Genomic DNA, 144,179 nt, shown 5'->3' with positions numbered 1-144,179 from the left:
CAACGCCGCCTAAAAATGCTAATTCGTAAGACACCAGATGGACTTTATGGGATCCATACTGCTATGGGTCAAATTTTCACACTCGGACAAATTCTTTACAAATGTCGGAAGTATAACACGCCCATTCGTATTTTTTAGATTTCAAGACAGCTTACGATACGGTTGAACGCGAAGAGCTATGGCAGACAATGCAGATGAATGGAATTCCAAACAAGCTGGCGCGGCTGGTCAAAGTTAGTCTAGAACAAGTGATGTGCCCGATCCTGTATGTTGTTTACCTTCGACAATAGTCTTAAATTTTGTTTAGCCATTATTCTAAACTAAACTAGACAAAAATACTGAGTATTTTTGTGGAACACGTGCTTTTACGTGTGAAAGTTTGCAAAATTTGTTTTTTAATTTTTTAAAATATAAATCATTATACTTTGCCGACCGTAACAGATGGAAAGCTACTGTCTTCATCAAAGTTACTTCAACAAAGAGTGTTGTATAAGTTTGAAAAAATGTATCACCGTAAAACATGAAAAAATGATCACCTTAATGATGTCAAAAGGTAGAACATTGGAATAGAATAATTTATTAATTAAATTTTAAGAAAAAACTTTTTTTTGATTTTATCAGTTTACCAACTGTATCAGCCCTAGATTTACTAAGCAGCTGATATAATCGGACCCATCCTGTTTTCTACGTTAACAAAACAATTTCATAGTCGAGTTTGATCCAATAACATTCGACACAATCATCGAGTCACGCACAGCTTGCCTAAACAGCACTAGCAACATCATTCCCGAATTCGTCAAAACATATTCAGATTTCATTCTACTGCTGCCAAACAATTCCATCACCCATACTTATTCTCGAGCACCGCATGGACATGCGCACGAATGATAACAGAACGCCACTCGCCGCGGCGCTACCTTCGACTGGTCGCTCCACCAATCAAACGTATTTGACTGGCTCACTAGACTACTAGACACTCAATCGTACCGCCAGCACATGGTTTCAATGCCTCCACACTCTCAAGCTCAAAGGTGATAGAGGAACTCACTTCTGTGCAAAGACACGCGGTGAATAGTATGAGTTTCTCAATCACATGACACTTGAATATTTGACGTAGAACATTTCATGACGGCATGCTAACCAAATGCATGAAATTCTCAACGATTAATGATTGCCCATGAATGCGCCATTCGTAGCATCACAGACTGATCTTTGACACATTTTTTATTTTCAGGAGATTTCGGAATAGGCTAAACTCTGGATTGGACGCTTACACCGGGTGTCGAATGAGCAAGGCATCGAGGATTGTTGTGAGGCAGTAGAAAAAATAAGGCACACAGGAGGTTTCCTCGTGAAGCCGATGCTTCCAACCATACCAACGTACGTACGGGCTAACTACAACGACAAAAAGAAGTTATCTTGCTGGGTTCTATGGAAGGCATGGCTGTTCTGTAGCCGGTTTGAAGCGGGTCAGACAGGCCTGTTTTTGCTTACACATGTTTTTCCGTACATTCTGATAACATTCGCTTCGTCTCTCGATCCATTCGCCTTTCAGTCCAAGTGTCAACACTAGACGTCAGCATGGGTTGGACGTGATACGTACGATGTGAAATTAGAGTGGTTCATACGGCTAAAACAAATGCTTATGTTAAGCTTCTTCTGAACAGTAACAGTAAATAAGCATCACTAGAAATAGAATTTGAAGAATTATACCAAAAAATGTTTTATATTTAAACTATATGAGTGGGTATGTCAGTCTGGATGAGTGAATGAAGAAGATTTGTGCTAAACTAATGATAAGTTTCTTGAACTATTTTAATGGCTTAAAAATATGCTTAGTAAAAAATCTAGTACTGCGTTATTAAGGTTTTGATTCATTCTAATGCAGGTTTTACACCAAATGACGGGTTAGTAGTGAAATACACCCACATTGTTAGAGAACTTTGCCTGTTTGATTTTTTATATCGCTACTAATCTCTGCCGCACGTTTACTGATTGTTTTTCTTAGATTTAACTGCCACTTTACTTGCGTTATATCACTGTTAAAACATATGAGAACAATGTAAACACAATCACAAAGCTAAATATGTATATAACATTCAAAGTTAACTTGCTTTCGATAATGTTTTTAAACTGATGCAATTTATTGAAATGAATTTAAAATATCACAATTTATTGATTCTGATGCAATTTACTGAAACTGGTCTGGATTTCGAGTCATAAATTCCAACACAAAGATAAGAGAAGAGCGAAATATCACTAGAGCACTGGATTTCCTAATAGTGATCAGAGAGCAGGACACGTAGACACAAACCAAAGTATTGAATCTGAATTACACTAGGAGAGTTTACTGGCTGCTAGCAAGCTTGCAAGCTGATTGTAAACTCGCTCAGTGTCATCATCTCTACTCGCCAACTAGTTTACTAGTGAACATGATTACACTGAGTGAGTTCACAATCAACTCACAAGTTCGTTAACTAGCAACCAGCAAACTCGCCTAATGTAATTGAGGCTTTACCGAAGTCAACCATCAATTCCATAATGAGTGGGCCTACCAGAAACGTGCAGTGGATAGAAGACATGGAGAGATGTACATTTTTCTAAAAGTTTCCTTACTGCAGGGCAATTACGCATCAAGTGATATAAAGTTTCGTTATCAGATTCATAAGACCATATGAATGATACTCCGCATATCAAATAGTAGCCAGATGATAATTTAGTATACAATCAGCAATCCTGGTTTTACGAGATCGCTAGTGGTTGGCTTAGAAAATGATGCAACATCTAGGTATAGTAGGAAGCAGCAATAATTTTGTTTGATGACACGTCGAAAAAATTCGCGGAGTAGCAGGTAGGATATTCGACCGCAGTTGAATGTCTAATCTTTAGGCTTACGCAGCAGTACGAAACAAGCTAAACTGGCTCTGAACCAATGAAATCGAATGCAACTGTCGCCGCTGTTGCTGATCCATCAGCCAATTAATATCTAGTTATACCGGAATGAACCAGATTTTGTCCAAGTTAAACAGCATTCGAGATGCATGGAACATCTATTCTAATTTACATCAATTAATATTTTTGATCTATATTGGCTCATAGTTTGCGGCCTGTTTAATCAAAAGGTTTTGTTTGGGTATCGATCGCAACCCGCACATTATCACAAACACATGCACTTTAGATTGAAACGTTTCTGATAAGTGTGTACGATTCTTGCAACTGCTTTCGTAGAGAATTGAAAAGCACGCTGAAGCTCTTTCAATATTCTCGATCAAGAATTTTTTTTGCTTGTTATAAGCAACCGCGTACTATCATAAGGAACTCACCATCCAAACGAATTTTAATTTTATGCCGTCATAAAAAAACGGCAATGAGATTGCATTTTTCTAATCTTCTACGCCTTCATTTTCGCAAAAAATGGCAATCCTCGCACGTGTAGGGTAATTTCGTTGCTGTTGGCCCCTGTTAGGGTCGAGCCATTGCAATTTTCAAATTGCAATTTTAAATTTCAGCTGCAGTTTATGATAACGAGTCACTTGGTCGGTGTTAAGTCAAACCGAACCAAGTGACAAAACTCTGATTTCGAGAAAAACGTGATCAAAGTTTGCTACTCTGTATGGTTTACAGGCTATCAATCGTTCGAAATCACCTCCCAACTCTGGCAGTTTGTATCATTTATGTAGTCTGATTAGAGTAAAATGTGGCTTAGAAAATTCTTCATCGTTTGCTGTTAATAACTATTTTTTTAAATTGTGTGACTTTGTGCGGTCTGATTTATAACACCGACCACTTGTCATAGTTGATCACTAATTACACAAAAATAGATCCAATCTGGAAATTAAATAAAACGAAAACTTATCCAATTTAATTCTACTATTTATATTTATTTTTGACAGATACGTATTTCGCCTACGACTTGCAGGCTCCCTCAGTGTCTGTTTTCGAACACTGAGGAAGCCTGCAAGTCATTGGCGAAATACGTATCTGTCTAGAATAAATATACATAGTAGAATTAAACTGGATAAGTTTTCTTTTTATTTAATTTTCAGGTTTCGTATTCTACGAAGACGCTCCAAAAACTTCAGATCCAACCTTATCGAATTACGCTTTCACTTCAATTTAGTTTGCCACGATAAACAAATCCTAAAAAACCTAAGCAGTAACGGGAAAAACTTTATGGTTTCGGTGTTTGCTGTGGTTTCCAGCAACACTTTTGCCCTTCCCTGGTAAATTTTTATTTCTTTAGTTCCCAAGGAACAAAACGTCAGCACTTAAAAGACCAGATGTGGAATAAGAGTTGTGTAGTGGCATCCGGTGCTGTATAAACTAATTTGCTGAAATATATGTTGTGTAAACGTCATATACCATATTTTTTCTAGCTTCTAACCAACATCTACACTGTCTCTACAGTTGTTATGTAAGTGTGGAACAAGAGTTGACTGAACGTTGTACAAATGTATCAGCAGCACCGCTAAGAGCAAGTGTGGAATATTGGTCGCTTAAAAGCATCCAAGAGAATGCATGCCGAATAAGCGCTGTGCAAACGTATCCGTAGCATCGCTAAGAGAGGTGGAATAAGAGACGCCTGAGGGCAACCAATAACATAAGCAACACTATGAAATTATTATTAGATCCACTTTATTACACATGTCAGGAAACAAATAAATAACTCAGCTCTTTTCAATTTTAAAACAAAGCACTTCCTTGCCCTCAAAAACTATATTCGTACGACAATCATTGAGCGGGCACCTTATCACTACCGACAACAAACTGCACGTCAAAAAACTACTTTGAAGAAACTCCGAAATCCTGTGGCGTACAGTTCGTTTAGCAGGAGAACTAGAACCGATACGTGTCTCCATTTCGTACGTTGTCGATTGCTCCGTCCAAAACATACTTCACAATGCCAATCAAAAGGTCCGGGGGGGGGGGTGGAAGAAACACTTGGTCTTGGGACCAGAGATTCCATTGCAGGATCATTGTATACTAAACCTGCGAACACAAATCGGTCACTACAAATCACTGGGTAATAGATTTACACAGCAACATCATCAAACACCTACAAAAAGTCTGCCGATTTTCGACAATTTGCACTCTGTTTACTTACCGCTCTGAAAGTTGTTTTGGTTGTAACTTTCAGAGCGGTAAGTAACTGTGGAATAGGTATGGAATAAGAGTGCAGGTATAAGAGCAGGTGCGGAATACCGGTTGCTAAAAGGCAACCATGGAAATGCATGTCTAATAGACGTTGTGCAAACGCATCAACAGCATTGCTAATAGCAATTGTGGAATAATAATTAAATAAGAGTGGATTAAACGTTGTGTAAACGTATCAGGAGCATTGCTAAGAGCAAGTGTGGAATAAAAGTGGAATAAGTGGCGTTGAGCAAACGAATCAACAGCAAGTGTCGAGAGCAAGTGTGGTGAAAGAGTGGAATAAGAGTGGAATGAATGTTGTGTGTAATAAGAGTTGAATAATTGCCGTACAAACGTATTAGCAGCAACACCTCTAAGAGCAGGTGTGGAATTAAATGTGCTTGATGGCAACCAATAACACCAATAACTTGAATGACACTTTATACTTTACACTTAATAATTTATAATTCAAATTTATATTACGCCCACTTTATTTTATTTGTTTTTTTAATAGATTAAGAATAGCAAAGGTCAGGTGGCATAGTGACGATGCCACCACTGCTGGCTGGTAGCACCGCAATCGGATTGCCACCTCCCGCTGCTGGTGCGTGAAAACCCCACTCCTTCTCGTGCCATCCACTGCTGTTTTTTGGATGAAAAAATTAGATCCAAGCCGATTACAAATAGATGTGCACAGGCAGCGAGCGGGTTAAAGCAGCGATTAGCTCCGGATAATCTGCGTAAGGTAATGACGGGGTGACAAAACTACTGCTCCTCTGCGGCACTAGCACAAATTACTTCTGCTGCTAACTCATCACAAATGAACAGTCGCAAACATTTTTTCGCAGCTAGCCGAAAGCTTAGTACAAATAGTTTATAATTGTTTAATATGCGCTGCATAAATGTTTCTAGCGTAATTTTTTACAGCAAATGCCTAACATGATTTAAGAAGCTACTCTTCAGCGCCTAAATATCTTTTAGTCGAGGTTTGTTCCACGCTTGACAAACTTAAACTTGTAAATCTACATCGGCTAAAAACTCGGTGCCCATCATATGTCAGATTATCTCAGATGTGTTCGTTGACGGCTTCCGACTGACAGGATGTAAGTTCGAATCCGGATGAGTGAAATAAGTATAATGGCGGGCTAGATAAATTTCGAGTCAACCAATGATTTCCTACTAAGTCTCTCATTATAAATCATAATAATATGAATACAAAAATGGATATAAAAATAACGAAACCCACAACATAAAATAAATACTTCCTACATATTTTTTTCTTTTTGCTTGTCTAAATGTTGAACTGCTGTGGAATAAACGTAGCTTCAGTGTCATCAGCAGTAGTTTAATAAACATATCTATACGTACTGAATAAGCGTTTTACTGTACGTTGCCTAACAGTCATACAAACGTATCTTCCACGCCCATATTCAGCACTGTGCTGTTTAAATTCTCCAAAACCAACTGTATAAACATTGAACAGAGGTGTTTAGACATACTTGAAAAGCAGCTATACAGCATGTGCTGAATAAAAGCTGTCGGTTAAACGTTTAATAAGCAAAAATTGTTCCTTGGGTTGCACGCATGAAATCAGCCAAAGGGAGCTGGCTCTTTTTTGACGGAAAAATGGCTCTTTTGCGATACAACGTGTGACGTCTTGTCCTAAATTAAAATGTATTAACAGTGTTGTGCTTTACGTCTATTGACATGCACAAAAAGAGTACATCGCAAATCATATAAAATTACGTTATTTTACAATAACGCAGCGTGTGTTGCTTATTCGGTTTTAAGAAAAAATATATCATTCAAAACGGTTAAGGCTATTTAGGTACGTTTTACCTTTCTACTTTTTGAAAATCTATTTATATAAGAGGCTTATGTCTGTACCGAGAATCAAGTCTCTGACAGGACGTCATAAGAGGCTTATCGGTAACCTCGGTAACTAAAAACAGGTCCCTGACAGGACGTCATGCTTTCGTAGCAATGGATTGTATTCTTTCTTCTGGACTGCTCGATTGCTCAACTGGTTGACTAGACTGCTCGACTGGACTGGTCGATTAAACTGCTCGATTTGATTGCTAGACTGGACTGCTTAACTGAACTTCTCGACTAAACTGTTCGATTCGATTGCTCGACAAAACTGCTTGATTGAACAGATCGACTTGACTGCTTGACTGAACAGCTCGATTCAACTGCTCAAGTGAACTACTCGACTTAACTACTCGATTCGACTGCTTGACACATTTGCTTGACCTACTACTCGACCCGACTGCTCGAGTCAACTGCTCGATTCAACTGCTTGATTCCACTACTCGACTCAACCTCGTCGAACTGCTTGACTCAAATACTCGATTGGACTATTCGAATTGGCTGCTCGAGTCAACTGCTCAACCCGATTGCTCGATTCAATTGTGCAACTAGACTACTCGATTTGATTGCTCAACTCAACTGACAGCTTTATTCAACAGCTCGACAAGACTGCTTGACTTAGCCACTCAACCCGACTGTTCGACTCAACTGCTTGACTTAACTGTTGGCTTCGACAGCTCGACTTAACTGCTCGTTTCAACTGCTCGACTGGACAACTCGACTGAACTGCTCGACCCAACTGTTCGACTTAACTGCTCGACTGAACCGCTTGAACAGACTACTCGACTTGACTGCTCGACTCAACTGCTCGACTAGACTACTCGATTCAACTGTGCGACTGGACTACTCGACTTAACTGCTCGATTAAATTGCTCGATTGGACTGCTTAACTTAACAGCTTGATTTAACTGCTCGACTAGACTGCTCGACTAGACTGCTTTATTCGACTGCGCGACTCGCCTGTTCAACTCGATTGCTTGTCGCGATATCATATGGTCGGTGTTAAATCAGACCGGACCAAGTCGCAAAATTTCAAGAATGTTCTAAGCAACATTTTACTCTAATCAGACTACATAAATGTTGCACCCAAAAACACCCAGAAGTTTTTATTCAGCTAAATAAAATCCAATACGACCATAAAAACTATTTGTTTCAGTTTCCGGTTATAACTCTTTTATGTACATCTTAGAGCTATATTAGGCCATTACAATTATTTAAAAAAGTTTTTGTCCCTCCGGTGTTGGGCCACTGAAGAAGGGGCAAAAAAAAACAAAGAGAATTTTTTAATCGAGCAAAAAAATATGGATGTGAGGCGTTTTTACTTAACCTCTCTAGTCTACATCATTTTTAGCACCGCAAAATTAACTAAAATGGCCATAACTTTTTTATCTTTTAATATTTTTTCACCAAATTTGGGAATTTTACCGAAAATAGTTTCTATTTTCATAATATCTATAGATAATGACCATATGTCATATGGCCCCGGAGTTATTCCGGAGTTCCTTGGGAGACCGAGATATGGCTTTTTTAGCTAAAGTTGCCAAATATCTAAAATTTATTTGAAATCTATTGATTTTTGTAAACATATCATCGACTGTGGACATATCAGTTACTTTGTCGCAGTTATGAGCCATGCTGCGCGCCATCCGGATCCGGGGGGACACTATGAATCCGGAACCGGTTCCCGTAACGAGACATTTCAGCATCAGTAAAGTATGTCGTGTCGCATATCAAAAAACATCAGCATTCGACAAAATAGTGATTGGTTCAGCTCATGTCTCTCAGAGACCGTATGAGCGGTTCCGTGTCCGGGGAGGGTTTCTTTTCTGATTCAAGCACGGAACGGATTTCGGAGGAACTTGTCCGGGACCTGGAATCGGCCATATGGCCTCTGAAAGACATGAGATGATCGCCAATCGCTATTTTATCGAATGCTGATGTTTTTTGATATGCGACACGACATGCTTTACTGATGCTGAAATGTCCTGTTACGGGAACCGGTTCCGGATTCATAGTGTCCTCCCGGATCCGGATGGCGCGCAGCTTGGCTGATAACTGCGACAAAGTAACTGATATAGAAATAGAAAATATTTTCGGCAAAATTCCCAAATTTGGTGAAAAAATATTGAAAAATTAAAAAGTTATGGCCATTTTAGTGAATTTTGCGGCGCTAAAAATGATGTAGACCTTAGAGGGGTTAAAGTTTAAACGTGAAAACCAAATCTATTCTTGCTTTTAATAAATACGTTGTTATTTTTCATGCAAAAATCTACGAACAAAAAGCCAAAAACGAAAGGAAATTTGTTTGGCCGAGTTTCGGAAATTCCACTGTTTGAACTTCCATTTCTATTTCGTGCTAGAAGCGTTAACTCAACTCGTACACTCATTTTTCGAGTTTTTCAGGTTGAAGATCCCATAGACAATTGATTTTATAAAAAAAAATTAACTCATATTCTACAAATTATTTTTTGCCCCCCGATTTTTCAAACCAATTTCCAAGGGGGGGGGGACCAAAAACTTTGAAAATGATTTGCAATGGCCTTACGCAATATAAGAACCTAAAGAACTAATACAAAGATTAAACACCGTCGCAAACACTGGCCAATGCAATGTATCCGCAGTTTTCTGAATTCTGAACAGACATTTATATTTTCCGGATGGTAAGATTCGGGCTCAACTAGTATAGTATAAAGGTATAGGAATCACTCAGAAACCCGAAAATCGAGAGAAGGCCGTGGTAAGTTGTAAAGACCACCAGTACGGAACATCGTGTATACCAGCAGTTAGCAAGCCTCTAGTAAGCAGAAAATAAGGCATAGCACTAAGCAGCTGAGTCAAATGTTCACAACGATGCTCGGTAGTAGCGCACGCTAAGATATCCTGGCGGAGATAAAGAAGAAGTGGATGAGCTGTACGAGTTTATTAAGGATAGACATAACGTTCACACGAACATAAAGTAGCTGGTAACAAGCATCAAATCAGTTGTGATTACGTGCTGAACACATGCTCCCGATATAGCTGAACACGTGCAGACGGATCTGAGAGCTAGAGCCGAGACTGCTGAAAATGCACTAATCGAAACTACACAGAAGAGAGCTGCCGAAGCACCGGAGACACCGAAAGGACGGCCAGACCTCTATCCACGCTCGGATAAAAGGAAAAGAGAAACACCTGGTGGAGAGGAGGAGCAAAAGAAAGCGAAGACCAACGAAGTACTAGAACGAATGCAGTGAAAAAAAAAACCAGAAGTCTAGGCCTGGGCGAAAGAAGTATTGGTGACTCTGGTATGTATAGGCTCTGGTTGTTAAAGCCAGTGCCAACATTTCGTACGCAGCGATCCTTCAAAAAGTATGAACAGCTCCGGAGTTGAGGGAGCTTGGCGAAATAGTAGAGAGGACCAGACTGACCCAAAAGGGAGAGATGCTGTTTGAGGTGCAAAAAATCCATCGGTCAAGAGTGCAGCCTTCAAGGAGCTTGTTGCCAAGGCGTTGGAGAATGAAGCGAGCGTGAAAGTGCTCTTTCAAGTAACCACGATCAAAAGTAAGGATCTGGACGAGATCACAACACTGCTCATGGTTTCAGAGTTGACGTAAAAGTCAAAATGACCAGGACTTTTCCGGTCCTACGCTGTCTTAACTATGTAATATACACGCCCAATATGAAAACAACAATAGTTTGTTCGAAAATATTCTAGAAATTTGGAAAAATAGAGCTACTCGGCTGATAATTTCATAGCTGACTCATAGTAACTCCCGGCATAAATATAATAAATTAGAAATGAATCAAAAAACCCCATCAGCACTCATTTTACTAATACTTCGTCTTCTTCATCTTCAGTAGCATAGAGCTGGGGTGGCTGTGCCGTTTCAAGCACTTGTCTCCATTCAACTCGGTCTTGGGCCACTCGTCGACAATTTTCTAGTCGTCTCAGAAGTCGCAAATCGCTTTCGACCTGGTCGAGCCGTCGTGCACGTTGGGCCCCCTGTTCCTGGTGCCGGTGGGGTTGTTGAAGAGGAATATTTTCGTCGCACTGTCGTCCGGCATCCTTACGACGTGTCCGGCCCACCGTTGCCTGCCAACGTTCGCTAGATGTACAATGGGAGTTTCCCCAAGTAGTACCTGTAGCTTGTGATTCATGCACCTCCGTCACTCTCTACTTTTAGTTTGTACTCCGCTAAATATCGTCCGCAGCAACTTCCGCTCGAACACGGCAAGGGCGCGTATGTCCTCCGTGAGCAGCGTCACGGCTTCAAGTCCATAAAGAACTACCGGTCTAACAATGGTTTTGTACATTGTTAGCTTCGTGCGGCGGCGTGTGCATCCTGATCGAAGCGTTTTACGAAGGGCAAAGTAGGCCCGATTTCCCGCTTGAATGCGCCGCTGGATCTCCTTACTAGTGTTGTTGTCCAGTCACCAGCGATCCCAAATACACGAACTCTTCTACCACTTCTAGTTCGTCGCCGTCAACGGTTACCGCCCGTGGGAGACGCGCGTTTGTTTCTTTTGAGCCTCTTCCTTTCATGTATTTGGTCTTTGACGCATTTATTTTTAGCTCAATTCTCCTAGACTCCGCTTTCAGTCTGGCGTAGATTGCCTCCGCCGTCGCAAAGTTCCTGGCTATGATATCGAAGTCATCAGCAAAACCTAGAAGTTAGTTACCCTTGGTAAAAATCCTGCCTCTCGTTTCGATGCCCGCTCATTGGATCACCCTCTTAAGAGCGATGTTGAACAGCATGCAGGATAAACCGTCATCTTGTCTCAACCCTCGCCGCGTCTCGAAGGAAGAGTGTCCCAGAGATGCGTACGAAACACATCACTCGATCCAATATAGCTCTGATCAGTCGCGTCAGTTTGTCCGGAAAACCGTGCTCGTGCATTATTTGCCATAGCTGGTCTCGATCGACTGTATCGTATGCGGCTTTGAAATCGATGAAGATGTGATGCGTGGGCACGTTGTACTCCCGACATTTCTGCAAGATCTGTAGGATAGTAAAAATGTGGTCCGTAGTGTAGCGCGAGCCCCCATGAAACCCCATGAATTCCCTACGAAACTTTGTGCTATCGGTGACAACCGGCGTAACAGGATCTGGGATATTTTTACTAATAATCTGTACGAAATTGCCAGATTATTTGATTTGACCATCAAGCACGAACCTGTGAAGGTCGGATAGATTTGGAGTCTCGTCTTTTTGTCTATTTGTGTGTCTGTCTATCTATCTGTTTCTCTCTCTCATTTTCTCTATGTCTCCCTCTTACTCACTCTCTGTCTCTGTCTCATTATCTGTCTCTCTCTCTCATTATCTTTGTGTCTTTTTCTCATACTCTCTCTCTCATTTTCTCTCTCATTTACAGTGGCTGGAGAATTCGTGAAAAAGTGATCATTTGAATCTATGAACATCCCTCATGAACATATACTATTCGCCTGCCTCGCCGATAATGCACGCATCAGCTTTGAATTTTATAACGAACAGAACCTCAATGTGAACATCAGAATTCGTTCAAAAATTGAATATTGAACATTGAGTGTGTTCGATTTATCGGATATAAAATGCCCGGGAACGCCGGAAAATATTCAAAATAATGTTACCACCAAAAGGGAATAGCTTAAAGTAGTGTTAGTGGCTTTTGACCAAACTCGTGACATTAGTCATGACCTTGAAATGCGGTCAGTCATATATTAATATTTTTTTTTTGAAACGATGGTTCTACAATTGATGAAGGGACGGTAAGGGAAAGTAATGAAGGACTTTTTTTTCCGGGAATGAAGGGGAAGGGTGGAAAGGAGGGGGGGGGGTAATAGGTAGCTATGATTAACAAGTTGTCGTTGTGACTCCTATCTTTTGTCCAATGCTGGAAGGTGCATGAGGCGAACCTGAGTTTCTGATTACAGCTTGGTTCGACTCATGCACCTTCCAGCATTGGACAAAAGATAGGAGTCACAACGACAACTTGTTAATCATAGCTACCTATTACCCCCCCCCCCCCCTCCCTTCCACCCTTCCCCTTCATTCCCGGAAAAAAAAGTCCTTCATTACTTTCCCTTACCGTCCCTTCATCAATTGTAGAACCATCGTTTCAAAAAAAAATGTTAGTGGCTTTACAAGCAGCAGAAGGCGGTAATTCGAACTTTTGAGTTGCTCACGATATTCGTATATTCAGCGATGCTATGAAGCGTGAGTATATGTTGCTCATTGTTATAGACGAATTGAACTACTCGCGTAGCTGTTTTATCATGATAAAAACCATTTGCCGATGCTCGGCGTATCTATTCATTTTGCGAGTTTTCCAACCTCTGCTCATTCACTATCTCATCCTCTCTTATTCTCTCTCATTCTTCTCATTATTTTCCTATTAATTCATTCACTCTCCATTTTGCTCTATCTCACTTAGTGAAGCTCAATTAAGGGGACCTAAACAACTAAAAATCTTGAAAAAATCATTATTTTTTTATTTCAGATTTTAATTCTGCAGTCTTTTTCGCTTATTTTGATACTAATTTTGTAATGATCCGACCACGGGAAGTGGTTGAAAAACGACCATACACATAAGCATTCCAGTGCGGTGTGGAACAACTTCAGCGGAATAAAACGCCGCTGATCATTTTTCAGCCACTTTCCGTGGTCGGATCATTCCAAATTTAGTATCAAAATAAGCGGCAAAGACTGCAGAATCAAAATCTGAAATAAAAAAATAATGATTTTTTCAAAATTTTTAGTCGTTTATGTCCCCTTAAGAGAATAACCAAGTAACTAAATAACTCAGGACACAATCCAGAGTTACAGGACATATTCAGTAACCATGTTTACTAGCCGAAATGGTTCCTGTTGCATAAAATTGGCGGCAAATAGCTGGAAAAATATGTAAAATATGTAAATATGTAATATGTAAAAATATTTGAACATGCACGTCAAATTCTCCAAAATAAACTCAGATGAAAATCCCACAGGTACAGGAACACACGAAAATTTTGCAATGTACAGAAGTAAGTTCATCGAAACAAAGTCTTCTCTCGACCGCTACTGTGAAACTTCTTATGATTTTGGTCTTTGAGAAAATAAATTCGCATCGAGAAGATTGTCAATCATTAAAATATAATCGTTTGAAAACCGTGTTTTTATAGGAGCGGTGTTTCATTTTGTCGAGGTTGCTCCACGCTGCATCAGAATGCTTATGTGTATGATCGTTTTTCGTCCTCTTCCCGTGGTTGGATTATTACAAAATTAGTATCAAAATAAGCGAAAAAGACTATAGAATCAATATCTGAAATGAAAACATAATAATATTTTCAGAATTTTTAGTCGTTTGTGTCCCCTTAAAAGGTCGGATGTCGTGGCCACTTGGCCATTTTTGGCATAAGAAGGACGTTCCCGTGAGACCCGTAGGTTACCCTCATTCAAACGCATTACACTATTCGATGTATCTGGTAGGCCAACGCCATTACCAATAGATACTAGAATTCGCCAATACTGGAAGAAGCTATCGATGGAGCACAAAACAAGGTTTGTAGATTGTGCATCTGATGATGACCGCTCTTTATGCACCAAAGGGTTTGGACCGTGAGTTTACCATAATTACAACAGATGACACAATATTTAAGTCAGCAATATTGTATGCAATGGATAGGCCGGTGAGTGTCCCATACATAACATTTTGCAATTTAGCTAAAATTATAATTTCGTCGATTTATACAAAAATCTAACGACAACTGTTTTGCACAAGCAGGCATTTGTTAATTTCTATTCGTTACGAAATCATTATGTTTACATCAAGACTGTTTCATTGAAATTATGAACTAGAAATGTAGCTCTCCACTACTGGAAAACCACTTCAAACCAGTTCTAGCAAAAAGCAAAGAACCATTTAGCCGTTTACGGTTTGCGGAAATTTTCTGAATAGAAATTAGCCCACGCGTACTTTACGTATAATTCAAAACACAACAAATCCCGTCCTTTTGAGTTACGCAAAACAGAACAGCCATCAAACCACGAGCCTCCCGAGTGGAAAATACCATTCTACCGAATTACAGAATCAACTTTCGTTTTTTGTATTCACATTCGCTCTTGTTTCTGGTTCTTTGCCTTTTTGCCTGTTGTGTTTGTTAGTCCGTCTTGATGGTCTTGATTGATGCAACCATCTTACGCTTAAGCTCCTAGCTCATTAAAAATGCAGACTTGGATTTGTAGAGGGTAGTGAAGCATACTTCGGTTCAAAAGAAAAATCGCTCCGACTTGTCGATCAAGATAAAAAAAAAGTCCTGAGAATTTTAATGAAAGCAACCTTGAATAACAAGCAACTCATCTGTGAAATGACACTTATTTTTCCAAACACAGTTTGGTCCTAATCAAAACTGTTCGGTCGAAACTCCGAATAGCAATTCTGAATTGAATAGTTACATATAAAAGAGTATGCGTAATAGAAATGATCCCGGAATCTATAAAGTCAAGGTCCAACATTGGGTGACCCACTCTGTCAGTCAGCACACGCGCGAAAACCGAAATAATTTGATTCCAACGAGAACGACGATACGTCCTCAAAATCAAACAACTGGTTTCTCGCTGTACGCTAGACGTACCTCACACCCTCACAACGGAACCGGTAAAGATATGGCCACATGGAAAACCTAACGCTAGTAGCACGTGACAAAATAATTGTAAACGCTACTCTATAGCTTCTAGCTTCAGAGGGTGAGATTCCGTTAAATGTTCCCTGGCCATTGACATTCGCAGGTACCACGGCTTACTCGTTTCTTAAATAAATCAAGGATATTACGTATGCTTTGCAAGGCAGTGTTGATATTGTTATTAAACATGTAATATATCATGTTCTCCGTAATGGTTCGTACCGCTTGTATGCGCATTGCGAGTGACACGATTTTTTTCCTTTATCACGTGATGACGATTTAGCTTGTTTGTATGCAAGAGTGAAGTACAAAGTTCGATGCATGAAGACTTAAGTTATGCGTAAGCTGTTGTGATTATTATTGCCCTATAGTAAGCTGTGACACATGTGATACCAAGAACTCACCTATACAGAAACAGAGAGACAGTGTGGCCATTTGATAGGTATTAATTTGTGTTTTATAGTAATTCGGTTGGCAACTGTCATTCGACTAGTTTTACAAAGAACCATGCGTTTGTTAAAAAGTATAAACCTACTGTAAGTATGAAGTATCACATGAATTAAAAACATTAAAAACCAGCAACACTAACACATGTCGCAGTTCTCACCACCCTCTCAAATAAAAACTACAAATACACACATTTGAAAATAAATCTAACGCCATTTGTGTTTAGCTACTCATTCGCTTTTCGGCCGCAGGAGAGCGCCTATAAATCAAGCCGCGTGCATTGCCGTGCACATACAGCCTCGCGGTCACTCACCGGTAGTGGTCAGCTGAGGCGGCTTCAGCAGCAAAACACAAGCTAAGAGTTTAATTTAGTGAATAATTTACGCAAACAAACCGATTCAAATCGTTAGCTGTTTCTTTTCTCTCGGCCTGCTGCTGACGAACGTAAGCAGCTCAGGTCGAGTGACTTGCGTGTTTTCGTCGTTCTTATTTTTAAAAACTGTTTTTTTTTTTCACTTTGACGCTTTTCTCGATCGTTCACTTTCATTCTGTAAGACATTGCTCTTAGTAATAAAATTTTACTCAGGTTTTTTAAAATACGTTATTAATCGCGATTCTTTCTGTATGAATGAATTAAAAACCAATTTTAAGATCAACGAAGTTTGCTTCATAACCGTATCATTGCACCAATAGATACAAAAATAAACAAATAAAAAGAGACATAACAACAAATACGTATCACACCGCTAGTTGAATTGAGTCGTGTAATTTACTCCATCGAATTCATTTGCCCTGCGCGATCCGATGCGATGGCATTAGCACGAAGCATTCACGGTTTCCTCGTTTTAGATTCCACACAGTAACTGCTTTGACCTTGGCATCCTTCACCCGAACGCTGAATGAACTACATAACTGATAGTGGCATTAGAGAAATAATATACGTAGGTACATCGAAATACAGACCCCAAAATCGAGCCCCTTCTCCATTGGAAAGAAAAACATGCACGACGCGGTCGCAAACGCGAACACGTGGTCTCCATTCCTGCAGCATTGTGATCAGGAAAAAAACAACGAAAAAGATAACAAGCAAAGCGCGACTGACGCATGCTCGCTGTGAGTTCCGTCACAGCCGCACTTGGGTGGACGATGAAGCATTGATTAAGTGAGTGCAGCGGCCCACAGTGGACCGATTAACGTGTCTTGGTCAGAATAAAATAAAATAAAATTAATTTAAATTAAATTAAATTAAATTAAATTAAATTAAACTAAATTAAATAAACAACACAGCCATTAAAATTTAACATGAGGGCGTTTTTCACAATCAAAATAGAATCTCAAAAACTTATACGTGACCATATACAACAGAGCAACTACAGACGGAGGAAACGATAGAAGAATGTAACGACATGAAGATGTTTATAGTATCCAAACCGAGTAGGACAAAACGTAAAAGGTTTACGGAAAATTAGTTAAGTGAGTGTCATTGAGGCGATTCTATAACATTAGCCCGAATATCACTACTCCGAACGTCACGAATCCGAATGTACCTAACACTCTGGACCAGGGCTCCAGGACTCTGTAACCGCAAGGTTGCAGAATTTATTTTGATGAGCAAATCTTAGTAAAATCAAAACCAATCTGCTTAAGGATGGGATTATTTTCAGGCCACTCGTTACCCTTCCTTCAAGCTAAATTTTACATTACCCCAGTCATGTTTCTTATAGAGTTAATATATTGGTAAGAGGAGATATTGTGAAGGCACCAACCACCAACCTACCATTACCTACAACCGAGACACCCAGCGACGATACCTGCCGTATCTGGATGTATTACCAGAGTGTACGAAGACTTAGGACGAAATTCGACGACGTTTTTCTTTCTACTCTTGATAGACGAAAAAGATGTTCTGTTTTTAATCGGTTGAATATCCTGCAAAGGCGAATCGGAATCAACGGAGAAATAGCTGTTGGCAATTTCACACTTGCCTGGTCTGGGATTTTGGAAGTTCCGTACCCTACACCCGCACGCAGGACCGGGACAGGACTGTTGTGCGCTGGTAGCATAGGCTCGACTGCGGCGGGGAGATTAGGTGCTTCCATGATACCAACACAGGTGCGCCCCGGTGTCTCGTTGTGTATCGTCAGAGGTGGAACAAGCGGTCGTCTACTTTCATGTAGTGTTTCAAACAGGCACGGATCAGGAAGCAGGCTATCTATAAACGATGTGTGACTCGGGCTGAAAGCGTGGTACGTATCAGCACACGCAGAAAAAAATGCAAATGCAAAAAAATTCTGCATAAATTCAACAAAAAATATTGTAGACTGAAGGCTAACTAAGATATTTTTTTGGTTCTAACTGGTTGAGCTTTTAGTTCAACAATAAGGTTTGTTATTTCGAATAATTGCTAGTTTCTATCAAAGAAAAAATTGTAGAATCAAAAATAAGTACTTTTGGGTTTATAAACGATCTAGTAGAAGCAAAAGGAGTACGAATTCAGTTTAAACAATATTTTTTTGATTCAAAAATATGATACAAGTTGAACTCAACAACAGGGGATTGTTGTTTCAAACTATCATCATTTTTCTGTGTGCAGTGGATTCGCGTTGACGGCATTAAACGATCTCTTGCACACTCATAGAAATGCCCGTATGTTCATGTGGGTGAAAATCTGCCAAAATGTTTCGATCTCTTGCGCTCTTTAAGAAATTTCTATTCCGCTTCACCCCTACAGTAAACTTTTGGAAATGGCAGCAGCTTACGTTCGTCAACGCGAATAAAACAGAGCGAAGTGTATACTTTCCATGAGATTACGGAAGCCCTGTTTTCCACATCCACACGCAGGACCGTAGTACTCTAATAAGACTACAGAAATGTTGCAAACAGCCAGAGTTATGAGACGATTTCGAACGACTGATAGCTATAAACCATACAGAGCAGCAAACTTTGAATCCGAAATTGGGCTCTCTGACGAAAAGTTAATGACTGCTAATTTCCCGTTAAGCAGATTCAGCTGAAAGAACAAAAAATACAAATACGAAACATTAACGGCCGTTACAAAGGATGAAAATGGGGGGGGGGTCTTCGTAGCCGCAAGGTTACCGAGTCTGCTTTGACAAACTAGTGGTCATGGATTCGAATAGTAGAATCAAGCCATTCGATGGGTTTATTCGCATTCTCATTTACCCTTCCTTCATGCTGAATTCTATATCCACCCACTGAAGCCTCTTGACAGTGCAAATGTCCCTCGTTATAGTTAAGTGTACTGGTCAGAGGAACGAATGAGTCCGCGCCAAGGACGACGGCTATAATATGGGATAGTACCCCAGCTAGCATTTTCATATGTATATAAAAGATAAAAATCAGCATTACGTACAGATATACATGCTGATAAATCGTATTTGATGCGCAAAATTCGGATATCCGTACTATTTTGGAGGCGATATACGTGATTAGGAATAATTATTAGCGTTACAACTATATAAGCATTTATATACGATAATATCCGATTAAGCGCGACTCGCTTCGTAATGCTATACGATTTTGTGCTGAAAATCGCATGTATGTCAGTTATTATCATTATATACGATAGAAAGACAACTTAGGCCCACTTTATCAAACTTTAGTTACGATTTAGAATTTGTTAAGAGATATTTACGATGATTTTCGCACATTGATATACGAGTTGGTGCTAGCTGGGACTGGCAGTGAGGAATAAGTGGGTAAAGTAGATCAAGCTGTGAAGGAAGGGCTTACTCCAATACACACAAGCACGCATAACAAATTTAATAAGCATATTGCTCATTCAATAGCGATATAGCAAAAAGAATTGCAGTGCAGGTCATACAGCAAACACCCGGGCGATATCAAAATCTTTCTATGATTGTCAAAGCGTACGACAAAGATAAGGTGAGAAATCAACCTCACCGGTTTTGCAATTGTTTTAATTACCTCATAGGTTATTATCGTTTGTTATTACTGTCGCGTCCTGACGGTCCCTTTCAGCAACACAATCTAACCAACAACCCATAAACGTAATTTAATTTGTAACAAATCTTTAATCATTTATTTAAGCAATATTCACATCACGCCTTTCTATTACATCGACCGTCTTCCTCAAAGCTAATCATACGACTACCCTCTTCATTTTCCTTCCTTTCTGTCTCCATCGTCATTCTCTCTGCTCTCATTTCCTACAATTACATTATTACATAACTGTAAATAAATGGGGGGTTCCGTAGCCGCAAGGTTACCGAGTCTGCTTTGACAAGCGAGTGGTCGTGGGTACGAATCTTAGTAGAATCAAGCCATTCGATGTCAAGTGACATTAGCATGGGTTTATTCTCAGGCCCCTCCATTTACCCTTCCTTCGTGCTGAATTCTATATTTACCCTCTGAAGCCTCTTGACAGTGCAAATGTCCCTCCTATAGTTAAGTGTACTGGTCAGAGGTACGAATGAGTCCTCACCAGGGACGGCTATAATATGGGATAGTGCTGGCAGCGAGGAATAAGTGGGTAAAGTAGATCAAGCTTTGAAGGAAGGGTAAACCCCAATACACGCAAGCACGCATACAATTTAAAATAAGCATATCGCTCACTCAATAGCGATTATAGCAAAAAGAAATGCAGTGCAGGTCATACAGCAAACACCCGGGCGATATTACAATAGATCAACTATACTGGTCGCAGTAATGAGTCCACACATGGAAAAAAAACTGTAAATAAATTCGAATATGATGTGTTTGGTAGAATAACTACATCTAATTGTATTAATATACAATTGTATAACCTTCGCGCGCCTCATGAGCTTATGATCCTGCATTTCCTACAACCGAGACACCCAGCGACGATACCTGCCGTATCTGGATGTATTACCAGAGTGTACGAAGACTTAGGACGAAAGTCGACGACGTTTTACTTGCTACCAGCGTTGCCACCCGGTTTTTACGAAAATCTGGAAAACGAGAATAACAGTGCCTAGAAAAGTCTGGCTGCCATTTACTCCAATGGAAGACAATGTTTGGAAAACGTCTTTTTTGTCTGATTAGGCATCAAAAAGTCTGGAAAATCCAGACAAATCTGGAAGGTTGGCAACGCTGCTTGCTACTCTTGATAGACGAAAAAGTTGTTCTGTTTTTAGTTTTAATTCTGTTTAATTAAGTTCATTAAAGCCACTAGGCTGGATGGAAAAGGATCATAAATAAATAAATAAAACGTAGGGTACGGGAGAGTACTTCGGGCACGCTACTAAATTCGGCATACTTTACCTTTTTTTACTGCGCATTCCCAAATAAAAAATTTGCCGCTATATAACAATACTGAAAGACGGGTTAGTGAATCAAGAATTTTCAGTTTGTCTGAATCTACATTTCTCGCATTAAGCATTTATTCTTCCCCAACACAATACTGAAACGAATGTTGCACTCATAAGCTTTAATGTGTTATAACTATTTTCATAAAAATGTAAGTAAGTTGCTAAGTTTTATTCAATAAACATCAAAACCACTGTTTTTCCACTGGCACGTAATTCCCCTCTGACATGAAAATATAAATCAATTTTCATTCACTAGCAATCTGCAGCTTTTTTTTACACTACTATCAAGATGTGATGCAGTTGCGCCTGAAACTCTTCTATCGTGTTGACATAGCTAGCATTTGAGTGACAACCACTTGCTTCTGGTGCTAGTGTATATGTACGATTCATGATACACTAGCGCCGGAAGCATGCTGTTGTCACTTCAAAACTAGTTATCTTCAATGAGCCGATATCTAGGCAATACCGATACGTTATCCACCGGTCTCTCTTTTAATCTGTTTTTGAAAAGCATCCAATCCCTGTGCAGGCTATTTCGGCCGGTCGGATTTAAAAAACACAGACGCCACTATAGAAAATGGGCCCAATTTAGCTGCAGCGACTCATTTCTCGCGACTATAACTCAAATTCAGTAGCGTTTTATTAAGACCAAAATACACGCCGATATTCAATAAATATTATTCTATCAAGTGGTATAAAAATCTTATCTCGAATGAATATAGTTTCAACGTAATTCCTGAATATTGTTTAGGCTACCGCTTAATGGGCTGAAAATACTCTCCCGTACCCAAGCTTAGAAAATTCTTGATCGTTCGCTGTCATTAACTCATTTTTTTAAATTATGCGACTTGTTCTGGTCTGATTTAACACCGACCATATATGTCTAAATAGTGTTTGATGTTGAAGTAAGATTTGAGGCGCAATTAACATTCATTTGAAAATAATTGAATATTCACAACCTGCAAACTCAATAAGCCCTATATATGCTACATGTAGCATGTATACATGAAAATTCGAATTATTACATGCATGGATACACGCTACTATCGCCAGAAAGAGGACTTTCGTAGTCCTGCGTCACCTATATGCGGTAGTGTCTTGTACACAACCTCTCTGATTTTTTTTTTTCTAAAAATACGTTAAAACTATGGTGGCGCCTTCCAACCAATCACGAAGCAAGGATTCCCCACAGACTAACAGACGTAACACTTCGAACAAATTTTCTAACAAAACATCGTTTCATTGACACCCCTAAAATTTGGAAAAAACATTAGCATCACCTGGTACAGTCTTCGCGCTACGCAGAGTATACCTATAGGTTACTATAAATTTAGCAATGCTATAAATTTACTTGTATAATATCTGACATCAGCGCCAGCGCAGGCAAGCAGCGTTCTCGCGCAGCGACTGTTGTTTGAGTCTTGGCTTAAACGAAAATTTGAAATGATCGTTTTTAGTGACGATGGAATGATGCTTCAGTGTTACGTCTGTTAGTCTGTGGATTCCCAGTTGGACAATGCTTATTATTTTCAATTTTTCAATAGTGCGTACTTTGAAATCGTAGCCGATCGATCGACACAAATGATATTGAAAATTCATCCGGAAACCGCCAATTAGCGCTCAAAATCTTTCATTTTTTCGTGACGTTCGAATTTTTTAACTTTTTGGAATTTTTAGAATTGAATAATTTTACATAATTTTTACGTTGATGAATTTAACGTGTATAAGATAGGTTTTAATTTCAATGTCAATGCGATACATACGTTGCCTACCGGTAGGCGTTTTTCTTCTTCTCTATATGCCAGAAAGTCATTGGGTTTTAGCGGTAGCCGTTAAAAGTTTTAACTTAAAACCGTTTATACTAATCGTACTAAGGACATATGATCGGTGTTAAGTCAAACCGGACCAACTTGCAAAATTTCAAAGACTGAGTTCATGACGGCAAACGGATTTACTAAGCTACATTTTACTCTAATCAGTTTACATAGGTAAGGTATATGTTTCAAATAACCAGAGATATAAGGCGATTTTGAACGACTAAAAGTTACAAACAACACAGAGCAACAAACTCTGAAACCGTTTTTCTCGAAATCGTCATTTGTTCGGTTTTACTAACAGCGACCCTTTTCTAAAGCCAAAACAAAACAAGATTTTTTTGAACATTATCAATGTGTATGCCTATGATAGACTAGACAATAGACTAGGAAGGAAATTTCCACATCCAATAAAATACCATCGATCTTTTTCTGTAAATCATTTTAATTTATTGTTATTATTATTATTATATAATTCATAGGTTCGAAAGCGACAGTCCAATAATAACAAACATAAACTGATGACGGGAGAATTTTGAGTGTAAGAGGTTTTTCTGCCGGATAGCGCGTGGAGGGGGAGGGGGGTGCAATGGCGTTATTTTCTTTATCTTTCTAAGATAATTTTAAACGGTAGAGTCCGGATGTGTGATTACGTATCTAACGAATAAAGTTACGGTGCATTAAATATTAAACCTACAGGAAGATTAAGTTAATCGCTAGCAATTGTAACGTTAGTTAGTAGGTTATTTGCATCAATTTGTTTTCCTTATTATTTGGTTGTTTTGCGATTCGCTTTGCCTTGCCTTGCCTTGCCTGGGGGTTTATGTAAAGATTTGTACAACTCGGTTTTCCATAGAAACTTAAGTTTGTTGTGGAGTGGCATTGATTGCTGTTTCTAGATTTTAATAGGATAAGTTTGAAAAGGGTTCTAAATTCAACGAGTAAACGAATGCAACGTAGTGGATAGTATGAAATTATCACATATATGTTTAAATTTATCGAGAGCCTGGATAGTTTTGTCTAAATGTAGAGATTACCGTATGCTGCTATTGGTGTTGTTTTCTTACGTTGGTAGGGGTAGTAGTTCCACCCCGTTGTAAAATTAGATGTCATTAAGTACATGGATTATAAATGCTTGTTAGATATTTGCCTTTCAATCGGTTGGTTGAAGCTATTTCATATTGCTGTTGTCTAAAATTGATTTTCAAAGCGTCGTTCATTCGTTTGCGGTCGTCGAATCAACTGTGGCTTTTCGAAAGCGACGCAAGGGTTCGTGTCTAAACTATCAACTACGTTATTGTTCACTGTTTAATAAGCGTTACGCTAGTTTTCTTTTTCCATACCTAACTTTGGTAATAAAATATGGTTACTGAAGGTTCTTTTCATAACAGATCCTTTTCTTGCTTTTTTTTCGCCTTTAACATATACATTGCTGTCACGATGATAATCGTAGGAGATTATGGGAAGCCTAAAATTACGGTCATAAATAAATGCAATATTTATGTTCTCTTTCTGATACAAGTCTGTCCGTAGAAAATATGTAAGATACGATTGGTATAGTTAAAACTGCTTCGGGACCGACAATTTGAAAACTGTTTTTCTCGGACGTAATGGGCATAGTTTCAATACTGCATCAATGTTTTACCGGTACAACGTTCTACCTTTTAGAATGCGTTTTGCCTTCGCTTAGCCTAAGTCTAGAGCAAACAGAACGAAACAATGCATACGCCAGAAGGGATCGGCAACCGAAGCGGTCCTTCGGCTCGGCTGCATCCTATCTTTGCTATACCCACAGAACGCGGGACGAAACGGCACCGTCGGAATCGGGCTTGTGCTGGTGGATTTTCAGCTTGGGCGGAACTACGGGAGCCGAATCCCAGCGGCGGTGGTTAATGAAGTGGCTGTGATGCTCGTAGGTGGATGATTGCGTGACACGCGCGGGAATTTCCGGAATCTTCGAGGGTGATGGGATTCCTAGCTTGTCGGAAAGTAGTTTTCTGTTGTTGGTACTGACCGAAGCATTACCGTTTGCGGGTGTTTTGTTATTGGCAGAGTTTATGGCGATCGTTGTTACGTTATTCGTTGTTGGTATAACGGTGCTATCTCTGATGTCAGAGGAATCGTCGAATGAGACCGAACCAGTCGATGATGCAGCGGAGGAATTGGAGTCAGCTGAGCAAACACCATTGGTAGAGGAGGCTGTTGACGATGATGATAATATCGTCGAGTTGACGATAGGAAGCCCAATCTCCTGAAATGAGTTCATCGAGCTGAACCCGCTCTCATCCTCTGCCGAGCTAGTGATCATCATCTCCTTGATACGATCAATGTTTGCACTGTGACGGTGATTAATCAAATGGCCGCTATTGCTGCTGGTGCTGCTACTACTGCTGCTTGCGCTATTTTGATGTTGATGTACTAAAGGATGGTGATGATTATGCAGATGATGACCCAGTGGAGGTGATGGCCGGTCCATATTGTCCTCATCAGTTTCAGCTTTATTCGAAGAAGAAGTTGAGTGCACTGAGTCATCCGTGCTGCTTCGTAACGACAACCGACTGCCTCTCACGTTAAACTTTCGGTTAAAACCAACATTACTTCTCGTGTTCACAACACCCGCGTATAGCCCGTCAACGGTAGCCGGCACGTGATGGTGGTGAAGGTGATGATGCACCATGGGCACGCTGGCACTAGCTCCAGCTGCACCGGTTAGAGTCGATGTGCTTCCTGTGGCGGATCCTGCGGCGGATGCCAGCAGCAGGCTATCCAGGGCAGTTGAAGACTGAGACAGTGTAGGCTCCTGGGTATTGAGAAGATTTTGAACAGTACGTAACAGACGGAACGCTTCCTGCGATAGCTTCTCCGGATCAACTTCGGCACTGGAAATTGACAGAGCCTGAGTACGTTTGGGTGAACGGCGCCTAAAAGAAGAAGAAGAAAACGAAAAATCAGATCAGCCGTTCTCAGCAGTCGAAATCTGGTTCAAAATATGCATAAAAACGAAAAGGCGGCAACATTTGCACCGAAATGAAGCGCAAAATTGACCTCGCGGAACGCATGCTTCCCTCTGTTCGCGTCGCGTGCAGCGCGTGAATCTAAAAAACGGCCACAGATTTCTCTCGATTCGCTTCATTTCGGCTGGAATTTGCGTGGTAATTTCGAGCACTGGATGCTACGCTTCATCATCAACGCCACAACGACGAGGGCAACGATATTTTGTGCTGGTCTCGTGCATATCAGCACCATCGTGGTCGTCGTCGTCGCGGCTGGTGATTATTTATACTTTCCAAGTTTCCCTGAACGGTTTCGAAGACACTTTACGCCCAATACTTTTAACAATTACGTACGCTAACTAGTTTTGAGTAATTCTCTGCCTACTATAATTTATATAGGTATTGAAAAACTGCTCAAAATTATTATTCAGACATTTTTCCGGAATGCACCCGACTGTCAATATAAAATCTATTTTCACGTCATAATTATCACAAGCAATGAGTTAATTAGTAAGTGACAAATTGAAACCGCAAAAATGCCACCATCAGCATTTATATCGGTCGTTAATCTTTGCGCTAATTTAAAAAGGATGCAGATGCCGATGCTGCTGTGACTGCTGGCTACTAGCTGCAAAGTGGCCATTAAACGCTTCTCGTAATCAACACGTACGCTGGCTTATGTATTTCGCTTTGCACTTGTTAGACAGCAAATAGAGACAAAGTAGCTTATGCTGCCCGGCCTACAAGCATGTCTGCCCGGCATCATAACATGTTACGCTCGGTCTAATGACACTCGTGAGCAAGCAGCCAGCAGTTGAATGCCGGACTGTGACGACCGACCGGTGCCAAAAACAAATTGCCATGTAGTGCAAGAATTAGAATTCTCATTGATGTACGGAACATCAATCTGTTGCGCAAAGGACATTGTTTCGCCATCTAATTACTAATGGATTAGATTTTTGAACGCTGTTTCAAAGTAACGTTTTTATCATGCCTACGAAGATTAGAATGACAATGTTTGCACATGTTTGCCAGCAACACATCATAAAATGAGTTTTCGACTTCCCCTTGTGGAAAAAATCTAAACACGGCTGAACTAGTAAAATATTGCAGTATGCAACAGCGAAACCATCAATTGCATTGGTGCAAAAGACAAAGAACAATTGAAAATTTTTAAATATTGGTAAAATAACTCTATGAAACACAAAATCAAGAATCTGTATAAAGGGTTAAACATGGCCATAAAATTAGGTGTATCCCTTCCTGGTTTATTGTTCAGAAGTATCTCAAGGTAGCACACTAGGACTTTCACTGTTTTCGCTGTATGATCGGAAATGAATGTCTAACTTGGTATTGAAAGTCAAAATGTCAACTTTTAGTTCAATGAAACGATAGAAAAAATTAGAAGCGGAAGCAGCAAATCCGAGCTCTCCAGGAGAAGAGGGCCATTTTCACGTTACACGGATGTTCTATTGATTCAACGAATCTAGCAATGGCTGGTGAAGGTACTCTGACTGCCGACCGTGCGGGAATCGAAAGGTACAAGCAGCACTATAGTATACAATGAACACTTGAATGGTGTTCAGATAGAAGACCGTGACCGTGAAGGAAGTGACTTTATTGGTGCGGCAACCAACGGAGAAGTGCCACCTCCACCGATAAGCGAAGTTAAAGAAACCAGCCAGTGGTAGAAGGATAACAAAGCAGCAGGAAAAGATGATATTGGAGCGTAACTTATTAAAATGGGCCCGGACAAGGTGGCCAGTTGTTTACATTGATTGATTATTAAGATTAAGAATAAGGAACGACTACCGGAGGAGTGAAAAGACGAGGCTATTTGCCCTATCTGCAAGAAAGCCGATAAGCAGGATTGTGAGAACTACCGAGCGATCACTATCGTGAATGTCCCCTATGAAGTGCTTTCCCAAGTCATCTTCCATTGACTGTCGCCAAAAGCCAATAGACTCGTGGGAATATATCAGGCTGGCTTTTGGAGTGTCTACAGTGGACGGAATCTTTACAGTGCGGCAGATCCCCCAAAAGTGCTGCGAATTCCGAATTCCCTCGCATCACCAGTTCATTGAAATTATAGCCACTTATGATAGTGTAAACCGATAACAGCTGTGGAAAATCCTGGACAGAAACGGCTTTCCGGGGAAGTTTACTAGACTTATGTATCACAGTTACGATGACTGGCATCGAGTGCTGCGTGAGAATTTCCGGTGGAGTGGCGGATCTTTTCGAATTTCGCAGGGGACGTCGACAAGGAGATTGCGGGCGCGATTTAAAAAAAAATCCAGTCAATTTATTTGCTTTGCCGACGACGTGGATGCTGTCTGCAAAACATTTAAGGCGGTGTGGTGAGATTAAAGGGCGTGTTATCAGCGGAAGTTGTGCCTACTGTGGATTCCGCAAACACTTGCGGTCGTTGCACGTAGTACAAAACGGTAATTAGAACGGCTGTCCTCTATGAGCATGGAACGTGGATACTGCTAGAAGAGGACTTGCAAGCACCTGGAGTTTTCGAGTGGCGGTTAGCAAATCTCTTACCGGCTCCTCATTTACGTTTACAATAACCCCGATCTTTCAGTATCCTGTGCTTCAACTGAATTCAAAATTCCTGGCTGCACCAAAAATATTCTAAAATATAAAATATAAAATATCACGACTTATGCAGTTCACACTTTCAATTCTTTAACCATCGACTATTCACTGTTTAGAGTTCTGCCGGATTCGTAGTTTAACGTGACACTGGGACGCACTATAGTGGTATATGGACGCTTCGACGGGCAGGTGGCAGGGCAGCAGTCCAACCAGTGACTAGCAGCCATGATGCGATGATGCTCTATTCGACCAAAACACGTATTGTCCATCTGCATGATGTTTTTGTAGAAACGGGATCACAATTTTCTTCAAACATTCGTCTGGTGACATCTTAATTGATAGCCAAACCAGAGGGCTTGTTGTTCAGGGCATGAGTGAAAGAACGATGTCCTTCTGCGTCCATAATTTAAGCTGGTCTTCCACCTTAGGATATGGTAAACAGTTTAAGCCGCAACAACTTTTTAAATGTTGTACCGTATACTTTTACCGAGATTTCTGTGGCAGTTTGTAGAAGTGTACAACGCGCTCCCGGAATGGTTCTTGTTTTGACGCCATTTTAAGCAAAACTGGGCAAGCATAAACAAAACAAAAAATATTGACAAAAAGAGGAGAGAGAGAGAGAGCTACACATAAGTACTTTCATTTCTTTCTGAACTCGTTTGTTGTTGAGTACAGGGGCCTCGAAAAAATTCCAAAATTTTAGTTGTCACCCGTTATTAGGTTCATCTTTATATGAAACGTGTAGGGAGCAAACTGCGATTATTACCGCGAAAACATGGCGTCCTCTCAGAGACCTAGTTTTCGTTATAAACAGAATAAAGTGCTAAACGTTATGATGACAAAAGTAAGCAAGTATTTTCGAAATTAGCCTTATTCTCCTTAAAAAGCGACGCTATGACAAGTACGGAGACATTGCTCACCAAACCTAGGTTTGAAAAGACTGTTAAAACATGCGAAGAAAGGAACGGTGAGTTTTAAAAGTAGAATCAATATATATAGAATGCCAGTGTCGCTGTTTTTCTATAGGACTCATTGTGGTAAACATGATGCTAACAATCTGTATCAAGTCTGTGAATCGGGAACTTCATTGTCAAAGTTGCTCATTGTTATTTATCTGTTCTTTATCTGTGCGCTGGCTGGTGCTGTCATCAGTGCGTTCTCCGCTGTGTTTTTATGCCAATGAAATGGTTTTAAACGTTCTTTTTCTTTTCGTCCGGATGAATAGAATCCCTCAACTGCGCCCTTTTACACCGATTTTTTCAGAAATTTGAACCAAGCGAAGTTTCCAATCACATTACTTGGCAGCCATATATGAAATTTCAAACTGGTTGTCAAAGTTTGACAATGAGATTCCCCTTTTAATAAATCTCAGGCACACATACATTTGCATATATAATGTAAATACATTATCTGAACATGTGTGATGTTTACCACGCGCACTGCAGCGACACTGGCATTATATAATATATATATTGATTATACTGTTTTAAACCTTGTCTGTACTTCAACCGTCCCACAGTGGGCAAAATCGACCGAAAAAACGGAACTTTTTGTTGCCGCTGTTTTTAAGGGGTAAAAAGTGGCTTTTCTTATGTAAAAAATCACGAGAAATAGGTTGATGATGGTCTCAACGCGCGGAAATGACGGGAAGTAGCCCATTTTGTCCCATTCACCCCTATTTTCCAATAGTTTTGTAAGAATTATGTACAAATTCTCTCTAATTTGAGATTCTTTGGTAAGAAAAGAACAAGGAAAAAGGTATATAAACAATTTTATTTTAATACAAAATAATCTAGAAGTCTGTTTTGCTCGATTTTACTCAAGGTTTTTGTACTACAGGCAAAATGCCAGTTCGATACTTTTACCAGAGATTTTCAAGAAGGCATGCCTGTTGAGGAGGTTAAAAAAGTCAGAAGATCGATCAAGCATTTCACAAGAATGTCGTGTAAGGGAAAGTTTTGCCTTGTTTTACCCTAAAACTTGTACTGAAATCTAAGAAAGTATTGATAGAAAAACGAGAAAAAGTAAAAGTGCTCCGATTTCATTCAAATTTGATGTGTTTGCTTCTAGTCGAAAAATTTTGGACCCATATTTTTTTATTGGACGCTTAGTGTGCCTCTTTCTGAGTTAAGATGGTCACAAAAATCATCATGTTTGCCATTCTTTCTTTCTTCAAAGTTTCAATGTTTTTGCAATCCGGAATGTTTTGAGCTACAGTTGAATATATTTTCTGAAAAGGTACCGTGACCGCTCCTAATTTTTTTTTTTTACAGACGGGCCATAATATTTGACAGCGAAATAATTTAACGTGAAACTGAAAGTATTTTATATGGCAGAAAACATCGTCGTTAGCACCAACGCTAAGATTGTCCTTCTAGAAAATTAACAAGATTATGGTCGAAATTCTTTGCAATGATCAAATTACCCAGCATAATTAGAAAGAATAATTAGTTTTAGTCATGTTTTACACTAAAAGAGTGGTTGCATGCATTGCTTTCCTTAGAAAAATGCGATGCAGTAATGCGCAGATTTAGGCACAGATTTTTATTCATGTTCCAAATTCTGCGCAGTAATATATCCCAAATAAAACCCAGTAATAAACCCAAATGGATGAGGTATAGAGGCATGAAAATTCAAGTGGAATCTTTAACTTGCATTGCATTGGAATCCTGTGCTGTGCCTCGGGGTCCAAACCTACGAGCGCCAATTCATGAAACCATGTATTCTGATTGTTTTAAATGTCCAGCCTCATGGAGCTGTCAGGCAGTGGGGAAGTGGTTTCTATATGAAAACACAATTTTTAGTATTAGTCTAAAGGGTAATGTTCAGTATGCAGAAACCCTGAATCAATTCGTTCTTTATGTTATCGAGTACAAAATATTTAAAATGAGGCAATTAAAATGATAACAATATTCCTGTGCCACCTGGACAGCACCGGATGGCTGGATCATGGATTTAATTATAGTAATGGCCAATGCCGGATTTTTGGTATGCTTTCAGCGTATAAAGACATAAACAGCATGGCAGGAGTATTTATTGTTACTTTTTGGGTGCGCAGAATTAGGAGCAAACATGCGCAGAATTAGGAACATGGGCAGGAAAGTGCGCAGAATTAGGCACCATGGATAAAACGAAAAATATACTCATTGGTTGGTCGACTTTAAATTCCCATATTTTTTACCAGGTATCATAGACCGTAACACTACACGTTTCTGCTATCCACGTTGTTAATTTAAATATAGAATACTTAGAATAGCGGAAGAATCATAAAAATGTCTTAACTGCGCAGAATATGGGACGTTCACGGTAATTAAAATATCTTTTATTTGGAACCAAAATTATTGAAATCAGTTCAATGGTTGAAGAGTTATGAAGTTTTGAATTAAATAAAATCGATTTTTGTGACCACCCTAACTCAGAGAGCGGCACCCTAAGCGTCCAATAAAAAAATATGGGTCTAAAATTTTTCAACTAGGAACAAACACCAAATTTGAACGAAATCGGAGCACTTTCACAGTTGCTCCATTTCCTATCAATACATTTTTAGATTTCAGTAAAAGTTGTAGAGTAAAACAAGGTAAAACATTCCCTTACACGACATTTTAATGAAAAACTTGATTGTCGTTCGATTTTCTGACTTTTTCAACCTCGTCAACACGCCTGACTTCTTGAAAATCTCTGGTAAAAGTATCGAAAAACCCTGAGTAAAATGGGGCAAAACGGACTTCTATATTATGTTGTTTTAAAATTAAATTATTCATATACCTTTTTCCTTACATTTTTCTTCTTTCCTTACCATAGAATCTCAAATTAGAGAGAGTTTGTACATGTTTTTTCAAAGAAAATAGGGATTATCGGGGCGAAACAGGCTACTTCCCGTCAATTCCGCGCGTTGAGACCATCACCAGAAAAGTCACTTTTTACCTCTTAAAAACAGCGGCAACAAAAAGTTCCGTTTTTTTCGGTCAATTCTGCCCACTGTGCGTCCCTTCTTTCAAACAGGCTTGATTTTGCTTATCTTAAGCATACAGAAACAGACCAGTCTGCTTCTCACAACGATCAAGAGCTTTCGTTTTCTGTTCAACCGTTTGCTCTCCCTCCGAATGAGGCCTGACACGCGCAAAAGGAGCACGACCTCAAGCAGAGCTAATCTTTTCTTCGCGCACTGGAGACAAAAGACTATTTCTCGACCAACATGTCAAAAGGTCCAAATGAGAGATTTTCTTTACGTCTCCTCTCTTATGCTTATTACGGCGGCATAAATGCATTTCAACCCAATTTTTCTTAACGCCAGCAACCGTTTCATGTAAAATAGACGCAAGTGCAGGTGCATTTATGCCACCGTGATTAGCGTAAGAGAGGAAACGCAAAAAGAATCTGTTCACATTGGACGTTTTGAAATGTTGCTCGTTATTTGTGCCGTATGCCAAAGAGTATATCGGACAGGCAATTATGTGGACTGAAACGATTTGCTCGGTGACCTTGCGAGCATGCATTCGGTAGTGCTTCGGCAGAAAAAGAAAATTGAAACAAAACTGATGCTCATTCGGGGACAGAGCAAAGTAGTAAAGTACTGCAAAAGCAAAAAATCTCATCGCTTGTCGAAGAAGGTAACATTCGACAGACAGACAGACAGTCAGACAGACACACACACAGAGAGAGAGAGAGAGAGAGAGAGAGAGAGAGAGAGAGAGAGAGAGAGAGAGCAAATCGACTAAAGACATCATACGCGGAATCCCAACCTCTCTGTCCGAGATATCGCAAATAGGTTGAAAGCCTCGTCTACAACCATACTTTAAGCTAAAAGAAACGAATTGTCGACTTACAAAAAGATAGTGACGATAAACAATACTGCCAAAACACGATCCTGGAAGCTGTACACGACGGTGCTGACGAAGTTAGAGGAGTTGCAGGGGTTTTATATGGTAACATGAAGCGAAGAAGTGACGGAGATTTTCAACGATACAAAACTAACGAAGTTCACTAAAACGTCTGCCGACTTTTCCAAGGGCACCACAATTGTTCTGTGCTGTTTTGGCCGTATTTGGCACTCCGCTAATTATAAATAAAAAGCATGGACCATCCAATGTCAAAGTAATGGTCTCTTGGGGTCAATCCCGGTGTAGTGGTTAGCATTCACGCCGAGGACCCGGGTTCAATTCCCAACCCCGCAGAAGTCACGAATTAAAAAAAGTAATGGTCTCTCATGCGTGCTGTTCAACACAGCGGTATGAGACGTCATAGTCATGCTTAATATGGGCTTCATAAGCAATTGCGGTTGAACAGACTAGGCCCCCGTAGCACGGTTTGAAAAGCAATCGTAAGTTACTGTGCTGCGTGAATGCGTATTGTTTCTGCCTTCAATTTACGCTTCCAACATGATCATTTGACTGTTTTTAATGCAGTCAATCTGTCGCTTGCGAAGACTGCGGTCTACAATTCGTGTGGCCTCTCAAGAGAAACCGACAGTCATTCTCCTGCTTTGCGTTCCGTTTATATTGAAGAGTGTAAACTGCCAACTGACTGGAAGTATGACTGGAAGGTGACGTATTTTTTCGTTTCTCTTTTTGTCTCCAAACCGGCTACTCACAGTAAAAGTTTGTCGCCCGCCGTCGACCCGATGCAAGCAAAATGGTCGTTTGTGTCGGACGGCGTCCATTCGACCTCTTCCATGCACTTGTAGTGGTTTGTGTTTTTGTAGTATTGAATCTTACGATAGCGCGGTTGCCCTTCGTCAGTGCGGTGACTGCCAGACAGTTGACTGTGCTGCACTCATTCGCTGCTCCAAACGGTAAAGGAAACTTGATCGAAACGAAAATGTGAAGAAATATCAGAACGCATTCGTTCTGCGGTACAATCGGAGGTATGACTACGCCAACTGCTGGTTGTATTATACATGGTATTCGTATTCCACCACTAAATGGACGCAATGAATATGAATGCGTAAATGAATAATGAATATGAATGCGTGTGACTGCGATAGTAAAAAGGATCGGTTCAAGCCCTGCCCGGCACACAGAGGCTAATGCCAAATTTGGCAGTCTCTATAAGAAAGCCCCCGTACAAAGTGTACTCTGTAACAGACGCTCATTAAATCGGTTGTTCTCTACGGGTATGTAACGTGAATAAAGCACGAAGAGGACCTGCAAGTATTCGAAGTTTTCGAGAAACGAGTGATAAGACGATCTTCGGAGGCGTACGGGCGAACGGAGCAAGTTTGAACGTTGAACCAAGAATTCGCACAGCTCTATAAGAAACCCAATAACAATTAGCCTGCAAAGATGGTGTTTGTTTCAAATCCGGAAAGAATAAGACGACCAGGGGAGCAGCGAGCAAAATGGTTAGACCAAGTGGAGCGAGATCTGGTGGCGAGTACACGGTGTCTAAGGAATTGGAAAGTGGCAGCCCAGAACCGGATGAATTGGAGTAACTTTGTTCATTAGGCTATGTCTTAGGACGGGATGCCGATTAAATAATAATAAATAATGGAACCGAACGATTGGGATTTTGGCCGTTCAGTCATTAAATTATAGTAGACGTGCTTAAATTATAGTTGGACATGCTGATCATTCGAAATACGGATCAGACATTTAGTACGGAATGGTACAAAAAACCTATAGCTTCAGGACGGTTCATAAATTACCACTCAATGCACCCAATGTACCAAAAAATGAACACAACGTGCAATTTAATATCCAGAGTTAATAGACTAACAACAACAATGACTCAAATAGACAAAAACAAGATAATAACCGAGGAGCTAAGGAAAAACGACTACCCAAAACGACTCATAAATAGATTAATCAATAGAAAACAAGAAGATAGAATCACAGACAAAAAACCAAAAACAACAATGAAATATACAAATCCATTCCATATATAGACAAATTAACACCAAAAATAACAAAGCTAATTGAGAAATCAAAGGATTACAACAATATTAAAATAGCACACTACAATAACTATAACGTCGACTGGATATACCGTACAATAAAAGGAAAACAAGACACCCTACAGACACACAATTGCCCTTATTCTGCGAGTCACATGACTCAATACGACAATCGTGTCACCTAGGTAAGAAACCCTTGTCACCTAAGTGACAAGGCGAGTCATCTAGGTGACAATTGCCACCTGATTCGCGGTGACTGCAACATAGTCACGTCACTCGCCTCGCAGAATAAGGGTAAATGTAATATATGAAATAAAATGCAAGGAATGTAAAGCTATGTACGTTGGACTAACAGCCAACAAACTAAAAACAAGATTATCTGGGCACAAATCGGATACAAACAAACTGGAAAAAATCGTACAAATACAGGACCAAACTACAAGACAAATACAACTTGAACAGCTGAAGGAAAAAACAGTTATGATCACCCACTGCATCAACACAAACCACCGATTCGACTTGGAACAAGCATCAATTCTGGATCACAGCAACAAACCAACACGACTACCGATACTGGAAGTATGTCATATAATGACTACGAACAACATCAACAAACGCACCGACACAGATGGAATCAACATATGTTATACGGGAATACTAAACACACTAAAACAAAATAGTAGAAAACAACCACACAGGCAAACACTAACACAGAAACGCAGGACCAGGCACAAACACAAACAAACATCACGAATACAAACCAATAAAAAGTAGCACAATTGAAATCAAGCCAATAGTAAAAGTATCGTACCCAATATAGGAAGAACAGTTCACGACAGGTTAAAATAGTAATTAATATAACGCAAACAAATGACAGTTACCAGTAAGTCTAAACAATATTGTATATACATTTAGAAATCGTCACTAAATTCTGATTAACTCAAACATTATGTAGTAAAACAAATTGTACCAAAATCCAAAACCCGACAACACTGTAGGCTAAAAGAATTTAGACAAAGACGATCAACACTTTGTAAGTACCAAACTAATTATAAATCAGACAACAACTGCTAATAAAAGTACCCGTTCGTAGAATCCCTGATGAAGATCCAAAGCCGGATCGAAACGTTGGCGTAAAAGACAAATAGAACGTCTACTATAATTTAATGACTGAACGGCCAAAATCCCAATCATTCGATACTTATATATAAGTCGAAAAATACTAGTGAATAAATAATGGAACTTTAAAAAAAAACTGAATTGAATATTCACAGAACATTCAATCAATTTAAACGCATTCTTGTTTGACGAAATGTTGATTGTGACACTCTTCATTCAACAGCAGTTGTTTTCAAACATTATTCCGTAAAACCGGAAAAAAAATTCTGGATGACCCTTGTTTACAACCTAACGTATCAGCTATATCATTTACCTTGACTTTGCAATAACCCGAGAGGCTAATGATTCTTTTTTCCATTAGCCTCAGTGAAAGAATGCACTTTCGTTCTAGCTCTAGCAGTAAAAGCTGAATGTTTTATACTGATTGGCTATTAGAAACTATATATCTACAGTTTTTAATTAGACACAACTGTCAGACATTGAAGTATTCATTCCTGGGCAATTGATTGCAGTTCCAGTAGAATTGTTTATTTTTTAAGCGTCTGTATAGAAGATAACGGAACTCTGCTGGATCGTTGAATTTCCTTGTTCGCAAGTTTTTTGTTATGTTTTAATTATTGTGAAAGGTATTTCGAAGTTCGTTTTCATCCAATCTTCATCACCTTATGTATTGTTGTGGTTTGATAATTTCCCCTTTTAGGTCTTAAACTAAACCAGTTATTTCTTTTGAACGTGCAAGTTTAAATACTCATTTTTCCACCTCTAATCGTTCTATCTGATGAAAAGGCAAACCAACGTAAAATTGCATATAAGGCAATCGATTGCCAACTACTCTCTGCTATTCCGATAATTGGGTTACATACTAGCCGCTTTGTAATTGTGATTGAAATTGTAATCTTGGTCTAATTATAGCCATCTATAATCAACGAAATATTTCGTCTAAATCCACTTCTTTCCACCCATAGTACTCAGATAGATTTTCTATTACGGTTGTTGCATTAGATTCTCCATCTTGCTGGCATCCGTTTTGTTATTTTCCTGGTCTGGATCATATGCTCCACTACTGCAACTATCAATAGATTATTCACAGCACTAGTTGGATCCAATTTTATGCAATTATCCATCGAACCCATGGCCTTGGTTTGGCTTCTATAGCATTGACTAAAGCAACATCTTAGCGGAGGCTTGCACTCTATCCAGAAATGCTGTGTGTGCAATTTCTTTTGCCTGATTTTTTCCCCGTAACGTTTAAACGGCATGCAAATCAATGCCCACTTAGATTGAGGGTCATAATGTATGTCGTTTCCACGTGATGGCCTATAATTTTTCACTTAGCTTTTGGCATAATCGAAGTAATGGTAATTGACCAGATTGTAATATAAAGACTAGGTACTGCGGATTTTCTGCAGTTTTCCAGTTAATTGTCAGACTGATCCTAAATATTTCCATTATTAGACCCTTTTTGATATAATTCCATCCAGCTTCAAAGACATAAAAAGTTGTGTCGACCGGTGATGATTGGCCCGTAAACGCCAGTAATAAAGTCGTGATCACCTACCTGCAGCCAATTTTGCAGCATCAGCAGCCCCATTATGAGCCACTAAAAGCCAAAACAGAATTGATAATAATTTATGCCATATTTGAATTGGATATTGAGTTTAACGCATTTTTGATGACACCTCTTAATGAAAATATGATGCTTTGCATGCCGCTGTGCCCGGTACCTAATGACACTTTAACTGCCATCGAGCGAACAACGGGAGGCTTTTGGGGTCCGACACCGGGCGAGCCGCCGTCAATGAATGGGCACTGTCACGATTCGTAAAACGCAAACACGCTAACGGCATAAACAAATCGGCCACTAATTTGTTGATCGCACGTGTGTTAACCGACGCAAACAAACGCACGGCCCCCAGCTGGTAACACGACAACGGTGACAGGGGAACAAAACATATCAAACGATTTGTCGTCGTGGAAGGGCGCGACGCGACGCAACGACGGTGCATCCCGCGATTGCACTCTGTCTGAAATCTGAATCACGTGCCATCACATCAGCTCGACACGACCGCAAGACAAGACTCCGATGATCGGATATGTCGCCGGCCGGAGGAATTTTCGGCCGATGCATACGATAAAAGCGGATTACGATGGCTATTGGAATGTCCATCGTTTTTATCGACTCTTCCTCTGGGCTCTCGCTGTCGAATTCTTTCAATAAGGTAAATAGAAGATGCAGAATCAATGGAGCAATAAAATAGAAAGAAATATACGGTATTTAGGATTATCCGCATGTTTATGCGTATTTTTCTCCTGCATTGACAAAACAGGCAATCAATGTAATAGGAACGGAATAGTTAATTACACTGCAGTTTTGGCAAAAAGCGTCGTTTTAGAAAGCATTGAACTGACAAGAAAGTAGGTTCGAAAAACGTAATTAAAGTCTCTATTAACTTACCAAGTAAAATCTCGAAAAGTGCTGAACGAGCCGGCGGGCGAGGGTGGAGCACAATCATCGTCGATCAGTACCGGACTGGCCGCAGTCGATCCGTGCTGATGATGCTGCTGCTGCTGTTGATGGCTGGAGAGCAGTTCCTGCTGTTTTTTGGTGTAGGTCTTTTGCACATCGTTCAAGTTGTTACTGCTGCGGGCTCTGGGACTGCTGGCACTGCTGCTGTCGGAATCGTGATGGCTGTGATTTTTCGACACCTGCAGCACACTCTTGGACCGGCCAATGATGTTTGGCTGTAGCGCATCCAGTCCGCGGTAGCACCGATCCAGGTAGCGGACCACTTCCTCCATTACGGCACGGTACATCTGTCGGCTGGAATCAACCTGCGATCGGAGAAAGATGAAAGTTCACAGCATAAATATATGTATGTATGTCGTGAAGAGCGGACGGTTTCGCATCGAGGACGGACGCCGGAGGCAGTCGCGTCACAGCAATATGTAGGTAACCGATTTTCATAAAACAAACAAACATGTTTTGGCGCATCAACGCGCGGTGCTGGTGATGTTTTTTCGAACGGGGAGATGAAAGCGGCAAGGTTTACATTTTCACTTTATGAGATGTAGAACGCTTGGTGTGCCGTCCTCGTCGGGCTGCGCTCTGATCGCGTGGGTGCAAACGATTTATGTGCACGATCATGCCAATGATTGCTTCGGAAGTGAGAGAATACATCGGGTAAACAAAGTATGATGAGCACCCAGGTTTTGGATATGAAAGTTGTTGAAGACGACCAATAGACGAAAAACAAATATTTTAAATGGGTTGAAATGAGATGCGACAAGCAAGATCCAATACTCATTATTACTTTTATCAATTAGTAAATTTTACCATCGACAATTTTTCTTCGATTATTTAGAATATTTTGTTTACAAATAAAAACCTCATTTATTTATTCAGAAATAAAAAGTATGAAGGTCTGTGCCTAGAAATTTTTTTCTCAAGCTGTCAAAATAAAACAAAGATACATGAAGAAGTTATGATTTATCGAAATTGAGGATCATTATCCATTGTTGAAAAAAATTAGTGTACGTTTGAAAACGGTCCGTAATCAGCTGTTCGGCGAAGCTTCCGTTAGATGTCCAAATAGGAGCGTTGTTGTACGGCCGTCATGTCAACTTTGCGAATGCATCTCTTGATTCTACCAATCAACTGTTTGCAATTCGTGGCTCTCCAGTTATCTTTGTACACCAAGGAACTCAAAATCCCGAAGAAATCTTCGATTGGGCGCTCTGAGACAGATTTTTCGGGTCGTGATTTTTGGGTAAAAATTGGATCGCATGAGAATCCAGGAACGATTGTGTTTTTTTTGCGTAATGTGATGATGCTCTATCCGGCCAAAACACGTATTGTCCATCTGCATGATGTTTTTATCGAAACGGGATCAAAACTTTCTTCAAACATTCGTCTGAAACATTCGAAGAAACGAGAAAGAGAACGATGTCCTCCTGCGTCCTGCGTTGGTGTAAAACAAGCTAATCCATAATTGTGCAGAATGTAAAAGCATCAAACATAGCTACGTCCAATAAAATCAAGCGATTATCCGCGATCTCATTCCACATGTAAGAAATCACGGTTTTCTCTTAAGCTTTTACCACTAGTCGGTATGCAAATTTCTTAATAAATACAGTCTATCTAATTGATATACTGTCATACTCGAATATTCATCACAAAAACGGCATTAACTAGGCATGTTTTTCACATATATTGCAAAAAACTTCAAAATACAAAACAGGGGTAGAATGCATCACAGCGGGATCGAACAGTTAAAAATATTTTTAATTTGCAGTACATCTTTTGTTTCGGATTATTTATTAAAAATGTAGCAATATTACGTAGTGTATAGGACTTAGAATTTGCCTTAAACCTAATTGTACATTGTTTAACTTACAATATTTCATCACACATCAGTTGGAGAAAAGTAGATGATTAAATTTTATTGCCAATTATGTTGAGATATGAACCCATTGTATCCCAGCAAACAAGCGTTTGTAACAAACGCTATAACGAACGCTTCCGCCATTTCGGCAGCCTAGTTTTAGGAGTTTATACAACACGTTATTGAATGTAAATTTTTTGGCTGCGTTTAACGCCTAGCTGGGCAAACTTGGTGCGTTTTGTCCACGGGCTTTGGCGTTCTACCTCACATAATGATTTTGGCTCTTGCTAAAAATCGTCAAAAATAACAAAAAAATACTGGTTTTTGTTAGGAAATTTCACCAGGAGTAAGTGTAAAAAAGATCCCAAAGTCTTCTAGAAGTTGAAAAACGTGGAACAAACACGCCGTTGCTCTGCAAAATGATGTTTTGCTTAAGCGGTGCATTCTGCACCACTTTACCCTATACGGTACAACATTTAAAAAGCGAATATGTTGCGGCTTCCACTGTTTGCCATATCGCAAGATGCCCAACAACTATTTGCAAGCAAGGTAGTGGAAGACCAGCCAAAATTATGGACGCAGAAGGACATCGTTATCTTTCTCGTTTCTTCAACAACAAGCCCTCTGGATTGCCAGTGCTTTATGGATTTCGAGAACGAAGGATTGCAGTGGGTGGCGATCTGCAAGAAATGTTCCACCAGGTGAAGATACGATCAGCAGATCGTAACGCTCAGCGTTTCCTCATGTGGGATAATCCAAACCAGAAACCTCGGGTCTTTATCATGGACGTAGCAACGTTCGGGTCAACGTCTTCACCGTGCTCAGCGCAATACATAAAGAACCTGAACGCTCAGAATTTCATCGATCGCTACCCAAGAGCAGTTGAAGCAATCCAGCGACCACACTACGTCGATGACTATCCGGACAGCTTTGACAGGTGAGGAAGAGGCGTGTCGAGTGGCAGAAAAAGTGAAGATAGTGCATAAGAAAGGCGGTTTCACCATGCGTAATTGGTTGTCCAATTCTAACGAAGCTCTTCGACGGGTCGGGGCAACGAACGGTTGCCGTGAGAAAGCTGTTGAAGCAGACAAGAGCGGACGAGCAGAAAGAGTCCTCGGAATGTTATGGGCATCCGAATTAGACGTTTTTGTCTACGCGAATGGACTTGATTTCACAGGAATCGACCAAGAGGGGCATTCTACGACGCGTAATGAGTCAGTACGACCCACTTGGCTTACTCTCGCATTTCTTCATCCACGATCGGGTGATAATATAAGATATCTGGCAGACGAAAGCAGGTTGGGACGACATCGTCGGTGGGGAGATTCTTGAACGCTGGTAAAGATGGACATGCTTGTTCGATATGCTACATGACGTGAGCATTTCCAGCGCTTATTTCCCAAACGTATCATCCGAGGAAATTGAGGACTTGCAACTGCATATCTTCGTTGACGCCAGCGAAACGGTTTACGCCTGCGTAGGCTACTTTCGCGCCAAGATTCGTGGCGAGTTCCGCACTGCACTGGTGGAAGCGAAGTCGAAGGTTTCACCGTTAAAATCACTCTCTATTCCTCGGCTAGAGCTCCAGGCTGCCGTCATCGGTTGCAGACTTATGAAAACGTTGATGTTGAGTCACAGTTTGCCGATCAGACGGAGAGTTTTCTGGACCGACTCGAAAACAGTTCTTGCATGGATCATGTCCGATCATCGACGCTACCGACAGTTCGTTGCTTGCAGAATTGGGGAGATCCTGTTCAAATCCAACGCTGAGGAGTGGAGATGGGTACCCACTAGGGAAAATGTGGCAGACGAGGCCACGAAATGGGGCAAGGGACCAAACCTGCTCCCAGATAGCCGCTGGTTTACCGGTCCTAAGTTTTTGCGAGAGCCCGGAGCGTCGTGGCCACGACAATACGCAGTCGAGGAAACTCCAGAAGAACTGAAACCATGTATGCTGCTGCACATCGTATCGCAGGACGAGTTGATCGAGTGGAGTCGTTTCTCTAAATTTGAGAGAGTTTGGCGTGCACTAGCATATGTGCATCGAATAATAGGAAACATGCGACGAAAGCGACAGAGAGAGCAACTGCAACGCGGCCATTTAACGCAGGACGAGCTGAATAAAGCCCAGGACACAGTTTGGAGTCTCGTGCAAAAAATATGCCTTTCCGGAAGAAGTTAAACTGTTGAAAGCAGTCCCTGGGCAAGGTTTGCCTGCAAAGATCGGAAAATCGAGTCGAATCTACAAGTTATCCCCCTTTATGAATGATCGAGGAGTGATTCGGATGGATTCTCGACTATGTGCTGCTAGTTTCATGCCCTTTGAAACTAAGTTCCCAATTATTCTACCTAAAACACATCCTCTAACGATTCTACTGCTAGAATGGTATCACAGAGCGTATCTTCACGAAAATACAGAGACAGTGATCAACGAGATAAGGCAGCGGTTCCATGTACCGTCTCTGCGCACCCAGCTTCGTAAGGTGATGAGATTGTGTATGTATTGCAAGATGAAGAAGGCGAAACCATGTATTCCGCGGATGGCACCACTTCCGGAAGCGAGATTAAGCCCGTTCGTCAGACCGTTTTCGTTTGTTGGACTTGATTACTTCGGTCTTATGCAGGCGTTCACTCGTGAAGCGATGGATCGCATTGTTCACGTGTCTCACCATACGAGCAGTGCACCTAGAAATAGTGTACTCACTGTCCACGGACTCCTGCAAGAAGGCTATTCGACGCTTCCTGGTAAGAAGGAGATCCCCACTAGAAATCTGGAGCGATAACGGCACGAATTTCGGCGGCGCCAGCCGATAACTTGAGGAACAGGTGAAACATATCAACGAACAGATGTCGGAAGTTTTCACTAACGCTAACACGAAATGGATTTTCAATCCGCCCTCAGCGCCACATATGGACGGGTCATGGGAGCGGTTAGTCCATTCAATAAAAACTGCTTTCACCAGCCTATCGATCACCAGAAACCCCGTCGAGGAAACCCTCATGACGCTCTTGATTGAGGCGGAAGCAGTAGTCAACTCGCGACCACTCACATTGGTTCCATTGGATAATGAGGCGCAAGAATCGCTGACTCCTAACCACTTTCTCCAACTAAGCTCACAGGGAGTAACACAGCGACCACAGCCATTAGTGGAACGCGCAGAACCGACGAGGAGCAATTGGAGGCAAATGAGGTGTCTTGTGGATGAATTCTGGTACCGCTGGATAAAGGAGTGTCTTCCTTCAATAGCCAGTCGCAGTAAATGGGTAGAAGATGCGGAGCAGCTGAAAGAAGGTGACTTGGTTTTCGTCGTTGACGAGTCGACCCGGAATGGGTGGCTACAAGGGAAAATATTATCAGTAACGAAGGGACTCGACGGACGAGTCAGACAAGCTGTCGTCAAAACTCGGAGCGGAGTACTACGAATACCTGCCACGAAGATTGCTGTGTTGGGCATCAAGGATACCAACTCAGGCGAGGAGAAATTAAATAACGCTGGATGCAAGGAACCTTGTGACCCGCGTTATGGGTCGGGAAATGTTAGGGGCACTACGCCTCTGCCTAACTGACAAATACTCCTGCTCATTTCACGTTGGTGACAGCCGAACGTCACAATTATACCAGAATTAGCTTTGAATTAGCCAATCATACTAGAATTAGCTTTGCGAATTATTCATCGCTAATTTAGCAATTTAACAGTTATTTGTTGGTAGGCAGATTAGCAAACATAGGAGACCAAAATTGTAAGTTACCTTAATATTTATAAAATATGAAAATCTAATCAATCAAATAACGCTATTACAGCTTTAGAGCTCTGTCCAATCAAATTTGCGACGTTGCTAAAAGAGTGGTCCGAAAACTGTCCCCAACAATAAGTGACGGTTATCGAGTGCTTTTGGTAAAAAAGACTGGTTTACAACTGCAGATTTTTTTTTCGCGTCAAATTTCTTTGGATTTCCAAAGGGATTTTTCCGTGCTCGAATAATATCGCAAAAAATGTTGGGCGAAATTTGTTGTTTAAGTTTAAGTTTAAGTTTTTATCTGTTTACTATACATCTTCTCGAACCCGAATACCATAACAAAGCGACTGTAAAGTGCTAAGTTCTGAAAGGCTTCAGGATGCAGTGACAATAATAATCTGGGTTGTTTATTTTTTCCCAAAAATACGTCCTCAAAATAATTGACAAATCTATTAGCGTTCAAAATCTTTCATATTTTCGTAAAGGTAACAAGAATCTAAATTATGAAATGATTTAGACGGTAAGAAGGCTGTCCTACTGTCCCACTTCAAAATGGATGGTTTTGCTAATCGTTGAACAGGTAACAGTATAGAGACTGTAGAGTACAGTGGCGCCGAGACACTCAAAATCCGCTAAATTTTGAAACAAAACGGAGAGTACCATCATAAATAAAGGTAACTCTCCACTTTCGTTCAAAATTTAGCGGTTTTTGAGTGTCTCGGCGCCACTGTAATCTACAGTCTCTGAAGGTAACAGTGAAGATTGAACACCTTTATAGAAGTGTTATTGAATTTGTCAAAAGGATTCACAACTGCCTGAACTTAAGCCATTCTACTAAACAGGACTGCTGTCAGACGTCGAAGCACTTTTCGATTTTCCTCGAAGTCATTTTCACTTGTTTCACTTTCGAAACTTTACAGCGAGCTGCAACTAAAGCTAGTGATTGTTTTAAACGATGGCAGTTTCAATCGGACACGATTGTAAACATGTTCCGCTACATTTGTAAGATTTATTTCCCTTTCACTCTGCATATTTAGCTAAAATTGCGTAAATATACTTTTGTCTATATTCATGGTGTACACAAAAGAACTATCGCAAACCATGTAACACAATAGGATGATGAGTTGACCATGTAACATTATCGGATGAAGTGCTTATCGCAGGGGCGAAGCCAGAAATTTTTCTTATGGGGGGGTTTTACAAAAAAAATTGACATAACCTAACCGGAGTTTATTCAGAAAATGAGGAACTATGTTCTATCATCATAAGCTATTTGGGTTTATTCCTAGGTTTAAGCTCCGGGTTCTTCATTTGACAAAAAAAATCAAATTGATATATTGTACCTTGCAACAATTTTACGAGTCCGACACAATTTAGTTTTTTATTAATAATTATCCTGTACTTACTAAATACACTGAAATTATGCTTGTCAAGCAAGGAGGGGTGCAGTGGGGAGGCAATAACAAAAAACTGATGGTTCGAATTGCTAAATTTCAAACATGTGTGGTGAACGCGGAAAATAATCACGCTAATAATTTTCGCGTGGGACACTAAATAGGTGGAAACTCCGTAATAAACGAAGGTAAATGTTGAAATTACGCCTACCAGTAGACATCGTGGTACGTTATATATTCAAATCTATTAGACTATTAGAGTCAATAGGATCGAGTCACTTCCAGGCGCTGCAAAAGTCGAGACAAATTGACAGCTTAACCTGCATGCTTTTTAACATCGCCCTTGAGAAAATGATCTGGCGAGCAAAATCGAAACGAGAGACTCAATTTTCAGTGAAGCTAGCAAACTTCTTGGCTACGCAGATAACTTTGATATTACAGGCCGAAGCTTCGCAACGGCGGAGGCCATCTGCGCTAGACTGAAAGCGGAGGCTAATCGGATTGGGCTAATGAACGTGCACTTTTCGTGGACGGTAATCGTTGAGATCGCTGGTGGCCGCGGTTAACACAAATAAGGAAATCTTGCGGCGCATTTAAGCAGAAAATCTAGTCTACTTTTCCCTTCGCAAGACGCTTCCAGTTTTTATGGATTTGACGATACTCACGGAGGACATGCCCGCACTTGCGGACGATATTTGTCGGAGCAAAAGCTGGAAGCGGAGAGCGGCGGAGGTACACTAGAATCTCTTTTTACGTCCATTAATTTTACGTGATTTCCTTTTGTGTCAATATTTTTACGTACGGAATTTGAATTAATGTCGTCTCGTTTTACGTCTAAAATTTGAATTATCGTCCACCCTGTTTACGACCGGTTGTTTGAACTCCCAAAATCCCCCCGTCGCTACGCCCATGGCTTATCGGTAAAATATGCTCTCATAAACTTAAGATAGGTGCTCCAGAATCAACCAACTTTTATTTTTTACAAAGGTTATATGCTAATCTCACTTTTTCTAACTTTTGTACTAACGTGAGAGCACCACAATAAGGAATTGATAAACAAGCCGCAACACGTATCGTAACTTTGAATCTCTAACCTTCTAACGGGCAACACCGTTAAAACGATACGATCAAGCTGAAAGCTTTATTCATAAAAGTACGCTCAAAAGAAGCTCAAGTTTTGATTTTCATGCAAAAATAATTATCTGGTAGAGCGGCAGATAAGAAGCAGCGTAATTTTTGTTTTTTACTTTTCATGTCTATTTTTTTCAATTCAAATAGGGTGACGGAGCCACCTCATCATACGTAATCATGATTCACACTTTAAAACTTTCGAATTTTTGAAGGAATTATATTCACAAGTGCTCAAGTATTTGGCACGAGATGAATCCTTTTCTTTGTGCCTTGTACATGTACACCCATTTCGACAGATGAAATATTTCGGAATATACATTTTTTACAGAAACAAATTTTCTTGTTCGGCGGCAGTTCGTCATACGGAAACTGCACTTCGTCATAAACAGGATTTGCTTTTGTCTATCATGGACAAATACAATTGTTTATAAAGGTCTTTGCATGCATTCGTTATGCCGTGTGCACGAGCTATCTAACTTGCACAAAAAGTGCAAGTAGTTTGAATCAGAGCTCAAATTACGATGTTTTTACTCCGAGAAATCTGCTGATCTATTGCTGATACTCTTCGTCATATTTGAAGCGGATAGAAAAACCAAGATGACTTAAAATAGTGGTTTTCTTACATTATCTTTTGCCGAATACGAAGAGATAATCCATAGCCCAGGCAATGTATTATTTTTATGATAACTACCGGCCTAACTGCATAGCATTAGTATCATTTTTGTTTGAGTATGGCCTGCGATTTAGTATGATTTGTCGCGAACTGGTTTGGTGGTTGCTGAGAAACCACCAGTACTTTTGTTGCCCCTTTTATTATGCTCTGATCAGGATTTGTATTCGCCGGAAAAGGGCTGAATTTGTTTATTGGTTTACATCTTTTGCCTACCTCAGTACTTCCCCTAGTGCAGTGAAATGTTTCCTCGTTTGATATCCTGACTTGAATGCATGGTGATGATGGTACAATGAAGGTACCCATCTTCATAAAATTTACTATAGTCTTCATTTTAACATCCTCTTGAAAGATTTTCAGCTGTAATTGGGCAATAAGAGGGGTCAATATAAAAAATGAAGGAAAAAATAACTTCGAGAAATTATCTAAGCATTACCGGAATGGGTTGACTACGATCCTAAGGATGAAAAGTACCAGAAGAAGAACAAAGATCGTAAAGAGTTAGAACAACTATTCTACACCTGATATGTGTACAATCATAAACGTTTGTGAGGTGGTCGGCAGGTGGAATAAATCGATTACTGTAATTACCGTGTCATTACGCTAATCAACGTCAAGCTGTTACGTCGTCTATTCCCAATAGCAAGAGAATCCGTAGGCCGTAGAGTTTTATGTGAAAGCCCGTGCTACTGCGGATCAAATTTTCACACTCCGATAAATCCACAAGAAATGTCGGGAGAACAACATGCCCACGCATCATATTTTCGTGGGTTTCAGGGCAGCCTATGATACAGTTGAACGCTAACACCTATGGCAAATACTGCACGAGAACGGTTTTCCGGACAAACTGACGTGGCTGATTGAAGCTACCAACTCTCGTCCCTTCGAATCGCGCAGGGAATTGCTGTAAGGTGATAGATTATCCTGGACGTTATTCAACATCTCTATTGAAGGTGTGATCCGGCGAGCGAGCAATTTAATTTTAATCGTATCGTGTTGGAGGTTGGAGTTAGTATCTGAAAATTGCACGAATTCACACATCACGCATAGCGCACTAGATTACCGCGTGCCTCAAACACAGTATGATATGTATGAAAAGCAAACAACAAGCCACTTTTTAACTGTCCCAGTTCAGCACGCTCCACACCTTCAAGGTGATATCCCAAGCAGCACACTTTTCGCACTTATGCTTGCAGAAACTTATTTATGACTGATATCAGTCATTAAATGGTTGCCACAACTGGTTTATAACAACTGTGCTAGTAGGGATGGAGCTATGCCACAATTTACCTTGTGCTTGCCCTGAAATCATTTCTCACGACCCACAAAATTTTATGGTCAATCGCTGACGTCACTAGCTGATGATGCTCCCCTCGAAGCCTCGTTGAAAACAACGTTCCTTCTTGGAAGCGACAGTGCGTTGTCGCGAACGTCGCTAAATTAAAGTCATTATGTAACAAAACGCTGACGACCAGAAAAACTACCATCATACTCCTGCTGGCCTGTAGTTGCTACATACCCAAGTAACAATTTGGGTTTTATTACACTTTTATGATGGCATTTAAGACCAAAATTGGCCTTGAAAACCGCCATAAGCGTACAATAAAACTCACATTGTTGCTTGGGTAATTATAGCCATAGCCATAACAAAGGTGAATGTCCGCGAGTTTTTCCTCAGAATACATTTTAATACTGCAATCGTTTTCAGAAACGTCCCAGAGAGACCCGAGAAGCCTGTTTCGTTATTGTTTTCCATACGCGTCAAATCGTGCCCGTCGCACGCGGTGATCTAGTGTGCTATGCGTGATGTATGAGTTCGTGCAGTTTTCAGATACTGATTCAACACCCAAAACCAGGGCTGTACTGCACTCAGTGCACCTATTTTACTTTTTAGTTGTAACACCTCAATCAAACAAAATTCGAAAATGTTATGGAGCATTTATACAGTCGATTATTATCCATAAAATTGCTGAACTAAGTATTGCTCTATCTAGTATTTCCGGCGCACTCTCACTTCACACTGAGTGGGGCCCAGAGAGTGCTCTGGGAGCACCGTCGAGTGTGAACAGGGAGTGCGCCGTAAGTACTTAAGATAGAGCAATACTTAGTTTAGCAATCTTATGGATAATAATCGACTCTAAAGATGCCCCATACATAACATTTTCGAATTTAATTTGGCTGAGGTATTACAAATAAAAAATCAAAATAGGTGCACTGAGTGCAGGACAGTCCTGCCCAAAACCATACGTTTAAAATGAAATTGAAGAAAAAACTAAAAGAGAATCTTAGGCGTTTTACGTCAAAGAACGAATAGTAGAACGGTACCAGAGCTTCAAATCTATTCTATATCTATCTATTTATATAAGAGCCTTGTCTGTAGCCAAAATGAGGGGCGCGATGTGTATTTTCGTGTTGATAGTCCCCAACATTAAGCAAAGACTCAAACCAATCATACCATATTGCATTCAAGACGAGCAAAAGTAACGTAGTTGCACATAGCGTTAGCGTTATATATCGTACTACCAATTTGCTCTCAATTATACGCGAGGCAACGCGCGCGTGTTACAGCTAGTCTATACCTATAAAAAAGGATTTCTGTCTGTCTGTCTGTCTGTCCGTATGTTCCTTTTAGAATCGAAAACTACTGAACCGATCGGCGTGGAGATTTGCATGTAGGGGTTTTTGGGGCTACGAAAGGTTCTCTCAATGGTAAAAGTCCCCTCCCCCCACTAAGCCCCCTCTTAGGCTCCCATACAAATCCATGCCTAAAAAATGGATTTCTGTCTGCTCTATGTTCCTTATAGAATCGAAAACTATTGAACCGATCGGAGTAAATTTTCAGTACAAAATTTTCTTAGTTTTCGAATGAAAGTAAAAGAATTGAGCTTGCTAGCATAGTTTTTGTTCCAGAGCTACTTCAAGGCAAACAGAACCGAAAACTAAAAATGGACCGAAACTAAAGAAAGGAAAATATTATCATATAAGGAACAAACATTTCAGTATATGAAATTTTCAGCTACGGTTGTGACCAAAATTCATGCAGCTAAACCAGATCACTATCACTCTTAGATCACTGGGTGAAATAAATATGCTCCGTCGCGTTGCACCGAAATGCCAGTCTACTGTCCACCCACAACAACGACCGTGTGGAACCACTTAGATCATGACAACAATCAATCAAAAAATCAACCAAAAGAAACCAGAAGACATTCGACAGCATAAAACATCAGGTACACACCGGTGGTGCGGTACTGCTGCGGTGGTTAGCCAACGGTTAGGTTCTGTTGTCACCCACGACCAGGGCCGATCAGGGCCACAGAATGGTTGCGGTAACAGCAGCAAACTACCCAAGTGGCTTCGATAGGCTAGCGATATAGCGCCGCCGCTCGATACGCCGCCCGGTTGGATATGATTCAATGGAGCGATACCCACGACGGATAATGAATGGTTCAACTTAATAAATGTGAACGATGCTTACTACATGAAGGCAACGACAGTAAATAATGGTATATCACTGTACGTTTCGTAAAACATTGTAGCTAGAGCCTTACTTAACGGTATGGAATACTGTAACCTTGACGACATTGTCTTGCATGTGCTTCTTACGATCATAAAGTTATCGTACTTACCTGCTTGAGCTGCCACTGCAAGGTTTCCACTTGAGTTTGCAGGATCACAGATTCCACGCTGGAGTACATCCCGGCGGCGGCCCCGACCGAACCGGCCACTGATGATGACCCTCCACCGGCCAGGCCAAGACCCAGCGTAGAGAAGCTGCTGCCGCCGATTCGGTCGCTCGAGCCCAGACTAAAACGGCCCATTCCGAATCCGCTTGCTCCACTCGTACTGCCGCCGTTACCGTTCATCACACCGTTGATAGCATATCCGCTATTGGCGGCCAGATTCACCAGGCGGCGATTCTCCTCGATGAGATTTTGGCATTCCTGGGAAAATATTGACACACAGAAAAGAAAAACAAAGCCATTAGACGGTGTCTGGTGCATAACACACGCGTTTTGGGTCACGTATTTTGATATTATACTTCAAAGGCAAGAATACCGAGGCGGTTTTGTTTACACTCGGCAATTGGCCGTACAACACTGTGCTGTACGAATAATCTCATACCCCTTGTCTGGGGGCCTTTCATGTCACACCACAGTACACAATGGCATGACAAATCAATTCACTTTTAATTATGCTTTATATTTCTCTCTGACAGACCGCCGCCGCCGTGCCGACCGAAGACCTTGCCTGTTTCCTTTGCATTATTGTAGACATTTCTGTCTTTCGTGGTGGCCAACGCCAACAACGGTATTGCAACGCGTAAAGGGAACGATATTGATAAAAATCCGGTAATGATTGCACATATAAAAACACTCATAATAAAATAACGATTGGAAATTACTTTAATAGCAAACTCTACTGTACAGAATGTTAAAGGGTATGTGTTTACCACTTATTTTTACTTATTCCGTCTTCAAAGAGAATCATGAAAGCGTATATACCCAACACCCATTAATTAATGGACTTAAAGGATCTTCGGCTTAATTACCTTAACTAATAGATGCCGTGATCAGCAATAATGCGTCACTTCGAGCAATTATACGAACTGTTTGGAGTGTATGTGTATGTATGTGGAGTGTACTTGCCACCAACATTGGACCACCCAAGTAATAAAACGTGGTTAAAAATTTCATCATTTTACTATGTTTTTCAAAGATTTAACGAAATTTGTCAAATTGTGTATCCCAAAAGTGCATCCAGCTTAACTTTTGCAAACTTTTTGTGTTCAAACCTACTTCTTGACAAAAATATTCTCACGCATAACTTGTCTGTGAGTAAGTATATCTCACAGGAGCGTTCTTTGAAATTATACAGAATCAATTCTTAAGAAAATTTAAATAAAATTTCAGACTCTTTAGAAACTTCTTTCTTTTCTTTTTCGGGGTGCGTCGTACACCCTATTTTCAAAACAATTTTTTATTCTGAATTTCGTTCGAATTTACCGTGTATCTTTTACGCGGAGCGTTTACGCGTAAATAACGCAATGATTTGTTTGTCGTTTTATCAATAGGTAAAAAGACTTGATAGGTGAAAAGACTTAATTATAACTTGTAAACAGTAAACTTGTAAACTTGTGAACTTCTAACTTGTCTTGTAAACAGAACGCTACGTTAAGAAAAGGAAGAGAAAAAATAAAGCTGGACGACAAAATAAGTTTTGGTCTTCTAGGTAGGTTTTCTAGGTTGTGTTTTATTTACAAATCGTAAAAGATTGGATGACACAGTATTTTACAAAACTTTCGTACAGGTTGTGGCCGAAGGGTCTCAGAATTTCACAAAATTTTGCATACGAGCATAGTTTGAACATATCTATGAAAACAATGTGCAACAAATTCAAGGTTTCCCATTTTTCTTCAATGGAAATTTTCCGATTGTCTCGGACATCGATTATTTCTAAGTTCACAACTCTTGAATCAAGCGTCAAACTTTCTACATAAAAATGCAAGGGTACGAATAAATGTTTAATGTAAAAAATGGAAATCTAGATGAACTGAAAAACTCTTAATTCTGGTAAATACCCAACACTTTTATGAGGACTCAGTAGCTAGCTATAAATATTTCAATTGGCTAGTTCTTGATATTGTATAAGATCATAAAAAACTATAGGTAATACATTTACTGCAACGATAACTTTCATAAAACTAAAATAAGCCAACGATAGGAAAAAACAACAACCAAATAATGACGAAAAAATTCACAAAAATCTAGATAAAAATAAAAGATAGAAAATATAATAGAAAATAACATGCTAACCACTACCACCACCATTACCATCTCTAACTTTATTGCAGCATTTCGACGTTAGGCATACAGACGAAATGCATACGGTCTAACCGATAGTACCGGTCGTACCGAAACCGGTAGTGCTGACCAATTTTTGAATACCGAAAGGCAAAAAACCGGTATTTCCGGTATTTTCTAATATCCTAGTTTTAAACGCTTTATTCGAAGAAGAACTAAGTTTGATAGAAGATTGTAAAATTCATAGAAAAACAACTTCGTGTTAATGCTGACGAAACTCTTCGACTACTAGCAATGCAGAGGGTAAAACTGTGGGTCAAATATTTATAGCTCTTGAACCCATTTAAGGCACAATAGAGCATCCTTGCTGTACGTTTCATGTAAATGTTTCCCAATGTATAAGCCAGACGTCACGTTTCAATTTATTTTTGAACAACTTGATATTTAAAAGCCACTTAATTATTCGATGCTCTCAAATAACGAATTTAGCAAACAAGATCGGGACCCGGCAACGTCACTGACAATAGTAAATGGTCACTCAACAATGAAATAATTAACCTTCAGTTTCAACTGAAGCAGTGCCGCTTCGTTTCAAAACTGGCTTCAATCGTCGTCAATGAAACGATTTTTACTGCACTAGCCGTATTTGAACGAAAAGTGTTACGGACTATTTTTGGCGGAGTACAAACGGAAAGCGGAGAGTGGCGGAGGCGTATGAATCAGGAGCTACAGGCACTGCTTGGAGAGATTCCCATCGTACACCTGGCGAAAGTTGAAAGACCACGGTGGGCCGGCCACGTCGCAAGGATGCCGGACTGTGCAGTGAAATCCGTTCTCTTCAAGAACTCCACCAGGCATCAGGAATAGAGGAGCTCAATCTGCTAGATGGCCCAACCAGGTTGAAGCCGACTTGCGTATGTCGAGACGCGCAACGAATTGGCGACGAGCAGCCCAAGACCGAGTACAATGGAGAGGAATTCTTGATACGGCAAGAGCCACCCGGCTCTCGGCTGCTAAAGTAAGTAAGAAACGAATTTTACTTCACATTGATGACCGGTTTTAAAGTTTTATTTGTATTTTTCTATCAAATATTCACTAGAAAGCCAACAACTTTGAATGCAATTGAATTGAATTTGAGTAATATTTCTTACAATTTAACGCATATATAATTAGCCTCTCCAACATCGACAAATCCTGCCTGACTGCCAATCGTCGTCATTTGAAACAGTCACTAACTTCAGCTGAAGCTTGCTTGAAGCGTTCTGTTCAACAAATGTAACAAGCATTGGCGGAACTAGCGCTTTTTTCACGGAGGGGCTACAGGCCGCGACATTTTTTTCTCGACCGTTTTTATTTGGTCAACCAGCTCCATTTTTCTTGGAAGGTGTGGGGGTAAAATCTCTCCTAGGGAAGAGATCTTTGACATTTAATCCTTCAGAAAACCATAGAAAGAAAACTAAAATACGTAGAAAAGATAACGAAGCGATGAAAAGACAGCCGAATGATGACGAAAATGTGATAAAAATGTGATGAAACAGATCTCAAAAAACGCTATAATTTGACGAAAGGCTGCGAAAATACAATGGAAATAACGTGAAAAAACGGGAAAGACTCATTCAAAAAGCATCAAACAGACATGCAGAACAGACAAAAGAAGGCGGATATACATTAGAAGGACAACGAAAGAACGACGAAAAGACAACATTTGTGTAATCTTGACAACAAGCAGCAGGACGAAAGATGATGAAAAAATGACAAAAACAACGAAGAAAAGGCGAAAAAATGACGACAAAAATGTGCTAAAACGACAAGAAGCCTGTTAACGTTAGCCATAAACGCCAAAAACAGACGTCAAAAAACGACGAAAATACGATGGAAAGACGGCAAGAAGACCATGAAAAGATTATAAAAATACAACAGAGAGATGACAATGAGACGACGAATAGGAAAAAAGGAGATGACAAAAAGGTGCCGAAGAAGCAACAATAATATGACGAATAGACAACAATAAGATGACGAAAAGACGACGAAAGGAAAGAATGACGAACAGGCAGTAAAAAGCCAGCGAAAAGTTGTGACGAGAATAATCCAAAAATTGATTCAATTTTGTAAATTATAACCCTTTCTTCCGTAATAAACGAAACTACGGATTTTTCTTTAGCAAAACTTGGCATCACTGTCCAGTACCTGATCTCCAAAAAGGCAAACGAAAAATCGGGTTGCTGAAGACCAACAAAACCGCTGGCAAGGACCGTCTACCGGTTGAACTTTATAAACATTACCGAGAAATGCTGGCAACGACTCTACGCTAGCTTATTTCCAAGATTTGAGAAGAGAAGAAGCTACCGGAAGAATGAATGGAAGGAGTGGTTTCTCCTATCGATGAAAAGGATGATCGGCTCGCTGCTGCAACTATCGCGGTATAACGTTGGGAAACGCCACCTCTATGGTACTCCCCCAGATCCTGTTACGCCTGATGTCACCCGTCACAAGTTTTCGTAGAGAATTATTAGGCAGGTTTCATAGGCGATCGCACAACTACGGACCAAATTTTTACCATGCAGAAATGTTGTGCCCACGCATCACATATTGATTTCAAAGCAGCATACGATACAGTCGATCGAGACCAGCTATGGCAGATAATGCACGAACACGGCTTTCCGGATAAACTGGCGCAACTGGTCAGAGCTACATTGGATCGCATGATGTGTTTCATGGGCATTTCGGGGACACCCTCGAGTCCCTTCGAGACATCGAGAACATTGCTCTTAACAGGGTGACCTGACGAGCGGGCCGAAACGAGAGGCACGATTTTCATCAAGGGTAGCCAACTCCTAGTGGATGACTTTGATATCATAGCCAGGAAAAGAGGCGAATCAGCCACAGGCTGAAAACTTCTGAAATAAAGAATAAAAAAGTAGTCAGGAACTTTGCGACGGCGAAAGCAATCTACGTCACACTGAAAGCGGAATCTAGGAGGATTGAGCTAAAAATAGATGCGTCGAAAACCAAATACATGAAAGGAAAAGGCTCAAAAGAAACAAACGCTTACCTCTCCCGAAAGTAACCGTTGACGACAACGGAGTGGTAGATGAATTAAGGGCCAAACAGAATGCTGCGTCAACGCGTCCGTCAGCGTTGTTCTGACAGTTGTTTACTGTCAAATTGACGCTGACGGGTACGTTGACGCAACATTCTGTTTGGGCCTTTAGTGTATTTGGGATCGCTGGTGAGCGCAGACAACAACACTAGTAAGGAGATCAATCGACGCATTCTAGCCCAAAATCGGACTTGCCCAGGTAACCAATAAGCACTAACATAAGCTGTAAATTAGCCGCTTATTAGCATATCTGGCATTTTATAATGCACGTTGCTGTTTATTAGCTTTTTGATTCTATGCTAATTCTTCTTGTCGGTAATCAGGTGCAAATAAACATTGTCAGCACTAGTAGCCTATATTTTACTAGTAGCTTTTAAATAGCATTTGAGGTGACTTAAATGCTTATTGGCATGCATTTGAATGGCATTGGTAATGTTTATTGGTACTTTGCCTTATACCAAATACTAAGAACAAGAAGTATCGGAAGTGAACGTAAATGGAAATTGAAAAAAAAAGTTTTAAAAAGCATCCACTTTGTAGCACATGTATAATAAATTCCTCAGTTTGCCGATGTTTTGTGACATAAAAGTTAGAAAATTTTACAGTGTCGGTTATTGTGCTAGATTATTGAATAATTTAATTAATAAAATATCAGTTAGTAGTTACCAAATTTTAAACAAATGGTGATAAGAAGCTTTCTCCATGCTCAAACATTTATTTAAAAGAGTTAGATCACTTATGATATTGGAGATCACCATATTTATAAACGCACATGTGCAATTGATTATCATTTCCAGTGTAGTCAAAAACGTTATTCACCATTTTTCAATGGTTTTATCTAAATCCATTAAAAACGCTAATATAACTAATATTTCTTGCACAAAAAATGAGTTCTTTCTAAGAGCACGACAAGTATATCTATACTTATTCTATTCTTGTATAAGACAAATTAAGCTTGAATAAAACGTATATGAATTATTTAAGGTTAAGGTTATTTTCACAAGATAACCATGAACCATGATCCTTCTAGTGTGAATAAAAAGATATCAACGAGATATTGTATTGTATGTATTTGAATATAGGCTTTGAGTCCGTTACCCAATCTTAACCTAGTTAACATAAACATAAAACACACTTCATAAAAATGAATAATACATATCTATTTATATAATCTATTTATATAAGAGGCTTATGTCTGTACCGAAAACCTTATAAAAGGCTTATCGATAATTAAAAACTGGCCCCTGATAGGACATCATGTTTTCGTAGCAAGGAGTTCTATCCTCAATCACCTCATTGGTCGACTGCTGGACTGCTCGATTGCTCAACTGGTTGACTAGACTGCACGACTGGACTGCTTGATTGGACAGATCGACTAGACTGCTTGACTGAACAGCTCGATTTAACTGCTCGAAAGGACTAGTCGACTTAACTACTCGATTCGACTGCTTGACACATTTGCTTGACTTACTACTAGACCCGACTGCTCAACTTAACTGCACGATTGAGCTGCTCGACTGGACTGTTCGATTCGACTGCTCAACTGGACTGCTTGACTGGACAACATAATTCATCGGCTCAACTAGACTGCTTGAGTTCTGTTTGAATCGACAGCTCGACGCAACTGCTCGATTCAACTGCTCGACTGGACTACTCGACTCAACTGCTCGACTGGACTACTCGACTCGACTGCTCGACTCAGCTGCTCAACTGGACTACTCGACTCAACTGCTCGAATAAGCTGTTCGACTGGACTCCTCGACTTAACTGCTCGAATCGACTGCTCGAATGAACAGCTCGACTCAACTGTTCGACTTAACCGTTTGACCCGACTGTTTGACTAAATCATGCGATTCGACTGCTCGACTCAAGTGCTCGATTAGACTACTCGATTCAACTGCTCGACTGGACTACTCGACTTAACTGCTCGAATAAACTGCTCGACTGGACTGCTCGACTAAACTGCTCGACTGGACTGCTGGAGTTAACTGCTCCACTTGACTGCTCGACTTGACTGCTCGACTCGACCACTCGATTCAACTGCTCGACTTAACTGCTCGACTCAACTACTCGACCGGATTGCTTGACTGAACAGCTTGATTTAACTACTCGACTAGTCTGCTCGATTTGACTGCTCGACTTGACTGTTAGACTCGACTACTCGACTCGCCTGCTCAACTCGATTGCTTGTCGGGAAATCATATGGTCAGAGTTAAATTATACCGGACAAAGTCGCAAAATTTAAAAAAAATGAGTTAATGATAGCCAACGGTCAAGAATTTTCTAAGCAACATTTTACTCTAGTCAGACTACATAAATGTTGCAAATAGCTAGAAGTTTTTATTCAGATAAATAAAACCCAATACGACCATAAAAACGATTTGTTTCAGCTCCCGGCTATGACTCTTTTATGTACAACATCGTAGAGCTATATTATGCAATATAAGAACTCAAAGAACTAATACAAAGATTAAACATCTTCGCATACACTGGCCAATGGAATGTATCCGCAGTTTTCTGAATTCTGAACAGACATTTATATTTGCCGGATCGTAAGATTCGGGCTCAACTAGTAAACAATAAAGACACTAATACAATTTTTCTCTAAAATATAATCTAAGCTTATGTCTATTTTAGTCAGGTGTCAGTCCATAGGAAAATTTGTTGCTGACTTATTACATCGAAATAGATCTCATAGTACATTGTACATTAACATAGCTTTTGTGTTTGCAAAGAGAGTTTTTTACCATTGTTGTAAACCATGGTGTCGTCAATACTGACCATCAGTCAAGACCCAGACGGGGATAACCTGTATAGCATAAAGTCATTTGACATAACATCATAATAGATTTGACACAATGGTCATTGGCCAGAAGCTATAATTTAGTCAGATTTTATTGTTTAGGGCTAGCTTACAAGGGGCACTAACTAACTCTTTGTCCTTGTGATACTCCTATTGAACCGAATAAACAATCGAATGGGTGGCTGCAGCAGGTCTTCGGCAAACACTTCGCGGCCTGCGGTCGTCTCACTCTGAATCATCTAGGCAAGCGATCATTTGGTCATAAAATGATGTTTGAGGAATAATGCCAAATGGCCGTTATATCAGATGACAATAATACCAACTAGTCCCTTATGATTAGGCCAAATGGCTTTATGCCAAATGAGGGTGGGTGGGAGGTGGGTTCAGATTGCTATGCCTTACCTACGGACTATCGTCGTTTCGTTGAACCGTTGAATCTTCCGAGTCCTCGGAAGAAATATTGTTTAGTTGTAATTCATACTTATGACACCGTGCATCACTATCCTGTATATCTTCATTATTTTATGACTTCGCAGACTGTTCAGATAAAGAAGTGTTCAAAATAATGTACAGATTTTTGCTTAATTGATTTTGCTTTTTGCTTAATGGAGATTAGTTGCTTACGCTTATTAACGTCCATTATGCAAAATATATTAATGCATAATGACCGTATGCCCAACGTCCATATGCCTACTGGGGTACACCCGAAGTGAGGTACATTCAAGATGTATTCCAAGAGGATTCCAAAATGTTATAAGTTAAATATATACAAGTATTAGACTTGGCAAAGCAAAGAATACCGTAGGGCACAAAAAGGTTAATTCGAAGTTATCGTCGTATGTATCCCTCTGATGCGCTACGCATCGAATCGACTGCTTTCGCATACCGCGAAGGAATGCGTAACGCCATCAAACGCTATCCGCCGAGACACGATCCATACGAATGTTAAACATCGTCCGAAGTGTTGCTGATCATCTCATAGAGATCTCCGCCAGCAGCGGGATTGAAACACCACCAGGCCAGGCTTTGGGCCATCATCTCAGCCGCGAAACAATAAAAAGCAGACTGCCAGCCACATACTGTAAGGTACGCTCAGCCAGCACCCTCGGACAAATGAACACGCGTTAGCTGTCATCGGAGAGTAGCGAAACGATGGATGGATATGTAAGCATATGAATATACGTAGTTACGTTCAAACCTACTGAAACATATTTCACAATTGCACGATGCAACGCGTTGTTTTAGAGCAAGCAATTCACCGGCAACAACAAAACCGATGCTTCGATGCATGTCCATGGAAAAACAAGCATCTAAAGCGCATGTTGTTCTAGATGAGTTGCAAGCCGGCTGTCATTCGATTCTAGCACATCATCTTGCACCAGCAAACAGAGTCGGAAGAAGGCGGGGAGGAGTGCGCAACAAATTTGCATTAATGAGCAAAATGGTCGTTGTTACATTTGAGATGTGTGAAAATCACTGGATGAAAGAGGTTTTAATTAACGAGTCTTAGCAGCTTTCCACAGAACCGCGGAGGTATATGGGCCATGCTGGCGGAACAGAATGTGCAGAACTGTGTATACACGTATAATTTTTGCAGCTATAAACCATCCGAGTTTCTAAACAAGTTGCCAATTATTAATCAGTTTTGCTAAATAAATCAGCAACAATATTTTCACTGTTTCGTAAATCACAAAAACTCGAACTTTAGTTAGAAATGCACTTATTTTTCCTTTTAAAAATTTCAAAGTTGATCCTAAATCACTTATTTAACATACTAATGTCACTCGATAAAATGCTGTAATCATTGCATTTTTTACCATTGTCTAATCTGGTAGCAAAGTGTATGCCTTACCTTACTAAGGGACGTATACTCGAACCCCCCCATCGAGCAACGCCGATGATCTCTCCTCATAGTGAATCCAGATTTTCACAGTAAAGAAGCACACTTTAAAATGCACGGTGTAACAGTAGCAAAAACGGTTAGCAACCAATGAAAACCAATGAACGAAGTTCACGACTGGAAGTTTGAATCTAAACTAACAACGCAAACAGGATTCAGTAGTTTTCTGCTCACGCGTTTGCGAGGTAGAAAATTGTGTATGCGAAAATCAACGCTACCTGCACCAGCACTGGATTCATGCGGCATAAATTGTTTTTTATTCGCATAACTACTGTTGGTCATCTGCTAGTAGTTACATAAGCTTAAGAAATATGCTAGCCTAACGCATACGAGTGCGGGGAGGAAGAGCTCCTCCTACAGAATGCAATTTCAACTTCAATCTAACACTTGCTTGCTTTTCCATTTCCTTTTTAACACCAGATTTACCCAAAATAATTATTGAAAAGGGCATAGTTGGCATGTCTTGAGTTGCCAAGTTATATTGTTCAATTAGTAAATACGAATGATTTATGTTATTCTATCACAAACTGAAACACTGATTAAACTAGGCGGTAATTTTTCAACAAATTCGTACAAGTTTCACGTCGCAATCATTACAGGTTGACTGGCACGTGCCGCAGATATTCGATTACCTTATATGACGTGCATTATAAGCGGTCATCAGCTGAACACAATACCGAAATAACCACGCTTATTAAAACTCAACACACGGCGAATGTAATAAATCATTTTCGCAATACACCGCGACGAAAATCACTTAAGCCTTTTGCCATATAAACCGGATTGTACCTCGTAAAATCTATCAACGATCAGCGTGCGAAAGACTGCAACATTGTTAACCAGAAATTTGATATTGAATTACGCACTATTAGGCTGTGAATTAGGCAGTATAACAGAATAACAAATGCCAACAAAAAAGACTGCATTAATGAAAAGTAAGCACAACTTAAAGCGAAAGTTAATCACAATGTTTAAGCTTAAAAGTGTATTGATGGATAACTATAAATTTCTTAAAATTAAATTTTACTTGTTGGACTCTCACTTGCCCCAGAGTACCCTACTGAGGTAGAAAACTCTATCCTGACAAAGTTTTGAATGTTCACACACAAAAAACAATCATACTCTAGCTGATTCTAAACATCATTCTCTACCCTCATAAACGAAAGTGACAAAACAATAAAGGAAACATGAGAAAGAAATTATGTGCGTCTACCACAAAGCTAACTGACACTAACCATCAATAAAGCAGCTATGTACTGTCCTATTATGCTGTTTACCTGTCAAATTAGTAGTGTTTCTTTAGTAACGACCCCGACTAGCTGTGGGCGCGATACTTTGTTCAACCCACCGGCAACTAATGAAGTCGGGTAGTCGATGAAATCGAAAAATTTTCCATCATCCACGGACATCTACCATAAGAACAATTTTCAAATATGGCACTTGTTTGAAGTCTTCGAATGGCGCAGTTTTCTATGTAAAAGATTCGCCCGAGTACGATACTGATTCAGGCATTGAACGCGTGAAGAAAACCATTACTGTTGTTAACTTGCGATATCGTATTTTCAAATAATCCTCCCCGATTATTAGATGCTCCTTTCAATACACAAATTGCTAACAAGTAATAAAGAGACTAAATCTAAACTACTAAGGGCGTAATTGCTTTTGTAAACAAACATTTGAATACCAGTTTCTAGCAAATAAAAACTCGAACTCGGGTTCCAACTAAAAAATGGCCGATCGAGTTGTTGGCCGTTCCTTGGTAAAATCTGCCTGAAAAGATAAAACCCTGCCTGATTCTCTTTTATTTGAATGAAATTTTTTGCAGACCTTCGCTGAAGGAGTATAATATGTTTTTTCTGCAGGTCAGTTGACCATTATGACTATTTTTTTTTTCAAACGGGCGCATGTTGTTTTACATGTATATTTTTCAAAGAATCATAACTCGAAATCTGTGTTTAAGTAAAAACTGTACAAAATCAAATTGAACTTTCTAAAAATATTAGGGAGGTAGCCTTCTGCAGTAGCCGATGCTTCCGACGCGACGGTGGAATGCTTTATAGCTTTGTAGCGAAAAGCTTCATTAAATTATGGCGGAAGCTGTCAAGCAGCTACTTTCAGCAGAGCGTGATAAGACTACTTCAGCTTATGACCTGATTCTTATAGAGATTATAAAAACCTTCTGAAGAGTGGGCCACGTGGCTGGAAGGCAGTTTTATAGCGGTCATCAGAAAGTACATAGATGGAGTACATAGTTTTATCAGCGGTTTCATGGAATTTGTCATGAAAACCACTAATGGAACGTAATAAAACTTAAAATTGTAACTTGGGTTAGCGATGCTTATTGTAAGCTTGTTTCTGCTACAACAATCAGTGCAGGTGTCCAGCAGTGTTTGCAATCGATGAGAAGCGTCGACGCTCGACGCATTCGGAACCCAGCGCCAGTAGAATAGCAATGTCGTTAAAGTACAAGGCGATAAGTAAAGGCCCCTAGTTGCTGCCTTGTGGGACACTAGAAGTTTTACAAATGCAACATTATCTCGTTTCACCGCAAACTGAACACGATTACTTTCAATTACATTATTATGTCATGCACTGCTGCTGCAATGGATAAATCATAACCGTGACCTAGGAGTGAATCTTGACTGTGCGCTCACATTCGTTTGCACTTTGAAGAAATCATCTCGAGAGCTAAAAGGCAACTTCAAAAATTGTGATGAGTTCCGGGATCCGTGTAGTATTCGTTCGCTATGCTGCCCTTTGGAACGCTAATTACTTGAGTCCTTCTCAATAGGCTGGTGTCCGTTTCAAGCTAGCACGACCGAAGCCTCGAAAAGAGGTGTACAATAGCTAAAGCTGTCCTAAAAATAAAAATAAGAAAACTTATCCAATTTAATTCTACTATGTGTATTTTATTCAATGACAGATACGTATTTCGCCTACGACTTGCAGGCTTCCTCAGTGTCTGTTTTCGAACTTCGAAAACAGACACTGAGGAAGCCTGCAAGTCGTAGGCGAAATACGTATCTGTCATTGAATAAAATACACATAGTAGAATTAAATTGGATAAGTTTTCTTATTTTTATTTTTAGGTTTCGTATTCTACTAAGACGCTCCAAAAACTTCAGCTAAAGCTGTGTTTGTTGCTAAACTCTGGATCGGGTAAATTGATTGTTTACTTGTCCTGGACCAGCTGAATATATACTCTCGCTCCGGACGAGGCTCTTCGAACGAATAACTTCCCTTATCTTGACGCTCGGAGAATTAATTACAATCAGTTTAACCCGATAAGGTACATGATCAGTTCAGTTCAACACCGTTCAGGTCAGTTCAACACCGTTTACGAGCTGTTTAATTTTGGCATCTTCATAGACATATTCAAAAAACGTCTTTTGAATATGTCTATAAAGATGCCACAATTGAACAGCTTTGTGCAGTTTAAGTGTAGTTCTATGCAATTTCATTTTTAATTAATTTTTAATTTTTAATTGTTTACAACTATATTAGAGTTCATCAAGAGAAGATTGTGCCGAATAATTTTTTATAAATAAACTAGCTGACTCGAGTTTGCAAGTTTCTGGGGAGTTCATGGGTCATAATTCCCCTCCTAAAGAGGGAAGTGGTCTCAATTCACCATAGAAAAAAAATTTGCCTGCAAAAACACCCACATGCCAAAAATGGTTCCATTTGATTGATTAGTTCTCGAGTTATGAGGAAATTTGTGTTTCATTTGTATAGGAGCCCCCCCCCCCCTCCTAAAGCGGGGAGGGGTCCTAATTCACCATAGAAAGAATTCATGCCTCCAAAAACCTTCACATACCAAATTTGGTTCCATTTGCTTGATTAGCTCTCAAGTTATGAGGAAATTTGTATTACATTTTTTAGGAAGCCCCCCCTCTAAAATGGGAGAGGAGTCATAATTCCCCTTCCAAAGAGGGGAGGGGTCTCAATTTACCATAGACAAAATTCTAGTCTCCAAAAACACCCACATGCCAAATTTTGTTCCATTTGCTTGAATAGTTCTCGAGTTATGCAGAAATTTGTGTTTCATTTGTATGGGAGCCCCCCCCCCTCTTAGTGGGGGAGGGGTCTCTAACCATCATAAGAACCTTCCCTGGCCCTAAAAACATCTACATGCAAATTTTCACGCCGATTGGTTCAGTAGTTTTCGATTCTATAAGGAACATCTCGACAGACAGACAAACAGACAGAAATCCATTTTATATATAAGACTAGCTGACCCGAACTTCGTATTGCCACAAATTAACCTGTGTTGTACATAAATCATGAATCTCGGATGATCTTTGTCACAATCTCGAGTTTTGCAAGCCCCCCAGTGGGCGGCGCTTCCGACGGCGGGTCACCGGCAACACTCGCGACCGTCTCGTCCTGAATAATCTAGTGTTACTATAGATAGTTTTTGTTGTCTTGTATTGATTAATGTTTTATGGAGGAGTCTCGAGTTCGATTAGTTTTTGAGTTTCGCAAAAATTTCTGTTTTATTTGTATGAGAGTCCATATCCCCCTACCACAGGGGTGAGAGGTCTCTAACTATCGTAAAATAAATTCAAGACTCCAAAATCTCCAAATCTCCAAAATCTCATGCCAAATTTGGTTCCATTTGATTAATTAGTTCTCGAGATAAGAGGAAATTTGCATTTCATTTGTATGGAAGCCCACCCTCTTAAAGGGGAGATGGGCCATAACTCGCTTTCTAAAGAAGAGAGGGGTCTCAATTCACCATAGAAAAAAATCTTGCATCCAAAACCACTTACATGTCAAATTTGGTTCCATTTGCTTGATTATTTCTCGAGTTATGAGGAAAAAATTTGTATTTCGTTTGTATAGGAGCCCCCCCCCCTCTTAAAGTGGGGAGGGGTTCTAATTCACCATAGAAAATATTCATGCCCTAGAAAACTTTCACATGCCAAATTTGGTTCCATTTGCTTGATTAATTCTCGAGTTATGAGGAAATTTGCATTTCTTTTGTATAGGAGCCCCCCTTCCTAAAGTGGGGAGGGGTCCCAATTCATCATAGAAAAAAATTTGTCTCCAAAAACACCCACGTGCCAAATTTTGTTCCATTTGCTTGATTAGTTCTCGAGTTATGAGGAAATTTGTATTTCATTTGTATAGGAGCCCCCCCTGTTAAAGTTGGGAGGGGTCCTAATTCACAATAGAAAATATTCTTGCCCTCGAAAACTTTCACATGCCAAATTTTGTTCCATTTGCTTGATTAGTTCTTCAGTTATGAGGAAATTTGTATTTCATGTGTATAGGATCCCCTCCTCCTAAAACGGATAGGGGTCCCAATTCATCATAGAAAAAAATTTTGTCTCCAAAAACACCCACATGCCAAATTTGGTTCCATTTGCTTAATTACTTCTCGAGTTATGAGGAAAATTGTGTTTCTTTGGTACAGGAGCCCCCCCTCTTAAAGTGAAGAGGGGTCCTAATTTACTATAGAAAATATTCTTGCCCTCGAAAACCTTCACATGACAAATTTGGTTCCATTTGCTTGATTAGTTCTCGAGTTATGAGGAAATTTGTATGGAAGCCCCTGCTTTTAAAGAGGAGAGGAGTTATAATTCCCCTTATAAAGAGGGGAGGGGTTTCAATTTACTATAGAATAAATTCTTGTCACCGAAAACACCCACATGCCAAATTTTGTTCTATTTGCTTGATTAGTTGTCGAGTTATGCAGAAATTTGTGTTTCATTTGTATGGGAGCCCCCCCTCTTAATGGGGGGAGGGGTTTCTAACCATCACTAAAACCTTACCTGGCCCCAAAAAACTTCTACATGCATATTTTCATGCCGATTGGTTCAGTAGTTTTCGATTCTATAAGGAACATACGGACAGACAGACAGACAGACAGACAGAAATCCTTATTTATAGGTATAGATAACAAATAACAAATTGATTTCAGTACTAACATATAGCACCCATGGATTCCCGAAATTTTTCAAAGGACCACTGCGTATAATTTCTTAGTAACAGATGAAGTTCTTTTCCGATTTTGTAAGAAAACTATTGAGAGCTTCGCTATGAGGCACGATAAATTACATAATTCTGCTTTTTGACTGGACGAAACGCATGCTGATAAACTCTTATTGCAAGGAGTTAATGCTGATGCTGGCCGCTGCTATTGAATATAACAGCAATGCCATTCGGAGGAATAAGTCGAGATTATTAGCTGCAAACACATTATATAACAGCTTTCCGGCATTGCCGGAAAAAATAAATTATCCTTCTAATGGCAGCAAACCTACATTACCACTAACTGCTGACGGCAGTCACCCAGCGGACGATAATTTATCAACATCCAGTAAAAAAGACTTGAATAAGGGAGAAAGTTACCACCATCGTTGAAAGGTCCGTTATTCGTACGGTCATTCGAAACGCAAAAGAAACTCAACCAATCTAGTACAATTCGGATAGATCAATTAAAATCCACCCAAAGACCGTTAAGAAACGTATAGGGCAAACGGAAGAAACCAAAGTTTTTTACGCGAGCTTTTTTGCGAGGAAAAGTACTTAGTGAGCGGTTTAAGCGCAAAAAAAACAGACGAAAAAAGGTAAACAAACAAGCTTAACAGAACCGAATTCAACAGCAGCAACAGTTTACCGCGGTGGCACAGTGAATGTTGTTCGAATAAACTAAACAAAACAACATCACCACCCGGTATGGGTAGAAGGTACAATGCGGGAAGAGTGCGATCGTGTTTTTCTTCTCATGAAAAATGCAGTCGATTGTTTTCGAAATTCAGCTGCCAACTGGCGGTGCTAAGGCGCATGGCGCCAAATTGGAGAATTATCGAAAGCTGGCTACATCTGCCCGTGTGCTGGTGTATAAATGATTGAGGCACGCGATGTCACAAAAAAGCCGCCGTATGAGTCATAAAATATGGTAATGCGAAGGTCGTTCAACGGCTTTTAAAAGTCAGTTGTTTTCTGAAGTAAACTGGCTGTTAAATTGATTAGAAACTGTTATGCTTATCATTATAAGAAAATTCCGAATTATTTGATGTTAACGAAACACCGTTATTTTGTTTCAAACGAATCATTGGATCACAGATCAGTTGTCCATGCTGAAACTGAAAACTGCTCCTTTCGGTTTGGTTCAAACCTCTAAAACTACAGAAACGAATTAACCAAAACACTTTCAATAAAAGAAATAAAAGATGAGAAATGCGACTACTGATGACTAATTTCCTGCTAGCAAACCTGATTTAACCAGCTTCAGGATATCAAACTGTGCACTTAAACATTGCTGCTACAACTTTTTGCAAATAGCACTTCGATAAAACAAAACCCATGCATTCGGTTTACTTTTAATAAATCCGATCGCGCCTTGCTCTCCACTTGCGTTGGCATGATTTTCCACGTTGGTTGTTGGAACGAGTGGGTAAACATCTGGATTTCGCTTTTACTTTATACAGTTTCTGTTGGTTTATAACATGCGCACAACTGCCCGCTTGATTGGCTAAAATATGAGTGGGCGAGTGGTGGCACACGATCGAACGCACCTGTCCTTAGAGTCGGGACAGGTTTGTTGTTTCGTGCCTGCCTGCATTTGCATTTCGCGGTTTGCGTTTTTCACGCCGCGCCGTGCAACGATACTCCAAATTTAAATGACCACCTACGCAGCGACTTCGACCAGGAAATCCATTGAGCGATGAAGATCCAATGCAAATGTAGCATCGGCACGCAAAATAAAAGCTAAGCATTCTATATTTGGTGCGTTGTCCAGCTCCGCGGATGTTTGGGCGTTGTGAATCATAAATGTTGTGCCATTTTCGTTGAATGTCGTTTGAAACTTTTGCACTGCTGACCTACATTCCGGAAGTAGCACTTTTATGGCTTTTTACCAAAGTTGGATACGGTCGATTTTAAATGAATTTATGCCATAATTATCTATTTAGCTTTAGGGAGAATGGAAACTTGAATGTAGGTATATAATTTAAATCGAAGCTCTTCACTGTTCTGCAGCAAGGCCAGTTCTAGCCGGTAAGATCGGGAATTGAAAGAAAAAAAAAACAAAACAGCCGTGAAAAATGACTGAATAAACTAAACAAACGATCTGTAACGAATGCCGTAAAGGTGCTTAACCTGCCAGCGCGAGTTATGCGCTTCCACGCGAGGTAGGTAGGTAATTGGTTGCCAGGCACGAAGAAGGCGAAACGAGCGGAGATGCGCGCGTGGAACGTCAAGGCACCCGGTGAATCTCCGCTCCGATATAGTAAGGCAATTAGGTTTACGGTAACCTAGGTTCTGGAGTTTTTCGCCTCTTCTAGCATCGAGCAAAATCAGATCGCCAGACTTTCGGCCGTAAACAGATTGAACCATAAACGATCACGAAGCAAGGCAAAGGTGAAGGAAGCACTTTTCCCGGAGAATGTGAAATAGATAGAAAGCAGAACTATCATGTACAACGTACAATTATTTATTTGCACCGACTTACTTCCTCCTCTGGCTGGAGATGTGCAAGTAATTGATAGAACCGCTAGCGATACGGTTCATTTGAATGTCCTATTCAAGAAGCGTGTGAAGCGCTGAGCGGATAGTGATCAGCAGGGGTTCTTGTACTAGTGTTATGCAATCGGTTGGAACAGTAATCAGAAGTGGAAATAATTGACCCCTAGCTTAAGGTCATTGATATTGGCACGGTGGAGTGCGTATTTTCAATCTCTAATTGAATGTCGATTGTCTTTTGTCTTACGTATTGTTAGAAACGTCTATTTAACGACGTACGCATACACACATTTGTGTATTAATCATATAAATACAAAAAGTATAAAGAAGGTGGAACAAAAATCAGCTAATCTAGAACCAAATTAAATTAAAATCATGCTAAAAACTGGGAAGAATTTGAAATAAAATAATTCGATACAAAAAAAAACAATATTATAATGAGAAGAAAGCTAATAAGATAACCATAGAAGACAAGGTGTAAATTTAAAAAAAGATAGTAAAACAGTTAAAGTAACACAAAGTACTCTCCGACAAATCCACCAGAAATGTCGAGAGTACAACGTACCCACGCATCATATTTTCGTGGATTTCAGGGCAGCATACGATACAGCTGAACGCGAGAACAGCTATGGCATATAATGCACGAGTACAGTTTTCCGGACAAACTGACGCAGCTGATCAAAGCTGCTTTGGAGCGAGTGATGTGCTACGTACGCGTTTCGGGGACACTCTCAAGTCCTTTCGAATCGCGCAGAGGGTTGCGGCAAGGGGATGGTCTATCCTGTATGTTATTCAATATCGCTATTGAAGGTGTGATCCGGCGAGCGGGCATCGAAACGAGAGGAACGATCTTCAGCAAGAGTAGCCAACTCCTAGCCTTCACAGACGACCTCGACATCATTACTAGAAACTTTGGGACGGCGGAGGAAATCTACGTCAGACTAAAAACGGAGGCTAGGAGGATAGGGTCATAAATGCGTCGAAACCCTAATGTATGGAAGGAAGAGGCTCCAGAGAAAGCAACCTTTGCCTCCTACGGATAGTGACTATTGACGGCGATGAACTGGAAGTGGTTGATGAGTTCGTATATTTCGAAACTCTGGTCACCACCGACAATAATACGAGTAAGGAGATCCAACGATGCATTCAATTTGTAAATCGAACCTACTTTTCCCTCCGCAAGATGCTTCGATTTGCGAGCATACGCCGCCGCACAATGCTGACGATGTACAAAACACTAATCAGACCTGTAGTCCTCTACGGACTACGGACTACGGACAGTAACTTTGCTTATGGAGGACATACGTGCACTAGCCATATTGGAACGAAAGGTGTTGCGGACTACTTTTGGCGGAGTACAAACGGAAAGCGGAGAGTAGCGGAGGCGTATGAATCACGAGCTACAGGCACTGCTTGGAGAGATTCCCATCGTACACCTGGCGAAAGTTGGGAGACTACGGTGGGCCGGCCACGTCGCAAGGATGCCGGACGACTGTGCAGTGAAATACGTTCTCTTCAAGAACCCCATCGGCACCAGGAATAGAGGGGCCCAACGTGCTAGATGGCTCGACCAGGTTGAAGCCGACTTGCGTGTGTCAAGAAGCGCAACGAATTGGCGACGAGTAGGCCAGGACCGAGTACAATAGAGAGGAATTCTTGATACGGCAAGAGCCACCCCGGCTCTCGGCTGCTAAAGTAAGTAAAACATATTTAGATGATCCAAAGAACATTTATATTTTATCAACTGATCAACCGTTTCTGAATTGCGTCCGTGTTTTGCTCGTTTTTTCCCCACTGTTTTTTTTTTGATTCCAAAAACATTGAGAAGCAATTGTGTGCTGTAACAAACCATCCTACCACCACATTAGATGGAAAAATAGCCTTTTTATGTAGAAAAACTTGTGTCAATTAACTTAGCGGTATGACGTCAACCTAGCAGCAGCCCACGTGCGTCGGATCACGTCTAATTGAGAGCGAATCGGTGGTACTCAAACGAAATTTCTATAACTTTGCCAAAACACTTTTCTGTTGTGACGAGCTAGATTCACTATGACGAGAATAATCGGAATGTATGAACAAAACGCCTAAAGATACTTCTAACGTTAGATGTAACTTCGTTACTGATGCTTATCTTGCCTGTAAACTGCGATAATTAATTTGAGTCTTTGCTTACTCCGCGCTGCGGTATTAACCAGGGCACTGTCATCTGTACACGAATATTGTAATGTTTATAACACCAACTTCATTTTCGGGCCCACAGCATATCCTGCCCCGGATAAGAGAGTGTTGGTGAGGTGCTCGTACCAACTAGCTGTAGCTTAGGGGTGCATGTATTAGTTGTAGCTTTATGTAAAGCATTTAGGGGGAGCGAGCTGTAATTCGTGTTCCAAAAACATGATACCCCGTCGGGGGCATAGTTTTGGCTACAGTCGAAATAGGGTGCTTATAGTATTAGATAAAGTTCCCCCTACAAATGAAGCCAATAGTCGAGTAGTACCAGATTAAAATTATGGTATTTTTTATAAGTTCTGCGGTTCCTAAACAAGCCAAGCTAGAAGTGTACTATATTCGGCAAATTTGTATATGTTTACTATTTGTACAACTTTGAAAAACATGAAAAAGTTATACAACAACAACAAAAAGAGCTAAAATAGCATAAACTTATTTTAACAATTCCACAGAGGTCCGAAACCAAAAACACGTGATCGTTTGAGTTTTAAGTAGGAAAACTTAGTTTTAGGTTTGTAAAGCCTTTGGAAGAATTTCTTGAAATTAAAAGATCTATCCTTTGGTGGCATTCAACATTTGAGTAATCCCCCTTAAAAGTGAAAACAAAAATTTATTTTTCTTCAACTTCAATATTAATATTCACATTGATATGTTCTGCGAGGTTTTAGAGCATAGTATTACAAGAAATTTTGCTGAAGATAGTAACCTTCTATCGCTTAGGCTAAGATAGAAAAATCCTATATTAAAAACAGTTTTTCTATGTTACCTCTGCTTGTAATTATTGTATGACTTTTTCAGGTTTTACTAAGTTGTACAAATAGTAAAAATACACTCCTTTACTGAAAATCGCATACCTCTATCTTTGCTTGTTTAGGAACTGTCGAACTTTTAATATAAACAATACCCTAATTTTGACCCCGAATTATTAGACTACCGGCAGATGGATATAAACGAAACCCCATGGATTTAGTAGCTCTTTTGATCTCACTCATTTTCATTCAATCACACACCCGCGAACTCACAGTCTGATGTCGTTTTTCTGCATAGCCCACTCACGAATCAAACAACTCGTGAGCTAACAGCTGCCCGTGAGGGCTGGTGGCGCACTGGGCTATTAATTTTGCATTACTTTTTCTTTTACTCTTCATCATCGCCCTCGAAGATGAGCGAGAGTGACGACCGCAGCTGTTACCTAAATACACATTCGCAAAACTTGTCGCAGTGCATTTCATTTGCAGTTTTCTCAAATGTTCTACCGTGATCCACCGTGACATACATATGAAATGAAACATAATGTATTGCAGTATGTAAAGTAGCGGAGATTGGGTGCGCATGCCTGCGCCCTTTTAAAATAAAGCCCTTAACATTTGTTCAAAAATTAGACAAAAGCTGGAATGGCTCGAAAACTTATAAAGGTAGAGCTACGCTTCTTCCAGCAAAAAGATGTATTTTCATTGTATGTTAAACTTTGTAGGTCATCAAAACTGTGTAGAAATGAAAATAACCAAGAAAAATTAGAAAAGCTGGTATTAAGGGGATACATTACATTAGCACTGTAACTTCTTTCCATTAAGAGATAGAAGTTATCTAAGTTAAGTTATATTCTTCGACAGAAACTCCTTAAATAACATTTTATACAACTTTTTTAACCAATGTTTATTTTTGGCTCTAAATAGCTCTAAATAAAAAAGTTGAATTGATTAATTTTTGGCCCACCTCCTGAATGCATTTGTTTTTAGTATAACAAAAAAGTACTTCAAAGAGCAAGAAACTTTTGTGAAGACACGAATGCAGAAAACTTAGTAGTTTCTAAGCAAAACCTGATGTCCGCATTTTTGAAAAAACCGTTCCACTGTGCAGCGGAAGTAATCTACTCCAGACTAAAAATGGAGGTTAGAGGATTCGGTTGCAAATCAATGGATCGAAAGTCAAATATATGTTAGGAAAAGGCTCCAGAAAAACAACGTTCGCCTCCCATAGTGACAATTGACGGCGATAAACTGGAAGCGGTTTATGAGTTCCTATATTTGGGTTCTCTGGTCTTCGCCGACAATAATACGAGTAAAGAAATTTAAGCTGGAAATCGAGCCTGCTTTTCCCTCCGCAGGATGCTTCGTACAAGGAGCATACGCCGTCGCATAAAGCTGACGATGTGCAAAACGCTAATCAAACCGGTAGTCCTCCAAGAACTGCAGGCACTATTTGGAGAGATCTCATCGGGAAGCTACGTCGCTAGGATGGATTATACAGTGAAATCTGTTTTCTTCAAGAATCTCACTGGTAACAGGAATTGAGGGGCCTCACATGCTAGATGGCTTGACCAGGTTGAAGCTGACTTGCAAGTGTTGAGACATTTAATGAACTGGTAACGAGTCCAGAACCGAGTACTGACGTAACATGTTCTTGATAGAATACGACTCCATCCCAACTCTACCCAAGTAACAATTCTAAGGCCCCTTGGTTTTACATGACATAAGGGTTTTATTGCGGTATTAATCATTACCTCTGATTTTACTATGGTATTACATAATACCAAGAGAATACGAGTCAAAACACACTTACAGCTAGCTATGAAACCATAATAAAACTATTAACCCCTCATAATATCTAGAGTAGGGCGGGGCATAAGTGCGATGTTTGAAGTTGTCATAAATTTTCGTGAGATATAAAGAAGGACAACAACATAATATATTTTATAGTGATGCAATAACTCAATGTCTTCACATTCAACTATAAATCATCTGCGGTAATAGTGTTTTGCAAAATAAATTCTTCTTTCCTCTGATCAAGTGCAGATTCGCACTTTTACCCCACTAGCGGGGCAAAAGTTCGAAGCTAGAATCCATGAAATTAGCCCAGCAGTAGCTATCAAAACCGTATTATCTTCAATATGCGTTATATTTCGGTAAGGAATATTCTCAATTTGCACCTTTTCTATTTTGCGCTGGTGTATTGCAGCCACCGACAGATCGAAACTTTTCCAAACGTTTGTTTTTTGTTTCATAAGCGGAAACACATTGTTTTTCTTCGGCCAACATCTGTAAAGCACACAGTTTTCTGCAGATTTTTCATTTCTAGTATCTGTGATATAGTGTCTAAAGCTGTATATAATTAGCTATACATTTTTGCCTCGTCCATGAATCGCACTTTTGCCCCGTCCGTGAATCGAACTTTTACCCCGCTAGGCGCTTGACGGGGTTAGATTAAATTACGGAAAAGCGAAATATATTTTGTAAATTATTTTCATCGTATTTTCAAAACAGATATGTGAGTGATGTAAAACACTACTACAAATTTTCAACAAGTAATATCCTCCTGTTGATATCGTATTTGCCGTATAACGAAAATTTGCACAAACCTCAGCAACTATGCTTCGTAAGCAACCAAAGTTTACGTTAGATTGAAGCTGTCAAAGTAGTCACCCATTAATGCCAATGTAGTCAATTTACTCGGAATCTGCACTGATAAATCATTGAATTGCACTTTTACTCGCATCGCATTTTTACCCCTCCTTACTCTACAGATAATGGCCATATGTCATATGGCCCCGGAGTTATTCCAGAGTTCCTTGGGGGACCGTGACATGGCTTTTTTTAGATAAAGTTGCCAAATATATAAAATTTGTTTGAAATCTGTTAATTTTTGTAAACATATTATCATTTGGTGAAAAAATATTGAAATATAAAAAAGTTACCGCCATTTTAGTGAATTTTGCGGTGCTAAAAATGATGTAGACTGGTGAATGACCCTTTGGGTTAAAACCACTCAAAAAAAAAAAAAAAAAAAAAAAAAAAAATGATGTAGACCTTAGAGGGGTTAATAAAGCAAATTGTTCGTGGTTGCTTATATTACCACGATAAAACCAGTTATTTGCACCACGTCTTTTATAAAATTACCACACGTGTGGCGTAGCAATACAATATGGCGCACTAATCAAAATTGCTTTTATAACGGTTGCTTGTCAAACCGCAATATCTGTTACTTTTATAGAGCTATTAAAACGGTAATCCTTGACAAATCAGATTTATTGCTGCTATTATGAAGAATATTAGAGTTCAACACCGAAATCATTTTTTATGGGAGGCCATATTGCCATATTGTAGCATTTTTTTAATACGCAAATTCATCAAAGCAAAGTTTGTTGCAGAAAGAAAATTATTATCAATCGGTTTTGATGTCACATGAATCAGGTATCAGCATTTGTGGCTCGAGCATGAAACATCTGAAAAGATTTTGCTAGAAATTGAGATTGACTAAATGAATATATTTATTTTGTTAAAACAACTAGTTTTCAAAAATTACAAAATTTCGATGACACGTTGATTTTATCCACTTATCCACCTATACTAATATGCACGATAAAATTTAGTGCGCATATGCAGCACAAGTACGAAGACTGCAGAAAAATTAGTAATTATTCTATGGAATATTTTATATGGTCGCTATAGAGCAAATCAATCAGGATGATCTAACAGTAAAACTTTAACTTTTCTGCTCACGGATGTATTTTCAATTTATCAGAGCTGGCAGACTAATTTTGCTTTTTACCAGAGCAAGCTGTATGCTTTATAAAATTGTAGCGACATGATTCATTAATCTGTGGCGGTAGCTATCAAGCAGCCCGCCCAGTTAGCTCTGGGGTACAATGCAGGCCTAACAAGCCTGTCATATGTTCGAATCTCGACTGGGCGGTGCCGCTACAGAGTTAATATGATCTTTGCACTAGCCCCGTAATTTTCTGTACTCTAATAACCGCCTGCGAAGTCTGTCAATAAAGAAGGGCCAAGTCCTGAAGGACGTTTATACCCATGGGCCATGGCTTTGTTTTGCATACCGTCAAGCAGCGAAGAGCATAATTGGTTTTATTGCTGCTTTCTGCAGAGTATGATGAGACTATTTAAGCTTATAATCTGATTCTTAAAGCGGTTATAAAAACCTTCTGAAGAGTAGGCCATTGGGCAGAAGGTAGTTTTATAGCATAATTATAATCATCATTATCACTATAGCATGGCATTATCAGTGCTCTTCACCCGGTCGGTCACCAGGAAGTTCTGCTGGAGCTCATGGTTTTGTTAGCGGTTTTATGAAATTGGTCAGGAAAACCCCTAGAAGAACGTCATAAAACTTAAAACGTCAACTTAGGATAGTTTGGTGCACCGTATTTTCTCAAAATCTGAACACGCTAAGTTTAACGGCATTGAAGAAGGGTAGTTCTGACATTGCAATTTCTAAGGCCCGTTGTCACCCTAGTTGATTTTTAGAGATAGTTTCTGTACGATAGTTACTGCTTCCTTTTGCTACAAAGCTGGTGGGTGTTATACTAAATGTTTACATATCAGAAAGTGAGAAAATTCTACCGGATACACCTTCATACTTATACTTTTCCTTATCTGTATTTTATTCAATACGCATACTTACTCTTGTTACAGAAAACAAATATCGTACCTGTAAAAAAGATAAAAAAGAAAACATTAGTTATAATAGCTAAATAATTTTTCTGGATGAAGATGAGAAAGTTAAAATTGCACTCGCAAGAAGTACGCGGAAGATTCCTTTCGTTTTAGAACTTTCAAGGTCGTCTTAGAAATCATCTAAATATCATGCATAAATAAATTCAAAAGAGTTATTTTGGGCGTATGTTCGCATCTCCAGTGGGAAAGACTGCTAGAGCCAGCACGCCCGTAGGACTAGCCCTACAATTGTCATAGTCTGTTGAACAAAACATCGGAACTTCAGTAAGAGTTTGATTTAAGACTTCATAACCGAAAGAGATACCAATACCTACATATTTTCTAGAACAAGTGCTTTTTTAAGCGCAAGTAGAACGGAATTTGTGTAATAATATGATGGCATTTCACTTTGATTTAAAACGCATGATTTAAACCAGTTTTTCCCACAAATTGGAAAAAAAGCAAAGCCTTAGATTATAAACGTCTTTAGAACTTGACCCTTTTTACCGACAGACTTCGCCGCCGGTTATTAGAATACAGGACAATTACAGCGCTAGTGCAACGATTCTGCTGATTCTATAGCATTCTATACGACGACTTGTTAGATCCGTATCCTATCTCGAAGTTAACAGGGCGGTGAAAACAAAACTAAATTAGGCGGCAGTAGTAAGTAAAACATTCAGGTATTAACCAAATGAAACTTCCTCCCTTTCCAAAATGGCTGTGGTAATCACAAGAAAAAAATTCCATTCCATTAAAAGTAGTTTCGTTAATACAGGAAATTCAAAAATTTTCTATTAAATCAGATAATTTAACTTTCAAAAATAACTCTTTTAGCAATGAAAATCGAATAGTTTATTAATGAAGTAGCAACTAGCAAAGATTTGTTTGCAAGCAATGCTTTTTTGCTGTCAAAGCGGGCAATTCCAGTTGGGAGAAATTACACCCGTGATTCCAATGAAGTAAACTTGATGTACAGCAATGATTTCAAATAACTCAATTAAATTTTTAATTTGAAAAGCTTGGAAATTGACAAGTGAAAATAAGTTTTTCAACCGATATTTTTTACTGAAAGTAAGAAGGTGCTCCCTTGCTACAGATAGGTATATAATGGTTGAGCAATTTTTAAGCAATTTGAAGTATACAATAACTGGCACAGGTTTTGCAGGATTCCTGTATGTTGGCTGTGATGGTATTAATAAGATAAGATACAATAATTGGCCCAAGTTTTACTTTAATTTGGAGTCTCAAATTGTTAGCATTTTAGTCTTTCGAAATTTGTACGTAGGCATTGATAACAACGATGAAAGTTATTCTTCGAAAATTGTTTCTATGTATCTAATTCTTTGAATTTCAACAATTGAACTTTTAATCATAAAAAAATTGTATTCCTCCGAACAAAAAATTAATCACCGAAATTTCCGACTCACACTGATAATTACACATAACCATACCGTTTTGATTCGCTTTAAAAATTAAACCCACAAAATGATGTCAAATCGTTTTTGCTGTACACTTTGTCTTACCAAGTTTTCAGGTGTAGCAAAAACAATTTTCCCCAGTATCATTGGAAGCAACGTTTCACTCTTTTTCTCTCGCTTCCCCCCCTCTGCCATTGAGCAATCAATTTGGGCCGTTCAATTCGATCCATTATGAAATTATAATCATCATTATCACTATAGCATGGCATTATCAGTGCTCTTCACCCGGTCGGTCAATGATTATTATAGGAATAAATGCTGCATTGTCGGACTGCTGCGCGGTACGGCGCAGTTGTCTGCCAAAACCAAAGCGAAAATGGCCAATAAATTTTCCAAATCCCACCGCGGCGTGTTGCTGATGTGCCACACACGGTTGAATTTTGCTGATAAAATGTGAAACAATAAAGGAAAACAGTGCGATTGAAATATGCTGTAGGTGGTCCCTCTGATGCAGTGAGTATGATATACGATTTATTATCTCGACATTCAATTCAGTCTGTTGCTATTTAAGCTTAGTCAGGTTTTGAATTATTTATACGTTGTTCAGTTTACATAATAGATATTCTATATTGTTTATTCAAACATCATTGTTATGAATACATTATTTTGCCAACTGGGAACAGTTCAACTCAAAGTCTGGAGCAAAATAGTTAACACAGGATACGTTCAACAGGACTCGATATTGTCTAAACAAAAATTTTCAGCTGAAATACTCAGTCATATTTCATTTTGAAAACTAAGCACTTCACAATTATAACTCAATTTTACTGCATACAGCATAATCTTCAAAATAATCAAGTAGTGTATATTGAATACTTATCGATGCAAGTTCAGCATCGTTTGCTTTTTTACCTCGCTTGTTGCAAAAATCTGTGAAAACAAAAAGTTAAATCGAAAACAACATTAAACCCCAGCGAATCAACTAAGCCCAAAAAAAGATTTTAGAACTGCGGTTGATTTTGAGATACGCTGCTGGCATAACAAGATGTAAGATCAAGCCTTAAGAAGTCGTGTAATCCCTAAAGTTTTTTGTGAAAATAACTCGTAAAGAAGGCATAATCAACAGTCAATATAATACCTAGTCAAGAAAGTAATAAAAAAAGTTCATTAGTTTAAAGTAAAAACACCAAAGAAACTCCCTTTTTTTAAATATAATTTCAACTTAATAAGTGAGAGGAAATTCAATGCCTTAGTAGTAATAACCGGCAGTTTTATAGGGTACAAATTACATTTTTTGTGAAGTTAATTAAGCTGCTTTGTGCTGAATTTTTACTCATCAGGCGGTCTTTATTGCTGCAATTGGCAAAGGACGTGACAATGTGATTTTTACAGTATACTTACAATGGTACTTTAAGAGCGGTAATAGATCTTAATCGACGCAAACAATTTGCCGTTGAATATACAATCCACGTTTGACTGATACAGGAAAGTGGTTTAGAAAAAAAAAACATATTTTTATAGCACAAAACAAAACACTCAAACAGTGAAAGCACCAATGTTAACTTTATTATTTTCAAACGACCATCAAATCTGTCATTCGGCTTCCTGCAAAAAAACACACAAATTTGCGGCTTCCCGAGTGCATGCACAACTCGCACAAGCGAAGACATGCCTTCCATTCTGACAACCGCCGCCAGCATTGCCAAGAAGATGACAACTTTACTGACAGATATCCGCTTCGTGCAGACGAATGGTGATTAATTGCAGCAAATTCCAATAGTTTGCATCCAATCACGCACATGTAGGATTTGCACACACGTTCTCGTTCGCCGAACGCTCCTGCCCGTCGTCGGCCGCGGCAAGATATTAGAATATGCGATACCCTAAAAATACACATTCCACTGTTATTTTAGTGCTTCCTTAATTTAAATTAGTCAGAATTAATTAGTTCGTCTTAGTCGCATTCCATCGCGATAGAATGTGGGTCTGCTCGTCAGAAGAAGCGGGAGTATGGCAGAAAGTAATTTGTCACCTTTTACGTTCGGACACTTCATAAAGTGCACATACGTGCCTCTGTACCCGAACAGAATCCACACTGAGATGAATTGCTTTTATTTACATTTTTGGTCGTAAAGCTGTCATCAAAGAGGAGTCTCGCCACCCCGTATCACCCCCATCATGAAGATCGTTACTGCCCTAGGATTCACTCTTCAGCGCACATGACGAGCGCTTACGTGTAGGTAATCGAAAACAACTAACCTTTTGGTCTAATTCGTTGTTTGCACTCAGACTGAGCTGAGATGATCTAGATCTAGATGAACTGAACGCATTGCACAATCGCCATGAAGTGCATCAGCCACCGCGGGAAAAGCGACTGCCGACTGTTGCCGCTCCAACGAGGTGGAGATTGAGATACTCCGCTGGCTTTGTGGCGCCATTTTCAGATGCTTCTACGCTTAGTTATGCGGTCATAGTGCGGATAAACTTGGTACAATTTCAAGTATGCACACAGTACAGGAATGCTATGAATGTTTGCTGATTCGGTTTAATCTTAAGGTTTCCGTACATTCTCGCGTCCTCTTAACGCTGATGTTTTCGGACGAATGGACGATCTTTAAACGATTAACGTACATATGTCTGAACATGTATTCGCATGATTGGTGGAATAAATAAGTTCATAAATTTAACTTGCATTTGGATGGTATTGAAGTCAAGTAAATCAGTACATATTTTTTTGATTGGGTGTTAGAAACTAGATTCTCGTTTGATCTCTCATCATCACCCATATTCGAAACAATGCAATGTCGCTTTCGACCGAAGTTCTCATTAAATTATTTCAATCACCTCGAAGTCCTTCAAATATGCAACCTGGCACCATCACTATTTATAATCCATTTTAATGCTTTTTTGTATGCAAGAAAGACACTGGATTCAAAAAGCCACTGGCACAGGCTTCCATTTTAAACCATTTGTAACGAAACAGATGGTACCAGATGGAAGAACGGATCCTTCGTTGTTCCACATAGTGCAATCTGTATCAATCGCATTATATGGAAGGTCCATGTTGGGCCGCACCTCCTTCCAATCAGAGTCGGTCGTTACTAGGGGTGATAGCTTAAACGCCCTTATTACATGAAATGGCCCTTCAAATATGGTTTTACATTATTATAGCCTTCGCTGGGCTCTGCTTCCTGCTTCACATGAAGATTTAAAGACCAGTTTATTGCCTCCATAGCTGCAGTAGGAGTCGTAGGCATGAATTTTGTCAAACAGTGATACAGATAGCCGAAGTCAGCCTTAGTCAGAAGTCAGCCGCGGTGGCGTAGTGAAGCGATTTTGAGTGAAGCGATTTGCGGAGGGAAATGTAGGCTAGGCTTCCAGCTTGAATGCATCGTTGAATCTCCTACCTCGTATCATTGTCGGCGCTGACCAGAGTTCCTATAAATATAAGCTGATCATTCACTTCCAGTTCACCATCATCAATAGTCACTGTTCGTGGGAAGTACTCTCGAAGTTCGTGGGAAATGGTTGCACTCTCGATATTTCTGTACGATTTGTCGGAGAGAGAAAATTTGATTCGTAATACGGGCCCCCATAAAGCCCACCTGATACTGCCCTACGAATTCTCTTGGTGTTGGGGATAAAGAATATAACAAAATCTAAGAGAGCACCTTCTAGGCGGCATCGATCAGTCTAATGCCAGGGTAATTATAGCAATCTAGCCGATAGTCCTTTTTGTAGATAGTTGTCCATTGCTTCCACTTACTTCTACAGTAGTTTTTACTCCTCGCAAATCCTTGAAGTTATCCAGCGAAGTTCCGTCTCTAGTGGCTGTTGGCCATTGTTCTAGATTTCTGACAGGAGTTGGTCCTTTCCGGCGGCTCTATTATTCTTCAGCTTACCGATTACTCAGTCAGACGCTGTTATTGTTTGTCCTTTCCGTCTCCTTCAGTTACATCGCCATTGAGAAGCCCATCGAAGCACTGCTTCCTGTTGCCGACCACCTCGCGCTTGTTTGTGATATGGTTTCTTTCCTCGTCCCTGCACATATCAGGCCTCGCAGTGCATTTTTAACGAAATCGAATCTCGTCATCAAATCACGATGATAATCACATTATCATCTCGTTATCGAATCTCGTTATCACCTGTCAAATCAGTCATTTCGTGCGGCCTCGTTAACTGCCGAGTGTATTATGATCTATCTGTCTTCGAGGATCGAAGCTAGCTCCACAGAGGAAGTTAGAGTTTCATCCAGTAGTTCTCGGCAATTCGCCTGTTAACTAATTGCCGAGTTATCGACGGTACGGCATTCGGGGCAAAGCCGTCTTCAATGACAAAACATAGTTGAGTAATCCGCAGGCTATCGAGAGCCACGCTCGTCTAAAAGATGAGAGTCTACATTTTTCTATGGAGTTTAGGGACTTGACCTTCGAGAAGGAAAGAAAAGCTTGAAAAATCTAAGTGAGCATTTGACTGGGAGAAGAGGTATGAATCGACAATTACGAACACTTCCATCAATAGTGTTTTGTCGGCAACAAATACCTAAACAAAAAAAGTATAGCACAATAGATGTAAATAATGGTCGCAGTGGTCCCAGCAAGCATTTGTATGTGTTTACTAGCTGACCCGACAAACTTTGTATTGCCACAAATTAAACTGTGTTGTACATAAATCGTGAATCTCGGATGACCTTCGTCATAATCTCGAGTTTTGCAAGTATATGGGGAGTTCATGGGTGTTTTAATATACAAATTTTCCTCACAGTAAAGTACAAAACAACTCCCCCCATTGCTCAGTCTGATAAAATAAAGCGAATAGCATTTAAATATTCGCCATCATTACAAACCATTTCGCCGAATACCATTTTGCGGAACACCAATTCTCGGTTGACCATAACGTGGAATATAGAGTTTCGCAGAATACGATTTCGCGAAAAACCTTACGTGGTATGTACCATTTCACGGAAAATCTTTTCGTAAAAAGACCATTTCGCAGGGGTGACCCAACTGAAGGAAAGTAATAGAGGTCAGTAGATCTAGGAAAATAAATAAACCTAGATAGAGCTGATCTTTACGGGGGGCTGCCCTCCGCAGTGGCCGGCGCCTCCGACGGCAGGTCGCCGGCAACACTCGCGGTCTGTGGCCGTCTCGAGCTGGATTATCTAATGCTACTACTGATAGTTTTTGGTGGTCTTGTTATTGATTAATGTTTTATGAAAGAGTCTAAAATTTCTCGAGTTCGATTAGTTTTTGAGTTTGTTTGAGCAAAAATTTCTGTTTAATTTGTAGCAGAGTCCTTATCCCCCTATCACAGAGGTGAGGGGTCTCAAACCATCATTAAAAAAATTCCTGCCTCCAAAACCCCCCACATGCCAAATTTGGTTCCATTTGCTTGATTACTTCTCGAGTTATGAGGAAATTAGTATTTCATTTGTATGGGAGCCCACCTTCTAAAGAGAGAGAGGGGTCCTAATTCATCATAGAAAAAAATCATGCCTCCAAAAACACCCACATGCCAAATATGTTCCACTTGATTATTTAAATCTCGAGTTATGAGAAAATTTGTATTTCATTTGTATAGGAGCCCCCCCTCCTAAAGTATGGAGAGGTTTCAGTTCACCATAGAAAAAATTCTTGTCTCCAAAAACACCCATATGTCAAATTTGGTTCCATTTGCATGATTAGCTCTCGAGTTTTGAGGAAATTTGTATTTCATTTGTATGGAAGCCCCCTCGCTTAAAAGGGAGAGGGGTCATTATTCCTCTTCTAAAGTGGGGAGGGGTCTCAATTCACCATAGAAAAAAAATTGCCTACAAAATCACCCACGTGCTAAATTTGGTTCCATTTGCTTGACTAGTTCTCGAGTAATGAGGATATTTATATTTCATTTGTATGGAAGCCCCCCCTCCTAAAAAGGCAAGGGGTCTCAATTTATCATAGAAAAAATTCATGCCTCCAAAAACACCCACATGCCAAATATGGTTCCATTTGATTAATTAGTTTTCGACTTATGAGGAAATTTGTATTTCATTTGTATAGGAGCCCCCCCCCCCCTCCTAAGTTGGGGAGAGGTCCCGATTCACCATAGAAAAAATTCTTGTCTCCAAAAATACCCACATGTAAAATTTTGTTACATTTGCCTGATTAGTTCCCAAGTTATACAGAAATTGGTGTCTCATTTGTATGGGACCCCCCCCCTCTTAGTGGGGAGGGGTCTCTAACCATCATAAGAACCTTCCCTGGCACCCAAGACCCGTATATGCAAATTTTCACTCCAATCGGTTCAGTAGTTTTCGATTCTATAAGGAACATAGAGCAGACAGAAATCCATTTTGACAGGCATAGATTTGTATGGGAGGCCCCCCCTCTTAGTGGGGAGAGGGGTCTTTTGCCATCGAAAAAACCTTGGCTAGCCCCAAAAACCCCTACGTGCAAATTTTCGCGCCGATCGGTTCAGTAGTTTTTGATTCTATAAGGAACATAGGGACAGACAGACAGAAATCCATTTTTATAGGTGTAGATAAAAGATAAAAATCAGCATTACGTACAGATATACATGTTAATAAATCGTAATAAACGCGCAAAATTGGCATATCCGTACTGTTTTGGAGCCTCCCAGTTGGCGTCGAGGAATAACGCTGGCCTAATAAGCCAGTCGTCGTATGTTCGAATTTCGGCTGGGAGAGGCTGTTAGAGTCAATTCGCTATGACGGCGTCGCAGTGGAGACACCTACATTAGTTTCGAGTTTGCGTGAAGCAGAATAGCGATTTGTTAAAGAGTGCAAAAGACAGAAATATGTCGGAAATAATTTTCACGCATTCAGCTACGGGCAGAGTAGAAAAGAGGTCGTGCGGTGCCGTCAGAGCGAATAGGATCGCAGCAACTGGCCCTGTAATTGTCCCACCACTACATGTACACACAGCTTCAACTTTTGTCGGGAGGGGTGCGCTGTTGCTTCTGTTGCTGGTCATTTGCAAGGGCGCACAGTGCGTTGAACGTATGGGACTGCGGGACAAAAATCAAAACTGCTGATTTTAGACATTTTATCAAGCTAGTGTAATGAAAAAAGTAGTTTGTGATAATCGAAGCTAGTATTTGCTTAAATGTCTCAAAATATTTACATAATGACAAAAATGTCCCAAACGCCAAATTTTTACGCAAGCATTGTAAAAGTTTTTCATCGTTATATGGGTTCCGTCGGTTATAAAACTATCAAAGTTGTTTGTGAAAGTGGCATTCGTACTAGAAATACTTTGGTAAATTCAGCAATGTCATCTAGTGTTAGATTAAGCAGCACTCGAAGATCAACCTTGGCTGCAATTTCGGTAATCGAAAAGTTTTTCTTCAGTGCATGAAAGCTTGGAAAGCTATGTTTATGGAAGACGTTTGAGCATTTCTAAGTAAAATATACTTTTGCACTAACAAATCTATATCTGTGAACAGAGCTTGTGTTTAACTAATACTTAAGCCTTTTTTACCATTCTCAGCCGTAATGGAAGAGTAAATAATAATTTTCCATTGTATAATTTAAGACAAAGTCTGCCGCTCGACATTTTGTTTTTGTTGGGCAATTTTTAAAAAACCTTTTAATTAGATTCACGAAACGAATTTCCAGCAGAAAAATCGTTATCATTGATTATTCGTCATAATTATCATCCCGAGAAACGGGAAAAAACGGCAGCCGGCATTAAGTTTATTAATTTTTTTAAAGAAATATTTATTCGCTAGGTATATGAAATAAAATCGCTTTGAGTTTAATTTTGAACAGTAATAGCACAAAGCTTCATAAACAGTGGTTTCTTTTAACAGGGATAACATAATATAGTAGAATCAACGGAAATCTGACGGTTTATCAGTGCTTGACTTTGATCTACAAATATTGAAATATCTTGCAGAGTTGCAGGTAGTTGCAGCTAAAACCTGTTCCATCTTGTAGAGGACACTTTGAACAATTATTCTGTGTATATTTTAGCTTGGAAGTCGGTGGAACATTTTTTAAATCAGTAATCAAAGTTGGAGTTCTGTTTTTTTGAAGGACAATATCTATGTCGTTACTATGGGGCGATTTTTTAGGAGTGAGGTCAAAATGAATTCCTTCTATAACCAAAATTTATTCTACTAATCTTGATTATTATTCTCCATTTTAAAGATTTTGGTTATACAAACTATGAAATTTTTGCGAGCGTGATAAATAAGCTTCAAAAATGAAAGCAAATTTGTAAGTAAAATCCACTCAGCAACTTGACAGTTTGAACGCTTGTAATAGTAGTTGTGGCGCTTTCCCAAGCAAATTAATACTTGTTTATATAGCAGAAGGCATCTATAAACAATTCTAAATACTTAGTATACCCGATTAAAATAAAGTGAAAAACGATTTTTGTCTATGACTCAACGCACTGTGGGGCGCGAGGAAGAGATGCCAGTCTTCTTGATGGAATGTTTTTGCCTGTACTCCAACAGCTGCGAAGTCTATCGTATAAAAAACAGAAGGTAAAGTTTCGATAACGGAATGTAGCACCTAGGCATTGCTTTACTTTTTTGGAGGCGATATTCGCGATTAGGAATAATTTTAAGCGAGGTCAGTCCCGGTGTAGTGGTTAGCATTCACGCCTCTCACGCCGAGGACCCGGGTTCAAATCTCAATCCCGCAGAAGTCACGAATGACCAAAGCTGTTAAAGTGACTATAATCTTACAAAAAAAATAATTTTAAGCGTTACGACTATATAAGTATTGATACCCCATAATATCCGATTGAGCGCGACTCGTTTCGTACTGCAATACAAGTTTGTGCTGAAAATTGTATGTATGTCCGTTATTATCATTATATCATTATATACGATAGAAAATCAACTTGGGCCCACTTTATCACACTTTAGTTACGATTTCGAATTTGTTAAAAGATATTTACAATAATTTTCGTACATTGATATACGAGTTGATGCTAGCTGGGGTCTAACCTTCCGACAAAAAAGTGAGCATTCTAACGAGAGAATCCTAGACCAAGTATTGACGAGTGTCGAAAGAATTGACTAAGAACCTGAGCAGGAAAAACACCTCAGAAAATACTGTAATAATAATTCCGGGATTTTGACACGCGTAAGTTTTCCAAGATGGACTATCAATCTCGGAACAACCAACCGTTATTGGACAGGTGAAAGCAGTTCTTCGATGAGTACCACAATGACGATATAACGAAAGAAAGTGCGTGGGAACCCAGCAAACATTTTAGTACGTATATCATAGTAATAAATATGATATATGTACCGATATATATCTAGAAAAATCGGCAAATTGCACCACCGCAAGTGGGGCATTTTGGCCTGCTTTTACTTATTTGAAAAAATATTAAATGTTAAAGCAAGTCAAGCGTTTCATACCGTTATTTTTAGCAGGGATGTCATTTTGAAGTTCACTTTACGCAATCGAATCGCAACAACCGGTTATTTACAGATTCTGACGAGAAAATAGCTTATGGAAATGACGCCAAAAGTTACATCGGAAGCTGCTCAAAAACAAATTTATTTTTGTTTTGTTTTTACAGCATGTGACAACTGTCATACTTGCATAGTAGGCTAGTTCCATCAAATACTATGGTTTCTGGGTGGTTTTGTATTTTAATTTCGCTTGTTTAGCGAAAAACGAAGGGGGGGCACGTTATACACAATTCCCCTAAACTAGGGTGCGCTTTATTAAGCTTTATGTACGATTTCAAGTTTGTTTAGCGATATTTAAGATGATTTTCACACATTATTATACGATTTGTGGTTTGCTGGGAAATTACCCTAGGATCGGGCCCAAGAACGATAGCATTAACCGAGCTCCTGAACTAGAGTAGACCCATCAAGAAAACGGCCAGCTAGACTAATGGAACCGCTGGAAGGACCGACTTCCGACCCAACTATACAAACTTGTTAAGGAACTAATAGTAGTACCACTTTATTGGATAATTTCCTGAATCTAGTAGAACAAACTGCCGGAGGAATGAATCGAAGGTGTACTTTGTTCTATCCACAAAAATGGCGATCACCGTGATTATAGCAATTACCTTTGACATATTCTTCAGAAATGTCAGCAGTATAACTTTCCAACACATCATATTTTCGTCAATTTCAGGGCGTAACGAAAAATAGGTTATGTGAGAGGAGCGATTTTGAACGAAGTCAACAAACTCCTACGCTTCGCAGATGACCTCGACATCACTACTAGAAACTTTGAGACATCGGAGGTAATCTACGCCAGACTGAAATTGGAGGCTAAGAGAATCGAGCTGAAAGTTAATATATTTCTTACTTCTTATTCATTTAACATATCCATCTGACAATGTCTCAATGAAATTAAAGCACATATAAGGTTCACAAATATAAACTCATAACCGTTCAGTTCTCAATAATCGCTGCTTAAATTTCCCAGTTGACTCTCTAAATTCGAAAAGTTCAATGTGCGGACAGTGAATTTTCGGACACATGCAGTCATTGGTTCGTGATAGTTATCCAAACGTAGTACGATGAAACTCGTTGTGCAACAACGCAGTGGTTTATAACAATCTTTGCGAAGCACGAAAATTTACCTTTGCAAGTAATGTCGGTGAATCGATGTCGTTATTTAAGGTTTTCGCACTAGGGCTTTTTCCTTGTTAGAGACATTGAACCACTCCAACCAGTTCTTTGATCTTTTGTGGAGTAAAACTGTGATTACACTAGCGTTGCCTGTTTAACTTTGCGACACCTTTCCAGAGTATTCAGACCAAGTAGACAGCAACTTTAATTCTTTTTCTAATTCTTTTTTTGGTGGATTCGATTCTCAAAATCCAGGTTAACTGGTGGGGTTGCCAAATTACCTATGAGTTTTCAAGCACAGGACGAACTAAAGCGCAATACAAAGTTTTTAAACAATGAGGGCTCTTGAAATCTATTCCAATTTTAGCAATGAATCCAAGCTACCGGGAAGCTTTGGAAATTACATTGGAACGGTGAGCGTTGACCCTTGAACGTAAGTTTGGAGTCCAATAATATGCCGAGGTCGTTAATCTGTTCAATCCTCCGGAGAGTATTTCCGTCAATGTGGTAGTCGAGCATATTTAATCGGACTGTGCATACGATGAAACGTGATTCCCTCACATTTGGCTATACTCCAAGTAGTTTAACTAGCACCAGTTCACAAATGCATCTAGTGAATCTTGCAGCCGATTACAGTTCTCGATAGAGTGCACGTTAAGATACAGTTTGAGATCGTCAGCGTAAACAAGTATGCACCCGGCTTCAAGTAGTACGGCTATGTCGCTGAAGAACAGGATGAAGAGCAAAGGTCCTTTATTACTTCCTTGAGGAACATCAGAATTATTCTGAAACCTAATATATAAAATTTATATTTATATGCATTACGGAAATAAACGGATTACCAAATGCTTTATTTATAGCTCGATTTGGAAGCATTTGGATGACCGTTAGTGTAATAAATAAATAAAATTTAGAATACAAGAATAAAATAGTATTGATCTAGCATAAAAAAAACTCAGAAGCATATCATGTGATGTGAATTGCAAACTTTTCTAGGTTACTAGAATATTCCACCTCGTTAGAATAGAATTAAAAACAAAATTTTAAAACGCTCGTGGACAATTTTAGCAATTGAGTAAATGAGCAATGACGGTAATAACGGTTTTTAAACCGCCTTCAACCTGACATTTAACTGAACAATATTAAAGAAATGTGTAAGGAAATCTTATCCTTCGAAATATTATCCACTTTTTTACAGAGCCTCTTATTTATCATAGTTTTATCGACGAAGGTCAGGCGATACCAGTTTTTCTGCATGTTGTGTAATAAAAACCATCAAAACGTTACTAACCGAAATGGTGCTAGCAAAGTACTCCTCACGAAAACCAAATAAAGATAATTCTTAGATTAAGATTGTACCGGTAAAAACGAGAAAAACAACAACAATTCCATGAAGCGAGCTTTGATTTACAGCTTAATGCGTGCTGGTTAATACCATACAAAGCATGTTTACTAGATGTGATGAAATGAAGAGAAAGGAAACGCTATTTTTCACCGCTGAAAGAGAAAATATACGAGAACAGGAAAAAATTACGCCAGCTAGACCTTACCTTCTGGCTGGCTTGATTTATGAAATTAGCATCACCGCGCAGACACAGTTTAGTTCAACGACACTTTCTTCGGCACAGCGGAGCGCAGCATGGCTGTGAAAAACGGTAAAGTGAAAAACTACTGTTGCATTTCGCCGGTTTGTTAATTTGAATCAATATTTAACTACAGTAGCTTGTCAACGGCAACAACAACGCAACGGCGCGACATAATGTGGAGTCGTTTTGCTACCGTAATAGTTCCGCTCAAATCCAAGATATCATGGCACTGAAGAAATGGCGAAAATAAAGTTGAAGCAACATGTCGAAACAATTCGACGTGGAAACCGTTTGTTTTAGGATGGCAACAGCCAAAGTTATAACTGTTGGTAGCAAGACTGAGTACACCTTCCGAAAACTGTACTTTGAAACCCGATGGAAGAGTGCAGCAAAGCTCGAGCTGCTAAACGGTAACTAAATGTTCCGGTAATCTGATTCGCGCTGTGCTTTGGATAATTTTGTTTACAAATTATACAAGTTGTTTTAGATGGTACCAAATTAGACAGTCATTTACCGTTCCAGCGTTGATATCTCGAAATATTTTTAAAAAGCATTAGTGCATTCTTTAAATATGAAACGAAATTTAGGTTAGGAGTACGGATAAAACGAAATAGGACGATGAAACTACGTCTATAAGATCAAATCAGAGTCTTCCATCTTAGATGGACTGAGTAAAACTAAAATATCATACACCAAAAGAATCAAGGAGGTCACGCACAAATTGTGTAGCCAAACGATAAAATTTTGGCACATACAACTAATGCAATTAATATTGAGCAGTGTTGTCAAGCGAATCTAATTGTTGGTATATACTACAAAACATACAATAAATCAAACATCAAATCTAGGAAATAAGGAAATATCAAGTTCTCGTTTAAAATTCAACCATAAATAACTCAAAACTTAAAGAAAATTTAACGGCGCTAGTCATGGGCAAAATTCCTGCATAATCCAACGATACATCATTGCACTCCCACAATGTTTTATTAATAAACGCACGACTCAGTATCCCGGATGCAATCGTATCTCTTACTAGATAAAATGTCAAACAAGATTATCTCTGCTTTCTGCAGTGTCTAACCTGAACAATCGCAGCGAGTTTTTTCTGCACGAAATAATTTAAATTCATTCAACTGCGCCCTGCTCTTGTTGTTGCAAAACAGAATTCTGAATCGGAACAGAGATATACGGATGGACCACATTCTGAAAGGAAGAATGCATCTCGCGCCCGAGGCTATCATGTACAATGAAATAAAATATGTTTTCGCAGGAATCACATTTTTCAACGCACCAGACGCATTAATAACTTTCACAATAAAAACCATACAATGCAGTAAATGTCAAAAAGCCACGTTCACTAAAGAATAAAAAGATTGAAAAGTACGATATATGGTGCGCTACAGACCTTGATACGAAAAAGGAGAATTTTTTCCATTTCCTCCAAACATCCGCCACTATGACGCACTGTATTGCTATCACTCTAAAAACCAATTTTTTTATTCCACTAAAGTAAGATAAACTACCAACCGCACTGTCACTTTCAGATAAACAATTTATAGCCAATCTCAGCTTCCGAAGCAAGCGACCAAACGACGAACTGCAAAATTTTGCATCAGAACACTGGGAAAGCTCGACAAGAACTAGCCACTACGGTACGGTAAGATCGTCTTACAGGAAGGAACTTCCAAGCACATCCAACTTGTCAGTCGCAGGTAGGTACTACTGCTGCAGCACTTCACCATAACGTAATAATACTTTGGATAATAAAAAATATGCAATAATGAACGTCTACGACATGTGTGCGCTTTTTCGCAACTGGACCGACGACGACAGTTGCTGCTAACCCCACACCGGTGGTGTGGGGACATCCAAGAAATCACGAAAACCTGAAATTTAATAGCCACATATGAAGATCACATAAAAACCGTAAGCAGTAGTAGCAGCTAGCGGCGGCGGCGCGCTCGTAGAAATGAAGTATGGTTTGCATATCCGCCGCCAGGGTCGGTACCAAAGGTGAGCAGAAATAGGTAGGTGTCTCTGAAATTGGACTGCGTTGCTTAGAAAATAACTGGACGCAATTCCTCACACAAATACACACACAAAATCTCCTTTTTCCTATTGCAATTGTTTTTTTTTTGTGTCATCCAAAGTGACAGCAATTTCTTCTAATGTAACTAAGGTACTAAAAAGTTTACATTACGTTCGATGATAAACGCTATTATGGAGCAAAATAAGTTTTCTTTTCCATTTTGCGTTTAATTTTATACTTGATTAAACCCGTTTTCTGACCAATTTTCCAGAAAATACATTCCACTTGAGTTTTGTATAGCGAATCCAAAACAATGATTTAAAATTTAATCTATTTTTATGTCTATGCCATTTGCCGGAAAGCTAGCCTATGCACTTCCTCGATGAACCCGGAATCCAAAACGTTATTAACGCATGCCGGCTATATGTAGTGGATAGGATACGTCGCTGGCATGCTGGTTGACGTTGAGTAACCTTTCAAATTACTATTCACTCCGAAATAAATAAGACAACGAGAAAAGTAATACAGATGAATAGCGTTTTGGGTTCGAAAGGACTGTATTCAAGAAAAATTAGACACAACAGAACAGGTATTATTTTTTTTCTTTTTTTTCGACCTCTCAGGAAGTGATGTACTAAAAGCAAAGCCATGGGTTTATACCGTCTTTAGACATTACCCTTCTTTATCGACAGACTTCGCAGCCGGCTGTTAGAGTACAGGAAAATTACGGGGCCAGTGCAACGATCCTATTGACTCTAACTAGCAAGCACCGCCTAGCCGAGATTCGAACATACGACGACTAGCTTGTTAGACCAGCATCGTACTTCGAAGCTAACTGGGCGGCTAAGATAAATTGAAGTGATGTACTATGCTACATGGTTTCGTTTCGATATCATTGCTTTATTGAACCTTTTCTTCCAAGTCCTGCATACTTACTTTAATGCCTTTCATCACATTTTGGACAGTGGTGCGGTCGACTTGTTTAGACACTTTTAACCAAAATTTTAAAGGGCTTGGAGGGTTATCTTCTTTACCTGCGTATCACCAGCCGTAGCAAGTCTCTTGTGTACCGAAAAATTTTGATCGCATTTATCAGTAGATTTGCAACAACCATAGCGAAGCCAGTCAAACAACTACGGTCGGTTCTTTATTCGTAGTGCCAGCTCCATTCCGGAGCGAAGAAGTTGGACATCGTGAGGCACTTCGTGTCCGGCGGAAATAGCCGATGTGGCGTTTACAACATCTCCTCCCTTCTAAAGAAAGAAATGAGTGTCGAATGGAAGCCTGGTTCCGGCCAGCTGACCATGCAATGAGACAGTCAATCGTAAAATAAGCCGAAGAGAAAGACTGAGAGCAAGGCGGCCTCATCTTTCCGCGTCTTGGACAGGGAGGCTGAAGCAACCGAACAAATGGTGAAGAAGTACCTGCCCAAAATGGACATCGTTATGCGTAAGGGTCAGTCGAGTCGAGGCCGGCCGTGTTTGAACAGTAGGCAATCACCCAAAAGGAGCGACTGAAAGTGCTGGCGAAAAACCGTGTACTTTACGTCCCGTACTAAGCGATAATGTCAAATATAGAGAACGGCACGAAAAAATGCGAAGATTTGTGGTCCCTTCGCAGTCCGGCTTTTAACCCGTTGAAAGCTGTATCATTTGATTTAGGCATATATTGAAGACAAGCCTGCAAAATATCTCACCCTGGTTTGAAGATCCTGAAGTTTATCATAACGCGCACATGGCAGTTGATATCCGAGGACTATGTTCGAAAAACGTGGTCTAGCTTCCAAATCGAGTAAATTTGTTTGGAAGGGCCTAATATAGATAACTAAACTCGAACATGTTGATAATATTGCTGAAAGTAATTGAAATTGGGACTTGAAAGATATATCATAAATTTTCGCATTTTTTCCTGTCGCACCCTGTATAGTGTTCCTATACCTATACCTATAGTGAACCTTCTGTCTATAATGTACCCCCGGATATAATTTTGGCGTTTAGTATATTGTACTTCTTATTTCTGAGCATATATGGAGCAGAAAACACTACACATAACACACATTTAAGGTTATAAAATTGTAGCATTATATCGTTACCAATGCAAAAATGTCGCCATTAGTGGATTCTCTCCATGCAAAACACTCAAGAATTCCTATAATTAACATTGATATTTTTAGGGTTAATCGAAAGTTGCTAATATTGTAAGTGACATCGGGTGAGTATTTAGTATTACCAGTTCAAGATAATTCATAAAAGAAGACAACTCAAGCACTAAAGTCACTTTAGTAAAGTGTGCACTAATGGTTAATTTACCCTATCCCAAATATATATCCACCAAGCTCTAGAAAAAGATCCTTCTGTGGCTAACGTTCGGCGAGAAGGGAATGTCTAAGCCGCTGTTCTGTCGAATCTTTTTTGTAGAATGTCTATAAACATAGGATTTAGTCAAAATTTGTTCCACTGAAATATCTGTGTTATTTTTTCTTCATCGTTATCCGAATTAGTTCAATTTTTAATGTACATATGGCACTGTGCAAAATGACAAATCCGACTAAAACGGTGTCAGGACTTTAGAGAAATCAAAAGTACATTTCGGAGACATTCGCTCTTGTGGATCAGTTCATTGATGGTTCCTGATGTCCGCAGATCGCTTGTCAGACAAGGAATTCATTAACGCATTCCGACAGATTTTTCTTCCGTACATTTTCAATACTCGCAACATAGTATTACTGTCCTGGCACCTGTCTGATGCCGCCTTGATGTAGGTTTCATCATCCATCATCGCATGGCAGAACGAGTGCCACTTCCTGTACAGTTTCCTTGCGCAAGTTTTGGCCACCGTGTTCTGTTTGTCGGGGACGGCATCCCCGCCGAACTTTTGAAAGTCGGGATCGAATGGCTGTATTGTGCAATCCATTAGGTACATAATACTAAAGGCATGGACTAAGGAGGAACTAGCTACAGACTGATTGGAAGCTCTCGTATGCCCTATTTACCAAACGGCCATCGACTCGAATGCAGTAATTACCGATGCAGCATTACTCTCCTCAATTCTGCATACAAAATTCTCTTTCGCATCCTGTTTTTCAGACTGAGACCGTAGCAGCGCGGTTTTCGAGAGGGACGCTCCACGACGGACCAAAAATTCACCTTGCGACAAATCATCAATAAATTTCGGGAAATCAACATGCAGACTTATCATTTGTTTATAGACTTTAAGGCGGCGTGCGATTCTGTTAAACGAAATGAGCTCTGACAGATTATGCTTGAATATGGTTTTCCAACAAAACTGATTAGTCCGTTGTCTTACCCGCTAACCTGACGCTTGATTTTGAACCATCAAGGGTAGCACGTATCAGCCCTTGTATCCGTATCTACCCTTGATGGTTCAAAATCAAGCGTCAGGTTAGCGGGTAAGACATCGGACTCGTTTGTGACGTTAGATGGTTTGAAGCAAGGAGATGGACTATCGAATTTGCTGTTAAACATTGCATTGGAAAGTGCTATTCAAAGCGCAGGCGGGCAGAGAAGCGATACCATCATCACGAAATCTTACATGCTCTTAGGGTTTACGGACGACATCGATAGCATCGGTGTTAACCGTATAACTGTGAAAGAAGCGTACACTTAATATTTTTTGAAGCGGTGGTTCTACGATTGATAGAGGGACGGTAGGGGAAAGTAATGAATTTTTTTTTGAGTAGAGGGGAAAGAGCGGGATGGTGAGGGAGGGGGGTTATTGGTAGCTACGTTTAACAAGTAATCGTTGTGACTCTTACCTTTTGTCCAATGCTGGAAGGTGCATGGGTCCAACCAAGCTATAATCTTTGATTATAACCGGATTTGAACCCACAGCACCCGCCAGGGCATGTGGCTCGCTGGTACCCGTATACCTATGAACCGCAGGGGCGTTGGACAAAAGGAGACTGCGCAACCCCCTTGTTAAAGTAGCGACGTATGTGATTGGGCTATTTTTAGACACAAATTGTGCTTTTTCCAACCTTTCTTTTTTTTGGATTACGTAGCCAGCTGAGATCCCGTAACCTAAAAAACTCGCGCTCTATAAGACGCTAATATTCCCGCTGGTACTCTTCGGCTACGAAGCGTGGACGTTGAATGAGCGCTACCAACAAGCTCTTGGTGTTTTTGAGCGTATAATCCTGCGATCAATTGCGGCATATTAGACGAAGGAGTCTGGTGCAGGTGCATGAATCGTGAAATATAATATAAAACCCGATTTAATCCACCTAGTGGTGAAAGGAACCTTTGTTATACGGTCTTACTTGTTATTTGAGATAGAAATCGACACGTTTTCGGAACATAATTCATCTATTGGTTAACGTTGCGTAATGCGTTGGTTTACATAAAATTTTTGAAAATTGAATAAGTTTACAAATTTTGAACAAAATAGAAATACTTTTAAATTTTGATAGATCCTTTTTTCATAAAATTGCTGAGTAAGGATAAGTAAGTTGTTATTAATTTGAGTAAGTGGAAATAAAAGTAACTTGTATGTGGAAATCTTATTCTTTAACATATATATTGCCTAGTAAAGGTCCTGTAATGCCATTCTATTTGATTCACATCAATAGAGTTTTCTTGAATAATTTTCATCAATTTTTATTAACCTTCAGTTACTCACGCTGTTGTATTTTGTACAACACGTGTAGGTTTTTCAACGCCATATTGTTATAAAGTTACAAATCGTTGATTAATTAACGTATATTCTTCAATAAACTTATTCTGAGCAAAATGTCATAATTATTCAATGCATTAATAATTTAAATTGTTGGGAAAATGGATCAGCATAAACCGCCATCACAGAAACGAAACAATCAGCATGCGAGGTGTACCGCAATTTACCCCAAGTGGAATTTTCTCTCGTTTCTTCATATGGAAAAATGGTGTCTGTATGCAGCAAAACTAGCCAATGTAAAATGTTTAAAATATATCCGTCTGCTGGTAGTCGAGAAATTTGTAGTCAAAATTAAGGTATTTTTTATAATCAATGTTCTACAGTTCCTAAACAAGCAAACATAGAGGTATACTATATTCAGCAAAGCTGTGTATTTTTATCATTTGTACAACTTTGTAATACAAGAAAAAGTCATACAACAATTACAAAAAGAGCAAAAATATAAAAACTGAGTTTACAAATTCATATACAATAAATAAGATTTTTCTATCTTAGCTGCAGAGATGGAAGGTTACTGTCTCTAGCAAAATTTCTTGTAATAATATGCTCTATAACTTTGCAGAACACATCAATGTGTTATATTGATACTGAAGAAAGATTTTTTTTTTATTTCACTTTTAGGGAAATAATCAAAATTTAGATTCCACCAGACGATAGAGCTTTTAATTTCAAGAAACTATTCTAAAGGTTCGATAAACCTAAAACCAGTCCCAGTCAAACCTCTAGTGCGCACGTTTTCTTTGGTTTGAGGCTATTGTGCGCGCTAGTAACTGTGTTACAAAAGTTGGCGCGAGCGTTCGAGGGTTAATATCTTTTGACCGCTATAACCAATTCTTATGAAATTTTGCATAACTATTCGTAGTGTCAAAACCTCTCGTTTGATATTAAAATAATTGAAATTAGGTAAATTATCTTGGTTAAAATCATTATAAATTATTGTTAATTTTGGTGTGGTGTATACGGTTGCTCATAACTTTCAAATTAAACGTCCAATCAAAAAATCATTCAATAGTGATCTATTAGGATATATTACCTTTCAAATGAGACCAATAGCGCATAAATCGGTTTGGCCATCTCTAAGAAACAGGCGATAATTATTACCTTGTCAAAACAGGTTTTTTAAGCATAACTTTTAAACTACTTGTTTGTTTTCAATTAAAAATTCCTGAATAATTTAGCTTTAATAAGGGCTTTCATTTGATACTAAGATCGTTAAAATCGGTCATGTAGTTCTAGAGAAACCCGTGTCACGTAATTTTCACATTTTTGCTTATAACTTTTAAACGAAAGGTCGTGTCACGAAGCAACTCAATAGTGGTCTACTAGACAATAATACCTTTCAAACAAAAGTAATAGCGAACGATTCGGTTCAGCCATCTCTGAGAAACAGGCGATAGAAAAAATCATTACATACATACACACACACACACACACACACAGACATTGCTCAAATCGTCGAACCCTATCGATTGGTATATGTGACTTGGCCCTCCGGGCCTCGGATCAATTTCGTGTTTTTCGACCAATTTTTAAACCTTTGTTATAGTATAACAAAGGTAAAAAGATGTGGATATTGTGAAGCGACTGAACCATGGCAGACTACAGTGGGCTAGCCATGTAGCAAGGATTCCGGATGAGAGGCCAGTGAAAATAATATTTAGCAGAGAACCCGGCAGAGGCCGGCAATCCTAGACAATAGCTGTTAGAGCAGCGGATGTTAGGGGCAACTGGAGAGCGGCAGCCCAAGACTGAGAAACGTGGAGACGTTTCCTGAATTCGGCATGAATTCGATAAGCGGATTGACGCCGAAAAAGTATGGTAAGTAAGTTCTGTTTGTCATTCCGGTTCGGTGCCTGCCTAATTTTGTACACGTGTTGTCCAAAACGTGTCATAACTTTTTGCGCAGATCAAACCGAAGCTTTCGCCGTTTTTTTGTCACATTTCACATCGATATAATGGCTTGACGCTTGAACTTGTTAACTACCCAACTAGCACTGTTGTTATAAACTAGTTGTGGTAACCGATTAATGACTGATTTCAGTCAGAAATAGGTTGCAGCAACCAGAAGCGACAAAAGTGTGCTACTTGGGTACTATCCTGGCCTTCTGCGGACCTGCAGTGCTGCGTTTCCCACCATTACCATTCTTCCGCTTGCAAGTCTAATGTTCCTTGAACGTTTAGATTACTTAAAATACATGCGATTTGAAGCTGTTTACCAATCTATTTATGGTAAGCAAACTCTTGTTCTATTTTTTTTGCTGTGAGGCCATCACTGCCAATGAAATTCTTCTAGTGTTAACAATACGCTTTACTTTTATTCGAAATTTTAGACATTTTTACTCACAAGGGGAAAAGAGTTACATTTTGTTTCTCATAGTTTTTTAAAGTTTACCATCTCGCGTTCTCTATCTCTATCTTCATCTCTATCTCTATCTATCTCTGCCTGTTTGTATCTTTCTCCGTCTCTCTCTCTCTCTCTCTCTCTCTCTCTCTCTCTCTCTCTCTCTCTCTCTCTCTCTCTCTCTCTCTCTCTCTCTCTCTCTCTCTCTCTCTTTCTCTTTCTCTTTCTCTTTCTCTCTCTCTCGCTCTCTCTCTCTCTTTCTCTTTCTCTCTCTCACTCTCTCTTTCTCTCTCTCTCTTTCACCCACACTTTATCCTCCTCTTTTTCCCCACTTTCCATTCTTCTTTATCTCTCTCTATTCCCTATCTCTCTGTCTATTGTTTTTACTCTCGTAAACAATTTTCACAAAAACTGTCAATACATCTTCAGCAAAGGCAATACAGTAATGTTCTGATTTTGTCAGCTCCCGATTTTGTCTACCCCCGATTTTATCAGCTTTTTATCCCGATTTTGTCAGCCCATAAATTTTGTACCACTTTTGTGCTTTTAAACATGATTTATAAAACTTTTCATCCTACTTGAAACTATTCTGATTCTCTGGGGAGAGTTTTTGAATAAGATAATGCCTTCTTGCGAGTAATTCGGAGTCAAAATTAGGGTATTTTTATAGTAAAAGTTCTATAGTTTCTGAACAAGTAAAGAGAGAGGTATACTTTATTCAGCAATGTTGTGTATTTTTACTATCTGTACAACTTTGTAAAACAGGAAAAAGTCATACAATAACTACAAAACCAGCTAAAATAGAAAAACTAATTTTAACGACTTTTCATTTATGAGAAATAGGATATTTCTCTCTATGCTGAAGAGATAGAAAGTTACTGTCTTCAGCAAAATTTCTTGTAATAATATACTGAAAAACTTTGCAGAACACACGTATGTGTTATATTGAAACTGAAGAAAAATAAATTTTGTATTGCACGTTTAGGGTGATTAATCAAAATTTGAATTCCTCTGGACGATGGAACTTTTAATTTTAAGAAACTCTTCCAAAAGTTCCATAAACCTAAAACAAAGTTTTCCCGTTCAAAACTCTAATGCGCACCAAAAAGGTTCTGGATTAGTATGCTGTGCCCGGTTCATTGAGCTTTCGGTTGACCAATTGAGGGTTAAAATTTAACTTTTAGTAGAAGTCTTCGATATTGCAAGGTCTTAAGTGTTGAAATTCGAAAAAAAATTTCCCGATTTTGTCAGCCCAAAATTCAACACGGAGCTGACAAAATCGGAACATTACTGTACCAGAGAAATTACGCTCTTGTGCATACAATCACGATAGTGATTTTCATTCGTTATCGCCTCTTGATTCGTTGCTTCTTGCGAAAATTCACGGCCATACATTTGACCACCTTTATGGCCTAAAAGTCCTTACATGGAGTGCGGCCAATTCAATCGTATTTTTATGACAAGCGATGCTATTGATTCGTGTAATAATGTAGATTCAACAGTACAGCAGTACTACTACAATATAACAGTACGATATCAACGAGAAATCGATATATTATAACCCTAAGAGAAATGTCCCGAAATGATTGCTTTGTGAGACTTTCTTTGCATCAGATTGAAATTTACAGATGAACTAGAAAAGTTATGAAATTAATTTTTTTTCTTTTTTATTGGTATACGAAATGAAAAAATAGGGTATGTTGCTGCTTCGTCGTAATTGCCTATTCCCGTCCTATCCAACACAAATTACTAAAAATATCAGCGTTTTTTATGACACACAATGCAAAATTAGTTATTCCCTAATATTTTAGTTTGTTGTCTATCATACGCGATCAATTAAAATGAGCTGAGATCTATTTAAATGCTTTTTATATTACAGAATTCCTAGCATCCAAATTTCCTACGTTTTTTCGTGCGACGAAGAAGAAAATGTCGACTAATCGTTTTTATTTCCGTCATTTATAAAATGAGAATAACTCACGCAACGCATTGTGGTTATTCTGCAGCCGAGAAAACTTGCATGACCAGCTGAAATTTTTGCGGAATAACATTTGTCAAGCCGTCCTACGCAAATACATGCAGGCTAATTTCGCAAACATTGTTATCATTTTAAGTTCGGACGATGAAAAATTTTGATGGGCGGATTTTAAAACGGTACGACGAATTTAAGAAATAAAGTTAGTTGCGTAATTTCAATAAAATGCTTTAATAATCGCTTTTTAGTGAATTCAAAGTGCACGGATCGGAAGGTAAGTGTGTTTGAGTCAAATCAGCACAGTTTGGAGTATTCATTAAATCCATCCAAGAAATGATGAAAATTAGAGTGGTTTTACTTACTACGACGGAAAATAGAAACAAAGCCTAAAAGAATTTTAACTATTAATTCATATAGGACGTTACGATCAAAATTTTGTCAAATAAAAATGAATATGAATTGATTGCATACTCAATACTTAATAACCATAAACTACCAACCACTCACTTCCTTGGACGCCACCTGTACGTTGTTGGCGGCATACCATTCTATGACCTTTTTGCGTTATGGGAGGATTATACATTTCGCCTAAACAGCGCGGAAAAATTTTATTCCCTTAGGAAAGGTAGTAGGTAGCCATTTTCCGAACGTTCTTTCAAGTAAATTTGCTAATAGACGGCCACGGTTGCAATGTAAAATGCTACTTTCCAAGCAATCGGTACAGATAACCTGCCAAACCAGATTTTTCAGAGCGAACTTCGACAGTTTCATACAATTGAAAATGTTTGCCAACTCTTCCAATTGCTTACAATATATACTGCTGCGCAGAAAGCTATTTGCAGTCTATTTTGACGTAGATTTCGTCGTCCATCACAAAAGCCTTGGTCCTACATACATTCCGCTCCCATATGGCGAGTAGTTAGAGTGCAGGACAATTGCGGGCTGGAGCTATGCTTCTAGAGTCGAGATTCGAACCTACGACGACTGGCTTGTCCGTCAGCATCATCGTGTACTGGCCCTCTTGTTTTATTTATTGCCGCAATTTGGAGTCGACAATCGACAATCTGACTCATTTTTTAGATTAATGGGCGGTTCTAGACGACACTCCAAGCTCGTTTGCAACATCTCGGACTGAAAGGTTGGAATTACACTTGAAAGCGCTGTTCACTATTTTTCGAAATTTTTTTCAATTCACGAATTTTTCTGACTGTTGTTTTATCAAATCTACCCGAAAACTTTTATGACGTGACTAAAATTTAGCTTGTTGTTCAGCTTGTTATCGAATTCACTGACGCGTCAAGCGTAAATGGTTCGAATATGCGCTATGAGAAAGCAAAACTTTAAAGCGTTGCTCCTCTTACTTGGACGACGTTTTGATAAATGGAGAGCAAATGCCAAAAAAGAGCAAAAGAAGCAACAGATTAGCCCGACCATAGTTCTTTTACCAAATTTTTTGACTTCAATATATGTTTCAGACTGGACTATTATTTGCTGCTCTCGCAGCGTATTATACTGTGGCCCTGATGAGAATTTATAGTTGCATTTCACGCAGGTTTCGTCCCCCATTATTAAGCACATGAAATTAATTCCCAGTAAGCATTGTATCGCACAGCTTTCGCACTGTTTCTTGTTTTTGGGTTTATTTTGGTTGCTTCTGCTTCTTCTAGGCTCGCAGACTCAGGCGTTCTTTTGCGCGATGATCGTTTAATTTCAACGTGCCAACCTTTTTGGCCACTGGGATGTACTGGCCCGTTGGGTGGGTGTTTTACTCCTAACGCCCAGCTATGACACAGCTTGGATGAAAACTGATTTTAATCTCCTGCCCAATAATAGACCCCCTAACTACGAGGGAGATCTGCGAGTATGTCACCTGAGCTAAACGTGTCGGATTTGTATACCGATTAATGTTCGCGAGTTGGGTCTTGCAACAACCCTTTTGCTTTCTGGTAGGTGTGGTGAAGAAGCACAAGACGAGTGGTTACTACTTCGGGTAGATACAAGAGTTAACCTTTCGGATGCGGTTTGTGAGATACTGAATACACGCGTGAAGAGTGAATATTACCTGGTCTACACGCGGTCGTTTGATTTACTCCACGGCTGTTTAGTTAGACTAGAGCTGTTCGGTAACAAACAGAATAGGTACTTCGACATAATGATAAAACATGAAAACATCAAATTTGACAAATCACGTTTTGTAAATGAAATACATCAACAAAGTGCCATATATTGCATAGCACGTTGTATATCTAACAAACGTAAAACAACTATTTACCTCTACCGGGTATGGAACAAGATGTTTATTTCCCACGTCGTCAACTGCTCGAACGTTTCGATTAAAATGGTATCATTTAATGTTCCATGGCTCCATTCTAACCATTCCAGCGTCTATCTATCTGAAAGCAACCGCAGCTGATGGCCCGCCATGCAGCGTGAGAAACCGGCAAGGCGATGCACTTGCACCTGCGCTGCGGTGCGGTCGGACATTTGGTTTTACTCGACAACCACTTTTAATGCATGCCAGCAGTTAATACTACCGCCACGTTTCACTACGGTGATGTACGTCAGACTGACTGCAGACTGAAAACAAACTATTCCCTAACAGCCCTATTGTTGAGAGGTCATTAACGTAACACGCCATCCATCAAGGTAAGTTGTGGTCGCGGTATTGCCCTCAGATGGCTGGAAGCGAATTTGTAACATGTTGTTCGGTATAGTAAACTAGGTGTTCTGTGCTCAAGAGACAGAAGTTGTAAAACGTAAGTGCGTCCTTTTGAACATAAAGTACAACAATATAACAAGAATTAAAAGCTAATTTGAAAATTAATGAATACTTGCGTGTCAATGGAGTTGCATGCTGGTGGAAAGAAATGCCATACCTGGAAATTAAAGAAAAATAAAAGAAAATTAATTATTGAAACAAACTTGCAACTATGGCTTGTCGAAGGTAAAACTAGTTAATTAAAATATTAAATCCTACCCAATTAAACAACATTCACGTTTCAACTTTTCCATTCAACTTTTTATTAATAATCATCTGTTATTCTTGCCATATCCGGTATTGTTCGCTATGATCAAGATATTTCAGACACCAAATTGGATGGTCTGTCGTAAAAGTCAATCTGATGTTTATCCTAATTCTTAATAGAGTAACTAAGGCCAAATATGATTTTTGTTCCCAGATAATATTCAAATAACAAGCTTTTCAAATTACTTAAAATTATAACCAATACTCCCACAACGACAAAAAGCCTACTTATCTACTAAAATCTCGAACAAACTCGTTAATCACCGTGTCGTCGTGGGCCGCGGATATGTAGTTACCCGCAAGCGGCACCGTCACCCTCGACAGAAGCCGTTGCACCAAACGAAACGACCTCCAGCAAGGCAACTTAACAAACGAGCAATACAACAACAATCGATTGGTTTGCAATCTCCGACACAGAAAGAAGAAAAAAATCATCGCTCACGGCAAACATCTTACCCGGACACCGGAGCAACGATGGGCAGCTACGCGGACGGGTATTGGACAATTTATTGAAAAGGTTCACGCTGACAGAGCACAATTATCCCGCGCCGACCCTTACCGATTCCAACCGCTTTGATGATCCATATCGACTTCGGCGGTACACGCGCGCGCTCCCAGTTCGATCTCGCGGTAAACACCTTCACCAAACCAAGCCTTGCGCGTTCGTAAAATTATTGCGGGATTGACAACTAACTGATACGATAATTGCTACCTTCGGTTGCTCTACGACCGTTTCTCGGTTGATGTAGTAACATGTGGGCGGTGAGACGGCGAGACGACATGCAGATGGCCAATAAAATCACCGGCTGTTCAGGTTTAGTGTGCATTGAAAGTGTAGATACACCGTTCATAGGAATTGGAGACTGCAGCTGCCATGATGAAATTCGCGTAGAATGACCCTCGCCCTCTGCTGCGCTGCGGTACCGACTGAAAGCAATCAAGGATCGCGCGTGGTGGCGATGAAGAATCGTGTGCAGAGACCCCCACTGACTGGTTCAACGAGGCAGTGGGTCAGGTTTTATTTTCTGCTTGGACTCCTCCGTGTAGTGCCCGTAAGGGCGCAGCTGGTTGTACAAACGCATAAATAATTTGAACAAATTGCATAATGGAAATGCTTAGACACAGCGAACGGTGGGAGATAAATTTTGCACTTTTCAAACCCTTCCTCATAGTGGCAACTGTGTACCGTTAATAGAATCATTAAAATGCTTATCAACTTAGCGATTATTCCAGTTACTACCATAACTGACATAATATCCTGACGACGACATAGTCAAATATCGTTCTTCTTCTTCAGCAGCATAGAGCCGGAGTGGCTCGTGCTATTTCAAGCAAACGTCTCCATTCAACTCGGTCTTGGGCCACTCGTCGCCAAATTCCTAGTCGGCTCAGACGTCGCAAACCGCTTTCGACCTGGTCGAGCCATCGTGCAAGTTGGGCCCCCCTGTTCCTGGTGCCGGTGGGGTTGTTGAAGAGGACTATTTTCGTCGCACTGTCTTCCGGCATCCTTACGACGTGTCCGGACCATCGTAGTCTGCTAACTATCGCTAGATGTACGATGGGAGTCTCCCCAAGCAGTGCCTGTAGCTCGTGATTCATACGCCTCCGCCACTCTCCGCTTTCAGTTTGTACTCCGCCAAATATCGTCCGCAGCACTTACCGCTTAAACACGGCAAGGGCGCGTGTGTCCTCCGTAAGCAGCGTCACGGCTTCAAGTCCATAAAGAACTACCGGTCTAATAATGGTTTTGTACATTGTTAGCTTCGTGCGGCGGCGTATGCTTCCTGATCGTAACGTTTTACGAAGGGCAAAGTAGGCCCGATTTCCCGCTTGGATGCGCCGCTGGATCTCCTTACTAGTGTTGTTGTCCACGGTCACCAGCGATCCCAAATACACGAACTCCTCTACCACTTCTAGTTCGTCGCCGTCAACGGTTACCGTCCGTGGGAGGCGCGCGTTTGTTTCCTTTGAGTCTCTTCCTTTCGTGTATTTGGTCTTCGACGCATTTATTTTTAGCCCAATTCTCCCAGACTCCGCTTTCAGTCTGGCGTAGATTGCCTCCGCCGTCGCAAAGTTCCTGGCAATGATATCGAAGTCATCTGCAAAACCTAGAAGTTGGCTACTCTTGGTAAAAATCGTGTCTCTCGCTTCGGTGCCCGCTCGTTGGATCACCCCCTCAAGAGCGATGTTGAACAGCATGCAGGATAGACCGTCACCTTGTCTCAACCCTCGCCGCGTCTCGAAGGGACTCGAGAGTGTCCCAGAGATGCGTACGAAACACATCACTCGATCCAATGTAGCTTTGATCAGTCGCGTCAGTTTGTCCGCAAAAAACCGTATTCGTACATTATCTGCCATAGCTTGTCTCGATCGACTGTATCGTATGCTGCTTTGAAATCAATAAAGATGTGATGCGTGGGCACGTTGTACTCCTGACATTTCTGCAAGATCTGTCGGATAGTAAAAATTTGGTCCGTAGTTGCGCGAGCCCCCATGAAACCCGCCTGATAATTCCCTACGAAACCTTGTGCTATCGGTGACAGCCGGCGTAACAGGATCTGGGAGAGTACCTTGTAGACGGCGTTTACCAGCGTAATACCACGATAGTTGCAGCAGTCATTGCCGAACGCTCACGAGGGCCCACACTCTTTTCCACGTGCAGAGCGAAGGCTTAAGATAAAAAAAAGATAAGAAGTGAAGCAAAATCAGCAGTCATACAACCTACTTATTCTCGCGGGTTGTTGACAGGTCACTAGATATTGGTTTTGTGAGCGGGTTGCGCAGAATGACGCTACGAAGCTGTGCACCGCGTGTGTCGGTCCAAGAAAGTATGCACACAGTACCGTTGCATCGGTTGTTGGTCGTACCCTTGCATCAGTGGAATATACCTTAAATGCTATGCTTCTCACACTCGCTCGCGTATTGAAATGTTGAAGAATGCAGAGCCGTCAAGAGACACCCCTGACTTGGGGACAGACTATTCTATCAATAAGTGGGCTTAGTTTCCACTGGGGTTGATTACTCGATCTCCATTGGTAAAGGTTGCTCCTATTCTAATTGGTACCGTCACCGTGAGGAGATAAGGATAGGAGCTGCTGGATAAAGTCTGACTAAAAGTAAATATGACATTTGACATAACTTTTTTTACATGTTTATGAAGAACACCTGGTGCAAGTTTCTTTAAAATATTCCACCACGTTACGCAGCAGTACAAAATGGAACTCAAACGACGAAAAAAAACATCTGGAAAGTCCGGAGTGGTCTGGATGTAAAATGCCAGAAATGTCAAAACCAACAATGGGTAATGTTCTAAGGGTAAACTAGGGTAAGGAATCTAGTTTTTCAAACCTGTGCTAGTTTCGCACCACTACTAAAATATTCATCTAAGTTTTTATAATGAAAGTTTTTACAATTTACGGCGGGAACGATAGAAGAAAGACTAACGCACCGCCACACCTTCCTCCTCAGCTCTCGGTCCCTAATTTTGGTTTTTTTTTTAAGTTGTGTGCCGTCTTTCCACATCTAAGCAAAGCCTTGGGTATAACCGTCTTTAGTCGTCACCCTTCTTTATCGACAAACATCGCAGCCGGTTATTAGAGTATACGACAATTACGGGACTAGTGTAACGATCCTTCCGGCTCTAAGTCCAAACCTGGCGTCTCCATCCGGGATATGGCAGCACACTTTTGGCACTTTTAGTTGAAGAAACCTATTTACGACCAAAATTGGTTCTAAATCAGTTTCCACAACTGCTTTATAAGAACTGTGCTAGTAGGGTAGAAGGTACGATGTCAACTATCAAACCATGTGGAATATCCTCGTTTGAAAAGGCAATTGGTCTTACAGTGACAGTGGTCGAATCCGCTTGGAGAATAATTTGGTAGCCAAAAGGCGTGCTAAGCGTTTATAAGCAAGTTTTGATGAAAAAGTAAAGCAAAGCCTTGGATATCACCGTCTTTAGATATTACTCTTCTTTATCGACAGACTTCGCAGCTGGTTATTAGAGTACAGGACAATAACGGGGCTCGTGTAACACTTTTCACACAAACTAAACCTGTTGTAGGTATCAACACTCGAAAGTACCAAAGACAAGCAAATGGTGTAACGTATAAAACGTTTCTGTATTCTTTCGATTCGGTGGCTTCAATAATGCTGATGTGGAGTCCCCATTACGTAGAGATTTTCGAGAAGGGGACGGAATATGATGCAATACAGTACTTTTAGATAATCCCGTCCAAATTTCACAACGAATCCCAGCTAGCGAATTGGATTCAAAAAAATCGTTGCGCGATGATGATTGAACGCCAGCTTCGGATCGAAAACTACGCCGAAATAAGTCGCATTATGAACTCTTGTCAATATATGACAGCCGATTTGACACAACGCAACATCATTACCTTGTGTTTAGTGATGACGGTGGACAAATAGTTTACTTACAAATTACAAATATTTACAAGTTACAAATTAAAAAAAAAATTTGGAGACGAAGACAATTCTTGACGCAACCTTTCGTTAAGTAAGTTTAAAATCATCAATTTGTATTCAGTTCCAGCAGTCAGGCTTGGCATACACTTTTCGCTTCGATTTTGCTCTTTTGATTACTGCATTTCAGCCAAGCAAAATTTGAAAAAGTGATGTATGGGGCGTTTGTAGAATTTGTTATTATCTACAATATTGCTGAAGTAAGCATTACTGTGCATTTTGTATTTATGGCGCTATAAGGCTGCTACCCTCTTGGTAGCAAAAAGACCGCTCTTTTTGCTACCAACGGCATTGCTGCCCTACAGCGCCGTAAATACTAAAGATAAAACTTCACTTTCTTCAGCAATATTATAGATAATTACTAGCTCTACAAATGCCCCATACACCACTTTTTCAAATTCTGCTTGGCTGAGATGCAGTAATCAAAAGAGCAAAATCAAAGCGAAAAGTGTATGCCAAGCCTGCCAGCAGTAGAATCAATGTCGTTGAAAGTAACAGTAGATTAAGACTAAGATTAAGATTAACAGAAATAGTCTCAAGATACTGCCTTGTGGTACGTCAGATTGATTTGTGAACGGGGACGATGTGTTCGAGCCAACCTTCACCTGCAATTCTCTCGTTCACTTACACTTTATGCTCCATTTCAGTAACACAATTCGCCGTGAAGCCAAGGAGATTCATTGTCACAAAGCGACCAGACATGATTTCGTGTTAGTCAGAAGAAATGTTCTCTTCCAGTGCTGTGAATACAAACGGCGCTCACGAATATTTTAAAATAATTTTAATGCGGCAGATCTCAACGGCAGAGCAACAAACGATAGTTTCTGACACTTCGGTGATCGCCATTCATGAAAACCGGAAATGGCAAAAAAATACTTCCAAATCTCCTAAAACTGCAACTAAAAATTCGGCCCACCGGAAAGGAATGATGGCAAAAATCACATCGGGCAATAGCGAAATAATCATATCAAGAGTAATCTCAAATCTAAAGCTTGATTCAATTAATGTGTGGACGCACAAAATCAACTTAATTTCGAGTTAGGTATGACAGATAATCGATAATCGACAGATAATCGAGTCTGACGTCAAAATGTCGACCTTAGTTTACTTCATAGCTCAAAGCGATAGTTGTATAAACTAGCAAGATGTACTAATTGCTGCAAATGTTGGCATGATATGAAAAAATATTGATTTGAAACTAATCGAACAATTGGCTTCAGGGGGCAACAATATTCCAGAAGATGGAAAAACTGAATTGTGCTCTTCTGTCCAACAACTTTAACTAGCAATCATTAACTTTTCGTGGGCGAGCCCAATTTCGGAAGCAGTTTTTGGACCCAAAGACAAGAAATGTATTCACTGCATTCTTCTTGGCAATCTGACCACAGCGAATATATTTTCATGAACAGAATTTTTGTTTCAGACAACAAAACTGCTTTTGAAATTGGCAGAATCAATGACTACTAAGTTCACCTTAATCGAATGACGATATCGATATCAGCTACGAAATAAAACCGTATTTGGTATGAGTCGAAAATTGTAATTAACCATTGAATCAGATTGAAAACAAGAGTAAAAATAAAAACTTTTCTATGGTGAAGGCTTTTAATTGTCACTCACATACAAAGATGCTCTATGGTATAAACGGTATAAACAGTTTCAAACGTTGTGCCGTTTGAGCATGAGTCGACATAGAGAAAAAACATTTTATTCCATGTGACTACTGTCAAAGGTAAAAAGACACTAGCGAACAGTAGCTCGTTATCTAAAGAGCTTAAAGGATTATAGTTTCCTAACCTTTGAATTACTAACAAGTTCTTTCAATAGGCAATGTAAACGAAAGTTTTTTCCTAACCCGATCCGTACTCAAATGCCAGGGAGAATTAGCATGCATACGTCGTTGGAGGGTTCCCCCGTGGGTAGGCTGGATTTTATGTTTTATCTTCACATTTACGACTTAATTTCGTATGCAAAACCGCCTACCAGCAATCACAAATTGCTAATTGCATCCCTATAACGGGGTACGCTACCGCTACCCCTCGGCTGCAATAACCAACCAGCGCAGAATTGCTTCGTTAAATTTACCAACGAGCAAAGTACTTTCAGTTGGAGGTAACCTTCGAAAAGCTTTTAATTGCTCGACGATAGAGAAAAAAAACACATCGCTAACATGCGGCTATCTGCTGGGTTTTATTGGGAAACTGCGATGCATGTCGGTGTCCGATTCTCGCGTTGGTTGGCCTGAATTTGCGTTTCATTTTCGTTGAATTCCGAAATTGATGAGCATCGGCGGCAACGACGACGGCGGCGGCTATTGATCAAACAGTAAGGCACACTGCAAGGATCGTTCGGATCGTTTTGCAAAATGACTAAATGCGGCGAATGCGGAATTGCAACTCAACCAAAGCCGGCGATCGCTCTGCTTCCAGACAGTCAGTGCCTGAGAGTGCATCAATCAATCAATTAGGTCGCAGATTGACACGTGATTATTAATAACCTCTCGCGCAGTAGTCAACGGTTATTAATTTATGCCTACCGAAGCGCATCAGACACAGAGTCGCTCCACAACTTGAAGACGCTTCCGAATGTTTTGCAGTTTATGTCGTTGACTACAAGGTGCGGTTGGTAACTCAATTCAGTCGTATGAATAAATCATAAAAGCAGATTTTTTGATTGAGTAAATGACCACAAAGTACCGATAAAACGATGAACAAACAATGTCATAATCGTAAAATTATTCTTGCATCTTGATGAGATGTTGAAAATTAACAGCCAAGCTGGATAGCCCTTTCGGTCGGTGCTTATGGGTATGGCGATGGCGTGCAACCAACATACATACAGTTGAAACATGTGCTCGAAAACTTTTTATTCAACTGCAACGACGCATATGAAATGCTCACGAAACAAAAGTACCTACACTGTATAATGAGCTATCCAAAAAGCAAAACAAAAACAATTGGCCAAATATGTACATATATGAACAACGGCAAGCAGTTCGTTTGGGAAGCAGCAAGTGGCAGAAAATGGCGAAAATAAGTGCGTATTTTCTTTCAATTTTCATTATCCTCCCACCACACGCGAAAAGTCGGATGAACCTCGGCTGAGCATGAACGATTGAAATGGTTGTGGCACAAATTAAGCTATATAGAGATGAAGTGTTCTTTTTCTTTTGTTTTTCTTCTTTAACTTGCATTGAACATCACACACACACCCCGTATCGTGTATCGGCTTGCGTGATGGCGCTTCCAAAGTGATTGGGAAATTTCCCATCACCTGAGGAGACGCAGTTATGGCGGTGCCGGACGGACGGATGGGTGGGTTCATAGCACAAAAGATTGAGTAGATATTTAGCGAATTACGACGAGGAGGGATGTCTGTGTCGAGAGGTAAGTCGAAAACCACGTGTCGTGGCGGCATGTATTTTTTTCGAGAGATCAGTTCATGTGCGTTTAGGTCAAAATGGGTTTGGATATTGCCAATTCAACAAAGATATTTGGTATTCTCCAGTTGTAGGCTCTAATCTAAAATGTTTCTTAGAGTTTTCTTTCTGTCATTATCCAGCCTTTTCTCTATAACACATTTCAATATATTTTCACTGTTCAAAATCGACTGTTTATATCCCAAGATTAGTATATGAATTTCAGTAATTCCCTGAAAAAAAATACAGTCGCAATTTAAAAATGTACCGACTTTCTTCAAATCATGTGTGCTTGTTCTGATTTGGCAAATTTTAGACTCGTATTTGTGACGTAAAGGTAAGATTACGTTTTACAGGAAAAAACGGCGTCATTAAAAAGCAAATCTAAAAATGCAAGCGTTACGAAAAATTGCCAGGTTTAAGACGGTGATAGTTTACCAATTAGTCAGGGGTTCCTCAAAGCAGCAACATGGGATCTCTGCTTTTCTTGTTATTCTTTAACGATGTTGCGTTTCTGCTGGGTGTTGGCTACAAGTACTCGCGAGTACAAGCAGGCTACACGCGAGTACGCGAGTACCAGCGAGCCACACGCCCTCGCGGGTGTTGTGGGTTCAAATCTAGTTATAATCATAAAATATAGCTTGGTTCGACCCATGCACCTTCCAGCATTGGACAAAAGGTAGGAGTCTCAACGACAACTTGTTAAGCGTAGCTACCTATTACCCCCCAGCCCCCCATTCATTTCCACTCTTTCCCTTCTATTCCCAAAAAATTTTCATTACTTTCCCCTACCGTCCCTCCATCAATTGTAGAACCATCGTTTAAAAAAATATTAAGATTTGCTTCGTTTATTTACTGACTGGTGCAAACGGAACTGATGGCTCATGGTGAGCATAACCAAACGTGAAGTTATGAGTTTAAAACTTCAACTGACGCTTAACTAACATCCGGAGTCAACTATCTTCAAAGCATCTCGACAACTTGGTTTCATCTTTAAAATTCGTCAAAACTTCAAGGATCCTCACTGTCATAAATCATTGTATTGCGACTTTGAACGTCCGCTACTAGAAAATTGTAATCTGGTTTCATCTCCTAAGCAGCTAACTTGGATCCTACGAATTGAACGTGTACAACGGAGATTTCTCCGACTAACATTGCAACACCTGCTCTAACAACATCCTGACCACTTGACTGCTTTCGAAGATTGCTGTTCATTTGACTTGGAAACCCTGGACCTGAAAACACAGCCGCAAGATGCAATAGGCAATAATTGTGGCAAAACTAATAATGGCGAAAGTGACTCCCCAAATTTGCTATCCATGATTAATTTTCGCGCTTCACAACGATCAACGGGACTACTTATATAGTGAACCAATAACTGGATATATCAGGATCTTTTCAAACGTGGAGGAATTATTTGACTTTAATGACCCGTCACACTTGTTTGCGCAAAGTTTGCGTTCGCATTTTCAGTACATTTTCTAGGAAAACGAGATGTTTTACTAGCATAGTCATCAGTTTGCTGTATAAATTTTATATGTGTCATTGATATCAAAATGTGTGAACGAAGATAAGGCCAGGTCAGCAGGTGCATCTCCAATCACTGGAACATAAAGTCTAACTTCGTCTCTGGTTAGTTTCGTTTGTACAAGTTTCTTATGTCCTAACGGACGCTGGTCTTTCATCCAGTATCCTGGATACGTGGCCAGTCCACTTTAGCCTGCCGTGTTTTAGTCGACCAAGCCCGTACCTAGCGCCTCCACGTGGCCATACCCGATAATGCTCTATTGAGTAACCGAGCTAGGAGGTGCAATGCCGGGTGGTTCCCGGAGGCCTGATCCCAGATCAGCGGTTTCGGGCAGACGGCGGAACCACACGGCCTTGCTAATAGGTAAGTCTAATACAGTTGGATTTCGAATTTGACATGGTTCGATTTTGGCATAGTTCGATTTTGGCTTGCCTCGATTTTGGCAATTCGGTATTCGTTGTTGGCAACACAAGATATTTTACTTCCAAAAATATGCTTAAATATCAAGCAGTTTTTGCATACATGCTTTAAATGACGTAAAAATGATGCCCTTAGTATGTTCATGAAAAAAAGTTATGTGGTTTCGAACAATAATATTTTTATTGCCGTAGGACTACGTCTTACCGCAGGGTATAAATAACTTATTTGCACCGAACGGATAGCTCTTGGCGGGCTTTTTAAACATGAAATGGTTGCAATCGTTGATGAATGATATTTAGTCAAGCATTTACATGAAATTTTTTCATGTCGAAAAAGGGTTTCGATTTTAGCACAGTTTCAGTTTTGGCAACACAGGCGACACGCATTTGTTACCAAATTCGAAATCCTACTGTATAAGTTATTTTAATTAATTTTTTCGTTTTAGCTTATGAAGCACCTCCTGCTATATAGTGAAAACTTTGGTCAAAACGAGTTTTAATACTGCACATGGAATACAGCACCAGAAGAAAAAAATACATTAATTAATGGAAGCACTTATGGAAACTCAAAGGATACACTATTCCCTCACACTATTCGAAGGAGTGCTGGTGAGATTGTTCTATTTTTACCCATATATACCACATTTCATCTTAATATCATATAATTATTAATAGCATTATTATTGATATCATATATGTGGAAGGCTGGATGACGGAGTGAATTGCCAACCTGAATCCTTAAGGTCTGAAGCAAATATGGCAGTTCTCAATTGGGTATTTTAGTGGTATATACATTTCCGCATATTCTGACAAGATATGATGCCATTCAATCGCTACATGAAGACTTTTCCGAATTTGACTAATGGAAGTAATGAAAAAACATTTTTTTTATATTTGAAAAAAAAATTTGGAATAAGACGATAGCTTACAAGTAAACCACTTTTCTTTTTAGCTCGTCTTAGACAACACAGTGAATAGATACACTATGGTCATCGAACGATACAGGTTTCATATGAGAGCTTTAAAAGCTCGGTTAAAATGAAGAGCTCTATCAGAGAGATAGAAGAGAGGGAGAGAACTTCTGACATCAAGTCAATCAATCGGCTTGGTTGATATCTGTCAAACAGCAAATCATTCTAGTTTTGATTTTTATTAATTTTTTAATCGAATATTGACTTAATTGAAATATAAAAAGAACTGCTAGATTCAGGAAACGACGGGCTATCAAATGAGATAGAAAAATCCACTTTTTTGGGAAAATTAAAATACCCAATTCTCATAAACAAATCATGACGCGGGTTAAAGTTGGTACAACGAAATTGATTAATACATGGAAGGATCCTAATGCTGATAGGCGACTCTTATTAACCCGGAATGCGCAAAAGTGCCTCTGCTTGTGGGTCCGCCCAATCCCTTTTGGCCCTTCTGTAGCAGCATTAGTGTGAAATTCATTTGATAATCAAATTTGGTTCTACTGTAATTCTACCTACATACACAGGCAAATCCTTGAAGTGATGGTGGCTTTTCCCTATTTATAACGGCAGTTTTTACAATCGACAGAGGAGACGTTAGAAGTAAGCAATGAAACAAAAGTGTTTAAAGAATCCTTCAAGGGTGGAACGAGACGTGAAGGGGAAAAAGAGGAAAATTAAGTAAGGGAGAGCAACACTTAATTAAGTATGCATACCTTTTCTCTTTACCCAAGCTGGGGAAGTTATAGTCGCCTCACAATATGCAGATCTTTGTATACTTGGTATATTTCATGATTCATGCACTTGTGCCACACTCCTTCTAATAATATGCCGCCAAGAATTGATCGCATGATCTTATGCTCAAAACACCAAGAGCTCGTCGGCCGCTTTTTTTTCAATGTCTACGCTTCGTGGCCGTAGAGTTCTGTACGGAGTTGCAAGCTACGGTACCTTAACTGGCTAGGTAATCTGTAGAAAGCCTTGTTTGCAACCGCTATCCGCCTTTTTGTCACACGGCTCACATAACGTTACAAATGAGTTATAAAGATGTCTCAGCTACTATCCTGATGCTTAGTTTTGAACTATCAAGGGTAGCACGTATCAGCCTAATCAGTTTCGTTGGAAAACCATGCTCAAGCATAATCCATCACAGCTCATTTCGTTTAACTGAGTCGCACACCGCCTTGAAGTCTATAAACAAATGCTTCAAGTTGCAAAAGTTGAATTCCCGAAATTTTTCGAGGGTTTGTCGCAAGATGAATATTTACTCCTTTATGGACCGTCCTCTTGGCTCTTGCCAACATACTCGCGCATTCCGGTTCAAGTAGAGTCCTGACTTTTCAAGTACCGTATTTTCAGTAATCCTTGCCGTTTTTCGTTCGCCTAGGTCCATATCGATTATTACGTTGAGATTCATGTCTTAAATTGTTCGCAGTATAAGTGTTTTAACGCCTTACTAGGGCTGCGATGCTTTGTCTTTGTCTTTGTCTTTGTCTGTACAACGATAGTATTATTTCACTCTTATTGTAGTTCTTGTGACCAATATTTGTCATAAATGCCGTCATAAGAGTGTTATAAAACCCAAATTGCTACGTGGGTGGGATAAAGCCGCATACCTGGTAAGAAAACGACGATCCACCGTGCAGTTTCCACCGTCTCGTCGTCATGAGCCGCATCTAACCTGAGCACAGGCAGAGTGCATACGACTGGCATGGCTATTCCTTTGACCAATGCTTAGCGGAAGCATGAGTCCTTCTTTTTCTCTCGGCATACAGCATGCGTTTGTATAAAATATATAAATATGAAATCAGAATTTATCAACAAATGGGTCTATCTAACAATGTAATCAGCATTGTTGGCAACATTGTTTTGATATCTAGCAAAGTACTGTAACCAGTGGTTGAAGAATTCGCGAATTGATTAATAGAATCGATGAACATCCCTCTTGCATGAATATACACATACACCGATAATGCATCAATCGGCTTCGAATTTCATCACGAACATAACATCATTGTGAACATTGAAATTCGTTCAAAAATTGAATATTGAACACTGAGTATGGCCAATTTAGCGGGTATAGGATCAATGAGGTTTAAAAAGGTGTGGAAGAAGAAAACATTTGATGGTATTTGTAGCGAAAAATCAGGAAACAACATCAAACTACAAAAACAAACCGCGTCGGACAATGGGGTTTATTTTTGACGTCACGCTTGATCGTGATTGGTCGGCTTACGATTCCCCCTTACCATGATGTAATTTCTTCATTGCACTAACACCACTTAACCAACATGTCAACAACTGTATATATCACATTGATAAAGGACGCCCGGGGACACCGGAAAGAATTCAAAATAATATCACCACGAAAAGAGATCAGTTTAAAGCAGTTTTAGTTGCTTTGGAAGCAGCAGAAGGCGTTATTTCGCACTTTTGCGTTGCACACGATATTTGTAGCTCATTAGTTATAGGTGAATTGAACCATTCGTGTCTCTGTTGTCTCATGATAAAATCGTTTGCCAAAGCTCGGCGTTTATATTCATTTTGCGAATTTCCGATCCTCTGATTGTAACTCATAACGAAACATGTTAACTCTGCAGCATAGTTTGATCGGTGCCACATGACCTGATCAAGACAGCAGGAAAACCCAAAAATAACATGTGAAATACTGCTCACCAGATTCAAGAGGAAGTCGTTTTTCCATCGGATTGTGACTGGTAATCAGTGATGTTAAAAACTCGTAATCTCAAAACTCAATCAAAAATCAAAATCAACTGTGAATCATGTCAACTTGATCCTATGCAGAAAAAACTCACGCGTGAGTTTTTCTTATAGTTACTATATATATAGTTCGGCGGATAGAAAACCAGGCGAATTGGCATCCCTGATTTATGAAATTAAATTTGAAATTATGGTGAAATGTGCAGGTTTTTACGAGAAATAATCACTGGCGGGTGTTGAAAATGACTAGTTCTATGAAAATAAAGTGTATTTTTTTAACATTACTCCTGCATTTTGGATTTTGAAAAGCTTTTGGCTCCGCTTTTGACGTTTATTTGGCTCCCGATTTTCTATCCGCCGAACTATATATATAGTAACTATAGTTTTTCTGTTTTCATAGCAAGAACCACAAAACTCACACATATTCCTTCCGCTTGATCATATTCAGCTTTGCTTCAACTGCTACCCGGAGCTATACACCTATACATACAAATTCGTTGCTGAACAGCATAGGCATTCTCTCGTGCGATACGTAACTGTGACTGAGCGTAAGAGAATGAATCTCTAAATAAATCGTAAAGTTAAACTAAAACACACATTTAAACTACATGTTTATCTAATTCTTATTAGGCTTTCTACTTTCTAGTTAAGAAAATATCGATTCCCGCGATGGAAAAATGTAAATTCTGCCAATTTGTTTGCCATCTTCATTCATGAATGTGTGCTAGCTTTTTTCGCAGCTGATGTTTTCTCTGGCGGTTAATTCTCTTTCGCTCTCTGGTTCGTTGTATGAAATGCCAGCTGTGGAAGAAGTAAGCAAAATGCTCACAGCTGAATTTGGTTCACATCGCATAGCAACAGAGACATCGCATATAATAGCGAGAGAAATTCATATGTGACATCGGCGCTTCTAATCAAAGTTGAAATTTCTTGTGCTTGAAATCTCATGGAGTTTTTTGCTGCTATAAATTTTTCAACACTGCTGGTAATAAAAAGTGGACCAACCTCAGGGTTTGACCGTTATAATAAGGTTAGGCATTCAATTAATTTCTTATAATGGTAGTTTATACAATCGACGGATAGGACGGTAGAAAAAAAGTAACGAAACAAAGATATTTTAAAGTATCCAAACAGAGTAGGACAAGACACTAATATTCCGCTCTTTCCCGTTCACGTGTTATCCCACTCTGTTTGGATATTATCAGTGATAAAAAAATCCCATATTCAATTTATGCAATACGTATTGCGTGTAAAACTCGGATCCAGTGTTTCATCGGTGTTCACTAATAAGTCTGGAGTTCCTCAAGGTAGCAACATGGGACCTTTGCTTTTCTTGTTGGTTTTTAACGATGATACTTTACCGCTTGGTATTGGCTGCAAATTAATGTACGCTGACGACCTGAAATTGTTTGCTCCAATACAAAACATAGACGACTGTCGCCGCCTGCAAGAGTTGCTCGATTTGTTTGGTGAATAGTGCAAACTGAACTGGCTCATTGTGAGCATTGCCAAATGCAAGGTGATGAGTTTTTACCGCATTACAAACCCGATTGGCTTCAGCTACAATATTGATGGTATTGAGGTACTGGATTCGGTTACAACGAGCCAAAAACAGAATGCATAAGGACTTTTTCGAAGGTGGAGGAGCTGTTCAAATTCGGTGAACCTACGCACTTGTTTGCGCATTTAACTTAACCTAAATATTTAAATTAAATTTTATTCATATTGACAAATCCAAGGTCAGATGAATTATCCCAAATAAATGTAAATTGGAATTGCTTTCAAAGAGTGAAAAGTTCATGTTGAAAATGATGAAAATAGTCGATGTTGCCATTTTGCAGACTGCAATAATGGCATTAACCGTTTAAAATTTATTGTTCGACGAGAGTTGTGTATTCTCTTTCCGACATTTCGGAATACAATCTTAGTGCAAACTTTAAACACTCACTTTGGTTTTCTTCAGACTTGCTGAACATGCTTTTGCTACATTTAATTAAACATTTGCTACATTTAATTAAAAATCAATAATTTACAGCTACGATTCACAGCCCGTAGCCCTAAGAAATTGTTTTAGGCAAAACGTACAACAACGCACAGGCAAGGCTGCATTTCTCAGCCTGCCTGCTTGCAATCAAAAGGCTAGGGTGTAACCGATAATAGCTCTGCGCTATAATGAAAGCCAATTTACAGCACCTAGTAATACCGTGATCCACTCTTAGAGGTCTATTATGTAGTGAAGCTCATCAATCATCTTCAATTGTAAACTGCGTGATACCTTATGAGTACAATAATAATTTGCGTAACGCATCGGTTTACAACAGAAGAAATTAGGTAACGAACTCGATTTCGAACTACATGTTCTGGTGAATGACCAAATGGTTAAAACCACATTAAAATAAAAAAAAAAACTACATGTTTCATATTTTACATACATTGGTATATTGCTAAGCAAAATGTAGACGGTGGTAAAATGTGTCAATAGTCTTGATTGAACGTGAATTTATAAAGAAAATGTGTTTCACATCATACAAATGTGTGAATTCGAAAATCGATGTCTTACTTTTCAAAACCTTCTTCGGAAAGTAATCTATCAGTAATCTATTGATGAATTTAACAAAATTTCATCATTTTAAATAATCATTTAAAAAGATTAAAATGCTGGCAAAAGTCGGCAATCACGATCAAACAGAACTGTTAAGCTTGATTTCAAACAATTCCAATCAACCAACAAAAGGAAAACGAAAGCTTCCACTTACTAGAACACTGCCACAAACTAACTGGTAAAAAACTAACTAATGAGATTAGGCTTTTCCGGAACGGGTATGGATTTCACTTTTATAGGCATTTTCTTTGCCTTTATTGCCGTCCCGTCGCGTCCGGCCGGTGAGCGACCGATGGAGGCCGTCCGGTGCGACCTGATTTCCCCCCTAAGGAACGTCGTCACTGCGGCGCAATTCAGTTGCAGCACAGGTTGACACAATTACCGACGCTGGTCGGCCTTCGTCTGGCTAAAAGTGCACGCAGAAAAACAATCTAGGAAATTGCATCTGCCTTTCGTAAAAATTAACAATCATTTCTTTGTTGATTCGATCTAATTTCTATTGTGTTTTCTCATGAAATTTTCAAATCTTGCCAGAAACCTCTAAGAAATATAAGGTAATTTGTTGCAGAAGAAGAAGAAAACAAAAGGCATTAAAATTGTTTTTCTGAGTGCAGTACTTCGCACTAAAAAACGGCTGACGTTTGCAGTTCAAAAAGTCGCATGGCATGAGCACATTATGTAGGTCCTTGCAGCGCGCTAAAGCATGGAAAGTGGTGCCGTTGGCGCCGTGCCATTCACTTTTACCTCTAGGGACCGGCTTGCATGCTTCAATCGTGCGACATATCATAATTAGGCGTTAAATGACGGAAATCTGCTTAGTTTTAGTGTGAGTGAAAGTTACTCAAATTTCGACTGTGAATACGTTTTCGAGAAAGAAAGGAACATTAATGTGTGAAAACCGCCAAGCAGCTAGAACATCAAAGCGAATAAAGCGCGATGATTAATGATTCGCTTATTGCTTAAAGTAGCTTAATTGACGGCTCTGCAGACTGCAGCGGTGACATAAATGTAACAAAATATCCACACAGCAGAGCTGATTCCGCTAAACTCTCGGTACTTTTAATAAGCACTATCCCACATTGCATTGATGAAACTTGTTTTTGCTGATCAACTTCCTTTTGCTCGCGCTCTGTTGGCAAAAAACCAAACCGGAGTGGACTCGAAAAATTTGCCTGGATGCTCTTGAACTTCCGCAAAACAAAAAATGCAACGCGGTTGACTCGCCTCTTCAAGGTGAGCAAGCATCCATTGCATGCGGTACGGTTTGCATTATGCCATATGCATTATACTTACCTGCTTGCTTCACGGCTGAGGGTGACGTATGGCGATAGAGTTTAATAATTGTAACATGAGTGCATGAAATGAAGTTCGAAAACAAGGTCAAATAGCAGTAAGATATGCGTGTGCCTCTACATTCAATTAAAAATCAAAAACGAATTACGGACTTTTTGTAAACTGTGCTTAGCGGCGTTCGCTTTCAACCAGTAAAGGATAAATTGAATTCCAACTCGTGAATTTCGTTTGTGAGAATATCAATTTTAAGAGGAAATTTCCATATAATGGGTGGCAACTCATTTTGGAGTTTATTTCTCGAGCTGTCAAATAAAGATAAAGATATTTGATGATGATCTGATTTACTGAAATTAAAGATACATTGCCCATTGTTGAAAAAACATTAGTGAACCTTTGTAAATGGTCCGTAATCGGGTATTCGGCGAAGCTTCCGTTTGATGTCGGAACAGGAGCGTTGTTTATTTGTTTATTTATTTATAATCCATCTGACAATTTGTCTTAATGAAGTGTATGATATAATTATATAATATTTAATCTTTTCACTCGGTTAACAAATTGGGATACAGACATTCCAAACTCGAACACATTTTCCACCGAAGTAAACAGGCGCACCATTGCAGCGATGGGTTGGTTGTAACCATAGCGTGTTCGATAAAATTCTGGCTGCATTAATGATCGCTGTCGCAAGGTTCTTCCTGATGCCCGGAAATCAAGCAGGGATAAAAGATGTGGGCAATCGATGTCGCCAGCGAGCAGTTTAACAACGAAAGCGGCTTGCTGGATTTTTCGTCTCGGAGCGATCATTTCGAGACTAAGCAGTTGACATCTATCTGGATACGCTGGAAGGTTCCAGGGATAATGCCACGGAGGATTCCTGAGAGCGAGCCGAATAAAACTTTTTTGGACTCGCTCGATCCTTAAGTTCCTCGTTACGTCGTTCGGTGTCCATATAATGGAAGTGTTTTCAAGGATCGGCCTAACAAGAGAACAATATAATGCCTTTAAGCAATGCGGATCCGTAAAGTCCTTGGCAATTTTGGTGATGAAGCCAAGCTGTCAGTTTGCCTTGAAAATGATCGACTTGTTGTGCGCATGAAAGGTAAGCTTAGGATCCATTAGAATACCAAGGTCCGTTACATGGTCCACTCGATTCAAAATAGTACCGTCGATATGGTAATCAAACATAATCGGATCTGAAGAACGATGAAAGGTCATGACGTTGCATTTTGCGATACTGATAACAAGTTTATTCAGCTGACACCAATTGACGAACACGTTTAGCAACATTTGCAGATGGAGGCAGTCTTCGATAGAGCGCACCACTACGTAGATTTTCAAATCATCGGCGTAAATGAGGTTGCATCTATGACCAAGCGAGAATGCAACATCGTTGAAGAAAACGACGAACAAAGGTGGTCCTAAATTGCTCCCTTGCGGAACTCCAGATTTATTAACAAACGGTAACGAGATGCCGTGAACGACCGTGTTTGACATGAAGCGTTCTATCAATCAGATAGGATGAAAGCCACGACACCAATCTGCTCGAGGCTCCCATTCGCAACAATTTACGCAGTAATACTTTGTAGTCAATTTTATCGAAAGCCGCTTTCATATCCGTATAGATGACATCTACTGGCGCTCTGGCTTCCATAGTCGTCGAACAAGTGGTAACGAAGTCTAACAAGTTTGTAGTTACGGATCTGCCGGGAATGAAACCATGTTTGTCAGAGGAGATATAAGACTTCGTTGCTTGTAGAATTCGGTCGCTGACGATAATCTCGAACAGCTTCGAGGCGGCGGAAAGGCTAGTAATTCCACGGTAATTTCTGACGTCACGACAATCACCACTTTTATACACGGGAAACATGTATGACAGCTTCCAGCTCGCAGGAAATTCTCCCCCAACGAATGATCGGTTAAAAATGGCGGCTAACGGCTCAGCAAAAGAACTAGCACAGCGACAGGAAACAACAACCGGAATTCCATCCGGTCCAGGAACGTACGAACTTTTTTGAGGCAGCAACAATCATGGCGGGCGAAATTTCAAACGTATCCAGGCCTACAGAATCCAGTGAGACATTAGACGCGGCAAGTTCGGCGTCTGCATCGGACGATTGTTCGGCTTGAAAGACTAAAGCAAAATGTATCGCAAAGAAATCACATGCTTCGGCTTCACTAGTAGATTTTCTGCCATCGTAAACCATGTTAGATGGGATTGACTGATTTTTCCTCTTCGTATTCACAAAACTCCAAAAGGATTTTGGATTCCGACGCAAACCAAACTGCACCCTTAAAACGTACGACCTTTAAAGTGCAGCATTTAACTTTCTGTAGTTGCCACTCGCACTCTTGAAATTGTTCTTTAACACTACTGATCTATTAGTTCTCAAACGACGCAGCCAACGATTCGTTCCCTTTTCGCTTTACGAAGAAGTGGAGTTCAAGATGAGTTCAAATTTAACATCTTTGGTTAAGATGGTCGTCGTTTTGCATGGGAAAAGCCAAACGATGAACTAAATGTAAAAAATCTGAAAGCAACGGTTAAACACGGCGGGGTGGAGGTATGGTAAGAGGGTGGATTACGGCTAAAGGTGTTGGCAATTAAGTCTTCATCGATGGCATAATGGATCAAAATATATATTTAAACCTTTTCAACCAAAATTTGAAGCAAAGTGCCATCAAAATGGGATTTAGTCAGAGGTTCAAGTTTTACCGAGACAATGACCCAAAGCACCAAGCACTTAAGAAAGTTAAGAAAGTTTCTTAAAGAAACCCACATGGCTACTTTACAACTGCTAAAAACTTACTGATACTCCACCACAATATCTCCAAACATCAATCCCATTAAAAACCTTTTGGAATATTTCGACAAAAAAGTTAGAAGCCATCAAATTTCTAACAAAAATGATCTTAGAAAGCACTTGATGGACGAATGGGGCCAAATTCCCACCGAATATACGAAAAAACTCGTAGACAGCATTCCAAAACGACTAAAGGCAGTTGCAATGACCAAGGGAGACCATACTAAATACTAATCTTTGAAACTAAGCCACATCTGCGAAATCAAAACTGTTAATTCGAAGCCCGTACGAATATGAATTTGAGTGGATTTTTTCATGCTAATTTATAATTTTTTTTTTTTTTTTTTCAGATAAATAAAAACCATTTGTCCAAAACCAGATATCATACCTTAAAATTAACATCTTACATTATAATTTTACCTGAATAACATGTCCCTAAAATTTCTGTTAAACTTTCAAATGTAGAAAAATTAAATCTGCAAGTTGGCGTACGAATACGGATTTGTATCACTGTACACTAGTGAAGCTTACAAAGTCGGAAAAATAGATATCTTTTAAAATAATAATGAAATAATAAAATTTAAATTATTAGTAACGTTTTTCACAGTTTTGCCAATAGTTCACGTCAACGATTTTGATATGTTTTAAAAGTAGGTACCACGTATTTTGGGAAAAGTTAAACATCTAGAACAGCAAACGCAAAAACACCAAAAACATTAAGCTTTTTCTCACTGTTCTGTCCACGCGAAATGTACTCCACATTTACAGGCATAACTGCAACCGATCAGCCTATAAATAGGTACGCATGCCGCTAGCAATTAAAAAATGTTTAGATTGCTTCATAAAAGTAGGCATGAAGTACACAAAGTTTAGCAAGTTTAGAAAAATTATTGGCAACTCACATTGCAACTGAAAGAAAACTCCTTGAACCAATCATGAACCAAGACCTTGAAACTAAAGAAAAATTTGAATGTTGAACAAAGAAGATTTTTTGCCTTAGCTAGATTCCGCACATTGAAATCAAAGTTTTGCTACTCCAGCATAGATTGGGCTGCAAGTTCATTACTCAATTATACGTACAATCCACTTTGCTGCACAGACAAACAATAATCAGTCTGGCGATTGATCCGGGAAATCATCGTTTGATTATGCACCGGAAAACTTCGCTACGAGTGCCTCCATTAGCGAATTGCACTGCAACCGGTATGTGATTGAAATATAAAATATAGATTGGAAAAGACTCCAAGTCTATGAAAAATTCAGTTGACAATCAGCATATAAACGGGACGCCAAATTGGAACTAGCCCGCAGTTATGTGCGCATTGGTCTTGGTCTGGTCTGTTGGATACTGAAAATGCCGCAAAGAAGCCACTCGACGGTGACGATTTGAAATAAATTATTAACCTCAAACAAGCTGACATTAAAGATTTTGGAATGGTTATTGGTTGAAAAATTAAGATCCAGTGTTCTAATCAGACAGAATCCATCATTACCAGAAAACAACTGATTTCTAGATTTGTACTGAAAGATCTTACATAGTGCGATGCCATAACTTCTACTTACAATTATCTAAACCCAATCAGCACTAAAGTCGAACAGAAAGATCAAAAGTTAATCGCATAATCACTTATTTAACCGACAAGTTTATTTCCAGAACGACTTTTCCCATCGCTTTAGCAGGTTTATAACTTAGGGCACGTACACTCGGAGTCTGGCGGCATCAATTGCAACTACATTAGCAAACAATTATGCAAAACTGCTTGTACAGGCTAGCATCGATCTTTCTTGCCTGTTGCTGCTGCCAACACTCATCTACTATCTGCTAAAACTGATGATGCTGGAATGTAGCACCGCCCGGTGCGGTGCACGGGTGCAGTATTGCACCACAGTCTGCAGTGCTGACTAGAGAAAACAGATCGGGTTACCTGATAATTCATCACATTCCCATCGAATGCCGATTCGCTTTCTTCTTCAATGAGGGAAAGATAATCAGACGATCTGCATCTGCATCTCGCGGTTGTATGCCACCATTGCATAAATTGTCGGTTATTCTGTGTGAATCTTAAACAGGTTTGATAGCCAGCGTTGGAAAAGCAGTTTTTCCTAATTTATTATTAAAAGCAGCAGTACAGCACATCGCGATAGTCAATAGAAAGTGCATAGTAAAAAATTGCGAAAAAATGTCGGTTATCACGACATCTACAAATGGCACTGGGCTAGATTCAATTTCTTGATGCCAACAGAACGCAAATGAAAGGTATTTCGCTTTACTTTTCTCTTTGTACATGTGTATATATTGCTGGTATCTGTTGGGATAAAAACGATCTTTTTTCACCATAAAAAAAACTATTTTCATTTGACTTTCGTCACTGTAGAATCTGAAGTTCATGTAAAGCTTTGTAGAACAGAGCAAATGCATCACAGGTCTCAGTCATCAGTTATATAGAGTAGGGCGGGGCATAACTGCGATGTTTGAAGTCGTCATCCATTTTCATGAGATATAAATAAGCACAACAATAAAATATATTTTATATCGATGCAATAATTCAATATCTTCACATTGAACTATAAATCATCTGGGGTAATAGTGTTATGCAAAACAATTTTTTTATTTTTCTGATTAGCTGCCGAATCGCACTTTTACCCCACTAGCGGAGGCAAAAGTACGAATACCGCGGGGAAAAAGTACGAAGCATGAATCCATGAAATTAGCACAGCAGTAGCTAACAAAACCATAATATCTTCAATCTGCGATAAGTTTCGGTAAGGAATATTCTAAATTTGCACTTTTCCTATTTTCCGCTGGCGTGCTGCAGCCTCCGTCAGATCGAAACTTTACCAAACGTTTTTTTCTTGTTAACCCAGCGGATAGACAGTGTTTTCCTTCATCCAGCATCTATAGAACACTCAGTTTTCTGCAGATCCTCCAGTTCTAGTATCTGTAATATAGCGCCTAAAACTGTATATAATTACCTATGTATTTTTGCCTCGTCCATGACTCGCACTTTTACCCCGTTCGTGAATCGTACTTTTGTCCCCATAGGCGCTTGACAAGGTTTGATCAAATTATGGAAAAGCGAAATATATTTTGTAAACTCCTTTAACCACATTTTCAAAATAGATATGTGAGTGATGTAAAACGCTGCTACAAATTTTCAACAAGTAATATCCTCCTGTTGATATCGTATTTGCCGTATAACGAAAAATTACATCAGAACCGCCCTAAAATAACATTTGCACGTAACTCAGCAACCATGCTTTGTAAACAACCAAAGCTTACGTTAGATTTTAGCTGTCAAAGTAGTCATCCATCCATGCCAAAATAGTCAATTTACTCGGAATCTGCACCGATAAACCATCGAATCGCACTTTTACCTCCATCGCACTTTTGCCCCTCCTTACTCTATAGGTCTGACATGAATCTCGAACCTCTACTCTACGGTTAGCATATCGAGTTTTAATGATTGCATAAAACTGGACCAAAATATATTTTACGTGTACCGTTGCGCAATGAAAACTTTATAGGGTAATTTGCCAATGATCGCACAGCTAAGCCTCTGAGTTTTGAGTTTTAACGATATTTGCTAAACAAATAATTACAAATAGACAGAAACATAAAAATCTGACTCAGATACAAAATATGTTCACAATACATGGCCATTTTCACGAAATAAATAGGCTTTTCGTGGAAAAATATGCGATTTTTTAACAACGGTTGAAAGCCCAATCGTTGAACAGTTCTGAAACCGTATTGTCCTATAGTTGGACACTTATTGTCCAATGGTTGGACATGCAATATATTGCACCAACCTCAAAGTTAATTTGATAGCTTACTATTAAGAATAAATACATTTTAAGATATATTCATTAAAAATAATCAGCAATTAGTTATCATGTTACTATTTATCAATATATTTCTTAAGGAATGTTATTTTCCCCTTTTAAACTTCAATGCTCTTCTCCTTCATTTCTGTTGCTTTCCCGCAAATTTTTCTCTCTTTACGGTTCCCTCGAAGCATACTTTTTCCTATTCTTCTATTTCCTGCGGCCTAATGACAAGACCTGTTTTTTACAAGGGAAACTATGTTTGTTTCTCTCCTTGTTACTCGAAACAAATTTGTTAGCAAGATAATAATCTGAAAAACTGCGAGTATCCGTTTCGTTAAAGTTGAAAAAATGCACCATTCATCTTCGTTTCATCATCGAACCTTTATTTATAAAAGAAATAATATTATAAAGTTTATAATTTTTCAAAAGTAATGATAAAAATTATTTAGCTCTTAAAAATATCAAAAACTTGCTCGCCATTGTTGGCGAAAATTTAGAAAAAAAAATATTTTCGACGTTATATAAAAAAATTGTTTCAACCCAATATTATTCTATGTACAATATTCATAGAAGTATCTTACGTTTGCTGTCAGTACCATTAGGACCGGAACGATTCGGTGATTCAAACTTCTTAATTTTCTTCAAGTTTTTAGACTAAAATGATGATTTTTGTGATTACCCTAATTAAGGAGCAGGCACTTTTAGCACCAAATCAAATACTCGATAATACAATTTCTCAGATAAGGCACAAGTACAAATAGTTTAAACAAATCTGGAGTAGCTTTAGTTTGCAATAGGACTATTTTCCTCAAAATTGTTGTATTAAAACAAAAAAGTTAAAAGCATATGTGTGTATAAAATAAAAAATTAATATCATTACATAAATTTTCTTCGGAAAACTTTTGCGTACAAATGAAAACCATTTGTAAACAGTGCCATAGACATAAGAACTGTCAAATACACATGCATAATGAGCAGTAATGCGGGTTTTTCATGCTATTTCAGTTCTTGTACAAGCTTAGGACAATCGTTGCTTTTTTGTCCAATGATTAAACAGTCAAATTTTAATACTTTAAGAACTATAAGTAATTTTTTAATTTGCTTGAAAATGTTGACAAATAGTGCATAGATGTATATCATTAGCTGTGTACAGCATGATATGGTAATTTAATTATTTTAAACGTTAATTAGCGAGACATGTTTCTTATCTGAAATGCTAACAAAATTGAGGGTTATAGCCCATATTGTATATGACAATGTTTAACTTGAATTTTTGTTATTAAATCTTGCCTTATGTAACGCTATTATTACAAGAAATGATCCACAACTGATCAAAGTGAGTAATTCGTGCACTTTGATAGGGTTTGAGCGTATATGTATTCTAGAATTAGTGTTTTATTGGACGCTGTCCAATCATTGGAATCGTTCAATGATAGGCAAAATACCCTACTTAGACAAAATTATCGGAACAGTCAAAATTTTGATGAAATTCAAACTGCCATAACTTCTACAAAATAAGACATTTTTCGATGAAACCAAATGCATTCGACGGGGAAAGTTTTCTGGTTTTTCCAATATAAGGTTTATTTCTAATTCCCGTCGTAGTAAGGAAAGCCACTCTAATTTTCATCATTTCTCAGGTGGATTTAATGAATACTCCAAAAGTTCTGCTGCTGATTTGACTCAAACACACTTACCTTCCGATCCGTGCTCTTTGATTTCACTAAAGAGCGATTATTACAGCATTCTATTCAAATTACGCAACTGACTTTATATCTTAAATTCGTCGTACCGTTTTAAAATCCGTCCATCAAAATTTTGTATCGTCCGAACTAAAAATCTGCAATATTTCTGCAGGTCAGGCAAGTTTTCCTAGCTGTAGAATAACGACAATGCCTTGCGTGAGTTATTTTCATTTATGAATGACGGAAATTAAAACGATTAGTCAACATTTTCTTCTCCGTCGCACGAAAAAACGTAGAAAATTTGGCTATTAGGACTTCTTTAATGATAAAAAGCATTTAAATAGATCTCAGCTCACTTTGATTGATCGCATATGCTAGACAACAAACTAAAATATTAGGGTATAACTAGTTTTGTATTGTGTGTCGTAAAAATCGCTGATATTTTTAATAATTTGTGTTGGATAGGACGGGAATAGGCAATTAAGACGAAGCAGCAACATACCCTATCACAAGATTTGCAGTAATCAGTGGATACCGGATATATTGCGGATTGTCCGGGGGATTCAATGATATTCGTATTTTGTCCCAAAACTAGAATTTATTTTCAGCCTACTGGTGTAAAGAGAACAGAGACAACCGAGATGTGGCTATTTTAGTGAAAGTTCTGGCAAATGTTGCCAGTAACGTCCCTCCTTCATGGCTATTTTAAAACATGGCCGAAACCTTACCAATATGGGTGTCAATCTTCTAGAATTTACGTAGGTTGAGAATCATTAAATTTGACACCCATATTGATATGGTTTCAGATATTTCCTAAAACGATCACTCTCGCCGGGAGAGCTAGAACCTGCTACAGGGTTACCATGGCAAACTATGGACCTGGAAATGCTTCTAGTGTCAGTGGCTCAAAAAACCTTAAATTTTGATACTCATATGAATATGACTTGGGTCATGTCCTAAAATGGTCAGAGCAATAGATGTTACTGCTACTGATTTCACGGAAATTACCGTAACTTTTTTGTGCCTCGACGGATTTTCGTTCTCTTTTCACCAATCGACTGAAAACAAAGTCTAGTTTTCGTACAAAATATGAATATTTTCCATGACAGACAAAGATATCAGCAACGAAAAAAATCAGTTTTTGACACACTCACGAACAACCCGGAATACCTCCGGCGTCCACTGGCTACTGCAAGTGTTGAAATATTTTAGAAAAACTAGAAAAATTTCCCCGTCAAATGCAATTGGTTTCATCGAAAAATGCCTTATTTTGATTAGAACTTTGACAATCGGAATAGACTTATGCGATGGAAACTCGGTACGAGGAATTGCCGATCTTACGATTTCCAAGGGAGCATTTGAGTGCTTTCCGACGTATTGTTCGACGTCGTAGCGCTGCAGGATATGTGCTGGAAAGGCTCAACGGTACGTACGTTCAGACACCACAGACGAGCTAAGTACAGCTTTCATAATGACGGGCGAGATGCGGAAACGGGTGATTAGGTGATGGCCAGTCAATCCTCGAATGTGCAGGTTGAGAATCAAGGACCGGTTCTTCAACACAAGCATTATCATCGTGCACAGTCCCCACCTCACCAATGACGACAAAGAGGAGTTCTACGCGCAGTTGGAGCGTGAATACAACCGCTGCCCTAAAACATGATATTAAGATCGTCATAGGGGATTTCAATGCTCAAACCGGCCAGGACGTAGAATAAAAACCGGTGATTAGACGGCTCGGCTTACTATCCACTAACCAACGAATTGGGCCTCAGACTTATTGACTTTGCCGTCTCCAAGAACATGACCGTACGTAGTACCTTCTTCCAGCCTAGACTCCTACACAAGTACACCTGGAGGTTATCAAATCAGACAGAATTACAGACCGACCACGTTTAGATCGATGTTGAAGTCTCGGAATCGATTGAAGACTCGGATCACTACCTAGTGACGGTGGGCCAAAAACTCTCCCTTGTGTACACCATTCGGAATCGACTACAGCTTAGGTTAAATCTCGCGCGACTGAAGCAGCCAGACGTCAGCGCAAACCACGCGCATTCACTCTATGCTGCGCTGCCGGAAGAGGATGAACTGGACGAAGCCCCTCTCGAGGACTGTTGGAACATCATCAAAATAGCCATTAGCAGTGTAGCGGAGCACGTAGCTTGGAATCAGCCCAAGTATGCTTCTACCACATGTAGTTGAAATAACGTATTTTAGACTTGTATTGGTCCTATAGCAGTCACTTGAACTACTCGATGACGATAAATGTAAAAAAGCGATGGATTAGAAGAACACTGCGCGGGCGGAAAAGATGTGCAGGGCCACACATCAGAATGTGGAAAGACACAAACAGAGGAAGATGAAGCCGGGGGTTGGTATCGAATGGACGAAACACAAAAGGCTAAATAACAAGTAGCCGAAATCCAAATGACCAAATTTCTCGCCGTCGGAAGCGCTTCTATTTACGTGCATGCATTTTCCTAGGTTTACTAACTAGTAGGGATTACTCGGCAGCGAGTAAGGACAACGTACTCCCAACATTGAAGGCGGCGAATATTTTCGGTTGAATATGACACTCGGCTACTCGTATTTCAGCGATTTGTGATTCGGCAATAAGATTTATTATGCCATTTTTCATTTCGGCCATTCCTGATTCTGCAATTTGTGTTTCGGCCATTCGTAGGTAATTCATGCAGCAAACCTAAATCTTCCGGGAGAAGAAGCACTATCTGGAACAGCAGGAGTATGTGGAGTTGGAACAGCTGTATCGTTCTCAGGAAACGCGAAAGTTCTACCAGAAACTGAACGCACCCCGCCAAAACTTTGTATCGCGAGCCAAAATGCGTCGAGATAAGAATACTAGCAATTTGACGGACGATCCTGAGGTGGCCGAAAGGTGGAAGTAGCAGTTCGACGAACCCCTGAATTTCTCCCAAGCCCAGGTGGAGAACCAAGGCGTCCAGAATCACATAAAAGCGGAGATTGGCAATAGGTCACCGCACGAACCATTGCTTTTCAAGAGATGGAGCTTAACTAGTGCTAGCAAAATTAAAATTTCTCAATTATGTATGTTTTCCTACCAAAAAACAATCACTAATTACATTTGATTTGTGGTAAAGTTACTCTGTTATGCTTAATTTTCATAACTTCTGCCTAATTTTGATGAAAAACAAACTTTTCCTATACCTCTCCATAGCATCTTACTACCATTCTTCCGTGAGCCCGGGAAGGTGATTTTGATACCGTATGAAAGCCAGGAGCTGAATATGTTTGTTTGTTGGTTCAGGTGTCAAACGTTATATTGCGATTAGCGATAAACACAAAAGAAACTGAGATGAGAGCATGAGAGAAAACTGTAGCTGCGCTGAGTAAATTTATTGTCGCGCAAAATTGGGCTGTTTCCAATATGTACCATATGCATTACAAAGTAACGACATCTGTTGTAGTAGTAGTTCTAGTTTTAATTTTTATTCATGTAGACGAGACTTGTCCGATGGATCAATAAACAATAACAATAACAATATTCAACAGGGAAGCATTGGTAGTTTCAAGCATACTCTCACGCATGGCGTGATGAAACACTAGCGCCAACTTCTGTTCTTTATTATCATTATTCTCAGAAACTAGAGGCGGTGTCTTATTGGGTAAAAATGCATAATTTTTCAAGTATGGTGTATTTGCAGAAGTTTATTCATAAAATATATTGCATCTTTCTGCATTATTAGGGTGACCGTGAATTCACCTATAAGGGTGATATAATTTCATCATTTGTCTTCATTTGTGTCATTTGTGCTCAATAACTATGCACACGATTTTTTATTGCTTTCGAATGTTCTACAAAGTTATTCAATATGTTAAAATATGGTGGCAAAAGATGGGCAGGTCATGTTGTAAGAATTCCAGGCAACCACCGTGCAAAGTTGGTGTTTGCTTTAAGCCCGGTAGTGGCAGGACAGGATGAATTCACTGCATTCTTCTCTCTGACGAGAATATAATGAAGAAATTTTTATGGAAATAATTTATTTGTTGGAGCAAAAAAAAATCTTTTGATGTTGGGAAAATCAATGATGACTAATTAATTCCCTCTCAAAGTCACTTCATTTAATCCGCAGCCTTTGTTCTGTAAACAACTGACTGCTGCGTAATGATACCTATCTTCAAAGTCTATGCTGGTTTATGTAAATATATCGGTGGCAATATGATCGTATTATGTAGTGCTGTCTTACTTGCATTGTCTCTGTCGAAACTAAACTAGAGTTGGCCTTACATCCTTGCACTTCTACCTACACTACATATATTAGAGCACAGTAGAGGGTGCTCTCCACTCAATGACACCCACAGACAGGCGGCTGGCGGCCAATTGCATGCATCGGAATCAAAGCGAAGAATCTTTCCTTAGCGCCGGTTTAGCGTATAGTTTTTGTTATTCGCCAATGTCTGACATCACGCTTTTTTCTTACTTGGTGGACCCTTTGCGTTTTTTGCCATCAGCGGATATCAAATGGTCATGCTTCGCAGGTCTTGCGTGAAGAATGTTTTTTTTCTGCTGGATTTTTTCATCATTGTTTAATTTTTTTCTACCATTAGAGCACAACGTTTACTTTTTGCATTTTTAAGTATGCTGGTTAATTTTTCTTCTGCATGATAGTGTTGAGCCTATGCTTTAACGGTTCAAAGAACGTTGGTGGTGATTTTTTTCACTTGTACTTAAGCTTTGAATTGACGATACAAGTTGTTAATTTCAAACTGTAGGTGAATTTACACACCAACAAATTTGTCGTTTCCAAATATTCAGTATCAGTTTCCATAATAAAAATTATGAATATGACTAAAACTATAAGGTTATTGGCTTATTCCATTACTCGGTTTGTCTGGGAGAAATTTAAAGAGATTAAACCATATCTAGCCTATACAATCACGCTTGAGGTTTCAAAATGTAGCAAAGCCAGAGTGTGGGTTCTCGGTCTAGACCGTGCTTTCGTGTGCATCGACCGAGGTGCGTTCGTTCGTTCGTGATGTGCATATGTAAATCAAATGAATAAAATGCACCAGGTCTTATCTAAGTCCCGCACAGCCAGCCGGCGGTTGGGTTGTGCTCTAGCTAGGTGTACCGTGGGGTTCTACCGGACCCGACCGAGTGTGGGCGAAGTTGGAACAATTAAATTATTCTCCCATCGCTGTGGACGAGATTTAATTTCACTGGACTTATTTTGATTGTCGTGTTCCGCGTCTGGGCTGGAAACGGTTCTGGGTTGTTTGCATTGCTGCCTCTGTGGAGGCGTGCCTGAGAGGATTTTCAGACACTGAGAACATCACCGAAGATCGTCTGACTGCGTTGTGTTACAAAGATGCGTCATGAACAGTTATTCTTAGAAATTTCCGTTTTCCCGAAGGAAATAAGACGATTATAATTTCTATTGCATAGATTTCTTGTTTTGATAGTGGCATATTTCTTCGGTCATAAAAAATAAAGATGGATATATGTAGTACCATTTACTGGCTTACTTTTAGTGAATAATTTACTATCGATTACTCTTGTTCATGTAACGATCGGCTAGATTTACACTTAATCGAAGTACTTACCTAATCGCAATCTCATAAATCAGTAGACATAATGTTGTACTTGACGTCAATTCTATGTGAATATAGCCGTTTTACAATTTACGTTAATAGCTTTGCTCTTTCTATCTATTTCATCTGTAGTTGATTAGTAGCAAATTAAATCCGCTATTCAATTCTAGCTAATCCTATCGCCGATGGCATATCTAACGGTATCTTTTCATTGCCGCCGTTAATAATTATGATTCATAACACAGTATATTGGGGTGGTAAAACAGCACTAGGAGCCGCCCACAATAGCGCTTTACCTTTGCAATCTCGTTCAAGTCAGCTGACTATCGACATTGCTGTCGGCATAAACTTTTGGCTTTTTCAAGCGTCGAAAAAGTAGTACAGTCAAAATTCAGACACTTTAAGTAATTCTCCCTTGGAGGTTTCGCCCTGGCGATGTTTCCTGAATATTTAAATCCTTCGTGTTCTTCTGGCGTATCCTTTCTAGATTAATTCATTCTAGTGGCATGACTTCAGCTTGACTCTAATAGTATGACTATATTTTTATTATTTCCAACATGGATATTTAAATGGCAAAAAGCGAAGAAAATCAATAAGCTTTTCAGAAATTTTTACGGAAAGAATTGAATTTGCAAACTTCTAAAAAACATTAGTCATGTATCATTGATTGTATATGATTGATGTAGCCGCTATGCCTAAAACTTGAAACGAGTAACCGCACCCACTCGCTGGAACATCTCTGCCCAATGGCCAATCTTCGTGTCTTAAACTCAGGGCTGCCTGATGAAATCAGTGATTTTAGAGACAATCTAATTTTTTGGTTAAGCTCAACAGAAGGGTCGGCAGATTTGAAAGTATCTCACACCAATTGTATTTGCTATGACAAATTGCATGACAAGCTTAATAACGGTCTTTTATGGTGACATTTTATGGTGATTGTTGAGCTTGATTGATATCTTTATTATTTATTTCAGGTCTGCATTTTAATTTTCTGTGCTTTGTATTATATGCATAAATAAGTTATATTAAACGAATAATTCAAATAAATATTTACTCAAGATGACTGCCGATTATTAATATACAAACTGGTTGCCCGATCTCATTATGTCATTGTAGTGAAAATTCTCAGAATCCGGAATACCGCTGTTGACCTGGATGTGTCGATCGGGACTGCCCACACCATCATGGCGAAGAACCTGGGATGCAAGCAAGCCGTACATAAAACGCAAGGTTCACGGGGTAACGGAGGCTACAACGAAGAAGCGGCTGGACAGAGCAAAACTGATACTTTCGCGGCACGCTGGGCAGGAGTTCGTGTTTTCAGATGAGAAACTCTTCATCTTGCAACAGCCGCACAATGTCCAAAATAATCGGCTGTGGGCGCTGACGTTGGTTAACATCCCCCCGTCCCACATAAATATCCGCGGTTCCAGAGCGCCGCGTCGGTGATGGTTTGGGGGGCCGTATCCAAGCGTGGAAAGCTTCTACTGGTGTTTATCGAGAAAAGCGTGAAAATCAACGCTGCGTACTATAAGACCGAGGTTCTAGAGGAGGTTGTGGCTCCGGCACGTCGTGACCTCTACGGGGAAGATCATTACGGAGCACCGGCCTACACGGCGAATATCGTCCAAGCGTGGTGTCGGGAGAATTAGACTGATTTTCTCGATAAGACTTTGTGGCCTCCCAGCTTTCCGGATCTTAATCCCCTGGACTTTTATGGCTGGCCAAGCAGAGCGAACATAAAGAAAGCAGTATGAACCAATTTAAGGAGCTTGTTTCCAAGATCTGGGACTGCGTGCCGCGTGTGATTCTTTTGAGAAACGTCTCAAGTTCGTCATAAAGCACCAACGGGGGGGTGCTTCCACCAAATATGTCGTAAAGGTTCTCAATAAACACTGCTTCAATAAAAAATTGACTCAGAAAAGAATATCTTGTATTTTCATTTTTCAAATACATTTTTAAAGTGTATTCGAACTTATTGGACACCCTGTATAGCGACTTGAGCCAGTATATGTCAGAGAATTTTTTTGCGATCCTAAATATAAAACCTAAGGACCTTGAGGCTTTAGCGATAAGATACGAGATATGATTTTTGTACAATAACTGCGAATCTAAGACAACGCCCAAGCCTTTAATATGCGAAACATGTTCAATTACTGTGCCCGCGAGCTCATAATGAAACAGAATCGGATCTTAACATACTATTTAAGTACATTTTAAGATCATCTGCATACGAGAGTCGTGGACCTGGAATGATCAAATAACCGTCGTTGAAATAAAGCAGAAAAATCAGAGGACCTAGGTGGCTTCCATGAGGTATATCTGATGAAGCTGGTTAGCTAGTGGATCAATAATCTCCAACAGCAACCACCAGCTGTTGATCGGATAGATACGAGCAAAACCATTGCAAAAGGTTATCGCTAACGCCCAGCCTATGTAGTTTTGCAATTGTGATGGCGTGGTTTATCTGGCTGCCGACAGATCGGTGTATAAAACATCTGTTTGAACTCGTTGTGCCATACCTTCCATTATGTATGATGTAAGACACAACAGATTAATAGTGGCAGAGCGCAGAGAAGCGAAGCCATGTTGATCAGCACTTACATATTGCTTACAGTGGGAATGTAAAAGTTTCATGACCTCTGTGATGTGATCAAAGTGATGCCTCGATAGTTGTCTACAACTCGTTTACTTCCTTTTTGTGTACAGGGAACATATGTGTAAATTTCCAACACGACGGGAAAATCCCGCTGGAGATGGACACTTGAAGCAAACGAAGCAACGGTGTCAACAAGCAGTCTATGTGTCTCTTCAGGAATACGGAAGGTATTCCATCGGGTCCAGGATTGAAGGATGGCTTGAGCATGGTCACGGCCTCCGAAATTCTCGACATTGATATCAATGGAACCCAGCGTTTGAATATATATTGGAACGTTGTTGGCTGCTTGAGCAACACGGTCAGCGCTCAATACTTCCTTGGTGAAAACACTTGCAATCTTTTTGGAAAAAACGGCATATATTCTGAGGAGTGGCAGCAATTTCTCCGTTGTATTCCATTGATGACGGAAGCCCGGACTCTTTGCGTTGCTCGTTTACGTAGTTCCAGAAAGACTTCGTTGAATACTGCGTTGATAAAGCGAAAAGCATTGGCGACTGACTTGCCTGTATAAATTTTTTATCCACGTATAGTAGAGTTTTAATGGAAGCGTGCGAAATTTCGTGAATCGTCTTAATGCTGCTCTTTAGTATGACTTCAGCTTGCGTAGCTCACTCGTATGCCAAGAGGATGAGAAGTACCGCGGAGGCTTCTTTTCGGTACATGTCGATCGATAGCATATATCAAGACATGTGTGAAGGTCTGTGCAGTAGCTTCAGCGTCAACAGGATCTAGTGTATTTGCCCAGTCAATACTGGACAAATCATTGATGTTTTGTTGATTAGCTTTACACGGAAGTTATATGAGATAGCAGCTGGACATTCATCGAAGTCCTGAAGGAGTTTATCTTCAATGCAGACAATCAGAGGAGGTTGGTGTGGAACTCTCTTGATTAACAAACATGGAGCCGCTGAGACAAATGTGGCCTTGTTCTGTGAGATCACGAAGCAGAGGTCTAAGAAACAGTTGTTGTCGTTGACGACATGATTAACTTGATGACGCATTGTAGCACTATATAGTTGTCAAGACGATTCATTGCAACGGCAAGGATCGTAGAGTTTCCAGAATCAGGATAGAGGAAACCGCTATGGTTGAGTTTTCACGAGGTATCTGGCAAATTGAACCAATATAACTATCTCACCAAGAGGCGAAGCCTTCGTCATAACTGAATAACTGGCTGGCAGTGAGCGTCAATTAGATCGTTGTCGCGGACACGATCAGGTGGGATATATAAGGCACATAAAAAGGAAGCGATCACTCAGCTTGATGGACGTCCGAACCCGTTCTACGCTGTTCCATAAGTCCTTCTCGATAGCTCTCGCTTCCAATCCACGACAAACAGCTATCACAACACCACCGCCGGCTGTATACGGCTGTTGTTAGGGTTCCGATTACAACGGAAAACTTCGTAATCGGATCCAAAGACTTGACTGGAAATCGTCTGAGAGTTAAGCCACGTTTCGCATATGACAATGATCATAGCAGCGATCCGATACGACTAGTCGGTAGTCTTCAACATCAGAATTCATTCCATCGACGTTTTGATAGAAGACTAGGATCTTGCTTGCGACTTGGGGTCGGACTACCATTTTCCTCATTAATGACCGACGTGTCGGAAGAATGCCATCCATCAGGCAGAGCTGGAGGAGCCCCCGCCGTCACCCGTCGTTAGGCTGCGTTATCGGCGCGTCAGTAGAAGGCCTGGCCGAGAAGGAACTGTCTTCGCTGAGATTAACGTTGTCCGCAGTGCTGTGAATTGGATCGACATCAGGCAGCGAATGAACTAATTCTCGAATATGTTTGCCAAAGTTTGAAGACTCCTGATCTCCATCTTGCCACAGTTCCGAAAAGACTTACCTGAATACTAGCGGGAAACGGCAGGACTAGGCTGGAGGAACCAGGAGCTTCCAAAATGCCGTCCAATGAGCGTCCCGGAGATGAACAAGGGTGATTCGAGCAGTGAAACGGGTGTTTAGCATCAATGAAGTTGTTCAGTTGCTGGTGTAAATCATTACTACGAACGGGGAGGCTTTCAAAAAGCGAAGATGGACTGGTATCATGCTGGTACTTACCCAAAGAAGCAAGTTGGAAACCCTCATCACCACCGGCACCGAGCAGAGGAACGAAACGGTTCTGATGGCAGGAACTAATTGTATGATCGAAGTTTAAGCAGCGTTCGAATGTGACGGGCGGGCTGAGGGTTTCCACCATGCTATCTACAGTGCGTTCCGTTGTTAAAGATGAGTTGTTAATACGATTAGAGGGTGACGCGACTCTTGCAGTATCTTGAGGGCTGGTCGGAGGCATCCATAGTACTGAGAACACGGCATGGGTGAGTAGGAGGAATGAAATAAGCGTAACTGTCGGGAAGAGTGTGCTGGAAGCCTCGTTCTCTGTGCAAACACTACGGTGGAGCAGTCAGAGGCTTCCATAATACTGAAGTCGTTGCGTCCCAGTGTCCAATCCCAAGATGGTATTGCAGAGGTATCAGTGCCGACTAGTTGAGCTAAGACTCCATTTGTTGTAGGTTCGATTCCAGGGACAGAGTTTCGTTCGCTGGGGTTAGCTCGATGCGAGGAGCAATTGGTGATCTGCAGCCTAAACGTGGAGCCCAATAGTTTTTTGTGCTAGTGCCTTCAAACTCGCGAAATAGTATGCCATGTGACCACGTACCCGTGTCAAGTGATGATGATGATGATGGTTTTATTAAGGACCTTTTAACTTGAAGTCATTCGGGTTCGACCCGTGTCAAGTGCTACGTCTCGAAATTTTTAATCGATCCCTACTTTAAACGAAATGAAATTCATCGCGTTCAAGTCGGCATCTTTTTACCTTTGTTATACTATAACAAAGGTTTAAAAATTGGTCGAAAAACACGAAATTGATCCGAGGCCCGGAGCGCCAAGTCACATATACCAATCGATAGGGTTCGACGATTTGAGCAATGTCTGTGTGTGTGTGTGTGTATGTATGTAATGATTTTTTCTATCGCCTGTTTCTCAGAGATGGCTGAACCGAATCGTTCGCTATTACTTTTGTTTGAAAGATATTATTGTCTAGTAGATCACTATTGAGTTGCTTCGTGACACGACGTTTCGTTTAAAAGTTATAAGCAAAAATGTGAAAAATACGTGACACGGGTTTCTCTAGAACTACATGACCGATTTCAACGATCTTAGTATCAAATGAAAGCCCTTATTAAAGCTAAATTATTCAGAAATTTTTAATTGAAAACAAACAAGTAGTTTAAGAGTTATGCTTAAAAAACCTGTTTTGACAAGGTAATAATTATCGCCTGTTTCTTAGAGATGGCCAAACCGATTTATGCGCTATTAGTCTCATTTGAAAGATAATATATGCTAATAGATCACTATTGAATGGTTTTTTGATTGGACGTTTAATTTGAAAGTTATGAGCAACCGTATACACCACACCAAAATTAACAATAATTTATAATGATTTTAACCAAGATGATTTACCTAATTTCAATTATTTTAATATCAAACGAGAGGTTTTGACACTACGAATATATATGCAAAATTTCATAAGAATTGGTTGTACCGGTCAAAAGATATTAACCCTCAAACACTCGCGCCAACTTTTGCAACACAGTTACTCGCGCGCACTATAACCCCAAACCAAAGAAAACGTGCGCAATAGAGGTTTGACTGGGAAAACTTGGTTTTAGGTTTATCGAACCTTTAGAATAGTTTCTTGAAATTAAAAGCTCTATCGTCTGGTGGAATCTAAATTTTGATTAATCCCCCTAAAGGTGAAATAAAAAAAAATTATTTTTTTTTTTCAGTGTCAATATAACACATTGATGTGCTCTGCAAAGTTATAGAGCATATTATTACAAGAAATTTTGCTAGAGACAGTAACCTTCCATCTCTGCAGCTAAGATAGAAAAATCTTATTTATTGTATATGAATTTGTAAACTCAGTTTTTATATTTTTGCTCTTTTTGTAATTGTTGTATGACTTTTTCATGTACTACAAAATTGTACAAATAGTAAAAATACACAACTTTGCTGAAAATAGTATACCTGTATGTTTGCTTGTTTAGGAACTGTAGAACTTTGATTATAAAGAATACCCTAATTTTGACTCCGAATTACTCGACTACCAGCAGACGGATACATTTTAAACATTTTACATTTGCTGATAGTTTTGCTGCATACATTTTCCCAACAATTTAAATTATTAATGCATTGAATAATTATGACGTTTTGCTCACAATAAGTTTGTTGAAGAATATACGTTAGTTAAACAACGATTTGTAACTTTACAACAATATGGCGTTGAAAAACCTACACGTGTTGTATAAAATAGCAAGCAAACAAACAGGTATACTATTTTCAGCAAAGTTGTGTATTTTTACTATTTGTACAATTTTGTAGTACATGAAAAAGTCATACAACAATTACAAAAAGAGCAAAAATAGAAAAACTGATTTTACAAATTCATATACAATAAATAAGATATTTCTATCTTCGCTGCAGAGATAGAAGGTTACTGTCTTTAGCAAAATTTCTTGTAATAATATGCTCTATAACTTTGTAGAACACATCAATGTGTTATATTGACACTGAAGAAAAATAATTTTTTTATTTCACTTTTAGGGGGATTAATAAAAATTTTAATTCCACCAGACGATAGAGCTTTCAATTTCAAGAAACTCTTCCAAAGGTTCGATATA

The 144,179-nt window shown here is 39.6% G+C and overlaps 1 protein-coding gene across 1 annotated transcript; it reads right to left on the bottom strand.

Moving 5' to 3' along the window:
* Positions 1-24,978: 24,978 nt before the first annotated feature.
* On the bottom strand, positions 24,979-141,787 carry LOC128736356 (uncharacterized). The gene is made up of 4 exons (XM_053830831.1): positions 141,338-141,787; positions 51,748-52,062; positions 39,259-39,635; positions 24,979-26,116 (listed from the first exon to the last, which is right to left on the bottom strand). The coding sequence occupies exons 1-4, from the start codon at positions 141,785-141,787 to the stop codon at positions 24,979-24,981; spliced, it is 2,280 nt and encodes a 759-aa protein (XP_053686806.1).
* Between the last annotated feature and the right edge of the window lie 2,392 nt (positions 141,788-144,179).

The sequence above is a fragment of the Sabethes cyaneus genome, chromosome 2 (assembly GCF_943734655.1).
Source record: "Sabethes cyaneus chromosome 2, idSabCyanKW18_F2, whole genome shotgun sequence".
Lineage (NCBI taxonomy): Eukaryota > Metazoa > Arthropoda > Insecta > Diptera > Culicidae > Sabethes > Sabethes cyaneus.
This window is presented reverse-complemented; position numbering and strand designations above follow the sequence as displayed.

Coding starts and splice junctions, on each gene's coding strand:
- LOC128736356 (XM_053830831.1), bottom strand. CDS start 141,787: ATGCCTCCGACCAGCCCTCAAGATACTGCAAGAGTCGCGTCACCCTCT. Junction 39,636..51,747: donor TGCAGTGGCAGCTCAAGCAG/GTAAGTACGATA, acceptor CTCCGATCGCAG/GTTGATTCCAGCCGACAGAT. Junction 26,117..39,258: donor ACTTTTCGAGATTTTACTTG/GTAAGTTAATAG, acceptor TTCTTCTTTTAG/GCGCCGTTCACCCAAACGTA.